At 47.3% G+C, this 140,245-nt stretch overlaps 5 protein-coding genes and 1 long non-coding RNA gene across 18 annotated transcripts in view; 3 read left to right on the top strand and 3 right to left on the bottom strand.

Moving 5' to 3' along the window:
* TMBIM6 (transmembrane BAX inhibitor motif containing 6) overlaps window positions 1–7,943 on the bottom strand; it is a 19,753-nt gene extending 11,810 nt beyond the window's left edge. Inside the window, exon 1 of the mRNA XM_070410276.1 lies at window positions 7,851–7,943. The gene's annotated coding sequence lies outside the window, so the exon portion shown is untranslated. The remainder of the gene's footprint in view (window positions 1–7,850) is intronic.
* Window positions 7,944–31,361: 23,418 nt separating this feature from the next.
* Window positions 31,362–86,599, top strand: FMNL3 (formin like 3). 5 transcript variants are annotated; one of them, XM_070410278.1, is made up of 27 exons: window positions 31,362–31,817; window positions 64,351–64,434; window positions 66,479–66,559; window positions 66,828–66,904; window positions 69,966–70,049; window positions 72,413–72,565; window positions 73,746–73,854; window positions 74,032–74,108; window positions 74,413–74,506; window positions 75,864–75,938; window positions 76,543–76,653; window positions 76,978–77,127; window positions 77,482–77,583; window positions 79,707–79,986; window positions 80,664–80,732; window positions 80,831–80,955; window positions 81,155–81,357; window positions 82,068–82,302; window positions 82,453–82,521; window positions 82,628–82,708; window positions 82,812–82,941; window positions 83,556–83,716; window positions 84,025–84,126; window positions 84,458–84,550; window positions 84,825–84,948; window positions 85,071–85,187; window positions 85,730–85,815. In XM_070410278.1, the coding sequence occupies exons 1-26, from the start codon at window positions 31,692–31,694 to the stop codon at window positions 85,160–85,162; spliced, it is 3,087 nt and encodes a 1,028-aa protein (XP_070266379.1). In that variant the 5' UTR covers window positions 31,362–31,691; the 3' UTR covers window positions 85,163–85,187; window positions 85,730–85,815. The 5 variants fall into 5 exon arrangements, with proteins under 5 accessions (XP_070266379.1, XP_070266380.1, XP_070266382.1 ...); XM_070410280.1 differs by lacking the exon at window positions 31,362–31,817 and adding an exon at window positions 32,644–32,793; XM_070410279.1 differs by lacking the exon at window positions 85,071–85,187 and having other exon boundaries at window positions 85,730–86,599.
* Window positions 86,600–86,869: 270 nt separating this feature from the next.
* On the bottom strand, window positions 86,870–108,093 carry PRPF40B (pre-mRNA processing factor 40 homolog B). 9 transcript variants are annotated; one of them, XM_070410290.1, is made up of 25 exons: window positions 107,954–108,092; window positions 100,885–100,965; window positions 99,978–100,121; window positions 99,601–99,666; window positions 98,915–98,942; window positions 98,665–98,690; window positions 98,422–98,532; window positions 98,033–98,153; window positions 97,929–97,953; window positions 97,494–97,697; window positions 97,130–97,259; window positions 96,982–97,046; window positions 96,301–96,465; window positions 96,091–96,199; window positions 95,582–95,732; window positions 94,740–94,873; window positions 93,808–94,155; window positions 89,391–89,507; window positions 89,031–89,168; window positions 88,728–88,823; window positions 88,459–88,545; window positions 88,088–88,265; window positions 87,770–87,831; window positions 87,514–87,657; window positions 86,870–87,413 (listed from the first exon to the last, which is right to left on the bottom strand). In XM_070410290.1, the coding sequence occupies exons 1-25, from the start codon at window positions 107,954–107,956 to the stop codon at window positions 87,321–87,323; spliced, it is 2,826 nt and encodes a 941-aa protein (XP_070266391.1). In that variant the 5' UTR covers window positions 107,957–108,092; the 3' UTR covers window positions 86,870–87,320. The 9 variants fall into 9 exon arrangements, with proteins under 9 accessions (XP_070266391.1, XP_070266390.1, XP_070266393.1 ...); XM_070410289.1 differs by lacking the exon at window positions 107,954–108,092 and having other exon boundaries at window positions 93,808–93,899; window positions 94,041–94,155; window positions 100,885–106,902; XM_070410292.1 differs by lacking the exon at window positions 100,885–100,965 and having other exon boundaries at window positions 107,954–108,093.
* Window positions 93,961–106,642, top strand: LOC139007159 (uncharacterized). Its single transcript, XR_011470832.1, has 3 exons — window positions 93,961–95,498; window positions 96,109–96,184; window positions 105,723–106,642. It is a non-coding gene; the product is annotated as an uncharacterized lncRNA (long non-coding RNA).
* A 15,663-nt stretch (window positions 108,094–123,756) lies between the features above and the next one.
* The window catches only part of FAM186B (family with sequence similarity 186 member B), a 17,803-nt gene continuing 1,314 nt past the window's right edge, over window positions 123,757–140,245 (top strand). Inside the window, exons 1-7 of the mRNA XM_070407771.1 lie at window positions 123,757–123,852; window positions 124,768–124,993; window positions 130,349–130,531; window positions 132,871–134,482; window positions 134,972–135,164; window positions 136,917–137,095; window positions 137,852–138,037. Coding sequence (XP_070263872.1) covers window positions 123,757–123,852; window positions 124,768–124,993; window positions 130,349–130,531; window positions 132,871–134,482; window positions 134,972–135,164; window positions 136,917–137,095; window positions 137,852–138,037 — 2,675 coding nt within the window. The remainder of the gene's footprint in view (window positions 123,853–124,767; window positions 124,994–130,348; window positions 130,532–132,870; window positions 134,483–134,971; window positions 135,165–136,916; window positions 137,096–137,851; window positions 138,038–140,245) is intronic.
* LOC139005320 (protein FAM32A-like) lies at window positions 128,028–129,584 on the bottom strand. Its single transcript, XM_070407604.1, has 2 exons — window positions 129,572–129,584; window positions 128,028–128,433 (listed from the first exon to the last, which is right to left on the bottom strand). Exons 1-2 carry the CDS (start codon window positions 129,582–129,584, stop codon window positions 128,066–128,068), a joined length of 381 nt encoding a protein of 126 aa, XP_070263705.1. The 3' UTR covers window positions 128,028–128,065.

Raw genomic sequence — 140,245 nt, forward strand, 5'->3', positions numbered from 1 at the left:
GTGTTTCAGTTTTCTTACTACCTAATGCATTTTAGAACTGAACTAAAAAGTGATTCACAGTTTTAAAAAGAGTAAAGTTCTTACCTCCATGAAAAAGAAATTTGTGCAAAAAGGATTTTTAACATACCCTTCACCCAGACTAAATGTTACTATTTCACCATATTTGCTTTATTGTCTCTCTACACTTAGCAATATCTAGACTATATATATATATAGAGAGAGAGAGAGAGAGAGAGACAGACAGACAGACAGACAGACACAGACAGCCCGGCCAATGTGGCTCAGTGAATTGAGCATTGTCCGATGCACCAAAGAGGTTACTGGTTCGATTCCTGGTCAAAGCACATGCCCAGTTGTGGGCTGGTCCCTGGTGGGGGTGTGCGCAGGAGGCAGCTGATCTATGTTTCTATCTCTCCCCTAAAGTGTGTGTGTGTGTGTGTATATATATATATATATACACACACACATACATATACATATATATATTTTTTATTTGCCATGCAGACACAATTCCCCTTTACCTCAAAATATTTCAGTGTGTACATCCTAAAAGTGAAGATCAAAATCAGAAAATTAACACTGAAGCAATTCTATTATCTGATCTACAGACCTTATTCAGATCTTGCCAACTGTCCCAGAGGGCATTTTTATTGACTGAGTGATTGATTTTAGAGAGAGGGGAAGGGAGAGAAAAGGGGAGAGAGGGAGGAGAGAGAGATATATCAATTTGTTGTTCCAGTTATTTATGCATTCATTGGTTGCTTCTTGTATGTATCCTGACCAGAGATCAAACTCGAAACTTTGGCATACGTAACTACACTCTAACCAACTGAGCCACACTGGCCAGAGTCCAAAGGGCACCCCCCCCCCCACCCCTGCAAACTAAACTATACCCAGGTCACATTATACATCAATACCATAAAGTCAGGCTCTTAAGCTTTGTTCCCTCCTCTATCTCACATGCAATCCTAAATAAACATGCCCGATCTATAGAACTAAAAATATAATCAAGAGCTTTCAACTCTCCAAATATAAATCTTCCAGATTCTTATTAGACCCATAACCATCCCTTTCAAATTTACCAAAAAAAAGGGGGGCAGGGAGGCGCAAGACTAAAACAGAAAAGGTAAGTTGTTTGAAAGACAGGCCAACTACTCACACCCATTCTAATCAGCACTTAACCCGATACTCAGCAAAATTCATCTGCGCAATAAAATTCCGCAAACCAATTTTCTGAGGAATCCTGGGCCAGTGGAAAGATGCCATTCTTAGAATTCAAAAGCATCATTACCACTTGTTTCCTGAGGCTCTCCCACAAATGAAACAATTAAAATGGCTGGCTTGCTTTCTACTTTCTTCTTTCCTTTCTTACCATCCCTACTCACCTCAGTTCTTTTGTTCTGTTCTTAAGGATGGATACAGTGAGAAGCTGCAGAACCTACTAAAGCTGTTGCTCTCATCTCTAAGTCTCAGGGCTCCGGTCTTCTTGATCTAGATGGTGCAATTATTGCAGGCTGTTGCACTGCCAACCACGCCTTCCATAACCATGATGAATAATACATTCTCTAGAGAGCACACTTACAGGATGGCAGAATCCAGCACCTGGAAAGTGTCTTTGTTTAAAGCTTCCATTAACACCCCTAATGACATCCCTAGACAGAACTTGCAACAGTACTGAAGCAACCTTCCGAGCCAAGTTTCTCAGTAGCATTCACAACAACGATAAAGCATCTCTTGCTTCCAATTTCGAGTTAAAAAAGGAGGAGGTGGGGGGGTAAATACTCAAATATCCAGGGGATTGTTAGCCAGAAAGGGGCAACACTCTGTAACCAGACCCCACTGAGTGGAAACTTAGGAGGAGAGAATGGCAGAAACTCCTCTGTCCCAGTTCACTCTGACACTTCCCAGGGGGCAATGACTGCCTCTTTTCAGGGCTCTCTTACAACTGCTGATGGAAAAACCAAAATCATTAAAGGTTGTGAGGGTCAGAAGCTATACAGAAAAGATATCTACATTTTAAAGGTCAATAAACAAACTCAGCTAAACAAGATTAAATTGCGTTCAAAACTCAAATGTAACAGATCCCACACCAAAAGAGAGCTTGAGTATTCAAAACCATTAACCAAGTAACTCAGCTAACATCCAGAGGGGCCTCCACAGTTAAATGAAAATCTTTGTTTAAAAAAATATATATTAAAAAGGTAAATTTTGTTATGTATATTTTACCGCAATAAATAAAAAAAGTACATTCTATGTTGCTCAAAAGTTCTTTAATACAGCAGTCTCAACACACATCTAAGCCCGTTACAAAATTGACACCAGCATTGGTCTGCCTTACTCCAAATCCCAACTTGTATAGAAATCTAGAAATTAGATCCTTTCTTCCACTATCCATTTTATATTCAACTCATTATGAAATAAGGAAGTGGGATTATTTACACAGAATACAATGACAGTGCCTCCTGGGCTCATGGGAAATTTGCCTGTTTTACATTTGTAGACAAGTAAATATTCAGGTGTTAATCACAACCAAATTCCTTTAATTTGGTTCAGAGCCTCATTTTAAGCCTTCAAGGTTACAACAGCAGGAATCCCCAAACTTGTCAGAATCTTCAAAATGCGTCATGCACATAATACTAAAACTGTTAGAAGGGTCACCATTCAGTGCCTCCTCTGCCAGAAGCACCCAAAAAGCAAAACAAAAAACTCAGTGCATAGCTTTACCAAGAAAGAAAAACAAGTAAAAACATTGTTTTGAGTTAGGTATTCTGTGATCTGTTTTTGCTTGGGGAGGAAAGAGCAGCAGGGGCAGGCAGGAGGAGACCTTATTAACCACCACCACCCCAAGCAAAGAATATATTGCTTATTAAAACAAAGCAAGGAAAACAAAGGGCTTCTCCCTTCAAAATCCCTCCTATTTAACACGGCTTTAACCAAGAAACGAAACACAAATGCAAGAAATATGTACAGGTAACAAAAGTGTATACTCACCAACCCATCTAACTTGGTCTATTAAACCCTGAAGGAAGGATATTCTTTAGATAAAAAGATAGGTCTTTAATGAACAATTTTACCCTACTGCAATTCTGAGCTTTAACAACTATGAGGAGACAGACATTCTTATCAATGAACATCTATGTCTAGTTAAATCCATTGTTTTGTTCTAGGTATCTTCCTTTCCTTACCCTTGTCCTAAAATGAAAAGACTATTAAGTGCCAGGCCTTAAATTTAAAAAATTCTTTGCCCTGGCCAGGTAACTCAGTTGGTTAGAACATTGTCCCTATACACCAAGGATTTGGGTTTGATTCCTGGTCAGGGTACATACTAGAATCAACCAATGAATGCATAAATAAGTAGAACAACAAATTTCCATCCCTCCCTCCATCCCTCTCCTTCCCTCTGGCTCTCGCTCCAATCAATAAATAAAAAATTAAAATAAAATCCTCTGAAATCTATTCCAACACCTATTAAGTACAGTGCATATGAATAAAACATGACCAAAAGCTATGCAAAACAGAAACAATCATGCATTTATATGCATTAAAAGAAACAATCCTTGCCTTTGATAAATAAAAGCCTGCTTACTGCTGAAGCCAAGAACAGCAGCTGCCCCAGTGTATACAATTTAACAACATTAAGCCAGCAAGTCAGATTTAATTAAAAATGTAGACTGTGAATTATAGTTCTTCATTCTGTTCCTACACATTCAGAAGGGATCAAATTGATACTTAAAAGAGAAAATTAAAAAATCCCATGTAGTAAAATTTTTAAAAAAGGAGATGGATCTGTTAATTTTTCAGTAATTCTTCCTATTGAATAGTTTTCAGAATCTGTATAACCATGTCCTTAACATAGTGGTTAAAAGTATGACCTGCTGTTCTTTCCTTAGCTGTATGACATGCAACAAATTTCTGGGGCTTAATCTTGTGCTTCAGTTTTCTCATTTGTAAAAGAGTAATATATAATATTACCTACTTCATAGGGTTGAGGATTAAATGAGATAATACAAAGTGCTTAGAATAGTGTTTCATACATAAGATTGGCTCAGTATATTAACCATTATTGTTACTAGTGTAAATAATCATTACTCTCAAGTCCTCAGTGTATGCTTATCCCTTGTAAAAGTCTAGTTTTAGAAGACATTTATCACAAGCCTAATTTACATATGCCCTGCAAATTACTTTTAAAAAATATTATTCAACCGTTAACTCACAGTTAACTATATCCTGAAGGCTTAATATTTACCCAAATGAAAAATTTAATTGGGGGGTGGGTATTTAAGAAAATTATAAACTGAAATTTAAAGAAACTTGACAAATCTTATTACTGATTAAAATTACGTTTCTTTAAAGGCCATGCCCCCCATCCTGGCTGGTGTGCTCAGTCGTTAGAGCATTGGTCCTCCCACCAAAGGATCTTGGGTTCAAATCCTGGTCAAGGGCACATACCTGGATTGCAAATTTGCTCCCCACTCCTGGTCGGGGCTCATGTGGGAGACAACCAGTTGATGTGTGTCTCACATTGATGTTTTTCTCTTTCTCTTTCTCCCCCTCCCTCCTTTCTACTCTCTCTGAAAAGCAATGGAAAAAAATATCCTCAAGTGAGGATTAAAAAAAATAATAAATGCCACGCTCCTCTTCTGTTACATTTACACTGTACCTCCTGTCCTTCTGAGTCACAGGCATTTTGAGACCCTAATAACCACTAAATGATAATCTGATGTGGTAGGGATTTTGATGAAGTAAATGGTCATTAGCTTGATAATTGTGACCTAAATGTCCCAGCCCCTGCCCCTTAATTTGGGCCCAAATCTCTGGATTAGCCAGCACTGAATCCTGTCTCTCTAGGGGACTGGCTCAAAACCAAACCAGTACCTAGAGATGGAATGTCCACTGCCTTCAGGAAATTATTTCTTGTAGCAAATTGTGACACTACTGAATCACCTCTATAACCACAACTGTTTGACAGACACTAAATCATAAGGCCCCAATGTCCTAATCAGGGGTGGGAAATTTTTCTGCCAAGGGTCATTTGCAAACTTATAACATTGAGGGCCATACAAAATTATCAACTTAAAAGTTATCCTGCTTATAATTGGTCAAACATTTAATTAACTCGCCCCTAATGCCTTGGCAGGGCCAGACCAAATGATTTTGCGGACCTTATACAGCCCTCAGGCCAGATGTTTCCCAACCCCCATCGTACATATATAATCACCTCCCTGTATAAACCAGCAATCCCTTCCGTTAGCACCCTATTTAGTCCAAATGAAAGCAGGCATAAATTAGGACAAACAGCACATCCACTCCATCCTCATCTTGAAGCTCTTTTTTCAAGTGTTTTGGATTACATTAACTGTACCAAAACTTCTCTCATACATTTGGTTTTAAGCACCTTCAGAGCTGAGCTTGCATATGAATCAGCTTGCTAGCTAGCCCCCGCACTTAAGCACAACCAGGAGTCTCCAGAGCAAACCTAGACCCATTATCTGAACAAGAATGTTATCATCTCAAATCGACATTCCCCAGCTGGCACAGAGGGAGACCTACCTTGAATGGTCACTCAAGTTGTCCTAAAAGCCAACCTCTACTGTCTTTCTCTCCTTAGTTTAAACATTGTCTTTGGGAAACAAAAATGTGCATTACAACTACTCCGTGAAATTTGATTAGAAATTCTGGGGTAACAAAACATTTGAGTGGAAGACACTTCGACTAGGCTTCTACAGCCAAATTAAAGTAGCAAAGGATAATTTAGAAGATTGAGCGTCAAGAGAATATTCAGTGTTTTCTCAGAGGAGATTAATACTCTTGGGATAGTTTATGAAATAAAGTGAAACTCTTCAGGCCAGCAGTAGTGCCGTCTATAATAATACCACTGAATACATTTATATAAAATTACACCACTTTCGAAGTGCTTTTATATACATTATCCCCTTTGATCTTCACACCAATGCATGAGGGAAGGGAAAGAATAATTAGTCCCACTTTAAAGATTAAAACAAAAGTTTCAAAGAGGCACAAGCATTGGATTTGGAGTCACGAGCCCTGCCATTTTCTACCAAATAACTTTGGGAAAATCATTTCACCTATGGTCCTCTAGGCTTTCTCATCTGTAAGATAAGGATAATTAATACGTACTCTACCAAGCTTATTGAAAGCCAATAAGCAAATCTGTGTGAAATAACTGTAAAGTACTAAACAGACAGTAGTATTGACTTGACCAACATCAGACACCCCTACAGTAGAAAAGCAAGTGTTCATTAAGGCAGTTCCAGGCATACATCAAGAGAAATCTTTTTTTTTTTCCAAAAATTAACATATGCTGATTCCTATGACATTTTTCTGTATTTTTTCGCCTTTCTACAATAAGCATGAACTATATCCATAGCAACAAATACATATATAAATGCTGGTTAAATTGGTTAATTTTCTCTGTCCTATTATTTAGGAGAGTAAGACTTCAGTCAGATCAACAGTAGAGAAGGGAAGAAAGTGGGTACTAAGCTATGTTTCCACAACAAGATGAATAATTTAAGAAGGAAACTCTGAATCTAAATTACAGATTGCATTTCTCAAGAATTCATTCTGTCCCCACTGAAGGAAAATGGCAGAGAACCTAAACGTCAACACAGTACTTAAGCCAGGACAAAATTCAACAAAGAGGAATAAGAAAACTTCGAAGAGTAAATCTAATAATTACAGAAATAAGTGTGTTCACAGAAGCCATAAGAAACTAGAAAAATCTGACCTGAACTATTCAAAGGATAAAATAGAAGTAAATATCAATAAGTAACTAGAAAAGCCCATTCTCCGTTAACCTTTAACCTTAAAATCTTTGTGTTTCAGACACAGTCAGCTCTTCTACTAGGTTACACATTCACAAGTTAACTATTGCTAGAACAGAGTCTCAAGTTCAAAGAGGTTTTTGTCCTTCTTTGGGGTGGGCAATGCAACCCGGGCTGGCACAGGGTAGTATTATTCCACACTTAATACACAAAAATGCCACGGCCTACTTATTACCACAGCTCCGGCCAGCTGGTCCCAGAAAACAACAACGCCCAACGCCGCCTTTCCCAATCGAACTTTGAGAAAGACGCCCACAAGGCGCTGGACTCCACGAAGCCAAACCACCTCACCTGTCCGAAGGTAACCAATCAGACCAGAGCCGGCTGCCCGGCGGGGCAGGAGAGCCGAGCCAAGCCCGCTCTCCCCACACCTCCCGCTCCTGCTGTTGGCTTGCACGTAACTGAGGAGCCGCGCGTGTCACGGCAGTGTGACATCACCCGCCCCGCCGTGACAGGGCAGCCTGCCGCCCAGGCCCCTGCCGCTCTCACCCAGGGGCGCCCGGTCAGGGGTCGCTATGGCCGTAGCAGAGCAGCGATCCGTCGGGCAGGGGCGGTGGTGGTTGGGGGGGGGGGGGGCGGGGGTGCGATCACAAACCCGTGTGGTTTCGCTTTCATTCCCCTCGGAAGGAAGGGGTGGGGGACGTGCCCTAAATTCCAGACGGGCCTGGGCCAAGGGGCCCCTGCGTCTACTCTAAGCGGAGGAAAGGGAAGGACGGAGACTGGAAGGAAGAAATAGAAGCTAAAAAGGGGCTTTCGCTAGACAACCCCAAAACCCGTCTGACTTGCCCCCGCCCCTCCCCCGCTCCGGTATCGTAGCGCAAGCGCGGTTCCAGTTCCTCGCTTCCCCCTCCCCGCCCAGCCTTCCGGAGTCCAGTCGCAGAGCACGGGCCTTTTCCCACGGGGTGCAGTCTACCCGAAAATGGAGACCACTCCCTTTGTCGATAAGACAATAACTGCTAACCCCTTCTTCACTCCCGGCTTGCGCAATCCTGCTTTCAAACGTACCTTCTCAGCCGCCTCTCCGGAGCCACGAAGCTCTGTTAACACCGGAAACGCTTCTGACTCTCCCAGGGTCCGCTTCAGACTCTTTACCCTGAGTCCGCCCCTCCAACGAAGTCCCGCCCCAAGCTCCTTTAGGACCAGTCCTCATTGGCCGGCGCCTGCACTTCTGCCACTTTTTCGGCCGTACATGCAAGAACTTCGGCCGCCTACTTCAGAGCCATTTGCTAATGCCCTTGTCAATCAAGTCCCTGGCCACCAACCGACGTCGTAGAAAAGGTCTCCGCCTTCTTCCCCTATAGCGAGGAAGGATCGCTGTGCAAAGCCACCTCTAGTGGAGAAAGTGGAGAAAGGCAGGCCCCACCCAAGACACCGACCTAGCAAATAATAGAGACCCCGCGACGCGTAATGGGATAGCGCGATAGCTCCGGGGTTCTAGGGTTTTAGGCTTGTTATGGAATGTTAAAGAGAGAAAGAGATTTAGAAAACAAAAGCACTCTCGCCTTGGCCGGTGTCGCTCAGTTGGTTGAGCGTCATCCCAGGCATCGAGGTCGGAGTTCATGGTCAGGTCACATGCCCGGGTTGCGGACTCCATCCCCGGTAGGGGGTGTGCAGGAGGCAGCCGATCAATGTTGCCCTCTCACATCTGTGTTTCTGCCTCCCTCTCCCTTTCTCTCTAAAATCAATACAAACATATTTGTAATTTGTTATCCTTTGTTTCTTATTAGTGAGCAAAAGTAAAGCCCTTGTGATTTTATAGGCTATTATAATTTTCTTTTTACTTTGCTTTTTATAATAATTCTAGTTAACATGTATCGTGTACTGCTTCTTATATGCTAGACAATGTTTAAGATGCTTTATATATTAATTAATTTAATTTTTGCAATTACCTTGGGAGGCAGGAACAATTACTACATTTAAGATGAGGAAACCGCTAGGCTGGTGTGGCTCAGTGGTTGAATCAGGAGGTCATGCTTGGATTCCCAATCAGGGCACATGCCTGGATTTCAGGCTCGATCGCCAGTGTGGGGTGTGCAGGAGGCAGCTGATCAATGATTCTCTCTCATCATTGATGTTTCTATCTCTCTCTCCCCCTCTCCCTTTCTTTCCGAAATAAATAATAAAAATATATTTAAAAAACAGTTTTGTAAAAAAAAAAAAAAAAAAAAAAAAGATGAGGAAACTCAGTTTGACCTTGAATTTGAGCTCTGGGTACCTCATTTTGAAGCCGATACTCTTGTTAAGCTATACTGTCTCTTGAAACAGAGGGTTTTTATGACTTTCACTCTATAAAAATGAAACCTTCTCTCTCGCTTTGCCCACCGGTACTAACGAAAGGGGAATAAATTTCTATGTTTCTCTCGATGCGCACTACATCACACCGTATCCGCCTTCACTGAAAAGTAAGTTACATAATTACCGTACTTCTATTACATTATGCTGTATTTGTCTATGTTTTCTTCTTTATTCTGTTATTTTCCTTAGGAAATATTTTTAGTTTGTCACATTTTTGTTGTTATCCATAAACCAAATCTTATAAATAAAAATAATAATAACTGATATGCATACAATGTATTTTGATTTATAAATAAAGGTTCTACATTTTGTGATTTTTTTACATGCTTTATCTTTACTGTTCCCTGCGTCGCGCCCATCTTACCATTTTGTAGGGATAGCAAACTATTTTTCTTTCTATTTACTTTAATTTTAAAAAGTAATAGCAGTACAGTAGTTTGATAAAGCTAATTAATCACTGACATTTTACTTTTCTTCTTTCACCTTTTTCACGTATACCATCATCTCATGTATTTTTCTGTCCTTCTAGATTGTGCAGAATGTCAGGACCACCAGCTAAGAAACGATGTCGTTCAGCTGAAGAGGATGTTAGAGAATTTCAAAAATACTGGACAGAAAAGTTTGGTGTGATTAAGAAAGACAACAAAGCCTTATGTGTTTTCTGTTCTGAAACTATTGTTTGCAGAACATCTTCTGTAAAAAGGCATTTTGAAAGTGTTCATAAGAACATAAGCAATAAAACCGAAGAGGAACAAAGAGAATTAATTTCTCATGAATTCAGCAAAACAAAAAAAACAGGCTGATAATTTTTATGAACTTCATCTCAGGCAGGTCCAGTTTCAACTTAGTTGCTGCTAGTTTTGAAGTTTCAAAAGTCATTGCCCAACTTGGAAAACCACCCAGTGATGGAGAGTATATTAAAGAATCTTGGCTAGAATGTGCACCTTTCCTTTTTGACGATTTCTCAGAAAAAGAAAAAATTATTCAGTGCATTAAAGATTTGTCCGTGAGCAGGAAAACAGTTAAGGATAGGATACTTAAGTTGGCGAGTAATACTGCTGAACAATTAACAAAAGATTTGTCTTCGTGTCAATTTTTTTCTATTTGTATTGATGAAAGTACAGACATTACATCGTCATCCAGGCTGGCCATTTTTTCTCGACTTTGTAAAGGTGATGAAATAGGTGAAGAGATGGTTGCCCTTCTAACTCTACCTGAGCGTACTACCGGGGCTGAAATATGTAAAGCAGTTATGAACGAATTCTTTTCTCCACAAACTGACATTTCAAAAGTAGTGTCCGTCACCACTGATGGTGCTCCTTGCATGACTGGTGAGAAGGCAGGTTTTGTAAATCTGTTTGCAAAAGAAGTTGGTCATACACTGATAGGTTTTCATTGCATCATACATGAGGAGGTTTTATGTGCAAGAACTGGCCTGAAGGAACTGCAGGAAGTGATGCAAACAGTTGCCAAAGTTGTTAATTACATTTCTGCTCGGGCTTTAAATAAAAGACAATTTCAAGTTTTACTGAATGAGGTAGAATCTGTGTATAAAGGACTGAAAATGTACAACAATGTTCGATGGCTTAGCCAAGGTTTGGTTTTGAAACGATTCGTTGAATGCTTAAATGAGATAACGCTCTTCTTGAATAACCAACATGTTTCTTACCAAGAATTGTCTGACGCCACGTGGGTTTCTAAACTGATGTTCTTTGCAGATTTTTGTGAACATTTGAATGACTTAAATGTTAAATTACAAGGAACTGGCAAGACACTTGATGTTATGTTTGGTTACATAAAGGCTTTTGAAAAGAAACTGGAAGTCTTTAAAAGGGATGTGGATGGTGAGAGATTTAGATATTTCTCAAACCTCAAGAGGCACATCAAAGACCTCCCAAAAGATGACAGAACAGACTGTCAAAGCCTTCAAAAGCTGTTTTTAATCATCATCGAGTCAACTATTGAGCAGTTCTTCTCAAGATTTGCGAAATTCAGAGAACTGGAAGAGACAGCAAAATTCATGAGGTTTCCAGACAGCATGAAACTGGAGGAACTAAACTTACAAATGTTTTCATGGATAGACATGGCTGACTTTGAAATGCAGTTGATTCAATTTCAGAATAGCTCAATTTGGAAGCAGAAATTTATTGACCTTAGAGTTGACTTGGAAAACATTGAAAAAAAGCGATTAGAGACAGGGGTACCAGAGAGAAGTGTCAAAAACGAACTATTGAGGACTTGGAATGCCATTCCAGAAAATTTTTTTCTGTTTAAAAAACTTTGCAACAGCATTACTCTCCATGTTTTCATCCACATACGCTTGTGAATCTTTGTTCTCAGTGATGAATTTTGTTAAGTCTCGTAATAGGAGTAGCCTGACGGATGAAAGTAGTAGCTCATGCATATCTCTGAAGGTCACGAAATATAAACCTGATGTAAAATCTCTGTCATCAGTGATGCAGCAGCAAAAGTCCCACTGATAATATCAAATGGAGTCATAAAGTTTTCTGTCGGACTATCAGTGTACATGTATACATTAAAAAATAAATGTATTTTTCATCATCATATACTGTGTTTTTGTCGCTTGAATGAATTTTATTATTTCTTCAAGGTTCTTCACACACATACACCTTAAGAGATATCAAGTAGGCGTAACATGTTCTCAAAAAATTAGGGTTGGCACGCAGAAGAATTTTGAGTCAGAGATTTTGCTGGTTTTGGCACGCACTCAGAAAAAGGTTGCCCACCCCTGGCCTAGGACAAACATAGAAAAAAGAAGGTGTGGGGGTTGGAGGGCGCAACTTGGGAATGACTTGGAGCCCTTATCTAAACTTAACTTTATAAAGGCCAGTGGTAGTCCCCCAAAAATGGGGATAAACATGGCTTCTCCGTGGAAAGACCCTCGTGGTGAGGAACTGAGGCCTTTTGCCAACAACTAGCAAGGAACAGGGGCATCCTGCCAACTGCCATGTGAGTGAGGTATCTTCTAAGCAGTCAAGCCTTCAGATGACTGGAGCCCCAGCCAATAGCTTTATTGCAACCTCATAAGAGACCCCGAGCAGAAGCACCCAGCTAAGCCTCTCCCAGACTCCTAACTCTTAGAAACTATAAGATAATGTTTTGTTGCTATTTCAAGCTTCAAAGTTTGGGGGTGATATGTGAAGCAGAAATATATAACTAACTAGAGGCCCGGTGCATGGATTCATGCACCGGTGGGGTCCCTTGACCTGGCCTGTGCCCTCTCACAATCCAGGACCCCTCAGGGTATGTTGAAGATCTGGTTTCAGCCCGATTTTCGCAGGCCAGGCCGAGGGACCCGTCTGGTGCACAAATCTGTGCTCTGGGCCTCTAGTCCTATCTAATAAAAGAGAAACATGCAAATTGGTGTCACACCGCTACCCTTCCCATTGGCTAATCAGGGCGATATGCAAATTAACTGCCAGCCAAGATGGTGGCCGGCAGCCAGGCAGCTAGAAGCGAACAGGGAGGCTTGCTTGCTTCAGTGAAGGAGGAAGCCAAGCTTCCCCGCCTGCCTTGCTGGCCTCTGAGCTTGCAATTTGAAACATTGTAATAAATATAGAAGCTAAACAAAACCCCAGAAACCTCCTTTCAGTCAGCCAGGCTTCAGCCAGCAAGACCGCAACATTGTTTCGAATACAGAAGGTAAACAAAGGCCAGAAACCTGCTTTCAGCAGCTGAGCCTCAGAGAGAAAGCCGGCTCTCAGCTCCAGTGACAGGCATAGAAGGTAAATAAATGCCAGAATAAAAAAAAAAAGAAAAAAACGAGAGGTTTGGACCTTCAGTCACCCGCCAGCCTGAAAACAGCTCTCAGCCCCTCACCCAGACTGGCCAGGCACCCCAGTGGGGACCCCCACCCTGAAGCAACAAGATGGCGGCTAATTTGCATACTGAAGGCAGGTGGCAGCAGGCAAGGCTGTCTGTGGTCTGGGACCCGGATCTGTGACCCTGCCGGGCGGGGGGCAGTGCTTGAGGCTGTCCGCGGTCCCAGGACCCAGATCTGTGACCCTGCCAGACGGGCGGCACCGCAGGAGGCTGTCCGCAGTCCAGGACTCTGATCTGCGACCCTGCCGGGCGGGGCAGCAGTGCTTGAGGCTGTCCGCTGTCCCGGGACCCAGATCTGTGACCCTGCCAGGCCAGGCGGAGGGCAGTGCTTGAGGCTGTCCGCAGTCCTGGGACCCAGATTTGTGACCCTGCCAGGCAGGGGGCAGCACTTGAGGCTGTCCGCGGTCTGGGACCTGGATCCATGTAATCGCGAGTGGGACGGCAGTGCTTGAGGCTGTCTGCGGTCCCGGGACCTGGATCTGTGACCTGGTGGGCAGGGGGGCAGCACGGGAGGCTGTCTGCAGTCTGGGACCCGAATCTGTGACCCTGCCGGGTGGGGGTCAGTGCTTGAGGCTGTCCATGGGACCAAGACACGGATCTGTGACCCTGCCAGGCGGGGGGCAGCACTTGAGGCTGTGCACGGTCCCGGGACTTGGATCCGTGACCCTTCACGGCGGGGAGGCAGCCATCAGCGCCCAGGAGTGACTGCGCAAGATCCGCCTCCTGGCCCAGAAGGTGCAGGATCGCAGGGACAGCCACCGTGGCGGGCCAGACTGATGTCCTCCTGGCCGCACCACGGGGGTTTGCGGATCTGCAAAGCCAGAGGCCTCCGGTGTGCACATACCCCCATGGCGTGCAAACATCCCCCAGCACACTGTCACCCTCCCATGCCTGCAACAGTTGCAAACCAAGGCGTGCACAAGTTCCCCCCGCCTTTCCACCGCACTTCCATCAACCCGGCATGCCTAACACCCCCACAGGATGTGCACACATCCCCTCTGATGCGCTCACGTCCTTTGGAGAGTGTCTGGGTGTTCTGGGTGCTGAGAGTGGGCGCCTGTGAGATGACAGTGAGAGGGTGGAGTGGTGATGCCCTGTTCCCACGGAGGCCAGTGCAGCTACGAGATCACCTCTGGGGAGTTAATGCAGGTGCTGAGGCAGGAGCAGGTGCAGACAGACACACCTGGTGGGCGCGGGGGGCCCTCTCTGGGGTGCCTTTGGTCAGCATTCAAGATCAAGAGCCCAGAGGCAGAGAGGAATTCCGTCCTCTCAGTGAAAGAGTGGGATAGTCGGGGCGACTGTAGAGGAGGAATGTGCACTTTGGGTGCCAGCACCCATGAGTGAAGGCTGCCCTGACTGAGCTTTGCTTGCTTGGGGCCTAGCACACTCCTGCTGGGCAACGGGTGACAGGACGTGCTTTTCCGAATTAATGAGAGAAAACATTGATTCTCCTCCTGCCCACGAAAGTGGAAAGTGAAGTGGGGAGACATGTGGGGAATGAGCAAGGTTCCCTGTCTGGGGGTTCCAAATCTGCTGTTGGTTTCTTTCACCACTGACTAGAGATATACAGGATGTCCCCCCAAAATGTATACACACTTTGAATACCTACTAATTCCAATGGTTTTAAGCATAAGGAAGGAACAACAATGGAGCTGTTATCTGTTAAAAGTGTGGGCACAAACAGGTAGTTGGACATTCCCTGAGGAGTCTCAGATTGGAGAGGGTGAAGGCCAGACTGAGGGGCCCCTTCTCCCCCCCTACCCCAGTGCACAAATTTCGTGCACCAGGCTACTAGTATGCATATAAGATCTTTGGTTAATCTCTTCCTGCCCTCCCCCGCCCCTCTTTCCTCTGAGATTCATCAGTCTGTTCCATGTTTTCATGCCTGTGCATTGAGTGTCTGCCTCCTGGTGGTCATTGGGCATCATAGCTACCGGCTGGTCTGCTGGTCGGCCAGTCGGCTGGTTGGCCAGTTGGCCTGTCGCTTAGGCTTTTATATATATAGATACTTTTACTCAGTTTCCTCTCCTGATTCTAGCTGATAATGTGACAAAGGTTAAGGGTTCACCACTTGAGCACATTAGGATACTAACAATTGGAGTAAAAAAAATAACTAAATGACATTGAATATCTTTTCATGTGTTTATTATCATACTTTTATCTTCATTGGTGAACACTCTGTTCAATTATTTTACCCATTTGTTTTTGGGTTGCTTGTTTTCTTATTATTGATTTTGAAAGTTATTACATGTCTAGATACAAGTCCTTTGTCAGATATGATTTACAATATTTTCTTCTAGTTGGTCTTGTTTCTAGTTCTCTTAACATTGCCTTTCAAAGAGCATTAGTTTTTAATTCTGATGAAGTCCCACACATCAGTTTGTTTTTTTTAAAGAACTGTGGAATCATAGGTAAGATATTTGCCTCACCCAGGTAACAGAAAAGGGCAAACTGTAGTCTGAAGAATTAGACTAATGGGAACAAGACCGAAGACTAAACTAGCCACCAGGGCACTGAGCAAGAGGGTGGGGAAGGAGGAAGAGACCCAGTTGCAGATGATAAGACATTGGGTAGATTTCAGACATGCAGAGTGGCAGACATGGTTAATTAGCATTCAGCACATATTCTCACCTCCTTCTAGTGTGCTTTCCTGTACTGCAGAGGCTGGAAAGCTAAGGATTATATTTCTCAGAATACCTTGCAGCCAGTCAGATGTATTTGGATGAGATTTAGAAGGCAGAAGTGAGACAAAAACCATTATACACTACTTTAGCTATTCCTCCTGGCAAGCAAGGTCACGGAGATGTGACATATGTTTACAGCAGTGATCCAATGATGTCTCTAGCTTTGCAAATATTGAGAGGTGGTTGCATCAGAGTGTAGCCACGGCAATATCCTGATCATAGTTTCAAGATCCCTGGATCAGAGTTGTAGCTACTTGCTCTTAAGCCCAGTCATCAGTGGAGACTTCCAGCTGCCCCACCCTCCTGACTGTGGCAGAGGTAGCAGCTTCCCTGGCAGAGCACTCCTCACACGTTCTGGAGGTCATTTCTGGAATTTCAGCCCAGAGGGCCCCTCCAGACTTTCCAATTTACTTTGTAAGCCTCTATGTCCTTGTATCTTTAAACTTCTTGGAGGGGTTTTTGTTTCCTGCATTGAGCCCTGAGTGATAGGAGATTGTATCTGGGAAGAATGATAAAGAATAAAAGGTCTCTCACCATGTGGGAAGGATGTGACAATGTATGAAATAATTTATTTGTTTAATGAGCATATAACAGACATGAAGTGGATCCTATTGTTAGATACTTGGAATAGCAACTTGCCCTGAAGGCGCTTACATAATCTGATGATATCATGGTATGTTGGGACTCTGTGTGCTCACCGACAAGATCTCAATCAAATTTGGAGAAATCATGAAAGAGGTGACTTGTGAGCTGTTTTGTTTTTTGTTTGTTTGTTTTTTCAGTGGATGGGTAGGAATTAGTCAGCAATGAGGAAGGGGAAGATCATTCTACCTATAATCTGTTAAGCAAAACTTTTAAATATCTGTGTTCCCATTTCTCCCCCACACCTTCTCAGGAAAGTGAAGGAAGGAGCAGGTGTGTGTTTCTAAAGACATTAGAGGAGGGGGGGCGGGGGCTAAGGATAAAGTAGGAGCTTCCAGGGGGAAAGTGAGGCAGAAGTTTAAAAGTGTTTTGAATAAGGAGGTGGCAGCAGTTGACCTAAGAGAGACTCTGGGCTTCCCTAGAGACTAAAGGTAAGACATCCTCAAGTTGGCCTCAACTTTTCAGTCTTCATGCCCTCACCTATCATAAGAGAGTCAGAAGGGCATGGGATTACGAGGCCTAGGTCAGGTTTAGTGTCAGGGTTAGCACTTACTAGCATATAGACTTGGACATATTATTTAACTTCTAGTCTGTTTACTCATTTATATAATGAGGATAAAGATAATACCTCCCTCCTACAGTGTAAAGGTCAAATCAGATAATAGATGTTAAAAAAAAAGTTGTAAATTATAAAGTACTACAAAAATATTAGTCACTATTATCTAATAGGTCTTGTTGATTCTATCTAAGGTATATATTTCTGTTATAGACTGAATTGTGTCCTTCCAAGATTCATGTGTTGAAGCCCTAACACTCATTGTGACTGTATTTGGTGATAGGGCCTTGAAGAAAGTAACTAAGGACGAAGGAAGTCATAATGTGGAGCCATAATCTGATAGGACTGATGGTCTTGTAAGAAGAGGAAGAGCCCAATGGATGTGGCTCAGTGGTTGAGTGCAGACCTATGAACCAGAAGGTCACAGTGTGATTCCTGGTTATGGCACTTGTCCGCTGGGGGTTGTGCAAAAGGCAGCAGCTTGGTGATTCTCTCTCATCATTGATGTTTCTATCTCTCTCTTCCTCTCTCTTCCTCTCTGAAGTCAGTAAAAAAATTTTTTTAAAGAGGAAGAGACACTAGAGCCCTCTTTCTCAGGCTGTGCAAAAAGGAAAGGACACGTGAGGACACAAAAACAGGTCTCACCAGCAACCAATCCTGATGGCACCTTCACCTTGGACTTTTAGCCTCCAGGATGGTGAGAAAATACATTTCTGTTGTTTAAGACACCCAGTCTGTGGTATTTTATTATGGCAGCTCTAGCAGACTAATGTAATCATTCCCCAACCTTTTCTGTCTTTTTTTTTTTTTTTTTTTTTTTTTTTGCTAATCCTCACCAGAGGAAATTTTTCCCATTACTTTTTAGGAAAAGTGGGACTGAGGGAGGGAGAGAGAGAAAGGGAGAGAGACATTGATGTGAGCAAGACACATTGATTGGTTGCAACCCAGGTATGTGCCCTTGACCAGGAATCAAACCCGTAACCCTTTGGTGCATGGGCTGATGCTCTAACCACTGAGAAACACTGGTCAGGGGCATTCTTCCCAAACATTACTTCTTTTTATCCTCCATGCCTGATTTGGTTCAGGCCCTTATCTTCTCCATATCATCTCTGCAGACCTCTCTGTATTCTCAAGTGGTGCTAAAGGAATCTTTCCAAAGAGTTTAGTTAAAAACTGTGTAGGACACAGAACTATCTATACTAATAATAGCCTAGGTGGTCATCATGCCCTCACGTCACCACAAGATGGCCGTCACAAGATGGCTGCACGCACAACAGAGGCGGGGCCCTGCGGCCGCTCTGCACGGTGAGGCCTGGGGGTCCCGCGGCTCTGTGCTGCGTGGAGCAGGCTGTTCCTGGCATCTCTGCCACCTCATGTGGAGGAGGCAGATCCCAGTGGAGGAGGCAGGTCGTGGCAGGGGAGGGCAGTTGTGGGCAATCAGGCTGGCAGGGGAGGGCAATTGGGGGTGATGAGGCCTGCAGGGGAGCAGTTAGGCATCAATTAGGTTGGTAGGGGAGCAATTAGGGGGCAATCAGGCTGGCAGGCAGAAGCAGTTAGGGGCAATCAGGCAGGCAGGCAGGCGAGTGGTTAGGAGCCAGCGGTCCCAGATTGTGAGAGGGATGTCCAATTGCTGGTTTAGGCCCGACGGGATCAGGCCTGAATCGGCAGTCGGACATCCCCCGAGGGGTCCCAGATTAGAGAGAGTGCAGGCTGGGCTGAGGGACATCCCCCCCCCCCCCCCCCGCACGAATTTCATGCACCGGGCCTCTAGTTTACTGTATAAAAGGCAAATTTCTCAGCTGAGCACCAGACTGTTGAGGTAACACTCCCTCCACGTTCTGCGTGGAGTAGGGTTCGGTATCTGAAAGAGGAGCCGCACAACAAATGAGAGAAAAATGACACGAGATAATTTTGCAATATTGGGGGACCAGGCGGGCAAGTCCCGAAGGACTTCCACCCATGCTCAGGCTGCTCCAATCTTTTATTGATCTGGAGTAGCCCTTAGGTTAAGGGGGTTTCAATGACACGCAGATCAGCAGACAATTTCCAGGAATAGACAAAGTATCTGATTAGCTCATCAATAGATGATTTCCAGGAATAGGCAGAGTATCTGATCAACAATAATCAACAAGGATCTACATAAGTATCTAAGGAATTAAGTGAAATAAGGTGGGGAATGATGCTTCAACTATTATTACCTAAATTAACTGGGTGGTTCCTAGATTAACTGGGTGGTGCACAGTTCTGACCTTTGCTAGGACTTCAAAGGTTACTAGCTTTTGGGGGTCTCTGTCTAAACTCAGCTAGTGAAGACAATGAATGGACTCTGGCACCAGACTCCTCTTGAACTTGATTTGACCTGCCTTTCTAGCATTGTTCGAGTGGCCCTTTCACTACCACTCTATGCTTTAGCCTTACTGAAATTCTTACTGTTGCTCAGGCATTCCATGCTCTTTCACAATTCTCCATTTTGGCCTGTGCTGTTCCTCCTACCCAAAATGTCTTTCCCCCTTCCTGACCACCCCTCCTTCTATCACCTTCTCATCTCACTGTCTCACTTGTTTCTCTGGCACATCTATTCATCTTTCAGCCTTGGCTCAGGTGTTGTCTAACCTCCTGAAGCTTCGTTTATAGCTCCATCCTCAGTTCTCTCAGCAGCACTTTGTACACCCCTCTGTTACAACACTTATCACACTGTTTTGTAAACATTATTTTGAGAGTCTTTCCTACTAAATTGTGAGCACCTGAAAAATAAGATACCTATTCATCGTTGAATCTTCCTTTGTACCTGAAACAAAGGAGGTACTGGGTACATATGTATTAAACAAACAAACAAAAATCCCACAGTCCAGACAAGACATACACAAAAAAATTAAACAATAAAAGGCAGCAGAGAAACCACGAGTTATGTATCTGGGAATTCTTCATGGTACCTGGCACAGTGTCTTGCATGTAATAGACTCAGTAAATGTTGTTGAATCAAGTTCTAAATGAAAAATAAAAAAAATAAGATCATAATCATTTAAATCTGGGAGAACTCCAGGATGGGTTTTAAAAGCTGGTACCCACAAATATAACACAACTAGGGGCCCAGTGCACATATTCATGCACCTTGAAAGGAACTGTGGGCCACGAGGCTGTGGTGGGCACAGGGGCGGGTCTCGGCCCATCCTCCGCGCCTCTGCCTGGCCCCTCCCTCTGCGGCCCTGGTCTGCTGTCTGCCAGCAGCCCTGCTGCCGCCACAGCCAGTCCCATGCACTGGTGGCGCTGGGCACCCTCGCACCCGCTGAGGGCACAGAGTAATTGGGGCTGGTGCCAGCAGTGGGTGTGAGTGGGGCTGGCACCAGCAGCGGGTGCAAGCAGCAGCTCCTGCCCTGATTGCCTCTCAGGAGCAGAGGGAGGTGGAGAAGCCCTCAGGGGCAGCCACCACTCACACCTGCTGATGGTGCTGAGCGAACAGGGCCGGCGCTAGGCACAGGCAGCGGGTGTGAGCCATGGCTCTGGCGCCAGCAGCAGGTGCGAGTGGGGCTGGCGCAGGCAGCAGGTGCAAGCGCTGGGCAGGACCACAGCATATGGGAGCAAAGAATTTTCAGTAAGCACCAGAGACTCACCCTGATGATAGCAACTGGCGCCCGCCTTGGTCTGGTGCCTCCGCTCACCTGCTCCATCATCCCACCACAGCAGATGCCCGCCATGTTTCGCACTCTGCCGCCTGCTGCTGACACCCGCCATATTCCATGCATGCCCCCTGGTGGTCAGCGCATGTCATATCAACTGGTTGTTTAGTTGTTTGGTTGTTCCATTCGGTCTATTTGCATATTAGGGATATATATATATTCCAATCTAGTGCCTTCAAACTTGGTCCATACTCCTCCTTCATTTTTCTACCTTACCCCTGGCTCCATACTGTAAGCTCTTTTAAAATAGGGGATCTCTTATTCATCTTTATATCTTGCATTAGAGACTCAGTGCACAAAATTTGTGCACTGGTAGGGTCACTAATGGCTGCCAGCTGCTGGCCAGTACTCCCTCCCTTCCCCCAGCTGGCCCTTCCCCCTGGTCGAACTCCTGGACAAACTCCCGGTTGCATACTATGCTTTTATTATATAGGATTCCTTATCTACTATAATCTAGACAGATGCTTTGCACATGATAGGCATCCAATAAGTGTTTGTTCCATTTTGTTAAAAACTAGATTATAGTACCCTACCTGGTTTGGCTCAGTGGATAGAGTGTCAGCCTGTAGACTGAAGGGTCCCAGGTTCGATTCTGGCGAAGGACACGTGCCAGGTTGCGGGCTTGATCCCCAGTCGGGGGTGTGCAGGAGGCAGCTGATCAATGGTTCACTCTCATTATTGATGTTTCTATCTCTCTCTCCCTCTCCTTTCCTCTCTGAAATCAATAAAAATATATATTTAAAAAAAACACCCAACAACCTAGATTATACGGAGCCTGGATGGGATTTGAATAGGCTGTGTTAAAGAAAACAGAAATCCAGATCAGGGACACAGCAGAAGCGTATTCATTTCCTATTGCTCCTCTAATAAAGTACCACAAACTTGGTGGTTTAAAACAACACAGACTTATTATTTTATAGTTCTATAGGTTAGAGGCCTGAAAATAGGTCTTGTAAGGCTAAAATTAAAGTGTCAGCAGGGCTGTGTTCCTTCTAGAAGCTCTAGGGGAGAATTTATTTCCTTGCCTTTTCCAGTTTCTAGAGGATGCTGCATTCCTTGGCTTTTGGTCCTGCATTATTCTGACCTCTACATCTGTAGTCATGTCTCCTTCTCTCATTCTGACCCTTCCGCCTCCCTCCTAAAAGAACCCTTGTGATTATATTGAACCCATTGGTTGACCCAGGATGATCTTCCTATCACATCTGCAAAGTTCCTTTTGCCATGTAAGATAGCATCTTCACAGGTTCTGGAGATTAGTACCAGGGCTCTTTGGAGAGCCATTATTCATTCTGTCTTCCCCTAGGAGCAAAGCTGAAAGTATAAGAATGTACAATTAATGTTTGGAGATCGACTTTTTCAACTGAAGCAAAATGTTCATGAAATATTTGAGCCAGGTAAAAGGAAAAGTAGACTAAATAGGCACTTGAAGTTTAGAGATGCTATAGATCAGCGGTTCTCAACCTGTAGGTCACGACCCCTTTGGGGGTTGAACGACCCTTTCACAGGGGTCTCCTAATGTTGTAATGTACCCCGAGAATCATACAAGGACGCCTCAAGGAGTCAAATTAAAGAGTCACATTTATTGCAAATCCGGGACTATGAGGGGGCATTTCGCTCTCCCAGATCTCATAGTGCCCGCCCTAGCCCCAACACCAGATTTATATCGGCAAAGATCACAAAGGTATTGATTACATCCCAAGGTTTGGAATGAGGAACCTGGTTTGCAAAAAAAGCAGTTTACAGAAGCTGAAGCAGTTTTACTTAAGCATGTTATCTAAATTATAGTTTTGGGTCTCCAGGTCACTGAATTGACAGGAACACATTACCTAGAGCCCTTGGGTCTTGGGACCACTAAGTCAACAAGGACATGTTATCTGGAGCCCTCTGACCTTGGGATAATTGTGCTGTCCTTCCCAGGTACAGAAGAATGTGCTTTCTAAGACCAGTATGACCACAACCAATGGGATATTCACATTACAATCAATAGGGTATTTAATTGAATGGGATGATTTATATAATTCAGAAAATCAGAATAACTTTTCTATTATTTTAGCAAGCAAATAAGTACAGAAACCAAACAGCAGGGTTAGAGTTAAACTACAGTTTCTATCTGAGATGATTGCTACAGTACTTCACTAAGACCATCGGAAAACACATATATAATTACATATTGTTTTTGTGATTAATCACTATGCTTTACTTATGTTCAATTTGTAACAATGAAAATACATCCTGCATATCAGATATTTACATTACAATTCATAACAGTAGCAAAATTACAGTTATGAAGTAGCAACGAAAATAATTTTATGGTTGGGGGTCACCACCACATGAGGAACTGTATTAAAGGGTCGCGGCATTAGGAAGGTTGAGAACCACTGATACAGACCATTGAATACCAGGTCAAGTTTTGGTGTTATCCTATATAAAGTAAGAAAGCTTTGAAGTTACGTGAGCAGAGAGTTAACAATGAAAAGTAATCTAGCAGACTCCAGAAGACAATAGAGTATGTAAATCTGGTGGTCAAACAAAATGAAAAACAAAAGATTTGGGACTGAGAGACCACACACAACGGTGAATACACTGCCGTTTACTGTCTTACCAAAGCGCTCCTTTCTGCTAGATGTTCCTTGAGCATCCATAATAAATGAACGATGGCCCTGACTGGTTTGGCTCAGTGGATAGAGCGTCGGCCTTCGGACTCAAGGGTCCCAGGTTCAATTCCGGTCAAGGGCATGTACCTTGGTTGCGGGCACATCCCCAGTAGGGGGTGTGCAGGAGGCAGCTGATCGATGTTTCTCGCTCATCGATGTTTCTAACTTTCTATCCCTCTCCCTTCCTCTCTGTAAAAAATCAATAAAATATATTTAAAAAATAAAAAAATAAATGAACAATGAATTAATTCCCCTTATGAGTTTACATTTTTTTGCCTAGTAGAAGTACTCAGTTGTGTTATAACTCCTTTGCCCTAGAAGAGGCTGCTACAGTAGCTGGGAAAGTGTGTGGAGTGATAGGAAAAGGAGTTAAGATGTGAGTTGGCTGGTTTGTCCAACTAATTGGTAGAGGCTGAGCTTCTTGGGAGAGAGTTTCAAATGGTCTAGAACAGTGGTTCTCAACCTTCCTAATGCCTCGACCCTTTAATACAGTGTGGTGACCCCCAACCATAAAATTATTTTCGTTGCTACTTCATAACTGTAATTTTGCTACTGTTATGAATCATAATGTAAATATCTGATATGCAGGATGTATTTTCATTGTTACAAATTGAACATAATTAAAGCATAGTGATTAATCACAAAAACAATATGTAATTATATATGTGTTTTCTGATGGTCTTAGGCGACCCCTGTGAAAGGGTCGTTTGACCCCCAAAGGGGTCGAGATTCACAGGTTGAGAACTGCTCGTCTAGAAAGACAAGTGAAAGGGCGAGGGCTAGGCCCTCCACCTTGCCCCAGGGTAAGGGCTAGGCCCTCCATCTTGCCCCAGGGTAAGGGTTACGCCCTCCATCTTGCCCCAGGGTAAGTGCTCCATCTTACCTTGGCCACGTGCTTGGCAAGGAGCTTCTTCCCGTAAGTCTAAGCCTCTGCTAGCCACACCCAGGAACAAGACACCAACTTGCTCCTGGCCAATCGGCAGAGCACAATCCTTTCTCCTCCCCTTACTCCAACCCCCACTATAAAACCCATCTCCACACAGAGTTATCTCTCTCTCTGCTTCCTGCTGCTGTGTCAGCAAGGTGGGGGAGCCGAGCTAGCTCGAATAAAGACTCTTATGCTTTTGCATCAGACATGGCTGGCTCCCTGATGTGGTTTCTTGGGGATCCTGAAATCTGGGCATAACAACAAGGACTCCATTTTTTGGTTGTAAACAATAGAAACCCAATTCAGACTGACTTACAAAAAAGTAGAATTTACCAGCTTTAAAAAGCATCAATATGCTGATTTCCAAACTGATATTGCCTAGATTTCCAGTCTCATACATATCCAATTACCTAGTGGTTACCTTTACTTGGATGTCCACTCAGCAAATCAAACTCAACATGGCCAAAAACCTGTTCCTGATTTTCTTTTTCCATCTCTCCTTCATCAAATCTACTCTTCTCACAATCTTTCTTCATTTCAGTTAATGAAAACTCCACCTCCCAGTTACTCTGGGGGGTTTTCTTTTATTCACCTTCCACATTCAAACTGTCAAGCAATTCTACTGGCTGTACTTTCAAATCCATCAAGAATTTGACCACGTCCGGGGCTTCCAGTCCAAGGGCCTAGGAAGACCCTGAGCACCTCCCCCCATGAACACATTGAATTTACAGCTATAGACAGAGCAAGTCCCCTTGAAGAACTGAGGGTTGACTGAACAGCTTCAGTGCAACAAACGAGAGAGAGAGAGAGAGAGAGAGAGAGAGAGAGAGAGAGAACAGAAACGGTAAGAGAGCCAGAGAAAGACACTGAGGGCCCTCCAACCCAATGTTCAGCCTTGCAGCCTGGAGGGATCACTGAAGGGCCTAGACAGACTTGTCCACCCTGGGGTACAGTGAAAAACAGTGGTTTAAAGGATGCCTAGTCTATATGGGCAGGAAATCCATTTACTAATCCTGGGATATCTGTCAAGGAGGAGGAGAGCTGTGGAAACTCTCTCCCAGCTGGGAGGCAACTCCCGCATCCTTGATCACAAGGGCAGGAGCTCAATCCAGGCATTTTAGCCGCAGGCTAAGGCCATCTCAGTTCCTCCTCTCACCCAGGCTCACAACATGTCCACTGCTTGACCCCTGGACTCCCTGAGGCCCTCACCTGTTCCATTAACAACTCTGGCCGGTCTGGTTTGTCCATGAGTCTCCCTGTGGCCTGCACCAGCTCCAGCTTCCAGCCAGCCTGGTAATGCAGCACAGGTGTGACTTGTCCCTAGGATTCCCCTTGGCTCCATCCCACCCTAGCTATAGCTCCTTCCCAGGTGTGGCTTGTCCCTGGGGCTGCAGGCAGACTTACCCAGGGGAATCCCTGGAGCTTGCAACTGCTCCAGTGTAGGTTTCAGGCCTGGTGTGGCTTGCCCCTGGGACTTCCCTCCGCCTGTGTCCGCTGCAGCTTCAGTTCCAACCTGCCTGCAAAGACATCTAGCACCCAGAGTCTACAAAGGGGAAGCTCCTACACAAGGACCACTTGTGTTGCTTTTTTAAAAAAAATATTTTTATTGATTTCATAGAGGAAGGGAGAGAGAGAGAGAGAGAGAGAGAGAGAGAGAGAGAAACATCAGTGATGAGAGAGAATCATTGATCGGTTGCCTCCTGCATGATCCCTACTGGGGATGCATGCCCCCTACTGGGAACTGAGCCCACAACCTGGGCATGTGCCCTTGGCCAGAATTGAACCTGGGACCCTTCAGTCCACAGGCTGACACTACCCACTGAGCCAAACCAGCTAGGGCCACAAGGCCACTTCTTCAAGCCAGGGAGAGGTTGTTGTTTTGCTTAATTCATGGAAACAAACACAGAGAGATGCCAAAATGAGGAGACAGAGAAGTATCTTCCAAAGAAAAGACCAGGACAACAATCCAGAAACGAAACTAAATGAAAAGGTAAAGAGTTAAAAACACGGGTTATAAGGTTGCTCAATGAGCTTAGGGGAAGAATAGATAAGCTCAGTGAGAAGTTCAACAAAGAGATAGGAAATAAAAAGAAGAACCTATCAGCCTTGGCCAGTGTAGCTCAGTTGACAGAGCATCATTCAGTCCATAAAAGGGTGGTGGGTTTGATTCCTGGTCAGGGTACATACATAGCTTACAGGTGGAGTCCCTGGTTGGGGTGTATAAGAGGAACAACTGATTGATGTACCTCTCACATCTCTCTATCTATTTCAAATCAGTAAACATATCCTTGGGTGAGGATAAAAAAAAAACAAAACCCTATCAGAACTGAAGAATACAATATCCGAATCAAAACAAACAAAAAAATACACTAAAGGGAATCAATAACAGATCAGTTGATGCAGAAGGAGTCAGCAAGCTAGAAAACAAAGAAGTGGAAATCACCCAATCAGAACAGCAAAAAGAGAAAAAGAATTTTTAAAAATTAGGATAGTTTAAGGGACCTCTGGGACAACATCAAGTGTACCAACATTTGAATCATAGAAGTCCCAGAAGGCAAAGGGAAAAAGAAAGGGTCAGAAAACCTATTTAGAGAAACAATGTCTAGCCCTAGCCGGTTTGGCTCAGTGGATAATTGTCGGCCCACTGACAGAAGGGTCCGAGGTTTGATTCCAGTCAAGGGAATGTACCTTGGTTGCAGGTTCCCCAGCCCCGGTTGGGGTGCATACAGGAGGCAAACAATTGATGTGTCTCTCTCACATCGATGCCTCTCTCTGTCTCTTCCTCTCCCTTTCACTCTTTAAAAATCAATGGAAAAATACCTTTGGGTGAGGATTAACAAAACAAAACAAACAAAATAATGACTGAACACTTTCCCAATAGATATCCAGGTGTAAGAAGCTCAGAAAGTCTCACATAAAGTGAGCCCAAAGAGGCCCACACCAAGACATGTCATCAATAAAATGCCAAAAGTTAAATCAACAAGGATTTTCTTTTTAACTTCAATTTTGGAAACAAAAATAAATAAACTTAACAATATGTCAAATGATTAACAACCGTATTAAAGAAAAATGGAGCCCTAACCGGTTTGGCTCAGTGGATAGAGCGTCGGCCTGTGGACTGACGGGTCCCAGGTTCGATTCAGGTCAAGGGCATGTACCTTGGTTGCAGGCACATCCCCAGTAGGGGGTGTGCAGGAGGCAGCTGATCAATGTTTCTCTCTCATTGATGTTTCTAACTCTCTGTAAAAAATCAATAAAATATACTTTAAAAAAAAAAGAAAAATGGAAAAGAAAGAACTCAAGTAATTTTTATCTATAGTACTTTCATTATCCTCAGTCTGAAAGTAAAAGGACAAAAGAAGTGCAATGAAAACTTAAGTTTGACTTCATAGGTTAGTAGGTTTATTATATTTTTAAAAAAATATATTTTTATTGATTTCAGAGAGAAAGGGAGAGGGAGAGAGAAAGAAACATCAATGATGAGAGAGAATCATTGATCAGCTGCTTCCTACATGTCTCCTACTGGGGATCGAGCCCACAACCCAGGCGTGTGCCCTTGACCGGAATCGAACCTGGGACCCTTCAGTCCGCAGGCTGACACTCTATCCACTGAGTCAAACCAGCTAGGGCAGTAGGTTTATTGTTAATAGTAATTTTGAAGGAAATTTATGTACACTGTAGAATTGAGCAAAGGAATAAATATACTGATCTTTTTGGGGAGCCAGGCTTCTCATGGTGAGAGAAAAGAGCTATAAATATAAAATGGTGAAAGGCAAGAATGATATAAAATGGCTATTTTTCTCACTCTGTCCACTGACAGGACATAAGCAATGATACCTTAGTGGCAATGAGCACAGCTAGTTTCCAGATCTTGAGCTCTATTATCACTCCCCATTAACAGGGGTCCTTAGTAAAATGACTGTGTTCAGGCCTAGGGCTGGGAGAGTAAGCCTAGTTCATATTGCGCCAGAAGTAAGAATGTGCTCAAAGAATGACAGGCACAGAAGCCAGCTTGAAGGAGCTCCCACTGGCCAAATCTAGGACAATCTGAACATCAAAATAAGTAATGATAGTAATGGATTATAGTCCATTGAATAAAATCAGAATCATGGATCCATTTTGACAGAAGTAAATAAACAAGGGAGAAGGGAAGACCCTATGGTAAAGTGTTAGCTAATAAATGCAGAAGGAATGATACCAGTGTGGCTCAATTGGTTGGAGCATCATCTGGTACACCAGAAGGTGGTGGTTCAATTTCCAGTCAGGGGACATACTCAGGTTGCGGGTTTGATCCTCAGTCGGGTTATGTTTGGGAGGCAACCAATTGATGTTTCTATCTCATCTCTCTCTCTCTCTCTCTCTCTCTCTCTCTCTCTCTCCTCCCCAACCCCCTTCATCTCGCTGAGATCTTCTTTAAAGAAAAACACACCACTATTTGACAATGGTAATAATTTGATTCAGGTAGAAGCCATCAATGTACTATAAGGAACAGGATATTCACGTAGCTTCAGACAATCTCCCCACAGGTTTGTCATTAATTACAAAGTAACTAAGTAAAGAAATTTGGAAGACATATCCAGGACTTGGTTATCAAAGTTAACATCATAATATGGGAACAAGTCACAATTGCCTATCAACTGATAGGATCAATGAGAAGAAATAGCATCACTTCTGGGGTATTCCTGCTACCTATGTATAACCTGAATCTAATGAAGTATCAGATGAATACAAATTGAGGGACATTCTACAAAATAATTGGCTCTTTCTCTTCAAAGTGTCAAAGTTGAGAAGAACAAAGAAAGAAGGATTAAGACTTATACACCAATATTCATTTATTAGTTTTGACAAATATACAATGTATAATGTAACTATTAAAGGAAGACAGGTGAAGGATATACTGGGAATCTGTATCTTTGCATCTTTTCTGTAAATCTCAATTTATACCAAAATAAAAAGATTAATTTTTTTAAAGTAAAAAAAAAAAAAAAAAAAAGACTGATACAGATGAAGGAAGGCTGAAGAGACATAATCACTGAAATGCAGCAGGTGATCCTGGACCTGAAAATCCGTACTACAGAAGACAAGTAGGACAACGGGTGAAATCTGAATGAAGCCTGTGGGTTGGATAATAGTGTTTTATCAATGGTAATTTCCTGATTTTGACACATTTGCATTGTGGTTATGTAGAGAATGTTCTCAATTTTAAGAAATACGGAAGTATTTAGAGGTTAAAAAAAGGAATCTGAGCATTTCTCTCTGCCTGTACAGTTACTATCCTGCTCCAAACCACCATCATCTTTCACCTGTATCATTTTAATAGTCTTCTAACTGGTATCCCTGCCCATGCCTCTATTCAGTTTGTTTTCAATGCAAGAGCCATAATGATTGCTTAAAACGTAAGTTAGAGCATGTGACTTCTCTGCTTAAAATCCTCCAATGGCTACCTAACCTACTTAGAGAAAAGCCAAAGTCCTTAAAATATCCTACAATGCCCTGCACAATCTGGCTTCTGGTTACCTTTCTGACTTCATTGGTTTCTACTCTTTTCCTTGCTCATTACACTCCAGCCACACTGGCCTCCTTGCTGTTCCTAACACACCAGGCCAGGGGGCCTCAAACTTTTTAAACAGGGGGCCAGTTCACTGTCCCTCAGACCGTTGGAGGGCCGGACTATAGTTTAAAAAAAAACTATGAACAAATTCCTATGCACACTGCACATGTCTTATTTTGAAGGAAAAAAACAAAACGGGAACAAATACAATATTTGTATTTGCATGTGGCCCGCGGGCTGTAGTTTGAGGACCCCTGCACCAGGCACAGTGTATCCTCAGCCATCCCCTCTGTCTGGGTCATTCTTCCCCAGGTAGCCACATGGCTTACTCCTTCACTTCAGATTTTTATGCAAATGTTTTCTTATTAGTGACGCTTTCTCTGATGGTCCTATTTAAAATTTCAACCCCCTCCCACCTCTATCCCCTTTCAGTTTTATTTTTATTAACACTGATCACTAGCATCTGTATATTTTATTACTTATTTATTGTCCACCTCCCTCCTACCCAGAATGTAAATTCCAAGAGGGCACGATGTATGCCTTTTTTTTTGTTCACAGATGTATCTTCACTGCCTAGAACAGTATTTGACATATAATTAGCTTTTCAGTGTTTGTTAAATACATGAATGAAAAGTCCAGGTGTTAACTTCATGGTTTGATGTGGATTCTCAGCATGCGACTAGGACTTTGTCTTCACGTCTTAGCTTTGCTTTCCTCCGCATTGGCTTCATGCTCAGGCTTGAGGAGCGATGGGTGGTGGCCTGGTGGCCACCTGCAGCTCCAGATTTACCTTCTAACCAGTCAGCAACCCCATTGGAAAGAGAGTGCCTCTGTCTTGATGGCTCCAGTGAAAGCCTTAGAAATGAGTCATATTCTGGGTGTGGGTCAAGTGTCAATTCCTAAAACAATCTCTGAAGGTAGAGGAAGAAAATCCCGTGACTGGCCAGGCCTGAGTCATGGGGGCCCCTGGAGTCAGGGTGAAGTTCTGTTCTAATGGACTAAGCACGGGGAAGAGGTGGTTCCCTAAGAGGAAATGGAGCGCTCTCGCTGGAGGAAGAGGGACGGAGGCCCGGCTGGCAGGAAAAACAGATGTCCATCCCATCATCGGGAATGACCCACCGTCAGACTTAGCCCAGAACAGCGTTCTTCTTGCCCCTCCAGCTTCACATCCAGCCAGATCGACCTCTGAACTGGGCTACGGTTCTCTCCTAAATGCCTTTCCACCTGTTTCTGTCGGTCAGCGTCTTCCTCGTCCTCCAGCGTCAGGTTCAGATATGATCTCCCTTATGATGACTCCTGACAGATGTACTCTCTCCCCCTAGTTATTTCCACTTCTCTTGTAGTTACCTTTTCATACGTTGCCCTGTATTTTACTGATTTGTATACCTTGTGAGCTCCTCGTGGAAAATGGTCCATTTCCAACGGTCCCAGCCGACCCCTCACACGCTCCGCAACTGCAGTGATTAGATGCGCATCGGGGCCGCCAGGGCGCGCTGGGCGCCAGGCGCGAGGCCGCCGGGGGGCGGGAGGCGCGGTGATTGGCAGGAACGGCCGTCCATCAGGCGCAGGCGGGAGCGGGGCGGGAGGAGGGGCCTGCATGAATGGGGCGCGCGGCGAGCGGGCTGCAGTCGGCGCTGGCGGGGGGAAGCCAGAGTCCCGGCAGGGAGTGGGTGGGAGGAAGCGAAGGGAGGGCGGGCGGGCGGGGGAGGAAGGGAAAGAGCGCGGGGGGCGGGGAGGGGCAGCGCCGGGTTGGTTCGCCGAGAGAGGCGAGGCGCGGTGTGAGCGAGAGTCGTGGCCCCCGTGCCGGTAGCTTCTGAGCCGCTGTCCGCTGCGCGGCCTCCGCCCTCACTGCGGGCGGCCGCCTGCGGAACCCCGAGAAGCCCCCGGCGTCCCCGACCGGGCCGAGGAGTGAGGACGGGGAATCGGCGCTGAGAGGAGAGCCGGACCGAGCGGCCGAGCCCAAGGCCCCCGGGAGTGGAGGTGGGGGGCTGAGGCCCCCAAGGGGGCCCCGCCGCGATGGGCAACCTGGAAAGCGCCGATGGGGGTCCGGGCGAACCGCCCTCGGTCTCGCTGCTGCCGCCGCCCGGCAAGATGCCGATGCCTGAGCCCTGTGAGCTGGAAGAGAGGTTCGCCCTGGTGCTGGTGAGAGCGGAGCCCCGTCCCTTCCCCCTCCTACCGCCCCCCAGGTCGCAGCGCCGGGGTGGGATTTGGCCGCGGTTCCCCCGCTGGCCCACCCTTTCAGCCAGGGCTTCCGACAGACCCCGTCCCCCAGCGCCTTCCTGGAAGCCTCTGAGCAGCGCCGGCCGGCTGGCCCGTCAGCCCTCGGGGACCTCCGACCGAGGTCTCAGCCACTGGACACTTAGGAGGGGGGTCCCCAGCCCCGGACCGTCCCAGGATCCAGACTTCCTCCTCCTGCCCCCCACCCCCCTCCTGCTGCCCTTCTCACTTCTCCCCACTTCCCCGACATGCTCCCCAGGCCCCTGCATTCTCATTCCTACGCCTCTGGCTGGTGCGGGGAAAGTCAGAAGCTCGGGCCGGGCCACTCTTCAGCCTCAGTCAGGGCTCTCCGCCTGGGGAGGCTGCCTCTCGTGTTAATATGGAGGCTTTCCAGGGAGTGGGTCCCACTCCCAGCCCGGACCAGATGTTTGGGGGAGGTTACGGGGAACGGGGAGGGGACTGGCAGATCTTGAAGGAGGTGGAATAAAGAGTGATGCCATTCTACTCATTTTCAGAACGGCCTGCAGGCATCCTGCAAAGTTACAGCGGATTTGCCTAAAAGCGCTGAACATGTGGATAAGCCATTTCACTAGTGTATTTTTCCAATTGAAACAATACACAAACCTTCCTGCCTCCCCTCCCCCCCCCTGCTTTTTATGTGAAGCCCTAGTAGGCTGATTTGTGTTCTTTGCCTGTTCCTTTTTAGTCTTTCTGTAAGGTTCCCAGATGATCTGTACAGATGAGTTTTTAGAGCTGACTTTGGGATTCTCCTTTGGTATGGGAGTTGGACATTGGTTCCGGTGGCTCGGTGGATAGAGAGGATCGGAGCTGGTATCACTGGGATGGAGCCAGAAAGATGATGGAGCTAAAAATGAAGTTTTGGAGAAAGAAAGTGAACTAGGTGATGGAATATTTACTAACAGAGGTAAAATAAAGGACCCGTGGAAATAGTTCCCAGTTCCTCAAAGAACTCTCTAAGAGACCGTGTTAATGCTGCTGTTACTGTTGGTATGACCTGAAGGGCGGACGTTGCCTTTGCCCAGGAGAAGGGATAAGTTGTGGACTTAGCAGCCTTATTGGGTTTCATCTGCCTTGGAATGGTGAGATTAGATCTGTTGGCATCGGTGGAGCTGTCTGGAGATCCTGGTCTCTCTGATGGTGCAGAGCCTGACATCAGCCCACTGGCACCACAGCCAGATCAGAGAGCATCCATGGGGTGCTGAGGGGAAGCAGTGTTACTGGCACCTCTCTGCCCACAGCTTTGCAGAGGGCCAAAGGGACCTGGGCCATACATCCTGTGGCCCTCTGCCTTTCCCCATGCCTCCTAAGGGGGTTGGGGTGAGTCAGTGATTACTAATGTGCTGTGGCCATCTCTGGGACTTGGTGCCCTTGAGAACAAGAGCTCAACTGTTGGGAAAAACAGTGGGAGGGAATCTACACGCCAGTGGGGGTGTGAAAACCCCCAGTGAGCTGGCATGATGTAGCCTCTGAAATAGGAGAGAAAGAAAGAGAAAGAGGTGGACTGGGTAGGGGGCTGCCTTAGGTAGGGGCTGCCAGGCCGTTTGTTGTGAGAGCTCAGAACCAGAATCAATCATGTCCTCATTGGAGCTTGGTTGATAAATTTGTTTAGTTGGCAAGTTGATGGCTTAATATCCACAAAATGCATGTGATTACTAGCCAGAGCACCCAGAAAACCCAGGTTAATCAGGGAACTGGACCACCCACTTGCAAGCCTTCCTTGCGGTATAAAGTTTTGATTTGTTTCCTTGTGGCTTTTGTTTTGGTCTTGTTTCTGTGTGCCTGAGCTGCTGCTGATGGGGGTTGGAACAGGGCAGGCCAGGGCTAGTTAGCTGTCTTAAGAGAGAAGGGGATTTTACCTCACTTTTCCAACACGGGGAAATCGTGCTTTCTTGTGGACTTGAGTTCTCTAGGGGCTCTTAAATATCTCTTTTCCTCTGCTACTGAAACATGCCCTATATTACTATCCTTCAGGAACAATACTAACTGTTGGCTGTTTGACCCTGGAATAGTCTCAGGTGTGTATTTCTTGAAGTCAGGAGAAACAGAGTGTAGTAGAAAAAAACAGGGCTCGTCTTAGAAATTGTCTTAACCAGTCTGAGCCTCATCTATACATTTTATAGATTTACTTATCTGTAATTTGGAGCTAATAATACCCATACTATGGTATTGTGAAAAAAAGATGAGCCGTATGTAAGGAGCTTGACACCTAGTAGATACTCAATATAGATTAGCTGCTTTTTAAAAAAAAAACACATTTTTAATATGTTTTTTTAAAAATTGATTTGAGAGAGAGAGAGAAAGAAACATCGGCTACATCCTGCCTGCCCTCTACTGGGGATCAAGCCTGCAACTCAGGCATGTGCCCTGACTGGGAATCCAACTGACGGCCTCTAGGTGCATGGAATGATGCTCAGCCACCTGAGCCACACCAGCCAGAGCAGCTGCTTTTCTTGCTTATGTCAGACAATCAAGACAAGAGTCAGACAAGCTGCTCCTTTTTCATCCTTTTCCCCCCAAGGTTGTCAGTTTTACTATAATTGATTTGCTTTCAGAAAAAGCCAAATAGTATTTGGGGGATTTGTTGAGGTGACATACTGGTGTCCTGATGAAGCATCTGGATTTTCAAGTCAAAGTGGGCTCAAATACTGGCCCTCTAGTCTCTAGTTAGAAAAGTGTTTGACCTCAACAGGTTATTTAATCTCTTTGAGCCCCAGTTTCCTCTCATAAATAGGGATAATAATAGTATTTGCCACATGAGATTGTTATGTGGATTTAATGAAACTGGAAGTCAAGTACTTAGCAAAGTCTGCATCTACTATATGCTCAGTAAGTAGTAATTTTAAATATGTAGTTCTTAGCAATGACTTAGATCTGAGACCACTTTATTCCCACATTGGGATTTTAAGTTTAGAAATCTGATGAAGCCAGTCTCAGGATATGTCTGCTCTGTTAGATGGAGGGCTTCCCCAGTCCCAGTGTATCTATGGAAACCCCCCTGAAAAGCACCCTGGTTGAGGAAGTTGTATCATTGCTGAGTCAAGACCACAGGCTCCCAGCTTTCTGATACAGACACATGATCTGACCCATAGCCTGCAGCCGAGGTTGGAGAGCTCGAAGTCTGAGGTCATGAGGTGATTTGTTCAGGACATTGATCCCAGGAGTCCTAACCCAGCCCAGGACTTCCCTACTGACCCCCTTCGTCCCTGGGTGTAGCTGAGGCCCCTTATTGGTCCCATCTGTCTTCCACCATACCCTGTGTACTGTACAAATAGTATTGTTTTCTAGGTGCCTTGATATGAAAAAGGTTGCAAGGCTGCTGTTATGCTGTTTCTTTTGGATTCTTTCTTACCACCCCCCCCCCCCCCCCGCCCCCGCCAAGTCTGAGCAGCAGCTTACATTCTGTTAAGTATTGAGAGGTCTAAGGATGGGTAGTTATTGGGGCTCCTCTTTATTAATACCAGGATGAGAGCTGATCTCTGGTCTGATAAAGCACCAGTCTGTGTTTTGGTACCGACTAGATTCCATCCACCCTTGATTACTCAGAAGCTAGCATTCTGGCCAGTACCAGCATTTCCTTAGATAGAAAGGGGAGGTAGAGGACTGTAAGGGCATTGAAAGGATAACAGTTTTTCTCTTTGCTGACTTACTTAGGCTTGAAACAGAGTCTAAAGATTCTGACACCAGAAAAAGCCCTGAATATCCCTCAGGAGGAGGTTCTCGGCATCAGGGTGGGGTCCTGTGACAGGCTGTCCCTGCCGTGGCTCCTCCTCTCACATTTCCCTGGTGACTTGGGGTTTTGCTGTAAGTGTGGCATTGATGTGGATGCTAAGCTGGTCTGGGTGCTGGTTGTCTAAGAGGCCTTGACGGACCTTCTTTGAAACAGAAAGGGACTAGGGAAAAGTTGGGACTAAATATCAAGTTCCAAATTGCCATGGTGGAAATTTTTCCTCCAGCCCTGGAGATTTTGGTGAATTAGTTCAGGCTGGAATAGAACTTGGGGGAGGGAAAGTGCCCTTGACAGCAGCAGCAGGTGAGAGACATCAGTGAAAAGACCCTAGGCCACATAGAGGAGCTTGACCTTCCTATGTGACCCTGCCTTAGACGAGGGGAGGTGTGTGTATGTATGTGTGAGGATGGTCTGGTGGAATGGATTCCCTGTCATTTGGAAATGTTTCCATTGTTCAGAAGGAGATTCAGATTAGATTTGTTTCCTATTCTCTTAAAGTAATATTCTCTAAAAAAAAAAGTATGGGCAATTAGAAGAAAAGATTGCAGAAAATCATCCATATTTTTTTTTTAGTTCCTTTACCAAATGCAGCCAAATGTTTTATTTTTTTCCTCTGCGTAAGGTTTTATATAATCTCCAGTTTGGGGTGTTTTTGTTGTTATTTTATTAGTTTTCCCAGGCTAATCATTGTAAACATTTTAAAATGCTTGTACAGTGGTCCATCAAATGAATGGACCATTGTTTACTTAAGTATCACCCTATTGTTGGACATTTAGGTTATTTGCTATCATAAACAAGTTGTGATGAACATCTTGGTGTACAAAGACTTTTCATTATTTAGAGTTTTCCTTAGGATAGAAACCCGAAATTGAACATGCCAGGTTGTAGGATATGTTTTTAAGTACCTAAATACATATTTCTAAATGGTTTTCTAAAAAGAGAATAATGTATATGAGTATCCTCAAAGAGAGGGAGGAGGATGGAGAATAGCTTCTTTTCTTCTGATTATGAAAATAATACACATTTGTTAAGCAAATTTGGAAGTTCAAAATATAAAAAAGTACAAAGTATATCGAAGAGTATAAAGAAGAGAATTAAGCCCTAGCTGGTTTAGCTCAGTGGATAGAGCATCAGGCTGCGGACTGAAGGGTTCTGGGTTCGATTCAGGTCAAGGGCATGTACCTAGGTTGCAGGCTCGATCCCTGGCCGTGGTCAGGGTACATGTGGGAGACAACCAACGATGTTTCTCTCTCCCCTTCCCTTCCACTCTCTCTAAAAATAAGTGGAAAAATATCCTCTGGTGAGGATTAACAATAGCAACAAAAATCACCTGTAATCTCACTATCTTCTATTAACATGTTGATGTACTTATATGTATTCTAACAAATAGGATCATACTATGCATATTGTTTTATAAACTAACTTTTTATTTTACTGTTTTAAAAAAATATTTTTATTGATTTTAGAGAGAAGAAGGGAGAGGGAGAAAGAGATAGAACATCAACGTGAGAGAATCATTGATCAGCTGCCTCCTACACACACCCTACTGGGGATCAAGCCCACAACCCAGACATGTTCCCTGACCAGGAATTGAATCATGACCTCCTGGTTCATAGTTTGATGCTCAACCACTGAGCTATACCAGCCAGGCTTATTTTACTATTTTAAGCATTTTCTCATTTGTTTAAATATTCTTCAGTATCATAATTTTATGGCTGCATAGTACTCTATAATATCATATTTTATTACTGCCTTATATTTTTCTCTCTCTTTTTGCTACTGTTATTAACACTGTGATGAATATCATGTGCATAAACATTTGTGTGCATCTCTGATTATTTTCTTAGGATAAATTATGAGAAGTCAAGTTATGGGTTATGAGGGTATATGCTTTTTAAAGGCTTTTGAGAAATATGCCTTCTAAAAAAGTTGTACCAGTTTGCTTTTTCACTCATAGTGTCAGTATCTTCCTTTCTCTATAAACTAACAATTACTAGATGATTTAATTTTTTAAAATCTTTGCCAATATCATTAATGAGAAATGATATCTTGTTTTACTTTGCATTTCTATCAACATTTCATCATAGGTGTTTTGGCCATTGTTTGTTTGTGTCCTTTGCTCTCTATTGGGATTTTATTATATATACATATTTCTATATAATAAATGTATACATTTTTCACACTTTTCCATTATAAAATATTTCTTTCATATAACTATTATGTAAGATTAAAAAAATAATAAAATGACCAACAGTGTATTCACTGTGTGTTCTTGAAATTGCTTCCTGTCCCTTAAAATTTATTCTCCTTGCTGGCTTATCTGGGATGAAAAAGCTCTTTTAACTCAGGATTTGTTGGGTCTGTTTCTGTAGCTAGGACAGTCCAGGTGGCAGCCACACCAGTGTTTCATAGCTCTTTCTGTGGGGAAACAACTGCTACAGCTGGTGAGAACAGGAACTGGTGGTGGTGGAAATAGAGCTAATCTTCACTGAAGTGAAAAAAGAAGCCAAGGTGGAGAGGAAATGAGACCACAGATCCTTCCCTGCCCCTGAGGTTGCCTGGGAAGGCTAGTTGCAGCCAGGGCCCTGTTCTGTGGTCAAGACCAAACTATCCTCCCTAGAACTGACTGTAGTGGTCGAGGGGACTGCACTGCTGCTTCCTGAAGTTCGTGTGTTAACTGGTCAGCCAGGCTGGTCACCTCCATTCTAGGGATACATTCTACCAAGTCTGAGCTGAACTGAAGCAGTGCCAGGGAAAGGCCGGGGGTTCATTCCATTTCGGAAGTGCACTTTAGAGAAGAGGAAGGACCTTTTTCTTTGAAGATAAGATAGGGTGCTATCTCTACACAGCTTCCCCCCACCCTCGCTTCTCTCTGGATATTTTAGGGACGTTTCTTAGAACAGCCCCAGATGGGAACTTGAGGATTTTAAGATTGTCATCCATGATGAAGAAAAGTGGATTCCAGAAAAGAGGTGAACTGGGCAGCTAGAATTCCTGAGTTCCCGTTTCTAGTCTCTCCTTTGCCTCCCTCAGCAGAGCCACATCTTGGTATTTTGTTTTCCTTTCATGGGGGAGATTGAGCCCCCAAGAAAGATGTGGAGCTATCAGGCTGCCTCTCTGTCCTTGAGATACTTGGGTTGTCCTTTCCTCCCACCCTCCATTCTGCTTCTCTTTTCAAAAATCTTTCAGAATCTGCTTTTCAGATTTTCTTATCCTTTCTGTATTCTATCACCTCACAACTTTACTAATACGCATATTCTTTTCAGTTTATAAAGTACTTTGAGTTTCTTGAAAGGTGTTCTAAATAATGTTCAGAACTGCAAGGAGCTAACAGAATTATTTATGTGACAAATTTTGCCAGAAAGGAACGGTTTTGGCTATTGTAAACCCGTGATGGTTCAATTCTTGTCCTCATCTCTTCCCCTTGTCCCCTCCCCATCTCTTTTACCACCACTTTAACTTAGCATTATCATCAGGGCTGGAGTTGGGTTGGTAGTTTTGCCTCTGGGTGCCTACAAATATTAACAGGGAAGACATGTATGTATTCTTTTTCCCTGCTTGCTCATTTCTACTCAGTTCTAGACTAGAGAATGTCATAGCCCTCCTCCAGTTGCTCATCCCTCTCTAAGTAAGCTGGTATTTGGGTACTTTATCCTGTTACCCTGTTTCAAGAACTGCCTACAGCTTAAAGTAGTTAGTTTCTGCTCAGTTTTTCCCAGCTTCCATGTAGGGAGCTGGGGAGCCAATCCCTAGATCTTCCCAGGGTTTCCCATGTAACCTAAAAAAAAAATCCATTCTGGGTGGAAGTAGTTAGTGTGAGACTCTTGCTGGCTCAGGATGGTTTGAAAGAAAGAGTATCAGTTTGGAGTCAGAAGACTTGGGTTCTGATCCAGCTTTATAGCCTCCCCCTTCCCCCTCTCCCTACTGAATGATTGGGCAAAACCTAGAACTTTCCTAAGCCAATTTCATCCTTTATGAAATGGGTGATGATAATACCTACCTTACAGTGTCTGGAGGAAGCTTCAAGTAGAAAAAAACATAGTGAAAATACTTTGTAATCTATAAAGGTTATACAAATAAATGTTTGAGCCCTATACAGTACCCACTATAGCACCTCTGTTTCTTTAAGTTAAAGTGGTTCTCAAATGGGGCGGGGGTGGGGTGGGGGTGGGTATTGTCCCAGCAGGGAGTTTTGGGAAACAAGTGAGGATTTGTTTATCACATTGAGGGGAGGGGGGATATTACCACCCTAAGGTGTTTGGGCCATCCTCACACAATAAAGGATAATCCTATAGCCCTAGCCGGTTTGGCTCAGTGGATAGAGCATTGGCCTGCAGACTGAAGGGTCTCGGGTTCGATTCTGGTCAAAGGCACATACCTGGGTTGTGGGCTCGATCCCCAGTGTGGGGCATTAAAAAAAAGAAAAAGAAAGAAGAATGATCCTATGCACAATGCTGATAAGCACCCCTGCTGAGAATATTCTTCTACTAATCTTTACCTTCATTGTCCTGTGTTTCTGTTGGAGATGAAGCTTCAAGAGCAGTAAAAGTGAAGGCAGAGCCATAGTTTTGGTGCTTTCTTTGTTTTCCCATTTCCTATTATTAGAGGCAGATCTCTGTTTTCTTTTTTTACCTCTACCTGTAGGTTTAATGCTTGATTCCCTCTATTCTGTGGGTTCTACTCTGAAACTGGCCTGGCCTGGTGGTCGGCGTGGCCCAATCATTGAACATCGACCTAGGAACCAGGAGGTCATAGTTCGATTCCCAGTCAGGGCATTTGCCCAGGTTGTGGGCTCGGGCTCAGATCCCCAGTGTGGAGCATGCAGAAGGTAGCCAATCAGGATTCTCTCTCATTATTGATGTTTCTCTCTCTCTCTCCCCCTCGCCCTTCCTCTCTGAAGTCAATAAAAATATATTAAAAAGAATAATAATAATAAGAAGAAGAAGAAGCAGGTATGAGCCAGTGTGGCTCAGTTAGGTGGGGCGTCGTCCCATGCACTAAAGGGTCTCAGATGCAATTTCCAGTCAGGGCACATACCCAGGTTATGTGCTCCATCCCCAGTTGGGGCAGGTGTGGAAGGCAACTGATCGACGTTTCTTTCTCAGATCAATGTTTCTCCCTCCTTCTCCCTCCCTCTCTCTCTAAAGAAAAAGAGAGAGAGAAGCAGCTTGGGGTATACATACTTCACTGCTGACCTTTGTCTACCCTCTGGATAGTTTGTCAAACCAGGGTAAAAGTTCTTCTAGTTTGGGAATATATTTGAGAGATCTTTCAACAGTGCTTCTGAATCTTTTGGGTAATGGACCCTTACTTACTTACTTACTTATTTATTTTTATTGATTTCAGAGAGGAAGGGAGAGGAAGGGAGAGATAGAAACATCAATAATGAGAGAGAATCATTGATTGGCTGCCTCCTGCACGCCCCCTATTGGGGATTGAGCCCGCAACTTGGGCATGTGCCCTTGACCAGAATCGAATCCAGGACCCTTCAGTCCACAGGCCAACCCTCTATCCACTGAGCCAAACCAGCTAGGGCTAGGGGACTCTTTTAAAAATCTGATTAAACCTGTAACCCTCTAATCCTCCCGCCCCCCATGCTCGCGCGCGCGCGCGCGCGCGCACACACACACACACACACACACACTATTTGGTGGGGGAGGGGTTATAGCCCATTCTTGGATCTGCTAGGGAATCCTCCCTGGCCTTGAGTCTAGAACAGCCGTGGGCAAACTACGGCACGAGGGCCGGATCCGGCCCGTTTGAAATGAATAAAACTAAAAAAAAAAAGACCGTACCCCTTTATGTAATGATGTTTACTTTGAATTTATATTAGTTCACACAAACACTCCATCCATGCTTTTGTTCCTCCGGTCCAGTTTAAGAACCCATTGTGGCCCTTGAGTCAAAAAGTTTGCTCATTGCCAAAACCGGTTTGGCTCAGTGGATAGAGCGTCGGCCTGCGGACTGAAAGGTCCCGGGTTCGATTCCGGTCAAGGGCATGTACGTTGGTTGCGGGCACACCCCCAGTAGGAGATGTGCAGGAGGCAGCTGGTCGATGTTTCTCTCTCATCGATGTTTCTAACCCTCTATCCCTCTCTCTTCCTCTCTGTAAAAAATCAATAAAATATATTAAAAAAAAAAAAAAAAAAAAAAAAGTTTGCTCACCCCTGGTCTAGAAGAACGGGAAGATAATGTTGGGTGAGGAGAAGCCACTGCAGTACTTGATACAAACAGTGCTCTTGATATTTTGTAAGGAGAAGAGCCCTGGTTATCAGTTCAGATAAAATGCCTCTGTTGGTGGTTCCAAAAAGAGCTTGTTGAAACTTGGCTGACTCCCGTTCAGAGAGAGATAGTCTGGCCCCTGGACATTTTGATTTAAACTTTGATTAAGGAAGCTTTGTGGTAGGGTCTGCCCCTTTGAGCTAGATCCTCAGGAACAGTGGTCACCAACTGGTGGTCTGCGGACCACTGGTGGTCTGTGAGGTCCGAAAGGTTCGCGACCGCTGCTCAGGAACATCCAGGTAGGGTTGACAGGATGTACTTTTACAAGCCAGGGAAACCAGGGGTATTCTTGCAGTATGTCCCAAAGGTTAGATTATATCCTGTGTTTGGAGGTATTGCTTGCCTAAAGCTGCAATTCCCTCCTGCAAGCCTAAGGTCGCCGGGACTATCCAGACAGCTGGCTTCCCAGGGTGTGCATGAGAGGGGACTGCAAGCATCCAGTCTCCAGATATTACTTCTGTGCTTGAATCCTCTTGCTTTCTACCTTACAAAAGCAAAATGAAAAACAAAAAAACCTACCCTTTTTCTTACTGCTCAGAATATTTCATACTAAATTTTTTGAAGAAAAATTCAGATCTTTTGGGGGTCCTTACTTATCTGAAAGAAGTTTTTTTTAGGACAATGTAAGAGCATTTTTTTCTGTGTGAAGTCTCCCATCTCATTCTTTTAGGAATGGCTTAGTTTCTTGTCTCCACCAAATGCCTGGATTTAACTTGTATATATTAAGGAAAGAGAATTAACATTTGTTGAGTATATGCTGCATGCTTTTACATTTAACTTGACAACACCTCTGTGAGACAGTTACTTCTATTTTACAGGTGATGAAATCAGTTAACCCTCAGAGGGGTTAACTGATTTAGAGAAGGTCTCAGCTAAATGTCACTTACTTTCAGCAAAAATTTTTGGTAAGATATTTTGTTCATGTTAAAAGGACTGCTAGGAATGCAACTTCTAAAAGATGCTTAACCCTCGAATATATATATATATTTAAAAATGCATAGAAAATTTTCTGGAAGGACACAAATAAAACCGATAACAATAGTTACCTCTAGGCTGCAGGGAGGGAACCATAATGGGAGAGATAAGAGTCAAAGGGAACTTAGCTTTATCCTGTTTACATTTTTTGCAAGAAGAATGTGCTTATGTGTTAATTATATAATTAAAAGTTAAAGGAAATTTTTTTTTTTTACCTCACTATAAATCAAGGAAGTGAACATTTAAATAATATACTTTTAATACTAATTATCTGGGTGAAATTTTAAAGATTGATAATGTCTGTGGTTGTCATTATGATACATTAATACACTATTAATGGTAGAGTAATTTGGTACAGACATTTTAGAAGGCATTTTATAGGGTTTATCAATTTCAAATATGCATACCCTTTAACTCAGCCATCTCACTTCCAGGAAACTGCCCTATAGAACTGTTTACACATGTGCATGAAGGTGCCTGGAAAGGATCCTCGGAGCTGCATTGTTTAACAGTAAAAAACTAGAAACAACTTGATTGTACATTTCCTGCCCAAATCTATTTCTCTTCCATTTACCTAGTTATTCAAGGCAAATACTGGGAGTTATCTTTAATATTTCCTTCTCCCTTCCTCCTTTCCAATCTATCAGCAAGCCTTGCCAAGTTTTTTCCCAAAGGAAATCTCAGATTTACTCATTCTCTCTATCTCTACTGCCACCTGCCTCAGTCAAAGCCAATATCGGCTCTTCCTTGTATTACATCCAACTAGTAGCCTTTGTTTCCTCTGTTGCCCCTTTCTCCATCCTCTTATCCATTCTCCACAAAGCAGCCAAATTTTAAAAATTTATTGATTTGAGAGAGAGGGGGGAAGGGAGAGAGAAAGAGAAACATCGATTTGTTGTTCCACTTATTTATGCATTCATTGGTTGCTTCTTACGTGTGCCCTGACCAGGGATCAAACCTGCAACCTTGGTGTATCAGGATGACACTCCAATTAACTGAGCCACCTGGCCAGGGCAACAGCCAAGTTTAAACTATAAATCAACTAGCATTATTCCCCTGCTTAGTACTAAAAAAAAAAAAAAAAAAAAAAAAAAAAAAAAAAGCAAAGTCCTGGCCTTGGCCTTAGGGACTGCATAACTTGGCTCCTGCTGACCTCTTTAACCTTACTTGCCTTCCTGTTTACTAAGCTTCACATTAGCCTTCTTTCAGTTCAGGAAAAATTCCTTTCTGTCTCAGGTCCTTTGCACAAGATGTTTCCTCTCCTGGAATGCCCTTTCCCTGGCTCTTCAAATGGCTTGGTCCAGCTTATGTGTCAGGTCTCAGTTTTAAAAATGCCATCTCTCAGAGAGACCTTTCTCCCTTATTATTCTCTGTCTTAGTGTCCTATTCATTTTTTTGGTATTATTTTCCATTTAGAAATTATTTGCTTGATTATTTATTATCTGTCTCTTCAGACTGTTGACTCCATGAAGGTGGAGACTGTATGTATGCTTATCACTATTACAGCCAGGTAGGCACCCAATAAACAGTTGTGGCTGATGGGAATCTCCAAGATATGTACATATTTGTATAAATTTAATCATCTAAAAAGGCAATTGAAAGAAGACTATATATAATGCTTTATAAAGCCACATGTTTGTCTGTTAATGTATAGAAAAAAGGCCCGGAGGAGTCACCACCAAGTTGTTAACTGTGATGACCTAAAGAGCGGGGTGGGTATGGTTGGGGCTGAACAGTGACTCGTTTTTTTATTCTATAAGTTTTTGAGTTGATTGATTTTTTAAAAAATGTACTCATTCCTCCTTTAAGAAAAAAGGAAGAATAAAAATAGGGGAGGAAGACTCAACTTTTATTGCAAAAAAGAAAACTCCTTTCTCTTATTCTCTGCACTGAGCCAAAAGAAGAGAAGAAAAGGGAGACAGGCCACCAGTGGGGTCAGCAACTGGCCAAGCCCTTTCCCTGCCCTGTGCTGAGCTTGGTACTAGTTTTCAGAGTAGAAAAGAGCTGCTCTTCTGCCCTGAAGCTGTATTTTAAGTTCTTAAATGTAGGCATGGTCTTGGTCCCCCAGACACAGCCAGTCTGGATATTTTTAGCCTCTTTCATTTCCAGGCCAGTGAAAGCTGCACCTTCAGCCTTAGCAGAACTATAGCAGGTGAAGTCAGCGAAGAGAATACACATAAGCTCTGGGCTTCACTGCAGCTGAGCTTCCCAAAGTCAGATCAGTTCAGCAGCCCTGACCTCCCATGGAAGCCACATTCTCTAGATTCTTGTCTCCCAGGAATATGGATAGTTCATAATCTTTTTTTTTTTTTTTTTTTTTTTTTTTTTAATATATTTTATTGATTTTTTACAGAGAGGAAGGGAGAGATATAGAGAGTTAGAAACATCGATGAGAGAGAAACATCGACCAGCTGCCTCCTGCACATCTCCCACTGGGGATGTGCCCGCAACCCAGGTACATGCCCTTGACCGGAATCGAACCCGGGACCTTTCAGTCCGCAGGCCGACGCTCTATCCACCGAGCCAAACCGGTTTCGGCTATAATCTTAATAACTAACATCTATTGAGTGCTAATTCATGCCAGGCACCATGCAAAGCTCTTTACATACATTATCTCATTTAATCATCACAACTCTATGAAGTAGTTATTATTATCTCCATTTTATAGGTGAAGACACTGAGGTCCACAGAGGTTAAATAGCTCATTTAGGATCATACAGTTAGGTGTTGAAGTCTGGATTTGAATCTAAGCAGTCTGACTCCAAAGCTCATATCCTTAACTACAGTTTCCTCCTCTTTCCAGGGTCAGCCCTCTTTGCCCTCAGTGCCGCTTTGGAGGTGATTGTGTAGATTATGGCGGAATATAGGGGAAGTTCCAGAACAAGTCTTCGTTTACTAAGAGGTGTGATGGAAAGGTTTGGGTTTTGGGGTCAGCCATACTTGAATTTGAATCTCAGCTCTCCCACCAGAACATTCATTATTCAACAAGTTTTTGTTGTTTGTTTTTTGTATTTTTTACTTTCTTTGTGCCAGTGGTACCACTGGGTATACAGTGGTGAAAAAACAAATTATCACCTTTGCCTTCATGGGGAAAGACATTAAACAAATAAATATTTAGTTATAAATTACATTTCCCTGGGAGGCAGAGAACAGATTATTAGGAGAGAGCATAACCAAGGCTCCTGTCTAATTGAAGGCCAGCGACAGAGAGCCTTGGAAGTCTATGAGAAACTTTCTACTTTCATTTCATGTTCTTTCCTTTCTTGATTTATTAAGGAAATGTGTCTTAGATGCCTGCTGTATACACAGCACTTTTCTGAGTGCTTTGGAGAATACCAAAGAAATAGAAGACAATGGCCACTAAGTTGGAGAGACAGAATATTTATTTTTTTCAGAATATTTATTTTGAACTGTACTTTGAACTAGAGAATTAAAACAAGTTGTCTATGAGGATCTTTATGTGCCTCAGTTATCTTATCCATAATATAGGAATACTATTTTTTGCTCAATCACATGTATTTTGTTGTTGTTGTTAATTCTCACCCGAGGATATTTTTTTCCATTGATTTTTTTCAGAGAGAGTGGAAGAGAGTGGGGGGAGACAGAGAGAGAGAAACATTGATGTGAGAGAGAGACATTGATAGGTTGCCTCCTGCACATTCCCCGACAGGGCATGGGGATCGAGCCTGTAACCGAGGTATGTGCCTTTGACCAGAATAGAACCTGTGACCCTTCAGTCTGTGGGCCGACACTAACCACTGAGCAACCGGCTGAGGCCAAATCATGTGTATTTTGAAGACCAAATGAGATCGTAAGGTGATGGGTGTCACATAGCTACAGGCACAGAGGGATTGGAGAGTCAGCGAAGGGTCAGCACAACATAGGATCCCTCGTCAGGCAGTGCTCTAAGGAGGGCATTGACTTTAAGTCAAGTCTTAAAGGTGACAGGTGTGGATCAGGAGAGAGGAGGCTGTTGTAGGCCAGAGCATATGGGAGAGGATTAAAGAAGAAGAATGAGCCAGCTGTATGAGGGGGCAGCCCGGAGCCCTGTCTACTAGGATAGAGTCCCATTACAAACAGAGAGATGAGCTTGGATCAGAACGGATGGTCAGTTCACAGAGAGTTTTGTCTGAAGAGCCCCTGATAGTTAGAAAAGGCCATGGAGGCCTTCCTGCCCACCTTTCAATGAGGAGTAGAGATTAGATGGTATGTGGTTTCTGAATATTCATGGGTTGGTTTGTTTTGTTGAATCACTGCAGTTCATGAGAAATAAATGCTTAATCCTTACAGATTAGAGAATCGGAATAATTTGCTTTAAGTAAAGCTGGATAGAGGATAATCCCACAGGTTACCTCTGAACCGCAAAAGTCCACAAATGTAGAAGCTTCCATTTCTAGTTGCCAAGCTTGGGGCTAATTCTTCCCTTTGCCAAGTCTGTCTTACCTTCCTTTAGAGTAAAATGTTGTTTTGCACTAATTAATTTGTGTGATCAGCAACACCTTGTTCATGGTAGCTGTTTAGTACATCTCATTGCATAGTATTAGTGTCCAACGTTTGTGAGCCACTTTCTACCTGCTAGTGTTTTCATGAACACTGTATTAGGGCAGCGTGTAGGGGAATGGCACCCTCTCCCAGCTAGTCATCCAGGCCACACATATGGGAGTCACTCTAGGCTTCTTCTCCTCTCTCTTCTCCATATGTACTGCCACTGCTTTAGTTGGCCCTTATCACTTGCCTAGTCTGTTGTAATAGACACTTTAGTGGTCTCTCCACTCCAATCTTGCAGACCCACTCACCCCAATCCATTGTCATAGTTCTACGTAAAGACCTGGAGGGAAGCGTTTTCTAGGAAGAAAGAACAACCTATGCAAGCCTTGAACTTTGCACATTTGAGGAATTGAAGGAATGCCAGAATGGTAGACAAAGATGCTGAAAAGATGTTCGAGAAGGCAGAAAAGAAGTGAGCAGGGCCAGGTCATAAGGACCTTTGTGGCCTTGGAGTTCGGATATTAATTGCAGGGGAGTGATCTGATCTGCTTTATAGTTTTAAGAGTTCACTGTGGCCCTGTGTGGAAAGCCCTGGAATCTGGCTCCCCTCTGGGCAGCATGTTGGCCTGAGTGAGACTGGGCTTCTCACTCAAGTCTGCCCAGCAAAGCTATCATGCCCTCTGCCCTTTCAGGTTTGACTGGTGCTCAGCCCTCAGCCCTATACCCCGACTCAGGCCAGAAAGGGCAGTGCCTCTGCTAGGCTGGCTCCAGTGTTTGGCGTGCCTCCCGGTGGCCCGAGCCTATAATTTGGTGGATTGACTGGTTACAAAAATAAAAAGTGCGACCTATAACTAAAGCTCAGTGGATTCAGTAAAGAGGGAGCTTTTAATTTGCTGAGGTCCTGGGCTGTATTTAACTGGAGGAGAAATGTGTCTCCTCCCTAGGCTCTGCTCCATTTTCTCCCTTGAGTGCCTGCTCTGGGGTGAGTTAAGTCTTGTGGGCCAGGGGGTAAGCTGTGGGGGGCTTTGGAGAGATATTTGGGAAGAACATTAGGGTCCAAGACAGGTTTGATGGGACTTCCTGGGAAGTCAGCATTGTTTGTCTTGCTTCTTTTGTAGCCCACTGGGATGGAAGTAGAGTTTTTAAATGTTTGATTGTATGATCACTCATTCATTCAACATAATTTATTGAGTATTTACTCTGTATTTTAGACATAAGGGGTACCATAGTGAACAAAAGAGACCTGTCCCATAATGTTCAGATTGTTGTTGGAGAGAACAATAAACACATATACAGATATGTAATAAATGTTAAGTAGCAGTGAGTGCCATAAGAGAAAGAAGTTAAGGGGATAGAGAGTAATGAGGCAATATTTTAGATGAGGTGACAAGGCAAATTTTGGGCAAAATAGTGTAGGGTAGCTAGATCCTGGCTTCTGAGTGTTTCTCCGAGGAAGGGGCTCCCCATGGCAGCGCAGCCAGTCTGGGCAAGGCTCAGGTCATTGCTCATGTGGGCCCAGCTGGGTCCTAGCCCCAGGTGGGCCCAGTCAGAGCTTGTGGTTGCCTCTTCCCTGCTCCACTTGTCAGAATTGTCTGCAGGGCTGGGCAGGGTGCTGATTAACTGTAAATAGATACTTATTTTTCCAGGGCTCCTCAAGCCTGATTCTCTCAAGATTTCCTGAAGTCACTCTGTGCGGTCCTGGCTAGAGGAAGAATAAGTCTGGCCTGGGAAACTGCAAGGAGCTTAGGGATTCCTTCTGCCTGTGACCAGGTGCTGAGCCAGGTTTTTTGCAAGAGCTTTGTGGCTCAGTGAATTTGGATTGGTATCTTGGCTCTGCCATTTATTAGCACTGTGACCGTGGGCCAGTGCCTTAACTTCCTTGAGCCTTAATATCTTTATCTGTATAATCAGGATAATACTACTTAGCTTCCAGGGATTTTATGAGGATTAAATAACATTAAAGGATCCAGGGCAGTGTCTGGCAGAGTGGGTGCTCAGTAAATTTTAAGTAGAAATATTCTAAGACCACTAACCTTTTGAAGTCAGGAATCTGGTATTAAGGGGTCCAATAAGAATATTCAAGAAATATGAGTAGTTGTTGATGGGTAGGGACTGGTTTTGTGTACCTCAGAGTTGTGAAATCACTAAAATGCACACCACACATTAGTCACCTTGTCATCCTATTTGATGATGTTGGCTTTGTCATGACCTCTCCACAGGCCTTAGGACTTCCAGGAACCTGGGTAGCCTTTGGCCTGTCCTTTAGCACATTTCATCTCTGGTACAGCCATGGGAGGATTGGACTTCTAGAGCCTTCTGCACGGGGGTATTTACCAAGGCCAGCACAGCCAGCACAGGCCTGCTGAGGCTGAGTCCTGTGCTCCTGGGACTTTATTGAACTCATGCTGTGGGCCTCTCTTATGTGGGCTCATTTGCAGATTGAAGATCACACACTCTCCTCCCCTCAGTGCCAGCCTTAGAGTGAGGTCCAGACAATATTCTCAGACGGATTGATGAGAGACAGCTAACTGGGAAGAGGCATCTTTATAGGAACCTTCTGTGTCCAGAGTGTGCTTGGGCCCTTTACTTGGATAGACTTCTTGTTTGTGGTTGTGGCATTTTGTTTTTACTTGCCTCTCAGCAGAATCAGCATCACACAAGCACTCATTATCCTCAGGCTCTGGCAGTCAGGGCACTTGGTGAATCCCTTGTAAAGTGCTCACGTCTGCACATTATTTCTGATGCATCTGGCATGAATTCCAGATTGGTGGCCCAATAGCAGCTATTAGTTGCTCCTTTTGGGCTCGGTTAATTACTGCTGGCATCGTGAGTGACTAAGGAATTAAGAATCTTGTGCATTTATGGGGCAACAGATCCCCCCGAGCTCCCAAAGCATTTATCTGCCATTTCCCCAGAATGTCCTCGTTAAAAGTTATGTACATAAACTCAGGATTTGAGGGGTAGTCAGCTACAGAGTGTTTGATGGCATCTGGCTTCTCAGTTGATTCCCTCCAAAAACTGTAAAGAAACTACTTTAGTACTTGTTGCCTATAAATGTCCAAGAAAATGTCAAGATGGTGTCATAACATTGTAAAAGCAGTGCTAGCTGCCTCTGATGGTCTTAGAGGCAAGATGGCAGGGAGCTTACCCCAGTCTTATTCTACGGCAGGGCAGGTGAAGATTCACATCAATTGCCTGGTAGTGTGCAGGGCCTCTGAGGCGGCGAGCTGAGAATGGTTAAGGTGTCATCTTCCTGCCTGGAGATGGAAAGGGACATGATACCAGCCCTCAGACTCACCAAGTGCAGCCAGGTGTTCATTCACTCAACAAGTATTTATTGAACACTTAGAGAATTGTGTTAAATGCCAGATAAATAAAGGTGACTAAGACAATGTCTGCCCAAAGAGTTCAGTCTAGAGGGGGAGACAAACACATTAAACATGTAATTGCAGTATACGGCTTGGGAAGTGCAATGATACAGCTATGCAGGAGCACCAGGGAACACAGGGGAGAGGTGGAGCCAGAGGAATACTGCCTGCAAGGAGGAAATCCCTACTGGCTACAGGGATAATTAGGAGTTGCACAAGTGTGGGCAAGAAAGCATTTCAGGTAGAGGGGCCAGCATGGGCAGGGGGGACAGCATGATGTATTCAGAGAACCCTCATGCAGCTGCTCGGGGCGGTTGGCGTGTGAGATGTAAGGCAGAGAGTGGAGGGAGTGGAGGCTGAAGTGATGAGGGCTTTGAATACCATGTGGAAGGGACCCATGCTTTCTGTAGGAGAATGGCATGGTCAGATTTTGAGTTGTGGACAGATTGGTCAGCAGCCGTGGGAGAGAATCAGAATTGGAGATGGGCGGCCGAATGGGAGGCCTGGTAGTGTGGTGACAATGATGGAACCAAAACCAGAGCTGGTTGGCATGGTGGAGATGATGGGACAGAGTCAATAAATACTTTCAAAGGTTAAATTTTGAGAACTTGACTGATTACATTTGACATTCAGAAGGTGTAGATGAGCGAAGAGGGAGGGATTAAGGATAACATCCACATTTCTAGCTTGTTAGACTAGTTAGATGGAGTTGCCATTGATTAAGAGAATACAGGAGAGCCCTGGCCAGTGTGGCTCAGCAGGTTGGAGCGTTGTCCCGTACACCAAAAGGTCACAGGTTTAATTCCTGGTCAGGGCACACCCAGGTTGCTGGTTCAATCCCTGGTAGGAGTGGGTATGAAAGGCAACTGGTCGATGTTTCTCTCACACATTGATGTTTTTCTCTCTCTCCCTCTCCCTGCTTTTCTTCCTGAAATAAATAAGAAAATATCCTTGGATAAGGACAGAGAGAGAGAGAGAGAGAGAGAGAGAGAGAGAGAGAGAGGAAAGGGAGAGAGAGGAGAGAGAGAGAAAATAATATAGGAAGGAAAGTGATGAGGCCAGTTGGAGTTATATGAGATTGCAAAGCCTGTGAAAGTCTGGGTGAAAAGTCTATTGGGCGGTTGGATATTTAAAGCTGAAGCTCAAAGAAGTCTGAGATAGAAACACATATTTGAGAATCATCAATGTCTACTGGTCAATTAAAATTTAGGGCTGAAACATTCTCATGTTTTTCTCTATATTCCCACAGATAGCATAGTCCTTCACGTGACTGGGAGGGTCAACTTAGAGGACTTATGCAATGTCACAAGGAGAGAAGCAGAGTTGTTGAACGGAGGAGTAGGTTGAGGGAGCTGAAAACAGATCTGTGGCAGGATCAGACCTCATGTTAGCAGATCACAGGATGTCAGGAGACAATGAGAGGGATTTGACAGCATAACATGAATGACAACTTAGCAAAATCTCCTCCAAAAGGTCAGGAATTGTCCCAGATCACTCAGCAGGGCACCTTAGTCAGTGATTCAACTCTGTCTCTCCGAATTTTGGTCCCAGCTTTTTTGTGAATTCCCTAGGTGACTGTTGGTATCGAGTCTTATCTTTCAAAGGAGTGTGTGCAATTGCTGTAACCTAGAGAAACAAACATGTAAATATATTTAACCTATACTGTTTAGCTATACCTATTCAGTCTATTATGTATTTTAAAGAACTGTGAAATTACATTTTGCTTATGTGCTTAGAAGCTAACTCTAGTCGGCTGCAACTCCCGGAACAGCTTCTTCCAGTTATCATTATAGAGCACTGTGCCAGGCACCATGCACCGTCCTTCCAGCCATTCATCCCTTTCCTTGATTCTTATAAGAGGTAGATCTTATAATCCACATTTTATAGATGTAGAAACAGGTTCAGAGACGTTTAATAACTTTCCCACTATCTCATGAAAAAGTACCAGGATTCAAATCTAGATCATCCCTGATTCCAAGGCCCATGCTTTTATCTATAGCATTTTGAATGTTTGCATTGCCATTCAGATATGAGGGCATTGTCACCATGTGGTGTCCAAGAGGGCAGTTCTCTTGCCCCTTTGCTCTGCATGATCACCCTCTCACTCTGAGACAAAAGCCTTAAACTTAGGTGTCTGGCCCACATACTTCGTTGAGCTGGTTCCAACCCAGTTGAATTGAACAGGGAAGTGCTGTTTAATGATCAGCCAAGGCCAGCCAGACAAAAGCAGGTGCACCTTACCAAGTTAGAAATGGAGATTTGTTTTCTTTATAAGGAGATGCCAGGACATTGTAGAAAAAGCCATGTCCTGACAAAAATTATGTTTGAGGCCACATATCTGGGTTTGAATCTGGGTTCTGCCTCTTTCTCTGTGACCTTGAGCCAGTTGGTCCAAGTTTCTTAATTCTCTCCCTCGTTAAACAGGAATAATAACATTTTCCGCCAGTGGTTATTGAGAGCAATAAGTGAGATCATTTGAGAAAAGTGCCAGCAAATGTTTTTCTTCTTCTCCATGACCCTGAGTGAACATGGCACATAGGACTCCTGACTTTGTGAGAAGCAGAGAAGATTCAGGGTGTCTTTGGGTCATGAGGTGGGAATTCTCAGAAGTCTGACTCCAAAGAAGTTTTTTTTGTTTTGCTTTTTGTTTTCTAGCTGGACAATCAGAGGAGATGTAAAAAAGTTGGGACACTCAAAGATGGAGTTGGGGTGTGGGCAGATATGACCTCTGTTGTCAAGCTCTGGCGTTAAAGACAGGAGGAGACAGTGTTGGGAGGATGGCTCATGGATCAAGAGCAGCCTGGGGTCATATGATTCCTCCAAGAGGACAGGACCGCTGAGGCTGAGGATGGACCCTCATTTGAGAGCAAAGAGAGACAGAGGACTTGTAGTGCCTCTCACCAGCTGATAGGAATTGTGACAGATGTGTGCCCATGCTGGGCCTCAGTTTACCCTTCCATAAAGCAGGAGTCATGCCTCTCCCACATGTAGTCTGGAAGTAGGAAGGGAGTAATTTAATTTCATAGTTTGATAATAAGCTCCTGGACTTATAATGAGACTCCTGGAACACCAGACTAGGTCTGTAGCTGGTGCACTGGGTGAGATGGAGTGCTCCCCCCAGCTGGCCTCTGCTGTCTCCTGAACAACCACAGTATCTGTTAGAAACGTGCCAGTAATCCTTGTCTAGGCACAAGTGTGTTCAAGGCAAAATGCATGCCCTCATGGAGTTTATAGTCTAGTTCGGGAAGTAATATAGAATATGAAAGGTGAATAACAATATGAGAGGGGATTGAATCTTCTATGCAATCTTGTACTTAAAGGATCCATCCAGCACAGTGCCTGACACAGAGTAGATGTGTATAAGCTGTAGTTTCCCTTTTCTTCATAAATATACAAGTTACCGCGAACCAAAACAAGTTTTCCAGGTGGCACAGTGTGTGATACATCGAAGACACTAGTGTTGGAGAAATGATTGGATACGATTGTCAACAGGAGGAAAGGGCAGTAAACCTCTCTGAAGTTGAGAGGAAGGAGTATGTGAAGTCCGGGTTGTTTGGGGGAGGTTTCATGAGGAAGGTTGATCGTATTGGTCCTGAAGGATGTGTACAATTTGAAAAAGTGGAGAGGAGGGATAATATAATTTATTGTCTCAGAGGAATCATTGTGTGGGGATACAAGCTCAGGCTTTGAGGTCAGACCTGGGTTCAAATCCCAGCTCCACCCCATACTGGCTATGTGACCCTGGATAAGTTCCCTGGCCTTTCCAAGCCTTTGGTTTCTCACCTGTAAAATGGGAATGATCATGGTCCCAACTTTGTAGGTTGCTGTGAGAATTAAATGATATAATAATTCATATAGAGCTCTTCTCATAGTTCTGTCAATAAATGTCAGTATTACTATTTTTGTTTTGATAGTAGCATCATTATTGTCCTACTCATGCCCACCTACTTACCTTAGCTCCTAAGACCCTTTGTCATCTGACTGTTCCCTGCCTGCTGTAATTTCCTCATATACGTTTTCATTCTATTGTCATGAATCACATAGAGACTCCTGGACTTTTTTATGGTGTTTTGTGCCCTTTTTATGGTGTATTTGCAAGTGCTATCTCATTACATAGAATATCACCATATTCCTTTCCTTCATTGTCTTTGCCTGACTCCCTCCTGCTGATGTTTAAAATTAAGTTCTGTAGCATTTCCAGGAAGCCTTGTCCAGTTAGATGTTGCCTCCCCAAGATTCCACAGTGCCATGTGCACCTCTGTCACAGAAGTGTTGCCTACACTCAGACTCAATTTGCTTGTCTGCCTTGCCCTCTGGATATAAACTTCCTGGATGTAGAGATCCTGCCCTATTTATGTTTATATCCCCAGCTCCTAGCTTACTAGTAGTGCTTGGCATATAATTGTTTTCCAGCTAAATGTTGAGTTTAAAAAAACACAACAAAAACATATGGCCCTGGCCAGGTGGCTCGGTTGGTTGGAGTATCATCCTGTACACCCAGTGGCTGCGGGTTCAATCCCTGGTCTGGGCATGTATGGGAGGCAGCCAGGCAATGTTTCTCACATCAGTGGTTTTTTTTCTCTTTCTTCCTCCCTCTCTTTCTAGAAATCAATGAAAATATATCCTTGGGTGAGAATTAAAAGAAAAAAAAATAGCTAGCATTATGTATAGCATTTACTACCTGGGTTCTGATTTAAATGCTTTACATATGTTAACTATTTAATTATCATAACAACCCTATGAAGTCGATACTATTTCTACCTCTGTTTTATAAGTAAGGAAACTGAGACTCGTAGAGATTAAATAACTCTCCACAGGCCACACAACTAGTAAGTGGTGGCCAGGATTCATACCAGGGAAATGTGGCTCCTCATTCAGTGCTTTAACCACACTGTGAGATTTGTGGTAGGATATTTATTGAACGTCCAAGAAAAGATAAAGAGACATTAGCTGTAAATGACAACTCCATGAACACATTTTAAAGGCATTAGTCAATGTGTGAAAACACTGGTTTGGGGGAAACACACATAAAAAGACACTATATGGGGGTAGATCTTACCACTCTTGACTTATGAAAGATTTGTTAGAGAAGGTAGGATTTCACCTATTTTGAATTGAAGGAGGAGCATGTCTGGCAATTGGGAAGGAGATAATTTCTCTGGGGATGTGATGTAGTAGAAAACTTAGGGACAGGAGGAAGAGGAGTATATTATAGGGGAATTCAACTTGCCCCGTCTTTATTGAACACCTACTACAGTGGTAAACAAGCTGGTGGTGATCTCTGTGCCCAGGAGCATGTAGTCTAGCAGGCTATAAGAAGATGAATTTGGGCCCTAGCTGATTTGGCTCAGTGGATAGAGCGTTGGCCTGCGACTGAAGGGTCCTGGGTTCCATTCAGGTCAAGGGCACATGCCCGGCGCAGGTCTGGACCCGACTCCCGCAGCGGCCCGCGGGGTGCCTCCTCACATGGCGGGAGGCAGGGCGCCTTCTCGTATGATTTCAATCACGCACTGGGCCTCTAGTATATATATATATGAAGGAGATAAATTTGGTTAAAGAGTAGGACAGGTGAGTGGCTTAGATTTATGGCATGAACTGAAGGTCAGAGTTGAAACTCAGAATGAGAAGTCTGGGAGTTTGCTGAGGGAGAAGCAGCATTTAAAGAAAGTGATTTGGACCCTGGCCGGTTTGGCTCAGTGGATAGAGCGTCGGCCTGCGGACTCGAGGGTCCCAGGTTCGATTCCGGTCAAGGGCATGTACCTTGGTTGCGGGCACATTCCCAGTAGGGGGTGTGCAGGAGGCAGCTGATCGATGTTTCTCGCTCATCGATGTTTCTGACTCTCTGTCCCTCTTCCTTCCTCTCTGTAAAAAATCAATAAAATATATTTTTTAAAAAATAAAGAAAGTGATTTGGGCTATAGAACTTAAGGTTGGTTAAAGGGGAGAGAGCCCAGAAATAGAAAGCAATGATGAGGAGTAGAATAATGCCACCAAAAAATAACTGGGGGCCGAACAAAGGACTTGGTGGTGGGAGAGATAATAGTGGTATTAATCAGCTATTCAGTAAGCACTTGATGTGACGCAAAGAAGGTAAGACATGACCTCTATCTTCAAGGAGTTCATGCTTTAATTGTAAATAGAGGAAACACACATGAAAAGACACTATATGGGACACATTCAATTTGTGCTAAGGTCCATGGTATCAGTGACCAGTGATTTTCCTGTAGCTTCAGCCATTTGGAATTCCATTTTCAGGATTACCTCATAGTCCAGAATAGCTGCTGAAGTTCCCGCCATTACCTCTGCATTCCAACCAGCTGGAAGCAGAAGGGAGAAAAGAAGGGTATACTCCCTCCCTTTAATGATACTTCTGAGAACTTGTACATACTGCTTCTGCTTGCATCCTACATGGTCACATAGCCACATGTGAATGTCAGGGAAGATGAGAAATATATTAATTCCGGGCTGTCATGTGCCCATCTGAATATTGGAGGTTCATTAGTAAGGAGGATGAGAAGGTGTTGGGAGATAACAAGTAGGTCTCTGCCATATTCTCCACATTTGACTATGTTTTGAAGCTCAGAAGAGGGGCTGATTAGTTTGGGTTGGTAGTCACAGAGCTGTTGGATTTTGAGTCAGGTAATAGGTAGGGATTCAGAAGATTACAAGCAAATCCTATGACAAGAGTGGCTATTCCAGAAAAGAGAGTCCAGGAGAGATAAGGCTGGTCAGAGATGCTGGTCAGAGGAGAATCTCGCCTCTGAAGCTCTTTCTCATTTTAAGATGCTAGGAACAGCAGGCCGAGGCATTTAGGTTTTCTTGTATAAATGATAAGAGTCAGAGAAGATTTTTTAAAAATGTATTTTTATTGATTTCATAGAGGAAGGGAGAGGGAGAAAGGGAGAGAGATACAAACATCAATGATGAGAGAATCATTGGTTGGCTGCCTCCTGCAGGTCCCCCCACTGGGAATCAAGCCCACAACCCGGGCATGTGCCCTGACTGGGAATCGAACTGTGACCTCATGGTTCATAGGTCGATGCTCAACCAGTGAGCCATGCTGGCTGGGCCAGAGAAGATTTTTGAACTGAGAAAAGACATAATGTATCTTATGTGCTGGGAAGTTTAGAAATTTCATCCAGGTGCAGTTTGGGTGGGGCAGAGGTGCTAGAAGTAGGAATGCCAGCTAGAAGGATCCCAGGGGTCAAGAGTGACTAGTACAGGCCCATTTAGTGGTGACAGTGGGAATGAAGAGAAGGTATGGATGAGAGACCCTGGGAGGGAGATGTACTGGGTCTCTGTGAGTAATGGGGAGAGAGAGGAAAATGCCCTTGGTAGGATGTAACCCCAGAAATGTGTCCTCTAAGAGGTAGTGCGCCTATTAGGGTTCCCTAGGCGGGAGGGCAGAATATCATGAAAAGGGAGGACCTTGATTGGCTGCAGGGAGAATGTGAGGCTCTGCCCAAAGTCTCCTTGGCTTTGCAAAGCCGGCTGCCCCCAGGAGAATAGTTTCCATCCTGCGTAAGGAGGGAGTGTGTGGGCCTGGCTAACCACGAGGAGGGGCTGGGGAGCAGAAGACAGATGAAGTTGCTGTGGCCGTGGCTTTTTAGCTGGGCCCTGGGGTCTCAGTTGGGAAGAGCTAACAAGAATTCTCCTGAGATAGTGTGCTCCTTGACGAAGTGGGCCAGAAGAGGGTGTCCTCAGCCAGGGTTGGGAGGGGGCAGCTACTTGCAGAAGTTACCTGATGTCAGGTGTGAGGCCGATACTGTGGCAGAGGGTAGCACTGGGAATTTTGCTGGCATTGGGACTGTCCAACTTCCTTTGCCTCCTGAGACTCCAGTGGAGGAGTCTTCTGAGGTGAAGAAGGGGCACAGTTGTATTTAGAAAAAGCCACCTCTGTGTTTGATTGATGCCGGCCGTCTAGGACCTCTCCTTCATCTAACTTCCCTGGTGTGAGTTGCAGAGCTCAGCCTGAGACATCTGGTGAATCCATCTCTTTTTCCTCCGGCTGCTCAGGGACTTGGCTCATAACTGCTCAGCAAGTCATTTCTGGTTATAGAGTCATCAGTGACCACAGAAGCACGTTCTCCAGACAGGGCTCTGAGCCTGTGAAAGCTGGCTTTTCTCTGGCAGCTTGTCCCCAGAGTGGTAGCTCCAATTAAACAAAAACAGCCAATGTAAGCCACTACAAACACTTAAGTCATGGAGCACCACTTTTTTATGTCTTTTGTCATGAGGTACCCCGGCAACTCCCCTATAAGTCTAATAGGGCAGCTCAGGCCTAGAGCAAAATGTTTGTGTGGCTAGAGTTGTGTTGCACCCATGAGCTCCTGTGCATAGGGTGGTATATGGAGAGAGATGAGGAGCAGAGGAGGGGGAGTTTGGGGCCTAGTGTCCAGGGATGTGACTGCTACTGTCCACCCCTTTCTATTCTTGAACTCTCCAACGTATATGGGGCTGGTTGAAGTGTCCACCCCCCTCGTCATGGGGCGTGGTACCTCTCTCCAGCCAAGTGTCATGAACTGTTCCTGTGATTTCCTTTCAGCCACAGGATATGGTTCTTCTCCCAGAATCTTTCACAGTTGTCTCAGGCTCATTCCAGGCTGTTTGTCTCAAGTTATCTTCTCCAAACCTGAGCTCTGAAAAGAAGGATGGGAGCGAGGCCGGCGAGGAGAGCAGTCTTGAGCTTTGTCCTCTGGTTTGGCAGCAAAGCCAGGCTCGGCCTTGGTCCATGGAGGCTGCAGTGAGATCTGGCCACTGATTCATTCCACTTCCTCCGCTGCGCTGCGCCCGCCAGTCACAGAGCTGGGGAAAGTGTGGGTGTCTGGAGGGGCTGCTGTGCTTCCCATGTCTGGACCTTTTAATTTTAGCTTTTGGACTTTTGATCAAATTCTCTGATTTTTTAAATTTCCTTTGAAAGTATTGTAGTTTTGGGGGGTAGTTAAGAGGAGTTGTGCTGAAACAACGAGATAAACAAACAGTGACGCAGAGCCGGCAGCAGCGTAGGCGATGAGCTGGGCCTGCCTGCCATCTGGGCGGGCTGGGTGGAGGAGGACTCCCGCCCTGCACACTGGCCAGCTGGCTTGTGTTAAAGCACTGGCTGAAAATAACTCTCATTGTCTGGGAGCTGCTACTGCAGCAGTGCTGGCTGTGGCCGCCAAGGGGGCCGAGGCAGCAGGAGCTGGTACCTCCCACCTCCTTGGGCTCTTGCCCTTTGGGAGTAGTGCCCAGCTGGCCACAGCTGTGCCTACTGCCCACCAGTAGAGACACGTGGAGGGCAGGCTGGGCTGCTCCTAAAGCTCTGTCCTTTTGGCTGCCGGGGAGGGGCCTTTGTGCCCAGTGCTGCCTTGGACTCCCAAACTGTGTGCCTCCTCACCACATTGACCCCTGCCCATCTGTACAGTGGGCTGATCTGTGGATGCACGAGAAGACTTGGTGGCAGCAATAGCCCAGGGCTCAGCAGCATGTGGTACGCAGGACAGTGCCTCGTGTTATCTCTGGGGAAGTTGTAGATTCAGCCTCTAGTGCTCCCCACCCCTGTGGGCTGAGCATGTGGGCTGGGGCTACCACATTTGGGAGAAGTGTCCAGCCACAGGGGATTTGGTGAAAGGTGGTTCTGAGAGGGAAAATATTAAAAAACCACCAGCTCACATTCTGTATTTGCTCAAAATAAACATCCCCTAAAGCCTTCCCTAAAGCCTCCAGAATCCCCTTTGCGGGAAAGTTTCGACCACCTCGCCCCTGCCTCTCAGAGGAGCCATGCCATTTTTGTCTCTGTTCCTAAGATTTATGATTGACTAGGACCAATAGAAACAACTGGGAATTTTTTATGGTTCCTATTTCTGTGTTGGGTTTTCCCCAGGCCCGGCCTAAGGAGACTGACAAGTCAGGGGTGAGTCCCAAAGGACCTGCAGCTGAAGGAAACCCCAACCCCACCGGCATTTCCCTCCCCGAAATGGGAAGGAAACAAGGAGGGGCTAACTGGCCGGGGGTGCAGAGCAGGAAAGGGAAGGGAACCTCTGCCACCAGAGCTGCCTCCCTCCTCGGCCTCTCGGGGGGGTGTGTGTGGGGGGGAGGACAGGGTCATATGGGGAGTAGAAGCCTTGCTCCCACAGAACTCAGAAGGGGGTTGGCCACTACACAGGGCACTCTGCCTGGCCTCAAACTGGCAGTAAATCAGAGTAGCCTTGCTGGAGAAGCATCAGATCCACCCCTTTCTGCTTCTTCCTGTTATAGGTTTTTATTATTAGACTTCTTGCTGGTTCCTCTGCTTTAGGACTCAGCCCCAGAATTGCTTTCAGTTTGAGCTCATCTTCCCTTTCCCTACTCCCTGGGGTCTCCGCCTCCATCCCCAAGGATGGTGGTTAGAGGAAACGAGAGAGGGATCAAAGGAGAGGTAAAGGATTGCTGTCCTCAGTGTTGAGAAGCAGTTGCTGAAGGAGGGGCAGAGGCAGAGAGAGAGAGAGAGAGAGAGAGAGAACCCAGAAGCAAGAGGGTGGGTCCTTGGGATGTCACCACATTACACAGGCTATTCAGGAGGAAGGGTAAGGGCACTGTGTTGAGCACCCAGAGTGTTCCAGACAAATACAGACATAAAATGTTTATCCCTCATAAAACCGTGGGAAGTAGGGAGATTATCTCCGTTTTATGGATGAGCTCACGGAGGTTCAACAGCTCTGAAGAGCCGAAAGTTGCTTTGCGCTGACTCCACATCCAGTGCCCTCCTCTCTGAGACAGTGCACCTCCTTCCTGTTCAGCAAGGGTCTCGTGAGAAGGTAGCAAGGACTTAAGCCCGGCCTCTGCCTTCCGAGAGCCCACAGTCCCTGTGGAACGGCTGAATGTCAAGGAAACAAACCTTTGACTGAAACCGGAACCTCATCAGGTTTGCTCCCTGGCTGTCCCCGGAACTCAGGAAGTTGTCCTTCCTCAGGGAAGAGTAACTTCCTCAGGACATTGGAGCCCTGCTAGACTTGCGCACGTTATCAGGTGGATGCAGAAGCCCCAATGCCCTTGTCTGGCAGGGAGAGCATTGCCCTGGCTCCCAGCCCACAGCCAGTGACCATTTTCTTGTGAGAGTGCTGGAGGCTGAGGGACTTCCCCTTACCTACTTTCTTCCCCATCACACTTCAGCTGGGGAAGAAGCAGAGAAGGCTGGCATCAAAGCTCTAGACTGGAGGATGTGGCCTGTGGTCAGAGCTGATGATTCTTGCTTCTGCCACCTATTTCCATACTGTGGCATTTACGTCTTCTGAGCAGCCAGGTCCCTGATATGCCTGTTCCGTGTTCTCAGGCTAAGGTTCCCAAAGGGGGCGACTTTGCTCTGTATTTGAAACCCCAGGGCACCGAACGTTTCCTCATCAGTTCATCTGGTAGGGAAGTATAAGGCCACAGCAGCTGTCAGTGGTGGCTGAGAGAGGAAGTTGGTGTAGACAGGATATGATGTCTGCCAGAGTAGTGCCAGGCTCCCCCACTCCCTCCCCAGTGCCTTTCTTCTAAGGGAGACAATAGAAAACTATTCATGGCACAAACTTGGGATCAATGGGCAGGTGACAGTGATGTGCTTAGGGTGTGCACAGAGCCAGAACCACGCCTAAGGACAGTTTCTGCTCCGATCTCACTTGGGTTCAGCTGGCCCTGGTTAGACAGAAGTCCTTGCTCCAGGCCCACCTTTGACCTTTGGGTCCTTATTGTGGCCTCTGTCCTTGTCCTGCTATCCACACATATGCCGAGATTGGCCCTTAGCAAAGTAGTTGTAGAGAGAACATTCAGAGTTGTATTTGTGCCCCACCCCCACCCCAGCAATCCCTACGCTGTCAGCAGTGGGGGGATTCTGTTGGCCCTTCTCTCCTGGGGAGGTTCAGCAACCATGGGGGAGAGGTGTGATGTGGTGGTACCTTCCCCTGTTTCTCTCACTTGCTCCACTTATATATTCCTAAATTCTACCATTCCTAAATGCTGACCAGAGATCCCAACCCTACTTCCTTTTCTGAGCCATAGTGAACCCGTTTCCAGCCAGGATCAGGGTCCATAGCTCGAGCTGGGATGTCTTAACCATAGATTTACTATCAACTTACTCTCCACTAGGTGCCTGTCACGGTATTAGTTATTATTGGGGTTTGGAGCCATATGAATAGACAGTCCTTTGCGGGTAGATGAGCACAGCTGATTTAATAGTATGTGCATAGATAAATGCATAATAGATACACGTGATAGAAATAAATGTTTAAGGATTTCCTTTCAGTTTCCTAGGAAATGGAGGGCGTACTTTCAGGATATTCCTGCTGCTTCTGGAGTAACCTAGGGTCCGTGTAACTACTCAGTGCACACGTTCCTGTCCCCAGGGATGAGGATATCAGGGAGTGGGCAGAGGTAAACCAAGCGGTCATGCTTGGGTTACCAGGGAGTTAAAGCTGAACTCGGAGCAGTCGGCAAAGGAGAGAAAGATGAGAGGAAGGCCCTCCAGGTGGCCTGCAGTGCGCTGGGGAAGAGGCTGGATTTGTGGGAAGTCATGCGGGTTATCAGACAGCTATGATACTTCAGATAGGAGATCGTATTTGATTCAAGAGTATGGGGGGTGGGCAGGTGCAGTGATCTGCCTTTAGAGGCAAGGGCTGTGACCTAAAACAAAGGCAGCCAGACTGGTTAGCAGAGAGGCTTGGCTGGACGGGCATACAAGCTGCGGTCAGTCATGCATGGATGCCTTGGGCTTCACTCACTCATTTATTCATTCAGCAAACAGTAGTGAACAAACTAAAATGATGCCTGGTCTCTATCATCTATATTCTAAATTAGAGTGTCTCAACAAAGGGTCAGGGCACTTGACTGTGTCTTAATTAATTGGGAGGTGTGTATGTCATAAGTAATTTGCTACTAATAATTAAAGTACTGAAGTTTTGTAAGTTATTTCCTAAAAATATTCTGAGCAGTTATCTTTGTGCTAATGTCCTTCTTGCATCTTGATGTGGGGCAAGGGGTGGAGTTGTAGCATCTGCATGGGCTGTGGTGGCTCAGGATTGGCCCCTGGGTGTGCATGGTGCAGGAAGGGCACCCGTCTCCCAGACCGTGGGGGAAAAGGAGATTGAAAGTTTCTGCTCTAAACTGGTAGCTTTCAAACATCTTTAAACTGTTCCATATGAAGAAACACATTTTACAGCATGACCTATATGTGGTGTACACATAACCTGTAAAAGAAACAAAAGCTTCATTATTTATACTTCCTACTTGCAGGGAGTTAGAGCTAAACTCGGAGCAGTCGGTAAAGGAGAGGAAGATGAGAGGAAGGCCCTCCAGTGGCCTGCGGTGTGCTGGGGAAGAATATCCTATTCTATTTTAATCTGTTCATTTTCATTTAAAATAAAAATACTCTTGACACACTAAATTGATTCCATGACCTATGGTTTGGGAAACATTGTTCAACCAAACGGCTAAATATGAAGGGGAGTCAGGAGGTCTGTCCCGCCTCTCTGAGTCTTCCTTATTAGCAATCGAGTATCAGGGTGAACTGAGGGTCCTGGAGGGAAAGGTATGCATAGTCTAGCTTTTCTTTCCTCCGGGTGGGGGGAGCGTTCAGCCCAATTGATTTGGGTTCTCTCCTCAGAGCTCCATGAACCTGCCCCCTGACAAGGCCCGGCTCCTGCGGCAGTACGACAATGAGAAGAAGTGGGATTTGATCTGTGACCAGGTACGGGGTGTGGGACAGGGCTGGGAAGGGGGGTTATGTTTTAGGCAGAACAAGGTGGTAGGACCAAAGGCTGCAGCCCTGGAGTTCCTTGAGGAAGCCTGGCCTGGACTCGGCCTCAGTCCATGCTCACTTCCTTTTCCAAGAGGATAGAGGCTCCCACAAAGAGCTATCTTGATTTCTCCCCAACACACAGTAGCTGAAGGAGGCTTGTGTAGGACTGGGGTGTGGGGTCGGCTGTGGAGGAGTTTGGTAGTTTCCCAGCAGAACCTGTTTCTGCCTTACCCCAGGGCGAGGGCTGTGCCTGGCAGGGAATAATCCAAAGGACCCCTTCTCTCTCGCTCTGCCCTGGAAATGGCAAAGCAGGGTTTTTCTTATTATTTGCAGGCCTCTGTGAATGAGAAGCCCCAGTCTCCTAGTTTCCTGTTCCCAAATCTCAGAATGTGAGGATTGGAAGCTCTCTCTACATGAATAGTGTTTAGAGCTGGAAGAGATTATAGAGATGATTAGCTCAGAACCAAGAACTAACACCTATGGTCTGGCTCTTTACCCTGCAGACATTTGAAGATCAGTCACGAGTCTGTGAACTCAGACAGGCCCATCTGCTAGGAGCATTGGCTTCTACTTCCTTACCTCTTGGAGGTGTGGAAGCACCTGGCATGGTGTAGCCAGTATGTTTGCCTAGCGCTTTGCCATGGAGCCTTGCATGAACAAATTTATTATTATTTTTTTAAGCACTGAACAAAATCATAATAGCTAACATTTATTGAATACTTATATGGACCAAGCACTTTATATATACTGAAATAGCTCACAAAAACCCAATGAGGAAGGCATTATATTTTATAGATGAAGAACCCTAATAAGTGACGGAGCAAGGGCTCAGGCAGCTGGCTCTGCTAACCGTTAGGCTCCTCTGCTGCCCCAGTCACGCTGCTTGGCCTCAGGTGGGCTTATGCCTCAGATGGCCTCGTCCAGGTCCCTCCGTCCCCAGGGAAGACCCGTTTCCTCGTGTTCTGCATTAAGAGGAGTTGGTGAGCACCCGTTTGAGGTGTGGAGAACAGTAGCCCTTTGGTGCTAAGTTTCTTTAATTGATCATTTCCCAGTCTTTTCTGGGTCACATAATTTCAGCTCATTCTCAAACCTTTCTTTTTTCTTTCATTTTGTTTTTTTAGGCCCTGGACCCTTTACCCCCACCCCCACTCTTCAGATATCTCAGTTGTGAAGGCTCTTACAGGACCAGAATACCTAAGGGTTCTCCCTGAGTTTCCCCTTGGGTCACATGAGGGGGCTGGGCCAAAATGGGAAGGGCATGGTCCTGTGCCCTGTGTGGAAGGAAGGAGATGGGGGGTGACCTTGCTTAAAGCGGCTTCAGTGCGGAGGTTGCTTTGGAGTGTTGGGGCCTGGGGCCTGGCAAGCAGTAGGAAGTGTGTTTGCAGCCCTGACCTTTGTTAATGCTGCAGAAACAGTCCATCCCAACCTCGGGCTCAGACCTGAGAAAGTTGGACTCTACAAGGCCAGCTCCCCTCCCCTTGGCCTTCCTACCCCCATCCATCAGTTGGCCAGGCAGCGAACAATATTTCCCAATTGTGTTATCATTTTGGATGCTGTTCAGAATTCTGTAACCTCCACATCTTTTCAGCAAGCAGCAGGTTCTTAAAATAATCTTTTTTAAAAAGCAGATTTTTAAAAACTTTTTTTATTGAATTTATGGGATGACACTGGTTGTTAAATTTATATAGGTTTCAGGTGTACAATTCTATAATACATCATCTGTATCTTGAATTGTGTGTCCAAGTAAAATCATATTGACATAGAAAATATTGTAGGCTCAGGGAGCACTCATTGGAGTTGGGGAAGATGGCAACAGAGGAGAAGCACCTGAGGATTGATTAGGAAGGGAATGTACGGTTTGGGGTTTGGGCAATGTTAAGAGCCAGGTGACAACTTTAGGAGGCGGGGTCCCCTCATATCGAGCACGATGAGTGCTCTTCTTCCTCACTGTCCTCGGGACTCAGCTCTGTGCACACACGTGTTTCCCTTACAGGAGCGATTCCAGGTGAAGAACCCCCCACACACTTATATCCAGAAACTCCAGAGCTTCTTGGACCCCAGCGTAACTCGGAAGGTGAAGTACAAGGCAGGGAGGGCCCATCTTGCTGCCCTCTATAGTCCTGTGGGGCTTGGGGGCAAACCCTTTGACTTGGGTCATGTGCTTCTGAGCAGTGGGAGTGGGTTTCCGGGTTCTGAGGCCATGGGCCTGGAGTGGCTGGCGAATGATAGAGGGAAGGCCTATAACTGCCCTGTTGTATCCCCTCCCTTTTTTTTTTTTCCTACCCCTTTTACTTGTACTGTGGGGTTGCGTTGATCAGTGACCGAAAATTCCATGTTTACAGAAGTTCAGGAGGAGAGTGCAGGAGTCGACCAAAGTACTGAGGGAGCTGGAGATCTCGCTTCGTACCAACCACATTGGGTGAGTCGGATTTGGCCACCAGAGCCTCTTTGCCTGGTCACTCAGGATCTGGTCCTTCTGAGGAGAGTTTGCCTGTTTATCCCCTGCCAGAGGCCGAGTTGCCCCTTGAATGGCTTTGGTTCCCCGGAGCTTCAGACGGTTCCTTTCTGGCTTTTCTTCCCCTCGTCTCTGCCAGCTGCTGACTGGATGCTGCTGGCAAGCTTGGGGCCCTTCCTGGGGTCCTCAGCCTGTAGCTTTGAGTGGGAAACATTCCCATAGCAGCTGAGACTGGAGTCTGCCTGTGGCCTGGGACTGGGCCTGTAAGGTCCAGAGAAGGCTGGGGATGGGGAGCACTTTGCATTGGGTAGCTGATACCTACTTCCTGGACTATTTTGTGCCCAGAAGATTATTTGCATGATTTTAAGACAATCTTAAAATGAGTAGAACTTTCTCGAAGTACCAGCAAAGAAGATCTAAGGCAGTGGAGGCCAGGAGTTGAATGTCTTTTGCATTAACGGACCTTAGTCCTGCCAACCCACTGAAGGCCCCTAGGAGCTGTGTGAGTCTTTTTCTTCAGTCTCTGATGGGGAACCAGGACTTCCTGAACAGGCAGAGGGCTAATGTGTGAGGTGCGATGTTTAGTGAAAGATGGCTGTGGTGTCAGTTTTATAAAACCATAACCAGCCAGAGTGTGTCTAGTGAAAGTGAGTGAGAGATAGGGAGGTGGATAGAGAAAGAGAGAGTGAGAAAGAGAGAACACAAAGGACCATGAGAAACACCTGGTAGATGACAGCAGGCAGGGCTGCAATCCTGACCAAGGGCGTGCATGAGTGTTGAGAACTTACATGAGTGAGAAATCTAGCTGGGGAGTAGGGGTGGGGGTCACTGGACAGGTGCCAGCCTCAGGGTCCTGGGTTTCCTGAGAGAAGAGCCAGATGACATCATCTGCCTTCCCTCCTGTCCGAGGCAGCTGCCTGCTTGTCTACCCCAGGCTGGGCCTGACCAGGGCTCTGGTAGAGGCTCCCTGCATGTAGCCAGTGGCTGCAGCAGTCACAGAGGAAATGGCACCAAGAGAACAGGAAGGGGACAGTTCCTGGCCTCAGTAGCTGTGCTCAAGGGCCAAAGTTGGCTTTCATACTTCATCTGTGAACCAGACATTGAAAGCTGAACCACAAGAAACACGTAATGAAGCCTCCACCTTTATTTGGTGACTCCTCAGAGAAGGAAAAACTGGCAGAGCCTCCTCAGCTGCCCTGCATGTGAGGGCAAGAGTAAAGCAGATGGCAGCCTGGAACACCACCTTCCACTCTGCACTCCCTTCTCCCTTCCCTCCCTCTCAGGCCCTCTGTCTTTTGTACCAAGTCTTGCTGCATGATGATGGGGGTCTGCTTTTCTCCAGAGGGTCACAGAGCAGTGTGTGACCGTCCCTTCTGCCCTCCCCTTCTACCTGGCGCCTGCCCCTCTGGCCACTGGCCAGGAAGTGGGGCCAGAGCAGCATGGTTCCCAGGCCTGGGGCCTCTTGGCAGTTGGCACACAACTTAGAGGTCTGGACCTGGTCTTTGGTTCCCAGGGAACAGCTTAGTGTCTGGCATTTTAGGAGTTCCTGTCATCTGAACTGGCTTCTCCCGGTGGAGCCATATGGAGGGCCAGGATCCTTCCGAGATTTCTGGGCAGGAAGACTGTCTGGCTGCCCAGCTGTGGGTGGATGCTCCTGGGTGGTGGGAGCCCAGGGACAGGTAGGGAGCGGAGGATCCTGCTTTGGTCTGTGGAAGCTGTGTGGGAACCCAGACCTTGGAGCAGGGAGCTGGGAAGTGGGATTCCAGAGCCTCTGCAGCTCCTCCTCTCCCCACTTTGTATTGGTTCTCAGCCTTGCCTACGTGCCCTTTAACCTCTCCTCAAAGTGTCAAGATCCCGAAAATAGCAGTGTAGACTCAGACAGGAAATGAGAAGGGGGTGGGGAGCTGGAGAGCAGACAGACAGGAAACTGGAGGCCTGTCGGCCCCGAGAGAGGAAGCTAACTTCAGGCAGCTCCGGTGTCAGTCAGCCCCAGCCGGAGCCTGCTGCCAGATCTCAGCTGGGCTTGGTGCTCCGGCCCAGCCTCTCTGTAGCTCGGAGTGGGGCTGGAAACATGGCGCTGGTTTCCAGCTGTGGGGGAGGAGTGTCCCTGCAGGCTGTTGGGCACAGCCTTTAAAGACCCCAGGACATTCCGAGGGAACAGAGCACTGAGGACAGTCATGGTTCCATCCTGAGCTTTCTGTCCTCTGCTCTGAATGAACCTGTAAAAGTCTTCCTAGGTCATGCTGTACACTTCCCTTTCAGGGCTATCTCAGCCCCAAAGCCCTAGGGCGGAATGGTGGAACTGCCTGGTCTGCTGTTGTCTTTAGGGAGCCTTGTTGTCTACCCTCCTGCCTCCCTGGATGACGGGGCCCAACTTCTCAGTCTGGCTCTGAGTGGTCACAGCCATTCTGTAGTTACTTGAGTTCCTGACTGTTTCCCTGTCCTTTTCCCGTTCTGCCAAACACAGAACTCCCACCTATCCCTCTTTGCTCACTACTTCCTAAAATGCCTTTCCTTGAACTTGATGGAGAGCCCCTAGGCTCCATGTGCCTCTGTTCCACAGCTCCCTTTGACCCTTCTTGCTGGTCTTTTGACTGAAACTTTGGTCAAGTTGGGGACCTGCTGGTCTCTGCCAGGCACGGCCCTGCGCAAGGGCTGCAGTAAATGCTCTTGATAATCCCCCAATTCTTCCAAAAAACATCATGCAAAGACAGTGTGCTCAGCTTTGTGCTAGACACCAGCGTCACAGAAAGTGAATGAGCCGGGGCCAAGGCCTTTGAGGGGCCCCCTGAAAGCTTATTTGGCTGATGTGGTATCAGGAAGCTTGTACCTTTCCCATCCCTGGCTTCCTGGCCTAGGGGAGGTCCAGGCCGGTGACATGGCCATGGGAGGGTCTGCCATGGACTTTGATTTTCAAAATATTCCCAGCCTAGTGCTAAGTTTTGGGGGATCCCAGAGGGTTTTGTTGGATCAGCGGTCCCTCTCTCTCCTTCCCCTCACCCCACTCTGTTTTCTTTATCTGTAGGTGGGTGCGGGAGTTTTTGAATGATGAAAACAAAGGCCTGGATGTGCTGGTGGATTACCTGTCCTTTGCTCAATGTTCTGTCATGTGAGTACCACCCTGGGACTGGGGCTGGCACCAGTGAGGGAGGACAGAGGACACAGTCCCATTCTGATTGAAAGAGGAAGGTGAGATTGCAGTAGTGAAGATGGGAATAGGGATCCCAGGCCAGAAGGGAGAGAGCAGCGGGTGAGGGGATGGGCAGCCAAGTGAAGAATGCCAGGTGGCTGGAGTAGAAGGTGCATTTAGGGGGCAGAAGAGAGACGTGGGAAGGAAGCTCAGAATCGGAACGTAGAGGATCCAAACTCCAGGCTAGGAGCACTCCAAGGGAATGTCCTGGCTTCTGGGAGAGATTCCCTGTTGTTCATTTGATGTTGGAAAGCAAGTCTTCAAGAAGCTCCTTTGGGTCTCCAGTTGTGAGAGGGTTACTCTAAGTCACTCCAGGAGCAGTGAGCATGACTTTTGACCCAGACTGAAAATAAGACATTCAGGAGCCTTTTTCAAGCAGGTTGGGAGCTGGGAGGCAGCCAGAAGCGAATGAACACAGATGAGAAGGCAGTGGAAGGAGCGAAGTGCTCTCAGGGAAGACAGAGATGGGTGTGGATCTCTTGTTTTCCATCTGTCTGATCTCAGACAAGTGTGTGTCATCTTATATCAGAGGGGATCCACCGTCCGGGGTTCCAGGCCTAGACCAGTGGTCGGCAAACTGCGGCTTGTGAGCCACATGTGGCTCTTTGGCCCCTTGAGTGTGGCTCTTCCACAAAATACCACGTGCGGGCACGCACGTACAGTGCGATTGAAACTTCGTGGCCCATGCGCAGAAGTCGGTATTTTGTGGAAGAGCCACACCCAAAGAGCCACATGTGGCTCGCGAGCCGCAGTTTGCCGACCACTGGCCTAGACGATAATGTGTATAAAGCACTTTGCAGTATTTGAAGCATAAGTCTATACTGTGCAGCCACTTTATTGTTAATTGTTAATATTCAAGGTGGTATGCTCTACCATAGTGACCTGAATATATGGAAAGGGGGTTATGGTGATCATTTACCAGAGGACTAACACATTCAAACTTACATTAGAGACTTAAGTCGGCCCTAGGGTGACCAATTGGCCTGGTTTGCCTATGACTTTCCCCAGTTTTAATCCTGAAAGTCCCACGTACTGAGGAATTCCTCAGTCCCAGGACTCAGCCCTAGCCTCCAATTTCCCATTTCTTGCTACTGTCCTTGCTCCCTGGCTGTTCTTTGTCCAGCAGGTCTTATCTCGTCTCCTTAGGGTTTCAAACTAATGCCTTTCCTAGGTTTGGCCTCTGTTGTCTTTTCTAGGTCATCTCTGTTAGAGCCGAGAGTGGCCCACTCCCTATTCCCATCCCTGCAGAAGTGCCTCATGAGCCTCCTCTCCCTTTAAAAACAACTCTTTTTATAGAATGAAATGAAAAACATTTGCTGAAGTGATTTTTTAAAAATTCAGAACTTTAAAAGTAAAAAGATATAGGTCATTTTTCCAAATAAGCCTATCTTGTTTGAAAAGCAAACAAATCCCAGCTAAACCGAAATACACTGGGACCTCAGGACTACATGGTCCACAGCACTGCCTCTGACTCTGTATTTGAAAGAAAGACTTGGGGTGGGCGTGGGTGTGGAAGGAGCGAAGGGCTTTCAGGGAAGACAGAGAAGGAATCACACCCTGGACGAACTAAGGACGCCAGTTCTCACCCTGGCCTTGTGTGATTCCTTTCCTCAGGGAAGCTGAGGCCCAAGGAGCCTCTATACCTGAAAAGCCTAAAAGCCTCATGTAGAACCACAGAAAGCCCAGTCATTCGAATCCAGTGATAGTATGGGACCACGATCTCCTCCTGAAACAAAGGCTGTCCCTCTCTGGGTTTGCTAGGACCCCTGTCTTCTTCCATTCTGACCTGCCCTCAATCCCAGCCCAGAAACAGTGGGGCTCCCTCAGGGCACTCAGCCTCCTTTGGCTGCTGCCATTTGCCAACTAACAAGACCTGCAGTTGGCGTGTTCCTGCAGCTGGCAGGTTCTATGTGGGGAACCCCAGCTTCTCGGAGATGTCCCATCTGAGGCTGAGAGTGCAGGAAGTATCCAGCTCCCCACATCCCTTTGGGCCCATGGGGTGGTCACTCCTTGAGTCGCCTGGCCAGTGGGCGCAGCACTGGCCTCCGTCAGCATTCCTGTCTCCCCAGACCCCCTCCTGGTTGCTTCCTGTGCCCGCTCTGCCCTTGTCCTATGTCGTTGGCTCTCCCAACCAGGTTGGGTCTCTGTTGCCCAATTCCACTTTCTCTTCTGATGCTCTTGCTTATTGTTGCCCTAGAAGTCTACAGGGCAGGGGTGGGCTTGCCAGGGGTCTTGGCACTGAATTTCTCCTGTGTGTGCGCATATGTCCTTTCCTGCTCCAGGTTTGACTTTGAGGGTCTGGAGAGTGGTGACGATGGTGCATTTGACAAGCTCCGGTCCTGGAGCAGGTCCATCGAGGACCTGCAGCCACCCAGCGCCCTGTCAGCCCCCTTCACCAACAGCCTCGCTCGCTCTGCGCGCCAGTCTGTGCTCCGGTATGTGTGCTCTTGCTCTGCCCGCCTGCCTCCCCCAGCCCCAGTCCAGGTCCTGGGTAACAGCGGTGAGTGCTCATGCGCCTCCCTCCACTCTTGCTTCCAGGCTCAGCTCTCTTGCCTCTGCCTGCCAGTCTGTCTCTGGTCTGTCCTCTTTGTCTCCTTGATTCTGCCCAGCGATCTGTCCTGGGTAAGTACATCACCCTCAGCTATGCCCACCCCATCTGGGGTTCTTCCTCTCCCCTTCTCTGGGGGCCCCTCCATTCCTCATTCTCGCTCTGCCATTCCTCCCAGTCTCTCAGGCAGGGCTGTACTCATCCAGCTCCCTCACCTTCACCGGGTGCTCCAGCTCCGGCCCTCATGTCTGTTTCCCTCTGGCTCTGCTCTCTGCTCCATCAGCTGCTCGGAGACCAGCTTCCACCAAGCCTGTCCCCTGCTCACCCTCCCTTCATGTCTTCCTTTAGGCCTGTTCTCTCCAACGCTCCCAGGTATTCATTTGTTTGCAGTATCTTAAGAGCTGTCCTGCCTGGAGGCAGGTGTATGGGCCTGATGACTTGTTCGAGCCCCGCCCACCTAGGGAAGCTTTCCTTTAGGTCCTGTGGTCTCTCTCTCATCCATACTCCCTTCTCCTGTCTCCCTTGGGTTTTGCACTCTGACACTGCTCATCACTCCAGTCATGCATGAGCAGATACCATTTGTGCTTCCTCTTTCTTCATGAGACATCACTGGGCAGGGGCGGGGATGCCAGGTCAGATGTAGCCCCAGGTACACACACCTAAAGCCTTTGGGGTCTGTGCTGCCTTTTCTGGGACATAGAAGTGGGGTGGGAGCCAAGTGCTCCTGCCCCAGGGAATGTGTGGAAGATACAGTGACTGGAAGGAGGAGGAGGAAGGGCTCAAATGAACATCTCCCTGGGCCCCTCGAGGACTAGGAAGGTGTACACACCTACTGTTGTATTTTGAAGGACCTCGGCACTAATTATACAGCAGGGTCCTGGATAATTCCTGATGAAGGCCTGCTCCAGGGAGGTGACACGGCTGAGCGCCCTGCCCCTGCACTCTCTCTCTGGGCTGGTGGTACAAGGCCCTCTTTCCCCCTCTTCTGCTGCTGCTGAGGGACAGCCTGCTGTCTGGATGTTGGTGAGCACTCCTAGGCCTTTCACCAACAGCCGCCTCTCCCCCAGGTACAGCACTCTTCCTGGGCGCAGGGCCCTGAAGAACTCCCGCCTGGTGAGCCAGAAGGATGATGTCCATGTCTGCATCCTTTGTCTCAGAGCCATCATGAACTATCAGGTAAGGGGGCAGCACCAGCCACAGGGCTCGGCCTCTTCTGCCTCACCTCCCAAACCAGGAGAGCTAGGAGGGTGCCAGCTTTAAAAGAAGTTTGCCGGTGGGCCTACAGTCAAGTCAAGGATCTGCCTTCCCCACCATCAAGGTCTCTTCTCCTTCTGCTTTTTCCCCTTGCTACAGTACGGCTTCAACCTGGTCATGTCCCACCCCCATGCTGTCAACGAGATTGCGCTCAGTCTCAACAACAAGAATCCAAGGTGAGCTCCTTCCCTCCCCTTTCCTCCTCACTCTGCACAGGACTCTGGAGTTTTGGGCTCCACCTGTCCCTGCCGTGGGGTCCTGTGGCCTCTGCTGGAGAGAAGCAGTGTCCCTGGCTTCCCTGTGGTCTGCACAGCTTAGTGAGGGGGCAGCCTGCCTTCTGCCTTCTTTCTTGTACCCAGCCTCTCCCCTTACCGCTGAGGCTGGCTCCACTCTCTGAAAGGACTTGCCGGTTGTGCAGTTGAGCTGTGTGGTGGCCATGGTGGGGAGCTAAGGTATTAATCTTCCTTCTTTGCCCTTCAGGACCAAAGCCCTTGTCTTGGAGCTCCTAGCAGCTGTGTGTTTAGTGCGGGGAGGTCACGAAATCATTCTTGCTGCCTTTGACAACTTCAAAGAGGTCAGTCTTCTGCCCTAGCCAGTTTGGCTCAGTGGATAGAGTGTTGGCCCATGGACTGAGGGTCCTGGATTTTATTCCGATCAAGGGCAAGTACCTAGGTTGCAGACTTGATTCCTGGCCCTGGTCAGGGCATGTGCAGGAGGCAACCGATTGATATGTCTCTCACCTCAATGTTTCTCTCTGTCTCTCCCCCTTCCTTCCACTCTCTCTAAAAATCAATGGAAAAATATCCTCAGGTGAGGATTAACACACAAAAAAACACAAACAAAAACCAAAGAGGTCAGTCTTGTGTGTGTGTGTGTGTGTGTGTATCTGGCAGGAGGAGGTGGGAATACAGTAGGTAAGCCGCCTTTCCTGCAGTCTTACACATCCCAATGATTCCGTCATTTTAACATCCCAGTGTTTACCTAGGTAGCTTGTCAACCTCCTCCCCTCCCCCCCTTGTTTTCAACAAAACCAGAATTTCAGTCTTATCAGATTGTGTGTCAGAGAAGTTATGAATCGGCCAGCTAAGAATGCCCTCAGAGAGCTAAGGTCTCTAATCCAGTGGTCCTAGTCTGGCCATGCATCAGAATGCCCGGGGAGCTTGTTAAGCAAACAGACTGCAGGAGGCCTGGCTATCTGTGCTTTAACAGGTTCCCCAGGTGTTCTGAGGCAGCGGACCTACTGATTGAGCCCAAGGCAGATATCTTTGCAGTGAGAGGAGAAGGCAGGCCAGGATCCTCCTGGGTTGGTGGCTGATGTTGGTGAGGGGAGAGGGAGCTTCTTCTTGGAATTTCCCTAGCTCTGGGCCTGGCTCTGAAACCCCTGTCTGCTTGAACATAGGATTCCTCGACATCCAGCTGCAGCTGCTGGCCCACCCCTCCCCTCTCCTCTGTACACTGCTTCCCTAGCATCCATTGTTCAGCCAGGAAATGGCTCTTCCTCCATGAAGCCAGAGCTCAGTGGAGTCTCGGGACCCTCTCAGCACAGGGGCTTTCCTGTCTCCTGGCCTCTCCTGCATCCCCACTAGGACCTCAGCCCCTGCCTCAGCAAGGCCCTCCAACCTTCCTCCTTGCTCCCTCCTTCCTTCAGTAACTTGGCCACAGCAAAGCCCTGTTTCTTGTAGGCCTACTCCCAGAGGCTCCTTAAGCTCAAACTAAGGCACGGGCTTTATTGAACTCCAGGAGGGAACCAGGGCAGATGCCAGGTCCCAGGCTTTCTTCTGTCATGTCCCGAATGGCTCATTGCAGAGACAAAATTGTGGTTAAACTTGGTCTGAATCAGTCCTCTGGCCATGGTGTCCCTGGGAGCCAGGGCTCAGGGGTGTGGGCTCTGCCTGGGGCAGGTCCTTTCACTGAGAAGTTCGATTGTTCAGGTATGCAAGGAGCTGCACCGCTTTGAGAAGCTGATGGAGTACTTCCGGAATGAGGACAGCAACATCGACTTCATGGTGAGGAACTGGGTCTGGGCCCAGCAGGGCGGCGTGCCCCTGAGAACAGGGGCCAGGCGGACAGTGGATTTTGGTCTTCTGTGTAGAACCTAGAATGTTTCTCTCTACCCTGTAAATGCTCCTCGTCCACTGGCCCACCCCAGGAGCTTTTAGAAACTGTAAGACAATGTCATTGGGGCATCCCGAGTCTGCCTTCTTCCCCATTTTGATGCCCTTGTCCTCCCTGGTTGGGACCCTCTTTGAGCTGCTTTCCCTTTCCCGGGCTCTTCCCCAGCTTCTCTGCTCATATTATGTAGGATTTTCAGCTAAGCAGGGATGCCTCAAGGAGTACCTGCTGATGTGCAGAGGAAGTCAGAGCGGTGCTTTAGTGACATCTATTTCTCATGTAATTTACTTGCCTTAATACTCTGAAGGCCAAGTTTGATCTTTTTTTAAGTTAAAATGCTCTTTTGCTCCCAGAAAGATGTAACTTTTTTATTCACTGCTTTTGATTATCCACTTGACTGACGATGCTGGTTCTAACAGCCTTCCACCCTCCCTTTCTCTTGGTCTCTCCCCATTGGTCTCTCCCCTGTCTCTTCCCATTGGGGCCGCTTCTCCCCAGGTGGCCTGCATGCAGTTTATCAACATCGTGGTGCACTCGGTGGAGGATATGAACTTCCGGGTCCACCTGCAGTATGAGTTTACTAAGCTGGGGCTGGAGGAGTTCCTGCAGGTGAGCCGGGCTGAATCCTCATAGAGTGAGGAGCTTTGGGACAAAGGATCAGCTGAGCCATATTACAAAGTTTTGTTTTTGTTTTTGTTCTTATAAAACCCTAGTCATGGATGCTCCTGGTACCCTACCTGTCTTCTATGGCATGGGACTCAGACCCGCCCTCAGAGGGCGTCCCAATCAGGCAGCTCCCTGGGGCGAGAATCCGGCATAGCCTCAGTAGGAATTCCCTGGGTCTTGAGCTTTAGGAAGCAGCCAAGGAGGGTGGTGAGGACTAAGTCTTTCTCAGGAGGCTCCCCCAACCATGATGCCCTCTGCTCTCCCTAGAAATCAAGGCACACAGAGAGCGAGAAGCTGCAGGTGCAGATCCAGGCGTACCTGGAGAATGTGTTCGACGTGGGGGGTTTGTTGGAGGATGCCGAGACCAAGAACGTGGCCCTGGAGAAGGTGGAGGAGCTGGAGGAGCATGTGTCGCACGTAGGTGGTGGGTCCTCCTCTGCTCCAGAACCACTCTTGGGGGCGAATCCTGAGCTGACCCACCTGCCTCCAGATGGGGCACCACCGGGCTCTTTAAAGCATGCCTCGGACCACCCAGAGATTGACACACTGACCTCCCAGACCGGGCGTGAGGTGGTCTCTGTCTCAAGAGACTCTGCTATGGCCATTTGCCTGGTACTGTTTCACGTGGTCGCAGACCCTGGGCCCACGGGAGCAACGTTGGGAACCTGCCAGGCCAAGCGGCCCTGGGGCCCGGGTCCTGACTGGGATCCAGGCTGTGCTGAGTGCCCAGGCTTTAGGGCCAGCCCCGAACCTGCCCTTCCCATCCTGCAGCTCACAGAGAAGCTTCTGGACCTAGAGAACGAGAACATGATGCGGGTGGCGGAGCTGGAGAAGCAGCTGCTGCAGCGGGAGAAGGAACTTGAGAGCATCAAGGTGCCAGCAACTGGGGAGGGAGGCCCGACTGCCGCGGGGTGCCAGGGCCTGAGGGTTGTTTCTCTTTCCTGAGTCATGTCAAGTCTTTGAGTCCAGCTCTTGATTCATGACCTTGAGGCACGCAGATGCTAGTGGGCTGATGATTTCACCCCATATTTTGGTTGGAGAGACAAGCTGAAGCCAGAGTGGGCCAGACATGCACAGAAGAAGGTGGGAGTGTATGGGGCACCAGCCCCCTCCTATGAGCCGTCCTGCTGCACCTCCCAGCTTCCCCCAGCCCTGCGTCATGAGCAGCTCAGAGTAGCCCAGTCCTCGGGGCTGTTACTAGGAGACCCACCAGCAGGGGTTCCTCATATTTCAGTGTCTTCTCTGTCCCCTGAGCTAACTTTTTGTTAGTTATAAAGTCATGCCTCAACCGATCTTTTCTTCCGAAGGAATACAGTTATACTGGCTCTGTTGAGCTCAGTATACACTGAGTGGCCAGATTATTATGACCACCTGACTTTGTAGGCAAATTAGCTATAATTTCACGCTGAAGTTGCTAGAGGGCCAGACCATTATAAATAGGGAAGCAGGTTGTTTACCATGACAGTAGAAATGATTTTTTTTTCTGAAGATATGGGTAAACAATGTGATTTAACAGCCTTTGAACGTGAGATACACACACACACACACACACACACACACACACACACGAGTGGCCAGATTATTATGGCCACCCCATCAGTACTTCGTTGGGCCACCTTTTGCCTTCAATACTGCGGCGATTCTTCTTGGCATTGACTCCATGAGATGTTGAAAGGTGATGCGAGGAATCTGACACCATGCCTGATGAATAGCACTGTCCAGTTCCGTGAGATTTGATGGTTGTGGAACCAGCTGCCTGATGGCTCTTCTAACTTCATCCCACAAATGCTCAATTGGATTGAGATCTGGTGATTGTGGGGGCCTCCTAAGCAAGGTAAAGTCTCCCTCATGTTCTTGAAACCACTCCTGCACAATACGAGTACCGTGGCATGGCGCATTGTCTTGTTGGAAGAAGCCATCTCCATTGGGATATGCCATCAACATGATAGGATGAACCTGATCAGCAATGATACTTAGGTATGTTGTGCTATTCAGATGTTGTTCCACACGAATTAAAGGGCCCAAATCATGCCAGGAAACCATGCCCCAAACCATAACACTGCCCCCACCAGCTTGAAGGGTTGTACTCATGCATGTGGGGTGCATGCTTTCATGCTGTTTCCACCAAATTCTCACTCTGCCATCTGCATGATGCAACTGGAAACGTGATTCATTGGACCACATGACTTTTTTCCAATACTCGACTGTCCAATCCTTGTGTTCCTGTGCGAATTGGAGACATTTTATCTTGGTAACTGCAGACAGCAAAGGTGTTCGAACAGGCCTTCGGCTTCCATATCCCATATGATGCATTGTACGGCTAATTTGCCTACAAACATCAGGTGGTCATAATCTGGCCACTCACATTCAAATATATCCCACGTTCAAAGGCTGTTAAATCACATTGTTTACCCATATCTTCAGAAAAAAAAATCACTTCTACTGGCATGGTAAACAACCTGCTTCCCTATTTATAATGGTCTGGCCCTCTAGCAACTTCAGCGCAAAATTATAGCTAATTTGCCTACAAATGTCAGGTGGTCATAATAATCTGACCACTCAGTGTATATCTGCTGCGCTCCTGCTAGGAGTCTGAAGCACTGCATCAGGAGTATGGAGGATACAGAGAGGGCTCAGGCAGGGTCTTGTCTGTAGGGGCTCCCAATTGAGCGAGTACACAGGTCAAATGAAGTGGGAGCAGTGACATGCACAGAGAGCTGAGAGCCGCATAGCAGGCTGGCAGTGGGTCAGGAAGAGTTGCCCAGGGGCACCTTCTACCTGGGCCTGGAGGGACCATGAGACTAAGGTGGGAGCAGAAAGGAAGGACACAGCAGGACTCTGTGCTCCTCATTCCAGCTTCCCCTGGTCCCCACCCAGGTTTCTAGCAGAAGTAGAGATCCCAGCTGGGAGACCCTTGGACAGGAAGTTTCACTCTTGGGGCAATGACTGCTGTGCCTTCAGCCCTCTCTTTTCTGAATGGTGCGTCTGCCCAACAGGAGACTTATGAGAACACGAGCCACCAGGTGCACACCCTACGGCGGCTCATTAAAGAGAAGGAGGAGGCCTTCCAGCGCCGATGCCACTTGGAGCCCAATGCCCGGGACTTAGAGTCGGTGGGCAGCGAGGCCCTGGCCCGGGTGGGCTCTGCAGAGCTGAGCATGGGCATGCCATCCTCTGACCTGGACCTCCTGGCTCCAGCCCCGCCCCCTGAGGAGGCCCTCCCTTTGCCTCCTCCACCTGCTCCTCCCTTGCCCCCTCCACCTCCCCCTTTACCAGGTAAGGAGGACCCTGGGAGCTAGGAGTGGCAGCCTCATTGTGGGGCCAAACCCAAACCCCAGTCAGCAGAGCCTTCCTTAGGGAGAAGCTGGGGACATGGCTGGAAGGGCATGGCAGGTGGGAGAGGGCCAAGGGGGTGGTCTAGAATCTGAGGGAGGCTCAAGTTACTAGGGAAGGGAAGTCTAAGGGTGGACATGGATCTGTTTTAAGGATCATAAAGCTGCTGCTCCTGATTCCTCTGAACACAGCCAGAGAGGGCTCTGATCAAAGCAAGAGAGTGGGCCAGAGACGACCAAGGCCTGCTCATCAGAGTTAGGACCCCTGGCAGCCACTTGGGCCGGGAGTTCATGCAGCCTCCTTCCCTGAGTCTTTTTTTTTTTTTTAATACTCACCTGAGAATATGTTTAGAGAGAGGGAGAGGAAAAAGGAGAGAGAGAAAGAGAAACATTGATCGGTTGGCTTCCGTATGCACCCACAACCTAGGTATGTGCCCTGTCTGGGAATTGAACCTGTTACCTTTGGTGCAAGAGACAATGCTCCAACCAACTGAGCCACCTGGCCAGGGCCACTGAGAGTCTTTAAGGCCAAGTGGGATGGGATGGGAGGGGGGGGGGGGCGGGGTGGGCTCTGAAGAGTCTCTTGGCCCCTGGGCCACTGTACCATTCTTCTTCCCCCAGACAAATGTCCCCCCGCCCCACCTCTCCCTGGTGCTGCTCCCTCTGTGGTGCTGACAGTAGGCCTGTCAGGTGAGTATTCCCAGGGCTCTGGCCAGGGCTAGTGGGACTAAGGGGCTAGTGGGACACACTCCTTGGCCCCTGCCTCACTGGTCCTCCTTTCAAATTAGCCATTCGCATCAAGAAGCCTATCAAGACCAAGTTCCGGCTGCCTGTCTTTAACTGGACAGCACTGAAACCCAACCAGATCAGTGGCACTGTCTTCAGCGAACTTGATGATGAGAAAATCTTGGAGGTAGCAGGGCCTGGGGCCCTGAGAGGGAAGATGGGGGCTGGGGACCTTGTTGCCCTTTTAGCCAGATCTCCTGGCCTTGAGAAAGCCCTCAGACTTAGCCTTCCGTGATCCAGAGCTGAGCTGATGCTTCTGGGAGGGCTGCTAGGGCTCCTCTAGTAGTAGAGGCCACAGCATTTTCCTTCTCATCAACCTCTGCCAGGACCTGGACCTGGACAAGTTTGAAGAACTGTTCAAGACGAAAGCCCAGGGCCCTGCCCTTGACCTCATCTGCTCTAAGAACAAGACAGCACAAAAGGCCGCCAGCAAGGTGACCCTGTTGGAAGCCAATCGTGCCAAGAACCTGGCCATCACCCTACGCAAGGCTGGCCGCTCAGCTGAGGAGATCTGCAGGGCCATCCACACGTGAGGCTCCCACTAACCTGGCCCTGGTCCCCAGCCAGTTGGAAACCCAGTTCTCCACCTTGGATTCCAGGGCATTGGCAGAATTGCCTCACACCCCTTAATCATCCACTGGTTTGGCCAGAACTTACTGTATCCATGCCGTGTGCCAGGCATGGTATGAGATGCTGGGAATTCAGTCCAGACCTGCACTCAAGGAACTCTCAGTCTAGTGGGAACAGTCCAGTAATGCTGGGTAATAACCACCAAAGTGATGGAGGTACAGGCAGCGTTGGGAGAACGGAGAGCCGGGTAGCTGAGCTGGGTAATCAGGGAAGACTTTCCCAGAGGAGGTGGTGTCTCTTACCTGCAATCTGAAGAAAGTATATGAAATCCAGTACAGGTCCTGGCGGGAGAAGCTTGGTGCCCTGGGTACTGAAAATTGGCTGTGGCCTTGGTGTAAGGAGGGGAGTAGGAGAGACAGGATAGAAAGGTGGGCAGAAGTCTTGCAGGTTGGGCCTCCTAAGCTATGCTCAGGTATTGAGACTTGAGCAAAGGGAGGATGTTGAAGGGTTTCTAAGCAGGACATCAATGTTTCCCTAGGATGGTCCTCTGCTTCTGGCTGTGTCCTGCTCACAAACCTCACCCTCAGTCCTTCTAGGAGCTGGAGAATAAAGGGATGATGCATAATATGGGCAAATGCGAGACCTGAGGGGTCCCTCCCTCCTACATAGGTACGACCTACAGACACTGCCTGTGGACTTCGTGGAGTGCCTGATGCGCTTCCTGCCCACAGAGGCCGAAGTGAAGCTGCTGCGGCAATACGAGCGGGAGCGGCAGCCCTTGGAGGAGCTGGCGGCTGAGGACCGCTTCATGCTGCTCTTCAGCAAGGTGGAGCGGCTGACCCAGCGAATGGCAGGCATGGCCTTCCTGGGCAACTTCCAGGACAACCTGCAGATGCTCACACCGGTAGGGCCCCACCCAGATCACACGCACCTGCAGCCCGTCTCCACCGTCCACCTGCTGGTCACTTCCCTGGCCCTGCCCATCCTCCCAGCCCCTTGCTGACTTTGCCCCATGCCGGTCTGGGATTACTCAGCTCTTCATCTTGCCTTCCAGCAACTCAATGCCATCATTGCAGCCTCTGCCTCTGTCAAGTCCTCACAGAAGCTGAAGCAGATGTTGGAGGTGGGGAGAGGTTGTATAGGGGGGTGCTGGTGGGAACCTGGGGCCAGATAGACAAGGAAGGAGCCCTCAGGGCTTGGTCTGACACCTCCCACTGGTCTCTGGACAGATCATACTTGCACTGGGGAACTACATGAACAGCAGCAAGCGGGGTGCTGTGTATGGCTTCAAGCTCCAAAGCCTGGATCTGGTGAGACGGTGGGGGCAACATGGGGCCGGGAAGCCTGAGGGAAGGCGGCTGTGGAGCCAGGATATTCAATCCTCTTGCATTACCCCTCGCCCCCATCTCCCAGCTGCTGGACACCAAGTCCACTGACAGGAAGATGACATTGCTGCATTTCATTGCCTTGACGGTGAAGGAGAAATACCCAGACCTGGCCAACTTCTGGCACGAGCTGCACTTTGTGGAGAAGGCTGCAGCAGGTGAGGGGAGCCTGCCCTTGTGTTCAGCTCAGGACAATCCCAGGAAGCTATGAGGAGAGGGAACACTTGGGTCCTTTTGTTTCTGGCTCTTGTTGTCTTTCTGACACTTCAAAGCTTTCCGCTGGAGCCATGGGCAGGGGCCACCCCAGCGGGAGCCTTCTTGCAGGCACCAGACCCGTCTGGCCCTATTCACCTGGATGGCTGGGAGCGGGCAGAGGAAGGCACAGTGGCTCTTCACTCCCAGCTCCTCAGGCTGGCCCCAGAGACTGCAGACTGTTTCTCTGTGACGTGTGGGAAGAGCTTAGAAAAACCATGAAGCCCCTCAGACATCGGCAGCTGTTATTGCTGCCCCACTCATGAAATGGTGCAGGCCATTTTGAAGACTGGCAGTCTTTCTGGCTTGCCTTCCTTTGTTACTTTGCTCTTTGGGGTCATGAGTTCCCAGCCTCTATTCATTTTTCTTGCCCTGTGAGAGCCCGGCTAGCTTTGTGTGCCCCTCTCTGTGTCCCCCCCGGGTGGCTCAAGCAGCAGGGGCGTGAGAACCTGAGGGAGCCCATGCTGAGGGGAGGTGGGCATGTCCAGCCCTGGACTCAGCCTGGGCTCTGTGACCACAGTGTCCCTGGAGAATGTGCTGCTAGATGTGAAGGAGCTGGGCCGGGGCATGGAGCTGATTCGGCGCGAGTGTAGTATGCATGACAACAGCGTCCTTCGGAGCTTCCTCAGCACCAATGAAGGCAAATTGGACAAGCTCCAGCGTGACGCCAAGACAGCGGAGGTGAGCACAGGGTGGAGGCTGGTGGCAGCAACCAGGTTTAAGGCACTGTGCCCCTCTAGGTGGGCTGAGTTTTTCCTTCTTGGGTCAAAGAAGTTTCATCAAGTGCTGGTGGGCTGGCTTAACGTGGGGGTAAGGGACATTGGGGATGGCAGGCAGCTGCCTCTGGTGAGGTGCACTCTAGGGAGCTTTGGGAGCCCAGTTCTTCTCTAGCCTATAGGGGCTGGGTGCTGCTTTCTGTGGGACCACTGTCCCTGGTGGGAGCCGGCTTCCCTTCACCAGGCTGACCCCACCTGCCCACCCTTCCCCAGGAGGCCTACAATGCAGTTGTGCGCTACTTCGGTGAGAGTCCCAAGACCACACCTCCTTCTGTATTCTTCCCAGTATTTGTCCGATTCATTCGTTCTTACAAGGTGAGCAGGAGAGGTTTTTAAAGAAAAAAGGCTGAGAGAAAACTGATCGGGGAAGAGAGGGTTGGGCTTCAAGTCTGGCCTTTTCCGTCTCTTCCTCTGGGTCCTGGGAGGGAGCGATGGAAGCTGGCCACAGGCCTTAGCTGTGAACTAGTGGGCAGGGTGGGGGCCCAGGCCCTTCCTGTCATTGTTTGGGGCAGGAAGTGCCCCTGCAGAGGGTGGCCACCTGGGGTTGCTGGTCCCACTGCCACCCACTCTCCACCCTCAGAGTTAGCCCCTCCCCTTAGCCTGTGTGAGCTTCACAACTGCTCCCCACCCCCACTATGGTTCTTAGGAAGCAGAACAAGAGAATGAAGCCCGCAAGAAGCAGGAGGAGGTAATGCGGGAGAAGCAGCTGGCTCAGGAAGCCAAGAAACTGGATGCCAAGGTGGGTGGGGCCAAGAGCAGAGGCCTGGAGGAAACTGGGCAAAGAATTAGGAGAGGGTGGAGCAAATGGAGAGGAGATGGAGAGCTGGAGCCCACAGACCACCCAGAGGGCCCGAAGCTGGCATCCCAAGGGATGGAGAGAGGGGCTTTGGGAGGGGATTCCCAGGCAAGGCTGCCATACACAATCCAGGACATCTTTGGACGGCATCTTGGGCAGGAACTGTCCCTGTGGTAGGTTAGTAATGACTCCTTTCCCTTCAAATGCTCGGCCCTAGACCCCATCCCAGCGGAACAAGTGGCAACAGCAGGAACTAATTGCTGAGTTGAGGCGGCGCCAGGCCAAGGAGCACAGGCCTGTGTACGAGGGGAAAGATGGTACCATTGAGGACATCATCACAGGTGGGGCCCTTTCCTCCCTGGGGCCCGAGCACTGCTCCCAAAACCGTCATATTCCCTGGGCTCTCCTCCCACCTCACGTGTGCCACGGGGCCTGACCACGGTGTCTCTCTCCTGGGCCACAGTGCTGAAGAGTGTCCCTTTCACGGCCCGTACTGCCAAGCGGGGCTCACGCTTCTTCTGTGATGCAGCCCACCATGATGAGTCAAACTGTTAACCCCCAAGGCTGGGGCCCTTGACAGGTACTGGGCACCACAGCTGCCCTCTGCATGCCCATCTCCCAAGACTTGTGCTGGGGTCCACAGGCACCGCCTCCTATGCATGACCTGGCACCATCCTCTGGCTGCCTCGTGGTGATGGGGACACATACTTCCCTCCCTGCATGCCCCATGCTCTGAGAAGCATGGCTTATGCCCTGCATGTGCCCTCAGGGAAGTGGTATCTCTCCCACTAATGCTGTCCTAGCTTCTACTAAGACCAAGGGGTAGGGACCAGGCCACTGCCTCTGGTGGCTGAGCACATGGCTCTGTTACTGGGCTTGGGGGTCCTTCGTCCTTGCTCTGCCCCATGGCCTCTAGTCACCCTCCATCTGGTCCTCTGAAAATACAGAACCCCAGCCATCTCCCTGACCATCCCCTCCAGTGTCTTTAAGCTTTTCTCACCTGACTCATGGCTGGCTCTTCTCTGGCCCTGCCTGTGGGCTGCTCCTGAAGGGGCTGTTCCTACAGAGGGTGGGCTTGGCCTGGCTGCCCTGCCTGTTCACAAGCTTCTGTCTCCCCCACAGGTCTCCACCAGCCCATTGTCGTTCGCCACCAAGCCAGGAGTGTGGCCCCACCCAGTGGCCCACCTCGGGCACCAGGCCCCCACTAAGACCCTCTAAGAGGCAGAAGCACTTCAACTCCCAGAGTCCTGCAAGTCCAACCCGCGGACCTGGAGCCCTGGAATAGGCCAAGGGCCCAGCGGGAGCCTATGCTGCTCCCGACCAGTGTCCACCCAAGCTCTCAAAGCCTGCATCTTCCCTGCCGCCACTGTGGGCACTAGGTCTTCGAGGGCCTTGCACGGCCCTGGTGTCTCCAGTACTGCACTTTGCCTCCAAGGTCTTCAACTTCCTTTCCTGAAGGGTCACCAAGGGTTAGCTGGAAAAAACCATTTTGAGCTTTAGCCTACAGAGGGACACCTAGGCCACTCTGTCAGTAGAGCCAGAGGGACAAGAGGAGTGTCCAGGCTTGGGGGGCCCTGGGACCCTGCCAATCTCAGCTCATCTTTTACCAGGAGCAAGGCCTGGGCCCCACTCAGCTGTGCCCTAGTGATAAGGGTGAGGAAAGATGCCACACTTACTGCCCTTGGCCCTAGCCCTTTGCATTCCAGGTTTTTTGCTGAGGTGGGCAAAAGGGGTTTTCTCTGCCCTAGCCCCAAGACAGCTAGAGAAAGGGTATGCCAACAATATCTTCACCTCCTTCAGCTACGTTTTTTTATTTTTGTTTTTTTGAGGGGGCAGGGGACATGGTGGTCTTACCTGCTATATTCTCAGCCCTGCCAGTTTCTTAGCCCCTGGAAGGGAACACAGGGGTCCATTCCTTTTTGTACATGTATCATCTCCCTTCTCTCTTGTACATAAACCCTGGCCCTTCTTTCAACAAAGGCTTGAAGCACAGGCCTGACTCTGACTCCTCTTTCTGAGTGTGGAGGGCTACGGTGGCCATTTAGTTTGCTCTTAGCCCTGTGGATAGAAAGGAGGCTGGGCAGAGCTGCCATCTGCTTGGAGGTGAGCACAGAAACCTGGGGAGGGGAATCAGGTTAGTGAGCTCTAAGCACACAAAGGGAGGCACTACCATTAGGCACTAGCGCCCCCTGCTGGCCATGGGTGCACCTGCCCAGTCCCCAGCCCACCCCAGTAGTATATGAAGACAAAAGAGCCACTGGCCATGTTATAAATATTGTTATTTATAAAACAAAACACACATACACAGAGTCCCAGGGCTGGAGGAAGGAGTGGTGGAGCCCCAGGGCCCCGTGCAGGCAGGAGCAGGCACTGATGCTAAAGGGTAAGGACCCCACCCTCTGCCACCCAGGCTGTGTCCACCAGCCTGTCACTTCCCTGGAGGCCCCTTCTCACATTCTATCTACTGGCACCACCCATCCCACGTGGCATACACCACCAATCTCGTGGGGCCGAGGGCAAGGACTGCACTAGTTGTCCGGGAAGTAGGGGACTGTTGAACACCATGAGCAACCTTGGCAGGTGCTGGCAATGGTGTGTTGGGAGTGGGGTTACTTGAGGAAAAATGGACACAGACCAGACTAAGGAAGAAGTCTGGGGCAGACGGTGAGGGTGACCTAGTAGCCACAGACCCAAGGCAGAGCCGCTGGTCAGTTCACTGGTGGTCATCCAGCTGCTGTAGGAGTGTCCGCCGCCGCCTTTCCAGCTCACCCTCACTCAGCTCACTTTCTGATGTGTCCCAGCCCGTCTGGGGGAGCAAAGGCACAGCTCACCCACTGCCTCCCCTGAAGGCCATGGAGGCCTGGACAGAGCGCTGCCTGGGCTGGGACCCGGCACCTGCCTCTCACCTTCTCCTTCTTGATTCCAAAACCTGGGGAGCGATTAGGGAGCTCAGCCAGCCGGAGCTCCCTGTCCTTGTCCTGTTCTGGTTCTTTCTCATCACTCTCCTTGCCAGCTTTCTCCTCCGGGTCTGTCACACTCTCAGGACTGTTCTGTAAGAGTCCAGAGCCCGCCCCCTCAGTTCCTGTGAAGGACAGCTGGAGGCGGGTGGAAGAGATCTCACACAAGAGCAGGGCCTTGGGCTGAAGTTCCTTCTCTACGCACCGACTTGTGTCTTCTCTTTTTAGCTTTCTTTTTTGGTTTCTTGGCTCTCCGAAGGCCATGATCTGGAGATAGAAACCCCCCACTAAGTTCCTGGGAGAAGGGAGGGATCACCCTTTCCTCTGCCACAGTCCATCTGTCTGCTCACTCTTCAGACAGGGACCTGCCAAGGAAGTCTTCAGTCAGGCTTCCTCCCTTCCAGGGACGGGAAGTTCTTCCTCTCCGGCAGGTGCAGCCCTCCCAACCCACTCCACCCGCAGGGGCTGTGGCTCCCAGGGCCTCCTCAGTCTGGGCTAACTTCTCCAGCTCCCAGCTGCTTACCTGATCCAAGGAGAAGGCGGGAGGATGGGGAGCCCCGTCCTCCAAGGGCAGCACCCCCACTTTCAAATGAATCAAGTGAGGAAGAGGGCTCAGAGCCAGATTCGGAGGGGTTCTGCCGCCTCCGCTTGGGGGGCCGGAGAGATGGTGGGGGCAGCTCCTCCTCTTCCGACTCGGAGCCCTGGGCAAATCAGCAGATACATGTCAGGCCGACATCCCAGAAGCCCTCTGGTCTGGGAATTGGGGCAGAGAGGAGGATCCAAGGCCAAAAGAATCCTCAAATCTCCCTCCCAGGGAGATAACAGAGGGAAGTAAGAAAAGTTATTTCCCCAAGACAGTCCAGCCTCACCCATATCCTTCTACCCACCACTTACTGAGGGCGAGTGGGAACGCTTGCGATGGTGCTTCTTGCCCTTTCTGCCGTGCTTCCGGCCTTTCATGTGGAGGTGCTGGCATTCAGTCTGGAAGGGGCAGGGGTAAGGAAGGCACCAGGGTTAGCCTCAGGACTATCCAGGTTACCTAAGACCTCCCCCTCCTTAATGTCCAGGGAAAAGAGCCCAAGAAGGCGGGGGAGGTCTCTGGAGCTGCCCTCAGGTGTTCAAGCAACTGGGACAGGTGCAGAGGACCAGAAGCTCTGCCTCACCTCCAGTACCTGCAGGAACTCCCGGAAGAGCCGGATCCGCTCCGACTCCAGGGTTATCTGCTCAAAGGCTGAGTCGCACACAAAGCGCTCACGGACCTTGAACGGGAGAGCACTGCTGATCAGACCAGCCCCGGCACGGCATGGGTGCCGCCATGAGCACAGGGCAGGGCTGGGGCGGAGGAAGGAAGGGAGCCGGAGCTGGCCCCAGCTGTATTATGAGTGGGGTGAGCCCCCACTGGTGGAGAAGCACCGCTGCCCTCAGGACTGAGGGGGTGGCGTGTGGTGGCAGGCTGCAGTCCTGACCTCTTCCCAAGCAGTGCCCAGCTCCAGAGCAGGCACGGCCTGCCTCAGCATGCTTCGAAAGGCAGCTTCCCTGCGCCGCAGCCTTCGTGCCTCCTCCTTCTCCCGCTCTCTCTCCCGTGCCTCTGCTTTCTCCAGTAGCTGAGGGCAAAAAGCACACAGTAAAGGGTCACCCAGGGAGGTGGATGCCTGGGCCCCATTCAGGCATACCTTAGGAGGTGGGAAGTTGGGGTCTGGGCTCCTAACATCCCCTGAATTGGGGTATAGTTACACTGGGGCAGTGAGCGAGAAGGAATGAAATAATACACGGGATGAGTTTCAGCAGAAGCCTTGGCTACAGCCCCGCCCTGCCCAACCCCTCACACTATTGAAGGTCAGCTTGATGTTGCCTGCGTCCAGCGCAGCAGCCCTCTTGTCAAAGCTTATGACGTGGGCGAAGTCCTCAAAGGCTGTGTTCACTTCCACACAGAAGCCCCGGTCCTGTGGGCACAGCAGCGCATGAAGCAAGGGCACCTCCAGGGCAGGCAGAGAGGTCCAACCACAGGATGCTCAAGAAGTCCCCATCCCAAGAGATCCACAGGACTAGGGTGCATCCAGAAACCACATTGCCCAAGTCTTCACCACCTAATGACTAAGCCCCACGCCTAGCCTTGCTGTGGTTGTCACAAGGAACTAGAGGGTTGGATCACATGGGGAAGGTTGACAGGAAGCAGGGTGTGTGTGTGCCGTGCCTACTGATTAATGCCTGAGTTCCTCATAATTAGTTCTTTTTCTTTTTTTGAAAGTCTATAGACCTGGTATTCCCAGGTGGTCTCCCATTCAAGCACTACCCAGGCTCGACCCTGCTTCCAATATCAGATGAGATGGGGCATGTTCATGGCGGTAGACTCACAATTAGATCTTTGTGCCTTTGGCTTAAAGCTTGGGCCCCCTCTGGGCCCTCCTGCTGCTCAGTAAGTTCCTTGCATTCTCAGTCAACCTCTGCTGGTCCCACTCTTGGGCTGTATTTATTGAGTGCTTACTAGTACTAGCTACCATGCTGAGTGCTTCATACGCCTCTCATTTAATCCTCACCTTTCTAAATTTATGCACTGAATCCTAGTCTCTTAATTTTATGCAGAAGGAGAAACCAAGGTTTAGAGAAACCAGAGCATTTGCCCAAAGGCAAATAGCTAATAAGTATATGGCTGAATGAGAGCTGTACCCCAGGTCTTTCTAACACCAAAGCCCATACTTGTAGGCACGACACCCACATAGATCACTTGACCCACAGGAGAAACAGAGGCCATCAGGTGTGCAACTCCCAAACACCTCACATTCTCAAAGCACCATAAGTCAGGCTCTGTGATTCTCATCTAAGATTCACAACACAGAGACTTAGGAAAGTTATCTCACTTGGCCCAAGACAACTTGGTTTGAAGTCTGGCTCTCCAGCTGGGGCACAGGCCCAACGTCCCTTCCTCTCTCTCCACACAGCTCTAACTTGCTGCCGATGGCAAAGGCATACTCTTCTTGCTTCTTCCAAGAGGACTTCTTCAACTCTCACTCTCCAGTCCTTCTCAAACATACCAATCTCTCTCTTAGGAAACTGAACGCTTCAATCTCACCTCTTCACTGACTCCTTCCATCACACACACCTCACTTAACCTGGAACTTCTTCCCACCCTTCCTAAAGCTTAACAACCTGCTTCTTTTCCTTTGTTTCAAAATATTTAAATGTAGCACAAAGGAAAATGAATAAACATTTATTGAGCCTACCATAAGCAAGACAATACAAATGTTATTAAATTCTCACATCCATGCACATAAAATTATCCCCATTTTACAGACAAGGACACTGAGGTTCAGAGCCATTATATAACTTGCAGAGGTCTCAACCAATAAACAGCCAGGAGTTACCTAACTCTTAAAGCTTGTGCTGCACCCACTCCACCCTCTTCATGGACACTGCTCTCCCAAAGGTTGTTCATGTCCTAAGAGGGCCCCTTCTCTGTCCTTGCTCATTTGGTCCTCAGCACCTCTGCTGTTCACTTCTTTAATGCTCCCCTCCAAGGTCCCCTCCTGTCTCTCTGACCCCTTTTACTGTATCTCTTGCAGGCACGTATGCACCTGAGAACAGCACTTAGTCTTTTCAATCTCATTCTCCATCTCTCTCATTTTCAGACCCATACTAGATTGGGTATTTCATAGGCACTTCAAATTCAGCAGGTCCTAAGAAAATTCATTTCTCACGAGCACCTCTCCACTCCTCCCCGCATATCTCCCAGCTGCTCCAAGTTTGGGGTTCTCTGCATTATCCTCTGGGGTGAGGCACCACCACAGCCTCTCTGATTGGTGAATGGCCACAGGGCCTCCTGGGCTTGTCAACCTTCTGTAGGCAGAATCCCAAAAGGGGAAGAGGAAGTGCCTAAAGCAGCTTCTTTCTCCAGAGGTGTGGAGAGATGGAACTCAGTGATAGGCCTCTACAGGCCTGTCAGTAGTACCAGAGCACTTGTACTAAAAGTTAAGCATCCAATAAAATTTAGCTCTCCTGGGACTAGATTTCTACTTTATATGATTACTAGAGGCCCGATGCACAAAATTTGTGCAAGAGTAGGCCTTCCTTCCACTGGCTGCTGGCACCGGCTTCCCTCTGGCATCCAGGACCCAGGTTTTCCTCGCAGCCCCGGCTTCATGCGGAAGGACATCTGGTCTAATTAGCATATTATGCTTTTAATATTATAGATTCTATTTAATATATGGTGCTTAGTTTATTCCTTCTGGCCCCAAGGTTGTTTTTAAGAATAATTTCTCAAATGAAATTCTTATTTTCTCCAGCCCTGTTCTTCCTGCTTAATCCTTACCAATGGTGCCATCATCCCCTCTCGCCTCACTTATTCCTTACCCTTAATTCCACACACACACATCTGTCAATTTTACTTCTGGGTGACTATCCTACTATTTTAAACTTTCATTTTTTTAACAGCAGAAACATTTTTTTCAATAAAAATCTTATACAGAACCTCGATGTATAAAAGAGAGGCTGCTGTACATGTAAGTAGAGGACAGAGCATACCATTCCATCCTCCCTTACCCCCATGTTTGTCCCAAGGCACCTCTGAGGAAACCTAGGGAGTCTCAAAGAGCTGGAACACTACCATTCTCTCACCTGCCACCTCCAGTGCCCTGCCTGAGCTCAATTCCCACCTAGATCCCTATAGTAGCCTCCTGACTGCTCTCCCTGCTCACCTCCCACACCTCTGACCCGGCCTTGAGAATCCAGGGCTGCTCACACTTTCCTATCACATGGCTCAGACAGCAGAGCAGTGGTCTCGGGGGGAGTTAGGAGAAGATGACTCAAGCCCAGATTTTATTTTAATTACTTGCCACTATCACTTTTAGTATCCTGAGGCTTCAGGTACTATCCTATTCCTAAGGATACAACACAGTCTGAGAGGTACTACGCTACACTCTCACCAGGGCTTTTCCAAGGCGTCATCTGATCAGATCATTCCTCGGCTCCCCAGTACTTACAAAATAAAAATCCAAATTTTAGCAGTCAAGGAATTTACACAGAGGGCTCTACTTCCAAACTGGGACATGTGGTTCCAGAGAAACAGAGGAAGCCACAGGACAATATGGTATGTCTTACTTAAGGTCAGTAATTTTAAAATATTGTTTATATTAATTAGAGAAGCAACACAGTATTAAAATGTAATACCTGCATGAATTTATAAGGCAAAACACATGAAATGTTGAGTGTGCAGTGGGGCATTTCTAGCTTTATTCTCAGATCTTTCTCACCTCAAGTACCAAGTTACTGCCCTTCGTAATTAGGTATGCTTTGGTAGAAAACGCCCATTTTTCAGATGAGGAAGCTGAGGCTCAGAAAGGTTAAATAATCCGCCCACAGTCACACAACTAGTAAGTGGTTAAGCTGGACTTTTACCCCAGGTAGTCTGCCTTCAGTCATGCTCCTAACAGCTATGCCTATTGCCTCCTCAAATGCATCAGAATGTCCTTCACTTCCACTAAGTATGCTTTCTCTGTTTTCTTCATCAGAAACACAAGGCTCTCATAGTCCATCACTCACTTATCCACCTTCGATAGACATGGATATTCAGAACTATTTCTTCAGTATAAGAAAAGTAAAGTGTATGTGCGATGGTAAATGTCGACTGAACTCGCTGCCTGACAGGGAGTGACACTAAGGATGCCATACCCCTTCTAAGAGACAGTGGCATCTCAGCTGGAGTCCACTGAATGCCTTGCAAAACCAGTCCAGTGCTACTAAACAATCCAAATTTCCAAAAGAAGCTGAAGATGTGCAACCTGTTGATCTTAAAAAGTTAGCAAAAATTCCAAACTTTTCTAAAACACTGGCAGACCAGAAGGAACCTGTCTGTGGGCTTTGATTAACTATGCTTCCTGTTCCTCAAACCCTGTCCACCCCTCGCCTTTGCACCTGCAGTTCCTTATGCCCAGGACCTCCACCCTCTTCCACCTAGTTGTTCTTAAAAGTGCATTTTAAATGCCTATTCTTCTGATTCTTGTCTCTGTAATAACACTTGTCCCTCTGTATAACAGTTGTCACATCTATCTTCCTATTAGGCCATGAGCTCCTTATAGGCAGAAATGGTATCTTATTCATTTCTGTGTCCCCAGGCCACATAAGGGATCACAGTAGATATCTACTGAACTGAGCTGCAATGCTCCTGCAAAACAGGACTTATCAGGGAGTCCTGTCTGGAACGTGCCCTGTACCCAGTCTGCATCCATCACAACCCCAGGCCTCCCTCACCTTAAGGATGTCCTTAATGATCTTCTTCTCATCATGGAATCGTGCCTTCAACTCCTCCACATAGAACTTGAACAAGTCCAGAGGGGTGGAGCCTGCGGGGGGAGGGAGGGTGGGGGGCCTGGCGGTGGCAGCTTCCCAAGGCCTGAGGGTCGGGTCAGGACCCGGGAGTGGGGGTGCAGAGAGGCTGGCAGGGCAGGAAGCCAGGCCAGAGAAGGGGAGCCCAGCTGTCTTACCCGGCTGGCCCAGCATGTTGGCAAAGCGGACATCAGTACTGACCGCTGGGTACAGTTCCATCCAGGTGGACATAGAGTGCAGCTGCCCTGTCTCATGCAGCTCATCCAGGAAGGTCTGTGCAGGGAAAGGCCAGTTATAGGGAGAGTGAGACAGGGAGGAAGGTGGAGCCAAAGGAGGAAGACAGGAGATGGCAGGAGAGGCAGGGACAATCCAGATTGAAGAAATGCAGGCCAGGGAGGCAGAGATGAAGAGACACAGATGGGGAGGCAGAGAGCAATGGGAAAGGGAAGAATGTAAATACAGAGAGGGACAGACTAAAACATGGGAGTGAGCCAGGCTGGGAGGCAAAGACACAAAACTGGCCTGCAGCACCATCTTCCTGACTTGGCTTCAACTTCGCTTTGTGTTACAGCCACTACCACCACATTTGCCACCTCCAACCTGGAGGATAAGCTATGCCTGTCTGGCTTCCCCTGGCTGCCAAGCTGCCTTTAGGGTACTCTCTGCTGACAGTTTCTAGGTGGTGCATACATCTCATCTCCCTAAAGGAGCAAAGCCAAGTTAAGGGGACACAGCATAGGAAACCTACAGGCATAAAGCGGTCTTGTGGAGACAGAACAGAGCTGGGCAGACAAAACAGTGGGCCTGATATGGCCCGGGGCAGAGTTGAGCTCTGTTCCAGGGGGCGGCAAAGATACCTGGAAGGCCTCCCGGTTCTTGCGTTGCTGGCGCCGCTCCCTAAGCCGGGCCCGCTCCCGCTCCTCCTCCTCCTCCCTCTCCAAAGCTCGGATGTGCTCCTCAAAGCAGATCAGCGCATCTTCCTTGTCCATGTCTAACCATAGAAAGGAGGCTCAGCAGGTGTTACACCAGTGGCATACCTTCTCGGTTCCCCACAGCCCCACTGCTTTGAGGATGCCGCCCCCGTAGGTGCTGGGGACAGCCAGGATGGTGGGGCAATGTGATAACCGGGCTCTGTGGGAGGGAGTACTGGAACAGTTGTTCTTGAGGAGGAATCATTAATTGCATAAGAAAAAAATCAGCAAGAATTCAGCTCTTGTAAATTTAGTTACCAAAGTCATCATGTTTATGAAATCAGTTCTCTTAGGATCTAAGGCTTCACAGTTTATGGAACTGGGAATCAATCAGGCTGTGATCCAACTTCAGAAAGTGTATTTCTGATATTGCCAGTGATTACAGGCCAACAGCAGCTTATCGTAACACCTGTGACTAGTTAATGCCCACAGTGCCATGACAATTTAAGACAATTCACATCAGCTATAACAGTCCTCATCTCCAGGTCTTCTGATTTCTATCCCAAGTTCTTCCTCCAAGGACACACATCTCTAGATCAACAGTGGACCCCGGAGGGAGAGGGTAACCTGAGCATTCTGGCATCTCCAGAGTCCAGGGACTGAGTGCTGGGGACTCCTAGATGTCCGGGAGGACAGGAGGTACAGGTGAGATGTGTGAAATAGGCTCTGGGGACCCAGGTCAATGACGAAAGGGGAAGGGACAGGTGGGAGTGGAGGCCCGGGCTCACTCTGAAGCTGATGGTCCTGAGCAAAGCTGGGGTTATCCATGAGGTACTGCTGGGCTTGGGACCATGTGGTTTGGAAGTTGACGCTACTCATCCCATCCAGGATGCTCTTCAGGGCCTGGATATTGCGGCGCCGGAGCTGCTTGGCCTGTTCCTGGAGAGGCAGGGCAGGCCGAAGTACTTAAGTGGTCCTGGGCAGAGGAGGATTTTGGGGAAAAGAAGGTAGCTAGGGAACCCTAGGAGGGCCAGATGCAAGGTTTTCATGTCCCCACAAAGGGGAAGGAGCACAGGTTACAGATCAACCCCTCAGAGAGTCCTTCCTGTCCTCCCATGCCCCGGGTTGTAGGCCCAGAGCAGAAATGAAGGGATGTGCAAGTGCTACGTCAGCTTCAGAGTAAGGAGCTAGGACCCTGGGGCATCGGAGAAATTAATGACCCTGGTCCATAAGGAGCAAAGACATGAAGACTCTAAGATGAGACTGAAGCTGATGGAAACAGCCCAGTGACTATTACCTTCTCCTTCTTGGCCAGGAAGAAGAGGACATCATCATAAACCTCTTTTCGATCCCTCTCGGGGACCACAGCCCAGACCTCCAGCTCCCCAAAGGTCTGTTCCGCCCGCCTGTGGAGCACATGAGCTGTGGGTAGGCAGGCAGAGACCAGAGGCCCTGGGTACATGTGGTCTCAGGGTCCCCCAGCCCTGCCCCAGCCCAGGCCCCTGACCGGTAGCGGGTGGTGGAGGTCATGCGCTCATGCTGCTCCAGGAAGTGCTGCAAGGTCTGCTTGGCCTCCTTGGCCCTCAGTCGCGCCTCTTCCTTCTCCTCCTTCTCCCGCTGCGCCTTGTAGGCATTAAATGCCTGCTTTTTCTCACTCAATTTGGGCAAGGCACTGGGTGGGAATAGAGGAGTCAGCCTGAGCCACCCTGTGGCTCATACATGGCACACTGGGAACAGGTCTCCACAGACCTGTGTGAGGGGTCTATGCATGGGCACAGCAGGCTGCAGGGGCTCCAGGGTACAGGGAGGCAAGAAAAATGTCAGGGATGTAGGGAAGGGTGAGAGGTAGTGAGGGGAAGAGAGGGTTCCAGGACACTGATAATGTCGGGCCCTGATGCTTTGGGAGCTCAAATTGCAGTCAGGGATCTGCCCTAACCTCCCCGCTTCCCCCAATTAATTCAAATCACTTCAATTTGACAAACATTTATTGAATGTCTCATGTCAGACACCTTTCCCTCCTGGAGGTCCTCGATAGCTTCTCTTCCACTTGAACCTTCACTCATCTACCACTCTCCTGACCCTGGCCCCTTGGAGCCCAAGTATCGAGCTGGGGTTTCTCAGGGAGTCCCTGACCCAGCTGCTCTCATGAACAGGATCTGAAGGCCTGGCTCCCTCTGCCCAGGCCTACCTGTAACGGGGGTCGGTGACCACCATCTTCATGGCCTGTTCCCATGAGGCATTGGAGGGGACAGCCTGGAATGGAGCAGGTGGGTGTCACAGAGCCTGGCCCCCTCCAGCTCCCTCCAGGCCTACCCTGGGAGCCCCATCTCCCGTACCTTGTCCCTCAGCAGCTCCTTAAAGGCCTGCTTTGCCTTCTCACGGTTACTCCAACTGAGGCCAGACCTCTCTGGTTCTAGCTTTGATTCCTCTTCCTCCTGTTGTGGTGGCTGATGCTGTGCAGCAGAACTGGGGAAGCAAAGGAGACTCAGCCACCACATCCCCCAGCCCCCGTAGATTTCAGTGCCCTCGGTGATCAACAGCAAGCCGCCCCCTTCTTGTTCCCTAGGGCAGCCCTTTTCTGCCTTTTAGAGGTCATGCCCAGATCCCCAGATCCTTCCCAAGAGGCCTAGTAGAGGTAAAAGGTTGAACCAGGTTGGCAACCTGAGGCCAGCATCCAGAATGCTGTGGGGACAGCCTCACCTGCTGGGGCCCTCCTCTGGCTGCTGCAGGAACCCCTGCTCCAGGGGCTGGACAGCATCTGACACATCGCAATCTTCATTCCCACCTGGCTCAGGTTCTAGGAGGCTCATAGGCAGTGGGGTGGGGCCAGGAGGCGCAGGTGGGGGCTCAGGCTGTGGCTGAGGAGGCTGTGTCTGTAGTGTCTGGGGCTGCTGCTGCTGTTTCCTGCAGGCGAGCCGGAAGGGCAGAATCCAGAATGGAGCAGGGAGAGGTGGTCAAGGGCTGGCAGAACTCTATTCTGAGAAGGACTGGGGACAGAGTGAACCACTCCACAAGGAGACTGAGCATTTGCTCTTCCTTCCACAGAGCAGGGATCATGGGGAGAGAGTCCAGTCCCACCCCTCAGGTGGCCCCAAGTATGGATGGATAGGTGGGCAAGATGAGCAAGTTACTTACCCTACAGCCTCTTGTTTGACTAGAGCTGCAATGGGAAAAATACACGGTCACAGGGTAGCAAGGGCCACCCTCCACAGGCCCCTATCCAGGCCCACCATCCTCACCCTCGAGGTCATCCAGGTCCTTCGGCCGGGTCCAGCGGGACTCCTTACTCTGGTTGTTATAGTAGTAAGGTTTCCCTGTGTCCGACTTGTACTCTTTCCAGGGACTCTGGGACAGCAGCAGCTGTAAGAAGATGGGTCAGACGACATCAGTGGGCTGATGGAACTAAGGGGATGCAGTGAGTAGAGGGACCCAGGAGTTTTTAGCTACCACCTGGCCTGGCTCAACATGGGGCAAGATGGACTTCCTGAGATCCTAGGGAGGTTGGGGTTGCCAGGGATCTTGGGATCAGAGGAACTATAATGTGTATGGTTTATAGACTCAGGGGAGATCAAGCACTTGGAAGGGTCAGGGCAGCTGAAAGGAAGGGCCAGAAAGCCCAGCTCAGGACCTCCGCCTTGGACTTGAGCACGCTGGGCTTCTCCCACACGGACTGCTTGTCGTCAGCATTGTAGTAGTAGATGCGCCCATCAGGGGCTACATGCTCACTCCATAGGGCCCTCTGGGGGAGGGGGGGGCACAGAATGGTGGTCAAGGCCCCTTTCCCAAAGCTTCTTCTCACCCCAAAGACTAAACCATTAGCCCCCCACTTTCAACCTTTCTACCCAGAGATCCCTGAGTTGGAAGAACTCACCAGAGGGCCTGTCCCAGCCACAGCAGCTAGAAAAGAAGCCAAAGGAAAGATACTAAATCCTTGCTTCAACCTGCATCTTATCCCCATCTATTCCTCCCTTACTCCATCCCCAATATATATCCCCTGGTCCCATCAACATCCCAGGCTCCCTGGCATCCCAACAGGCATGATCCAGGGTGGACTCTAGTCCCCTCTCCCCTGTACCCCCCGACCTCCGAGCCTGGGGGGAGCAGGCCCCCAGAAGACTCACAGCTGGCGGTGTCCACACCTGGAGCCGTCTGCCGAAGAAAGAGGAGGGGGAAGGGTTGGGGCCAAGCCCAGTGGCCCCCAGGACCCAGGCCATGGGGGATCGAGAAGCAGGCCAGGCCAAGATCCATGTGTCCTGCTACCTAACATGCTTGCCCCACCCTCCCGGGTGGTGGCTCTAGGATCCCCAGGGGGAATCACACAGCGACTCCTTTCTTCGTTTTCCTCAAGGGAGAGTATTTTCTTGAGACCCATCCCTTCCACAGTGGATGCCAAATTCTACATCCTACCCAGACGCTATTACACTGAGCAACAGCACAAGAAGGTACAGCGAGATCCTCAAGTGCTGTTGTTTTCTCCAGAGACTAAAAAGACATGAAGAGGGACTGTATTTAAGTGTCCACAGTGCTAGCTCTGTGAGGTCAAGCAGTGTCTGGCATGAGTGTGTTCCTTAAGGGAGATGGACACAATGGCGAATAACAACAGAGAATGTACATGCCTTTGGGGAAGAGTGAGAAACAGAAGAGCTAAGTACATGGCTGGAGAGGACTCAAGTGTGGGGAATGCTGACAGGGACCAGGATGGACCCGATGAGAAGAGAGAAAGAATGGAGGCCATATCCCTGAACTCCAAGTCAGACCCCCACAGTGCTGTAATGCAGAGCTGCTTCCTGCTGGCCCCAGTGCTTACCGCTGCGGTGATAGGCACTGCAGGCATCAGCATTCCTGGCATCATGGGAGGAACCATTCCTGGTATCTATGGATATAAAGACAAAAACCAGCTACTGAGGTGGGGGCAGGCACAGGCTTGGCAGGGACCTAAGAGATTCTGTTGTGTTCATGATCTTCACATGGGCACCTCCTCAGGCAATCCCCTGAGGGATTATGGGCTTCTAGCCTAGCCTGAGAGTTTTTTTCCAGTCACTCAGCAGACAAATCCACATTGGCCTGTCCCAATGCTCCCTACCTTCCCTCCCCAGTTCCTGAAGTCCAGATCCCCAACTCTCATCTCCATCCCCAGATAAACTGACAGGTTTTCTGAGGTCCTGGTGTAGAGGAGAGGATTACCTGTGTGAGTGGTGGTGGTGACCCCATTGGTGGTAGCATTGGGGGCATGATGCCAGGTGGCATGGGGGGGATGGCTGGTGGTCTCTGACTCATGGGCGGTAGCCCCATCGGAGGGAAGGGCGGAGGGATTCCTGGAGGGGGCATCTGGAAATGAGGAAAAGAAGAGATGCTGAGCAGAGAAGACACTGCCTTGGTTCTGGCAGAAAACATCCACTTATCTCTCACCTGAACCTTCCACCCTGGCTCTGAGGCAATTCCAAAGTTTAGCTTGCTAAGCACCAAGTATGAAACTGCCACCCTCCTCACCACTGAGAAAGACTGGTAACTGGGGGGTCCTCTGGGTCTAACAGGCAAGCACACAGCTTCTTGAGAGGTAAGGAAGGGAGAAGGAAAAGAAAAGTATAACCAACACCAGACTGCAGCTGGAAGGCTCCATTTCTTTAGCAACTCTCCTCAAAGAGCCTTCTCAGATGCAGGGCCAAAAGGCATGTGTCCAGGTACCCAAATCCCTAGTTCCCTGCCTCCCACCCCTTTTTCTCCAATTCAATGACCATCAGTTGCTACTCCAGCCTGACTTATGTGGCATATTTTTAAAAGACAGATAAGGAGAAGTGAAAGAGACAGACAGCCCACCCTGCCCTCACACTACCGGGGTCTTTTCACTTCCACCTCTACGCTAGCCCCAGTATGTCCCCAGGACAAAAAGACAAAGGAGGAACTGTCAACTTTACGAATGGAGAGCTGAACAGCAGCATCTCCCACCCCAATAACCCAACAAAACCATCCCTCTTCCAAGGTTAGCAGAAAAGAGTTTTTTTACATGAAAACCGTGCAGCAGTGCTAGGGACAGGGGAATTAAAGGGTGCAGGCTGGAAAAGCCAAGCCCAGGGAAAGACATAAAACTTACGAAGGGTGGTGGCATCATGGGGGGCCCCGGTGGGAAGGGGGCAGGCGCTGCTGGGGGCCGGGGACCAGAATCGGGAACCGACTGTTGAGGGAGAGAAAAGTCATAGGACCCAGGATAGGCAAAGAGATGGGCGTTTGCAAAAGGGAAACAGAGGGGTGAGGATAAAAAAGGAGCATAAACTTCAGAGAAAGAGTCTCCAAGACCAACTTCCTGCCCACTCCCAGCTCTGAGCCCTGGATATGTCTGCTCTCTCTTCCACCAGCCCAGAGCCAGCTGGCTGAGTCCCTTCAATGTCATCTTTAATTTAGAAGTTTCCATTTTGCTAAAGCCACAGAAAGGTTGGAGGCTGTACTACAGGCAGACTGGCTCTGCCCAAGGCATTTCATCCACTCTCCTGCTTGCAGGCAAAGCTGTGCCTCCCTCAGACCAGTTAAACTGTGGCCTCTCATTCATAAAATATCCAGGAAGGAAGTGGCCTCTTTTCCTGTTTCCCCACCTGAATTGAGCCAGGTACAGAGCCCTCTAAACACAAATAATAAATAGTCCTTCATAAGTACTAGTCTCCCTAACTCTCCTCTACTACCAGACGCCTCCCCTATCTGGCCTCATCTTTAGTCACTCATTCTTTGATATCTTCCACTCCCAATCACCTCCTTCATCTCTTTAGCTGTACTCCTCCTCCCCTGACTTATGTGGCATATTTTTAAAATACAGATAAGGAGTATGAAAGAGATAGACAGCCCACCCTGCCCTCACACTACCGGGGTCTTTTCACTTCCACCTCTACGCTAGCCCCAGTATGATCCCCTACAGATCCTGAACTCCTCGCCTCTGGGTGAGGCTCTGAATAGCCTAGGCTTCCCCATCCTACACCTAATGGTTGGCCATGTCCCATCCTTTAGTTCTCAGCTTAAATATCACTTACTCTAAGAAGTCTTCCTGACTCTATTTAAAGCAGATCCTCCCAATTTATTCTCTGTCTGGTCTCCTTTTTTGTTTCCCTTTAATAGAGGGTAATAACATTCCACAAGGGCAGGGATCATGTCTGACTTGTTGAAAGTTGGATTCCTGGAACCTGCAAGAATATCTGGCACATAATGGGCACTCAATAAATACTGGATAGATGAATGACAAGTGAGTGAACAAATACTCTCTATATAGAACCTTCCAATTCTAAATATTCATCCTACAGATAAGGGCCCAGATGGCCAAAATGATGTCTACACAAGATTTCCATTTCAGCATTATTTGTAAAAACGAAAGATTAGAATCAGCCTAAATATCTACCAATACGGAACTACGAAATTACAAAGATAAAATGGAATACTATGCAGGCATAAAAAATGAAGAAGCTCATTGTCTTGATATGAAACAACCTCTAAGATATATTAACAAATGGGGGGAGAAGCAAAGTGTTGCAAAGTTTTATCACTTGTATAAAAATCGGAAACAAAAGATGACAAATTGGTGGGAGGGGGACTGAGGTGGAAAGGAGATTTATCACTATATGCCCTTTTGTAACTTTTAAATATGCAATCATATGACTATGTCACCCATTCAAAAAAACTTTGAGTAAACTGAGGTGTGGAAATGCAGCCAAAAGGCCCTGCCATTCCTCCTCTTTGCTTGAAAGGAGGGGGGGGGGGGGCCAGGGAAGAGACCCAGGGAAAGGTGATCCAACGGCCACCTTGCTGCTGCCCAATTAATTATTCCTTTGTTGAGAAATCTCAGCTTTTTTTTTTTTTAAAGGAAGGCACCAGAGTCCTGCATAGTGCTCACTGTCCCTTTGGCCTCTGGACTATCTTTTTCTTTTCATTTACTTATTTTTAATGTAGCTTTCTCGTTTTTAAAAAAGATTTAATAGCGTGGTTTTTTTAAATTGATTTCAGAGAGGAAGGGGAGAGATAGAAACAACGATGAGAGAGAATCATTGATCAGCTGCCTCCCTCACGCACCATACTGGGTATCAAGCCCATAACCCGGGCATGTTCTCTAACTGGGAATCAAACCATGATCTGGTTCATAGGTCAATGCTCAACCACTGAGCCACGCAGGCCGGGACTCTTCTTTGCTTCCAAGGCAGATCAAGCCATCTGCCTAAGAAATCTCAGCTTTTAAAAATACTTCCTAATCTCTACCTTTACCAATATCTGTGCCTCCTCTCTTCCTGCCCCTCTTGTCCTAAGGAGAGAAGGGGGTAAGCCAAACTACTCCAACTTGAATCACCTTTTCTCAGTGTTCAACTCCTCTAGTCCTGTATCATACCTGCTCTTGCCCCGATACTTTCCTTAGCATGGGAAGTCAGAAACTAATCATATGGGAAGAAATCGAATTATTTGTGTCACACTTTCCCACCTCAAGCTGCCTTAGGATCCACTCTACCTTCCCAAATGCTGTGTAACTATCTTTGTGGGTCCTACCAGGCTCCAGTGGTTTGTTGCCCATGTCAGAGACTGGTGCCCCCGTTGTCCAAGATTAGAAATATGAGTGTCTCTCTCCACACCTCCCTCTTTCTTCTCAATACATCGCTGAGTCCTATTAATTTTACCTCCTAAAGATTTCTGGAATCCATCTACTCTTCTCCATTTCCTCCTCCATGCCTACCAACCCTTTCATTGGGTCTCTCACTCTAATCTGCAGCCATAATGAGCTCATCAAAATGCACCTCAGGCCCTACCAGTTTGGCTCAGTGGATAGAGCATTGGCCTGCGGGACTAAAGGGTCTGGGTTTGATTCCGGTCAAGGGCACATGCCCGGGTTTTGGGCTCGATCCCCAGTGGGGGGCGTGCAGGGGGCAGCCGATCAATGATTCTCTATCATTGTTTCTATCTCTCTCCCTCTCCAAAATTAATAAAAATATATATTTTTAAATGCTCCTCAGACCATGTTACTTCCCTACTTAAAACTCTTCAATGGCTTCCCACTGTTCTTAGTGTAAAGACCAAAACTTCTACCTCAGACCTGGGAGGCTATAACAGATTTGCTCCCAACTACTTTGTCAGACTCACCCATGCTGAGCTCCTGGGTCTGTGCCCCAGTCACACTCACCTTCTCTCAATTCTCCACCTCAGGCACCTACCTTTGCATGAGGTAATCTCCCCACCAACCCCACACATCTCAACTACATATCTTTCACATCTATCAGCCATCATTTCCTCAAAAAAGTCTTCCTCCAACCCAGCAGACCAGTCAGTACCCTCCTTTACATGCTTGTACACCATATACCTTTCCCATCAGCAATTATCCACTGGAATTTTACAGTTATTTGTAGAATTCTGATTTACTATTATGTGGCATTAACAAAAAACAAATGCCTGCCAATTAAATCGTGCTACTCCATTGATTTTAAGATGCATCTGCCTTCAGAAATGTTAGATTGTGAGTCTTGGAATCAATGAAATATCTGCTTGCTGCCTCACTAGGCTGAAAACTCTAAGGGGCAGACTTTATCTGCTTTTGCTCATCCCAATATCCTATCCCCATTGAATTTTCCTCACTACCTGCTATTGACACACAGTAGGTGCTAACAAATATTGCCTTAATGACTGAATGGTCTTGACAAGTCCCACAAAACAAAGTCATTGGTAAGGCCTAGTAGTTATTCAGGGAACACAGGATGTCAGAGATGGAGAGGGGACTCTGGCAACCACCCAAGGTAGCCCCCTTTTTTCAGATGAGAAAACTAGGGGAATAATAATTCCTACAGCTGGTTAGGGACAGAGCCAGGACTAGATCGAATCTGCCTTCCAGCCCTACTCCCTTAAAAGCACAGTCCCTGCCACAGGAAGCAGGTCTGTTTTTTCACTCCAGCATTTCCCCTGAAACCCATGTAGTTAAATCAGCAAGGATCCAACATTTTCTTGCTTGATAACCAGTGGTGGGTCTCTATTGCCCACCCTACAGAATCTCTAATGTAACATTCAAAATCTTTCAACAAGGCCCATGCCATAACTCTTCTTGGTTCCTCCTGACTTCCCTCAATGGCTTCCCTCCTCTCCTTTACACACAAATTACCCCATGTGTTTCTTTTATTCCACTTTGTCCCTCACCTTGTTCAAGATGATCCAATAGTCACCTCCTTCGGGTTACCTTTATGACTACTCTTCACACATACACACACTCCTATCTACTGTGTCCCCTCAGGATAAATGCTGCACTACTTTGCACCAAGCAACATGCTACTCTGTAGATATTGGGTGTTTCTTCACGCCACACTTTCTCACCTCAAGCTGCCTTAGGATCCTGGGACTGCCTGTTGCCCTACTTGGGTGGGGTTTCCCTACATTCAGAGATTGAGTTTTCTCTTTTTAAGCCTCCTCTGAGTGTCTAGGCAGGGCCCTGCATACAAAGTGCTGTGATAAAACGCAGACTCATCCTTAACCTTATTAGATTTTTGCATACTGGAATATTCTAAAAATAGGCATGTGTGTGTGTATATATGTGTGTGTGTGTGTGTGTGTGTGTGTGTGTGTGTGTGTGTGTGTGTATACCCACACCCACACAATGTGCCCAGGTACCTTTATATAAATTTTCTGGGTAAAGGTTGACTGTGATGGGAGGCAGCCTGGCAGAGATCTGTGTGGCTGTGGAAAGGGAACTGGAGTCAAATTATTGGCTTGGAAAAACCTAAATAATGAAAAACTAAGTGTATATGACCATCTTTAACTTGGAATGGAGATCCCTGGCAAGGATCCAGACACTGGCCTGTTTCTGGATAGAGCAATAGCATGAACATAAATTCCTATGGAACTTCCAAAGCCCTCCCTTTGCTAAGCTCCCCTGTGCGATGTCTATACTTTCTTTCCTAAACACCCCTTCTCCTATCTCTTTTGCTGCAGTGCCTGCACAACTTTGGATCTTATTACACTTCTGGGTGAGAATCTGAAGTAACTCATGTGAGAAAGAGGTACAGAAAAGGGGGCTGAAAGAGAAGCGATCCTATGTCTTCCTTGGAACAAAAACACATTTGTGGGCCGGGGAGAGATGCAAGGCAACTGATCATCTGATCATAATGTGTTCACTTGGACCAGTGGAAACCCTCCCCCCTCAGATGCAATCAATTCTTCTCATTCTCCACATCTAAGGGACATCTCAGAATTGAAGATTCAAGAACAAAAGGAAAAAAGGACAAGAGCAGAGAAAGAATGGAAAGAGGAAATGATTGCCCTGACTGGTTTTCTCAGTGGTTAGAGCGTCGGAGGGTTCGAGGGTTCCATTCCCCATTTGGGCCAAGTTGCCCGCTCAGTCCCCAGCAGGGGGCACGAGAAAGATGGAAACATCATGTACCTGGGATGCAGGCTCCCTGCGGACCTTGGTCAGGGTATAGGCGCTGGTTGGGGTGCATGCAAGAGACAACCAATTGATGTGATCAATGTTTCTTTCTCTCTCCCTTCTATTCCCTCTAAAAAACCACTGGAAAAATATTCTCAGGTGAGGATTTAAAAAAAAGGGAATGGTAGCAGCTAATAGCTAATATTTATTGAGTGCTTGTTATGAGCCAAATACCATGACAAACATTTAATCCTCACAACCATCTTAGAGGTTCTTATCCCCATTTTATAAAGAAACTGAGGTTCAAAGAGATTAAATGGCAGAGGCAGGTGACCCCAAAGTCTGTGCTTTCAAATACTTCAAAACACTTCCAGCAAGAATGATGGTGCCACAGGCATTTCTTTCAGATTCACTGGTGTGTTTTGTATGTTCACTTCTTTTCTTTTTTTTAATTGAATTTACTGGGGTGACATTGGTTAATAAAATCATAGAGGTTTCAGGTATCGTCCTGTCTTCTTCCCCAGTCCTCACACAACCCTGAAACCCTCAGGCACAGCTGGAAGGTCCCGCGGTAGCCCGGTCTGCCTCGCTCCTGGCAGGGCTGTGTGTGGGTAAATGAAGTCTGAAAGGCTCCTCTCTCGGAAAGAGGCGGTCATCACCCGAGAGAAGAGCATCACGGAGGCCGGGACCCGCCGACCACCAGCACGCGGTCCGGCCACAGCTGCCCTTCCCCAACCGCCCAGCAGCCTGACCTTCCCTCCCTGTCCCCGACCATCCTCGCCCCGCTCTCCCGAACCCGCAGCACGCCTCCTGCTCGCGAAGATGCTGCTCTCCTAGCATCTATCTTCCATGGCTGCCGTCTAGCCTGCCATCTTATTCTCCCTCTGAGGAAAATGCTACTCCTGGCCTCCCTCTTTCTGGGTGAGGTGGGAGAGGCCTCCATCCCTCCGACAGGATGCGGCCCGGGCGGTCCGCCCGCCTCACTCGCTCGAGGGCTGCGGCCCCCATCCCCCACCCCCCGGGGGACTCTCGCAGCCCCGGCGAAAGGCCGGCCTCCATCTTCATCCTTTTGTCTCCCCGCGTCTTAGAGCCCATTCTCCCGAAACCTCTCCTCAGGAGCCACTCCAAGGTGCGGCTGAAAGAGATGTGGCTGTCATTCCGAACCATCTCCCTTTTTTCCATCGACAGGAAACCTGAGGCCCACAGCAAAGTAGTGACTTGCCCAAGGTCACACGAGTTGTTGCAGGGAGTCGAGGGCAGAGCCAGGGCGGGGACCCCGGGCCTCTGCTCCCCTGTTCCGTGGGCACCCCGCCCGGGCGGGGCCGGGCCTCGCTGCTCAGGAGACGGCCCCCTCCTCGCCCAGGAGGCGGAGAGGGCGCGAGCGGGTCTCGGAAGGGGACTCGCACCGAGTCTGGGGAGGGGCATGTCGCACGCCAGTACCCCAGGAGAAACGGGGGCTCCCGCAGTTCCCACACCTCCTGCTCCCCATCTTCTTTCCCGACCGTTCTCCGCAAACCCACCCTCCACTCCGTCCTTGTCCCCTCACCCAGTCCCGCAATGCCCATTCCCCTCACAGCCCCCTCCCGCCATCTCCATCATGGCCTTTCCCACCCCTTCTCCCCAAGTCCCCGACCCCCTTCTCCCTCCCGGGCTCCTCGCCCTCATCCCTCAAGTCCCTGGCCCTCCCTCGGGGCCCCGCGTACCCCCGGCGGCCTCCCCGCCCCCCTGGCCCCGGCCCGGGGCGCGGGGGGCGCTGTGGAACCGCCCGGGCCCCTCCACCCCCGCACGAGAACGTTACCATGCCGGGGCCTCGGAGCAGCTGAGCCGGCTGCGCCCACCCGCTAGTAAAAGCCTCTCTGATTGGCCAGACCTCGGCCGGGAAGGCGGGACCAGGAGGGGGTCGCACCCCTTGGTGGCCGGGGCTCCGGGCGCTCCCGTCGACCAGCCGGGCCCCGCACCGGCCCGGAGCGCCCGGCTCGGCCCCGCCCCCCGGCGCGGAGAGGCCGGCCCCGCCCCGCGCGGGCCCAGCGCCGCCCTCTGGAGGCGGCCGCACCTGCTCGGCGCTCCGACTGACCGCCCCTGCGCCGACGCCCGACCGCACCAGGCGGCCGGAGCTCCGGGGCGCGGGCGCTCCGGGGCGCGGGCGGCTGTGAGCGCGCCGACGGCGCTTCTCCTTCCCGCCCTGCGCTCCAGCCGCCGCCACGCCTCGGCCCGCCGCTTCCCGGCCTTCGCGGCTCGGCTGGCGCGGCCGCCACACAAGGCGCTCGGGGCGGCTGGGTCCCATGCGCTCGCTCCCAGGACGAGGGCCTGAACCGAAGTATTTATTCCGAATATAAGTGTATCTTTCCACTTCACAAAGCGTGTTTCCATCCCATGCGTAGTTATTTTTAATACGTTTTAATTCTTTAATTCACCCAACAACTACTTATTGAGCACCTGATAGGTGTCAGGCACAGTTCCCGGCACTGAGCCAACAGAAATGGAAAAACAGAACAAAACAGCTCCTCCACCCGCCAAACTCCCTGCGGTCACGGGGCAGACACGTGCTTCTCACGTGATCCCGAAGTTACTTTTGAGATTTGCAGCAGGGACCCAGTCCTTTATGGGTATTAAAGATGTGAGATAAATGCGGTGGTGTTAAGATAAGGGAATTGTAACCCATAGCTATTTAACGAATATGCCGGAGGTGTCAGGGCTCCAGGCATACCTGTGCAGAAAGGCAAACACCTTCCCTCCAAGCCCGGGTACAGATGCTTCCTTTTTCCTTTGTCCATCAACACGTGGCTGAGCCTGTCCTCTGTCTGGCACTGTGCTAGGTGCTGCAGAGGCAACGAACTCAGCTGGGTCCCTGCTTGCAAGGAGGCCAGAGCCCCGCAGGGGAGAAGTAGGAAAACAACCAGCAGGAAGTAGGTGTCCTCAATTAAAGGTGAGGGATGGGAGGACAGGAAGAGGGATTCGTTCTGGGGGCCATTGTAGAGAGAAACGTCGCTGTGGTTTTCATCCCAACACCTAGATGGCCTCACATGAGGGAGCAGTCCTGTGGTTTTCAAACTGTATTATTGAGACCTCTAGGCATAGCAGAAGGTTCAGAGGTTGCACAAACTTTTATTATCAGATTTTATTTTTATAAAGCTTTTCTTTTCTTCTACGAAGTACTTCTTAGAATACATAGACACCTATTTTAGAGAGTCAAATAATTGTATAAGATTTGTTAAAAGCAGAACCCTCTCTCCATTTTCAGGTATTTAAACTTCCTTTTTGGCTGGGTCCTTCCCCACAGGGTCAGTTCAAGGGGATATGCCCATCCAAAGACCACTTACCCCCCTATATGCCATATCCCGAACACCTGGGGCCCTGGAATTGCCTGCCCAACTCGCTTTGTGGGCTTGTACCAGCTTCTTCCTTGGATCTCCTCTCCCCAGCCAGGCCTTACTGACTGTGTGGGCATCCCTAGGCCTGAAGGGTAGTCAAAGACAGCTCTTTACAGCAAGAGGTGTGAGAACAAGTTAGGGTGTCCACAGGACCCTGTCTAAGGCTCTCTCAATGCAGGACAGAGGCAAAATCAGAAGGGAAGGAGGGTCAGGCAAGAGCCAGGGGCTGGGGCTGCTATTTTCTAGTATAGAACTCTAAGGATTCCAAAAATTCTAATTTAGAACCTGGCCTTGCAAGTCCTTATGAAGGTACGAGAGGCCTAGTGCACGAATTTGTGAACGGGTGGGGTCCCTCGGCGTGGCCTTCGGGGATTGGGCCGAAACCGGCAGTCCAACAGCGCCTGCCGCTCCTGCTCATCCCAGCCCCACTGCACCTGCCGGGGGCTCGCACCCAGTAAGTCCTGATTGGGAGAGGCTCACGCTGCAGCCTCAGCACTCACCAGCCATGAGCCCTGCATCTGGCGCCCCTCCCGAGGGGAATCGGGGGTGGCCGGATGCGATCAGCCCTCTGGGCAGGTGGTGGGATGCTCTTGCTGGCCCAGGATCCTGATCTGTCCTGCTGACATTTGCGCTGGTTGTCATGAGCCACCTGGTGGCGCTTTTATGTAGTTTCTTCCTTGTGGAGCATCTAGGGAGGGGAAGAGAAGTGGACGCAGTGTGTGAGGCCGACTTCCAGGAGGCTGGCAGCGCTGTTGGGATCGTGCTGGCAGCGCCAGTCCATCGGTGCCTGGCCCGTTCTCTGGAGATTGGACCTGCAGGACTACTGAGGGAGTGAGTGGCTGCTGCCGGGCTGATGGGCCACTGGGATGGGTTGGTCGGCTGAGTGGCACTCCTGCTGTGGGAGTGCACTGACCACCAGGGGGCAGCTACTACAGTGAGCGTCTGTCCTCTGGTGGTCAGTGCATGTCATAGCAACTGGTTAACCAGTCATTGGGTTGCTTGGGCTTTTATATAGATAGATTTGTTAGCTTAATTTATAACATTAAAATATTTAGGCCTGACTGGTTTGGCTCAGTGGATAGAGCGTCGGCCTGCGGATTCAAGGGTCCCAGGTTTGATTCCAGTCAAGGGCATGTACCTTGGTTGCGGGCACATCCCCAGTGGGGAGTGTGCAGGAGGCAGCTGATCGATGTTTCTCTCTCATTGATGTGTCTAGCTCTCTATTCCTCTCCCTTCCTCTCTGTAAAAAAATCAATAAAATATATTTAAAAAATATATTTAGTATGTGAGTCTCCATTGTAGTTTTGCCCTAGCCCCCACAAACAATAGGGACAGATTTGAGGATTTCCCCTTCTTACTCCCTCCCCACTCTTATAGCTCATTCCCATCTCCCTTCTGCCAAATTTAACTTGATAATTTTTGCTAGTTCAATTTTTAGTTCTTAACAACACAGTGACTGTATATTCCATTCAGAATTGAGCCAGGTAGAAAACTTTGGTTACTCTTCCTTTCCTGCACAATTTTTTATTTTTCCTGGAATGAATAATTATCTTTTTTTAAATTTGTTTAGTGGTCTATGTATTTATCAAAATCTGCCTTAAAATCTCCTCCAAACTGTCTAAATCTTTTCTCAGAATATCTAGATACAACAGATATTCTATCAACTTCACCTTCTTGAAGACATCTCTGCTGGAGTCTCTGACTTGCTCCACTCTGAGGGTTTATCCTCTATCCTTGCTGAACATCTGGCAACCTGGCATCTCCTCTCTCATCCTCCGGGGTATTTCCTTTGCCTCTCTCCTTTGTTGGATCTTTGTTTTGCCATATTCAATGTCTTTCTCTTTCTTGATTTATTCCCTTTTTTGGAAAGAGACTATCTTCCAGAAGCTTCCTGAGACAGAGGGTGATGCATTGTTTGGAAACTTTGCATGTTTGACATTGTTCTACTCAGACACTGGACTGATTGTTTAGCTAGGAATTGACTTTCTTGAGAATTGTGAAGGCATTGGGGCATTACCTTCTAGTTTTCATCATTGCTTTTGAGATGAAAGCCTTTAATTCCTTATTCTTTGTGACTTTCTCCCCCTCTCTGAACATCTTCATGTCTCCAGTGTTCTGAAATGGCAATGATATGTTTTGGTGAGAGGCTGTTTGTTGTGCTGGACACTCAGTGCCCCTCACTTCTGGGAAATAATATTGAACCATCCCATTGGTGACATCTTCCCTTCCATTTTCTCTGTTGTTTCTTTTTCTTTTCTTTTTTCAAATATATTTTTATTCATTTTTATTTCTATTGATTTCAGAGAGAGGAAGGAAAAGGGAATGAAAGATAGAAACATCAATAATGATGTTTCTGGGGATCGAGCCTGAAACACAGGCATGTGCCCTTGACCAGAATTGAACCCGGGACCTTTCAGTCCGCAGACCGATGCTCTATCCACTGAGCCAAACTGGCTATGGCTATTGTTTCTTTTTTGAAACTCCTATAATTCAGAGGATGGTTCTGCTGGACTGGTTCTTCTAGTTTTTTTTTATTTTCTCTCCTACTTTCCATCTTTTTACTTTGTTTTCTTGGATATTTTCTCAATTTTATCTTTCCATCTCAGTTTTATCTACTGAGAAATATTCTGAGTCTCACTATTTTAAAGATGCTCATTACTCTCACCTGTTTTTATTCTCTGAATATTCATATATAGCATCTCATTTGTTTCAGAGTTGCATTAGCTTAGCTTATCTCTGAAGCTATTATAATTTTATTTAAGTTTTCTTCTTTCTTCATAATCTCTGTTTTCTCTAAACTTCTTTTTCTGTTGTTTTGGTATCTTTCATGTTAGATTGTTTTCTTGAAGGTTTTATAATCCTTGGTTGTCAGTTCACATGTAAGGATGGGTTACCAGAAAGCCTATTGGAAGCGTTTGTGCTCTGCGGGTTCCGGTACATGATGGGCCTCGTTGGCCACAGCTTCACTGCAGGGAACCTCTGTTGTCGGCATCTTTAGGACTTCCTTCTTCGGGTGGTAAGCCATCTGGCACAATCAATTCTGTTTTACCATATGGTTACCCCACTGCTGCCTTAGGATCCATCTTTCTCTAGTCCAAGTCAATAACCACTCATCCACATGCTATCCAGCTTCTTAAAATATTTGGCTCTTTTCTCCTCTTCTGTTTCCCTGTCCTTAAAAAATCCCTTTGCTCTAGTTTTAGTGTATTATTAGTGGAGCAAAATTAGATACATGTGTTCAATCTACCATTTTTACCCAGAAATTTTAAATATAGTTTAACTTTTTTTTTAAAGGTTTTAAATAACCCAATTATGTTTCTGGATAGAGTTTTAGTCTTACAGAAGTCAGTGGGCCTTGCAGATAAACTGTCCAGCCCAGCCGGCATGGCGCAGTGGTTGAGCACCTACCTATGGACCAAGAAGTCACGGTTTGATTCCCATTCAGGGCACATGCCCGGGTTGTGAGTTCCATCCCCAGTGTGGGGCGTGCAGGAGGCAGCCCATCAATGATTCTTTCTCATCATTGATGTTTCTCTCTCTCTTTACCTCTCTCTTCCTCTCTGAAGTCAATAAAAATATGTTTAATAATAATAAAAAGAGTAAGAAAGAAACTGTCCACATCACTGGTTAAACTGTAAGGCTGAGACTCAGGGATAAGAGAAAAAAAGAAACAATTCACAAGCAAAACCAGTCTGTGAAGTGTCCAAGTCCCTCATGACTGAAAGGCAGATCACCCCAGAGGATGCAACCGGGCATATGTGCTGACCAGGAATTGAACCATGACCTCCTGGTTCATGGATCCATACGCAACCAGCCAGGCAACATTGAATAATTTTATAACACAGAGATATCATGAAGTTGAACTTATATAAATGAATTCTAATAAGATATTGCTTTTACCTCTTTTAGATAAAAAAAAAAAAAAAGGTTCTACAAAAGGCTTTTCTTAGAAAGGGGGTTGGCTACATTTCTTATTTTTTTGGCTGCTTTTTTATTTATTTTTATTTTCTTTTGGCTGCGTTTTTTTTTTTTTTTTTTTTACTGTTTTTTTTTTTTAAAAAAAAAATATGTTTTATTGATTTTTTACAGAGAGGAAGGGAGAGGGATAGAGAGTTAGAAACATCGATCAGCTGCTCTTGCATACCCCCTACTGGGGATGTGCCCACAACCAAGGTACATGCCCTTAACCAGAATCCAACCTGGGACCCTGCAATCCGCAGGCTGACGCTCTCTCCACTGAGCCGAGCCAGTTAGGGCTTGGCTGCGTTTTTAAAAAAACATTCACAAACATCTCTCCTGGGCTAGTGATCACCTAATTAGGGCCCTTGAACTGTGGTGAAGGTATTATTAGCCACAGAGCTGCATGGGAAAGGAGCTTGGAAGAGGGAGCATCCCAGCCCCAAGGAAAAAGAAATGAAAGTAGAGAAGATTTTCAACTGCTGGTGTGGCTCAGGAACCAAGAGGTCACCGGTTCAATTCCTGGTCAGGGCACATGCCCGGGTCATAAGCTCAATCCCCAGTGGGGCCCATGCAGGAGGCAGCCAATCGATGACTTCCTCTCCATCAATGTTTCTCTCTATCCCTCTCCCTTCCTCTCGCTCTATAAATCAATAAAGATATATTTTTAAAAAAGAAAGAAAGTAGAGAAGACTTTCCACCAAAAAAAGGAAAAGAGGAAGGGCTATTTCCTTATATCCTCCAGTACCCTCCTAATTAACTTCTAGCCCCTTGCACTATCCTATCTGCCCACAATCCCATCACAGTCTTGGGCATTATAAAACATTACATTTTTATTTTATTTTTTAAACATTATTACATTTAAAAAATCAGTTTTATTGAGGTATAATTTACATGTAATAAAATTCACCAATTTTAAGTGTATAGTGCATTTTCACAAATGTGTACAGTCATGTAACCACCACCATAATCATGACATAAACATTTCCTTCACTCAGAAACTTCCTTTTGTTCTGTGGTCAGTGTCTTTCTCCTCTTCTGGCTCCTGGCATTTACTGGTCTGCTTCCTGTCATAATTTTGCCTTTCCAGGATTTCAGATAAGTGGAATCATACTTTGTAGTAGTTTGTGTCTGGCTTCATTCACTTAGCATAGTGTTGTGTCCAGCACAACAAACAGCCTCTCACCAAGAAGTGCTTTTGAGATTGTCCATGATGTTGCGTGTGTGGAAGAAAAGGGGCCACATGCTAACCTGACTAACTCAGGGAAAGCCTGTGTGGCAGCTTTGCAAACTCATAGACCTAAAGTAACCACAAAGGTCCTAGCTGGTTTGGCTCAGTGGATAGAAGGGTCCCAGGTCTGATTCCGGCCAAGGGCACATGCCTGGGTTGTAGGCTCGATCCCCAGCAGGAGGCGTGCAGGTAGCAGCTGACCAATGATTTTCTCTCATCATTGATGTTTCTCTCTCTCCCTCTCCATTCCTCTCTGAAATCAATAAAGAAATATATATTTTTTAATTAAAAAAAGAATTATAACCTTTAAAAATTTTAAAAATACAGTAACCACAAAGGATGGTCTGATATTAAAACCTTTTAATTCAAAAGCAGTTTATAGTGGGTAGTCATGTCCTAGGCCAGTATCTTCCATGATAAAGATCAATTTTCGATCTTCACTGAGCCTATTGTCTTTTTGCATCTAAGATAACATATCTATAGAATGTCAGCGTAATTTGTAACTTCCCTTTTTTCAGACCCCTCAGGGCACAACCAATGCACCAGGGCGGAGCCCACAAATTCCCTCATTGTTATTGTTATCTTGTTAATTGCTCACTGTTAACTATCCTGTACCCACCTATGTAAAAGAAGTATGTGTCTATCATTTTACTTTTTATCTAATCCCAGAGGTCCCCCCCTTTTTGCTTTCTCCCACCTCCCTAATTTATCACCAATGGATTTCATGTAACCCACTTATGTCTCCTCCTTTGATTGTAATGTATAAAACAAGGTGAAAAATTGCCATTTTTTGAAGCATTAATTATCCCAATAAGTTGAGAGTCTGCCTCAAAACAAGAAAAGTTCTATTGGAAACTTTCAGAGACCCTATTTTCCACTTCTTCGTACGGTTTGAAGTGCTGCTCAGAAAGTGCATGTGCCATTGATCGGAACAAGTGCTAATCTGCAGGAGCAAGGTCTGGTGGAATATGGCGGTGGGTAATACTTCCCAGGCAAGATCTTTTAACGTGTCTTTAACTGGTTTTGAAGTGTGTGATGGTGCATCATCATGAAGCAAAATTACTTTGCCGTGTCTTCTGGCCCATTACGATCAAATCGTGGTTCAAATTGATTATTTGTTGTCGGGAGCGATCAGTATTAATGGTTTCAGCTGGTTTTAGAAGCTCATAATACACCGCACCTTCCTGATCCCACCAAACACAGAGCATTGTCTTCTTTCCGAAGCAATTTGACCTTGCAGTCGATGTTGATGGTTGACCTGGATCAGGGATGGGCAACCTTTTTGTGAGTGCGTGCCAAAACCAGCAAAATCTCTGACTCAAAATTCTTCTGTGTGCCAACCCTAATTTTTTGAGAACATGTTACGCTTACTTGATATCTCTTAAGATGTACATATGTGAAGAACGTTGAAGAAATAATAAAATTCATTCGAGCGACAAAAACACAGTATATAATGATGAAAAATACATTTATTTTTTATTTTATTTATTTATTTTTAAATATATTTTATTGATTTTTTACAGAGAGGAAGGGAGAGGGAGAGGGATAGAGAGTTAGAAACATCGATGAGAGAGAAACATCGATTCAGCTGCCTCCTGCACACTCTCTACTAGGGATGTGCCCACAACCAAGGTACCTGCCCTTGATCAGAATCGAACTTGGGACCCTTCAGTACGCAGGCTGATGCTCTATCCACTGAGCCAAACCGGTCAGGGCTACATTTATTTTTTAATGTATACAGTACATTGATAGTCCGACAGAAAACTTTGACTCCCGTTTGATATTATCAGTGGGACTTTTGCTGCTCCATCACTGATGACAGAGATTTTACATCAGGTTTATATTCCGTCAGGCTACTCCTATTACGAGACTTAACAAAATTCATCACTGAGAACAAAGATTCACAAGCGTATGTGGATGAAAACATGGAGAGTAATGCTGTTGCAAAGTTTTTTAAACAGAAAAAAATTTTCTGGAATGGTATTCCAAGTCCTCAATAGTTCGTTTTCGACACTTCTCTCTGGTACTCCTGTCTCTAATTGCTTTTTTTCAATGTTTTCCAAGTCAACTCTAAGGTCAATAAATTTCTGCTTCCAAATTAAAAAGTCAATATTAAGAAAAAAATTGTAAATGGAAGATTATAAGAGAGGGTTTCAAGTGCCAGCAAAAGTTACTGGCGTGCCATGTTTGGCACGCGTGCCAGGGGTTGCCCACCCTTGACCTGGATCAACCCATGATTTTGTGTGTTTGGGATTCTCAAAATAAATCCACTTTTCATTGCCAGTCACAATTCAATGCAAAAAAAGACTTTCTTTCATGCCGTTGAAGCAACATTTTACTGATTACTTTTCGGTTTTCCATTTGTCTTTCGTTCAGTTGATGTGGCACCCATTTTCCTTCCTTTAAAAACTTTTCCATTGCTTGTAAATGATCAGAAATGGCTTGCTGAAGCAACGTTTAATCTTTCTGCAAGTTGTTTTTTAGTTTGATGCACATCTTCATCCAATAATGCTTGTAATTGGTGGTCTTCAAACTTTTTCGGTTGACCTGGACGTTGTCTTTCACATAGAAATCATTACTTTTAAAGCGTCTTAAACCAGCGTTCACAAGTATCTTGAGATGGAGCATGTTCACCATAAGCCTCCCAAAGTATACGATGACTTTCAGCAGCACTTTTCTTCAAAATAATGAATTAAAACTTCCCACAAATGCTCTTTTTTTGGCACGAAATTTGACATTTTTAAGAGTAAAAATATCTATGATGTTTACACCTTCAGAAAATTTGACCTATGTAGTTTTGAAGCTTGTTGTCAATACAACAAAATAGCATACATGTCAAATCGCATATATATCAACATATGTGTAACTCCATCTATTGAAAAAAAATCCACATTATTCACCGGTACATCTAGTATATGTGCTACAAGCCTGCTCCATATCTATCTGTCACTACCTGATTGATTCCCTCATTGTTTTTGTCCAGGAAAGGACCTGACTTTCTCTGTTTCTATGTGTACGTGCACCTTGTTTACTGCAGGCCCTTCCTTGGCTTCCTTGGTTTCCCATGCCTCCAGCTCTGTATCCAAAAACATTTTTTTTTCCAACATGGTTGGTTTCTGTTATCAGGGTTGCTCAAACTGCCATGTCTGCCCCTGTCCATGTTCCACCTGCCTTTTGTTTCCCACTGGACCCCTGCCTTATCTGCCTATGTTTCAAGCTAATTTTTCTCACTATTGTTCCATATGTATTTGGAAATAATATATGTCCTGCTGTTGTTGGATGTTCTATAAATGTTGTTAACATAAAAATATTCAAACCTGTAAAAAATTTTTGTGAGTTTGAGCCAAACTGTTGACAATTGTCGGGAAGCAGAACCTCAACCAATTGAGATAATGCTCTGGAGAATGGCAGGTTACATATGTATTTATACACTAGAGGTCCAGTGCACGAATTCATGCACGGTTGGGGCCTCTTGGCCTGGCCAGTGATCAGGTCGATGGGGGCTGGCTGGCCCGTTTGAAATGAATAAAACTAAGGGAGGGCTCCAGGACATGTCTGGCCCATCTCACCCAGTCCCTATCAGCTGGACCCCAGCAGCAAGCTAACCTACCAGTCCTAGCGTCTGCCCCCTGGTGGTCAGTGCATGTCATAGCAATTGGTCAAATGGTCGCCTGATGGGTTGGACACTAGCATATATTAAGCTTTCATATATATAGATTGCAATAAAAGGAAGGGACTTAGGTGGGTTACATGAAATCCACTGTTGATAGACTAGAGAGGTGGGAGAAAGCAAAGCGGGGAAACCCCTGGGATTGGATAAAATACTTAGGTGGGTGCAGAATAATTAACATGATAACAATGAAGGAATTTGTGGTGTCTGTCCTGGCGCCCAGGCACATTAATTAGGTTGTGCCCCAGGGGGTCTAGAAAAAGGGAAGTTACAAGTTACCCAGACACTTCAAGGGTATGTTTTGCATCTAAGACTTAGATGCAAAAAGACAGATAGGCTCAGTTAAGGTAAAGGTTGACCTTGTCAGTGAAGATACAGGCCTAGGATGTAACTACCCACCACAACTACTTTTAGTTAAAGTGTAATTTCAGACCATCCTTTGGGGTTACTTTAGGTCTCTGAGTTTGCAAGACCGCCATGCAGGCCTTCCCTGAGCTTGTCAGGTTAGCACGTGGCCCCTTTCGTCCACAAAGTCAATGGAATTGTGTTGGTTGACCTCTATATCCTTACTTACTTTTCCTACTTCTACCCAATTCCTATAAGTGAAGTATTGATATCTCTACAATTGTGGATTTATCCATTTCTCTTTTCACTTCATTTTTCTTTTAATCCTCACCCTAGGATGTTCTTTCATTGATTTTTTTTTTTAAAGAATTTTTGTGAGTTTATTTAAGCCAAACTGTCGACATATGCTGGGAAGCAGAACCTCAATGAATTGAAATAGTGCTCCAGAGAATGGCAGGTTACATCTGTATTTATACATTGCAATCAAAGGAGGGACATAGGTGGGTTACATGAAATTCATTGGTGATAGATTAAGGAGGTGGGATAAAGCAAAGTAGGGGAAATCCCTGGGATTGGATAAAAAGTAAAATGAGGGACACTTACTTAAGTGGGTGCAGGAACAATTAACATGATAATGAAGGAATTTGTGGTATCTGTCCTGGCATCCAGCACATTTGGTTGTGCCCCACAGGGGCTTTCATTGATTTTTAGAGAGTGGAATAGAGAGGGAAAGACAGAGAGAAATATTAATGTGAGAGAAACACATTGATTGGTTGCCTCCTGCAAGTGCCCTGATCAGGGCCCAGGCTGGGGAGGAGGCTGCAACCGAGGTAGGTGCCCTTGACCGGAATCGACACTGGGACCCTTCCGTCTGTAGGCTGACCCTCTATCCACTGAGCCAAACTGGCTAGGGCCACTTCTGTAAGTTTTTGTTTTTGTTTTGCTGCCTGTATTTTGAAGCTATGCTACTAGGGGCATACACAGATAGGGTTATGTCCCCTTTATTAATTGACACCTTTATTGATATGGAAAGTCCCTCCCTTTTAATCTTTGCTAATATTTCTTGTTCAAAAATCTGTTATTAATATAGCCACTCCAACATTCTTTTGATTAGTATTAGCATGGCTTATCTCTTTCCATCGTTTTTCTTTGTGGAAGAAAAGAGGCCTGACTGCATGGTGACTTTGCAAACTCAGAGACCTAAAGTAACCACAAAGGATGGTCTGACATAAAAACTCTTTAACTAAAAGCAGTTTATGGCAGGTAGTCATGTCCTAGGCTAGACTTTCTCTGACAAAAGTACATCTTTAATTTACCTAAGCCTGTCTTATGTCTTTTGTATCTATGATAACATATCTTTGAAATGTCAGGGTAACTCCCTTTTTTCCCCAGACCCCTTAGGGCACAACCAACATACCACACCAGAAACCATAAATCTTCTTGGTTTGTTATCATGTTAACTGTTAACTATATGTAGGTAAAAGACGTATGTGTCTATCATTTTACTTTTCATCCAATCCCAGAGATTTTCCTGCTTTGCTGTCTCCTACCTCCCTCTAACCCAGCCGTGGGCAAACTACGGCCCGCGGGCCGGATCCGGCCCGTTTGAAATGAATAAAACTAAAAAAAAAAAGACCGTACCCTTTTATGTAATGATATTTACTTTGAATTTATATTAGTTCACACAAACACTCCATCCATGCTTTTGTTCCGGCCCTCCGGTCCAGTTTAAGAACCCATTGTGGCCCTCGAGTCAAAAAGTTTGCCCACCCCTGCTCTAACCTATCAACAATGAATTTCATGTAACCTACTTGTGTCTTCTCTTTTAATTGTAATGTATAAAGTAAGGTACAAACCTGCCATTCTCTGGAGCATTATCTCAATGAGTTGAGATTTTGCTTCTGGGCAATTATCAAATTGCTTGGCTCAAATAAACTCATAAAAATTCTCTATAGGTTTGAATGTTTTTTACATTGATATCTTTTTTAAAATATATTTTTATTAATTTCGGAGAGGAAGGGAGAAGGAGAGAGAGATAGAAACGTCAATGATGAGAGAGAATCATTGATCGGCTGTCTCCTGCACACCCTCTGCTGGGGATAGAGCCCACAACCAGGGCATGTGCCCTGCCCAGAAATCTAACCATGACCTCCTGGTTCATAGGTTGACACTCAACTACTGAGCTACATTGGCGGGGCCATAAGTATCTTTTTATTTAAAGTGCGTTTCTTATAGACAGCAGATAGTTGAGTCTTGGGTTTTAATTGAATCTTACAATATTTATTTTTTAATTGGATGTTTAGGTCATTTATATGTAATTTAATTATCAGTATGTTGGGTTTAAAAGGAAGAAGAAAAGAAGGGAGTCGGAAAGGGAGCGGGGGGGAAGAAAAGGACCCTGGATTGGGAGTTGGGAAACCAGGTTGAAGTCCTGACTGTCCCTCCCAGCTCTGTAACTTTAGGTAAATCTCCTTACTCCTCTGAGCTATAGTTGCCTAGCACATGTTTGTAAGATGAATAAGTTATTCATAAACTACAACATGCTCTGAAATTTTAAGGATTAAAAGATTATCCAGTGACAGACATATAGACAGGTACCATAAACCAAGGTATGAGTAGCTCAGAGACAGATCTCATTTGTTTCTACATTTCCAGCACCTAGCCCTGTGCCTGACACATAGAATGATACCAGTAAGTGTTGTTAAGTGAATGAGTCAATGAAAGAAGTAACTTTGGGGAGGTGGGTAGGGGCTGGGAGGAGGGGGGTAAGGGGAGGAAATGGGAGATATCTGTAACACTACCAACAATAAAAATGTATATTAAAAAATAAATAACAAAGAAGTAACTGTTTTTCTCTCTCTCCCTCTTCCTTCCTCTCTGAAAACAATCCTATATGATAAAGATGTAATATGCAAATGGTCGTTACATAACGACTGACTGCTTAACGATCTGATCACGGATCAGCAGGAGGGTGGGGCAGGGAGCTATAAGTGGGCAGTGGAGAGCTACAGGAGGGGACAGGGCAGCAAGCTATGGGGGCGGGCAGGGGGGCTGAGGGAGCTACAGGAGGGCGGCAGTGAGCTACTGGCTACAAGCGGGTGGCAGAGAGCTACAAGAGGGGGCAGGGCAGCAAGCTATGAGGGAGGGGCAGAGGGAACTACAGGAGGGCGGCAATGAGCTACTGGCACAGATTCATGCGCAGGCCTACTAGTCCTCCTTCCTATATAATAAAAGGGTAATATGCAAATTGACCCTAACGGCAGACTGGGAACAACTGGTCACTATGATGTGCACTGACGATCAGGGGGCAGACGCTCAACGCAGGAGCTGCCCCCTGGTGGTCAGTGCGCTTCCACAGGGGGAGCACTACTCAGCCAGAAGCCAGCTCATGGCTGGCCAGCACAGCGGCGGTGGCGGGAGCCTCTCTCTCCTCCGCAGCAGCTGTAAGGATGTCTGTCTAATGGCTTAGGAGAACTCCTGTGCTGCCAGAGGGATGTCTGACTGCCAGCTTAGACCCAATCCCCCAGGGAGCTGGCCTAAGCTGGCAGGTGGACATCCCCCGAGGGATCCTGGACTGTGAGAAGGTGCAGGCTGGGCTGAGGGACCCCCCCCCCCCCCCCCCCCCCGCCCAGTGCATAAATTTTTGTGCACCGGGCCTCTAGTAAAAATATATTTTAAAAAACAGGAAAAGAAAAAAAAAGAAGTAACTGAGTAAGTGAATGAATGATAGTGTGTCAAAGAGAGGTGATTGTTGAATGACAAGTTATTAAGTGGCTATGGCATTGCTAAGAACACTGCTAAGAACTGAATTTACTTTAATGACTTATTTCTTAAATGGGAATACTTTTCAGTAGTATGGAAGAATAATTTGCATGTATATGTACTTATATATTCATTCATTCAACAAGTGTATATTAAGTGCCTACTATGTGCCAGGCACAGTTCTAGGTCCTGGGCATACTACAATGTCCATTTTAACCATTTGTTGTTGTTTTATTTGTTTTTTATTTTTTGTTTTTTGTTATTTTGTTTTTATCTTTTTAAAAAATTGTTGTTTTTAAATGACATATCAATTTTTAAATTTATTTTAGAGAAAGATAAGGGAGAGGGAGAGAAACAGAACCAAAACCGCAACCTGGGCATATGCCTTGGCCAGGAATCGAACAGGTGACCTTTTGGTGTATGAGACAATGCTCACCCAACTGAGCCACTCCAGCCAGAGCTTAACCATTTGTTTTAAAAAGGCCTCTTGCAGTAATAATCACCTTCAGTAAGTGAAAGTGCTAATTAAGCCCTGATCCCTGGTGCAAATATAAACATTCCCATTAGTTATTTTGTTTGTTTTACTGCAAGAAAAACGATTTTAAATATAATAATGTTACATGCATTAAACATTAATATTTCAAGAAAAACAATCTTAACCCATTAGTTACTGATTGGCTGTAATTTTTTAAAAGTTCTCTTTGGGAAAAGAACTTTTCCTAATTGCTTTTTCCTATTTTTAGCCATTAGTTTGGGAGCAAAACATTTAATGATTTTTTTTTTAAAGCAACAGGTGGCATGGCCAGCGTGGGTCAGTGGTTCAGCATCGATCTATGAACCAGGAGGTCATGGTTCGATTCCTGGTCAGGGCATATGCCCGGGTTGCAGGCTTGATCCCCAGTGTGGGGCGTGCAGCCAATCAATGATTCTTTCTCATCATTGATGTTTCTATCTCTCACTCTCTTTTCCTCTCTGAAATCAATAAAAATATATAAAGCAATAGGTGAAGTTAATATATATTAGGTAAAGCTAGTAATATATATTAGGTAAAGCTACAAGATAGATGACAGGGAGTCATTCTTCCAATCAAACTGATGATGTCACTGGAGAAAAGAAGGTCAGTTGGAACCTGCTGTCTGGCAGTTACCAGAAGCTGTTGCTAGGCATAGGATACTCAGGAGCTGCCCCAGAGCAGCCAACATCACGTGTCCAGGCTTCGGTACTGGAGACACAGGACGCCTTGGTTACTGACAAAGTGGTCCAAAATGGAGAAGGACAAGTCCCCACAGTTGGTGACTCCTGCATCAGTGAAAGCCATCATCTCGAGGATTGAGGCGGCCCAGCTAAGTCGGGTTCAGGAGGTAACTGCGGAGACGAGGGAGTACTCCTTCCACTGCGGTCTGATGTGGCAGTTGGGGACTGATCTCAGAGTTGGCAAGATTCCAGGTCTGGGCCTCAGGGATCCTGGGACCCTCGACAATCTGGCTTTGCAGACAGATAAATGCAGAGTATCCACCTCCTAGACTTGGCCTGTGCAAGGGCAGGCCTGAGTCAAACCATCCCCTTGAGGCGGGGCAGGGCCCAAGAAGAGAATAGCCAGTGGAAACCCCAGGATGGCCCCGAGATGCAGAGGGTGGGTCCTAACAAGGCAAGAAGATGGGCCCAGGATTCATGATTGGGTCTGTTCTTGGCGACCTGTCAGAATCCCCCATGCTGAGTCCTGGAAGCTCATAGTAAAATGGCCAAAGGATGGAATCACCCTTCTCATGAGCCTCTAGTGCATTTTTTATGGGAGCCTCTGATCCTGAGTTTCTTGTGGCCTAACGTCTCCACTCTGTTACCTCTGTGAGGAGAGCCGTCCAGGCATCCCCAGCAAATTCTGAAATTCTGAAGAAATGTTTGCTGTGGATTTTTAGTATTCTCTCCCTGACCTGGTCTTAATAATCAAAATTACAGTAGTAAGAGCTACTTATTTTATGTGCCAGACACTGTCTTAAGGGCTTTACAAATTCATTTAATATTTACAAAAACCCTGTGACATAGGTACTATAATGATCTCCACTTTACAAAAACCAAAACAAAAAACCCCACAACACACACACACACACACACATACACACACACACACCAGAGTCCACACACACACACACACACACACACACACAACCCAGAGTCCCCAAGAGGTTAAATGACGCCTAAGAGCACGCTGCTAGAACATGGCATCTGGCTCCAGAGTTCACAACTCTAAACACTACAATCTTCTGTCTCCCATATAGGATATCTCTTCCCAGCTCGCCGAAATCTTGGACAATGTCAATTGTGTCATCAACCGCTTCCAGGAAGAACTGGGATATGATTTAAAAGAAAAAGCAAAATCTCGCCAGATACAGCAAAGGGGCAAGAAAAGATTCATCTTGTTGGAAAAAATTGCCTCCTTCTCTAAAGATGCGAAGACTAAAGAGAAGCACTTATATGAAATTCTCCACTGGCTGGGTGACTGGGGTGAGTTTGGAGGCCGGTGCCTGCCATCTGGCTCAGGCTCTTGCTTTTGCCACCGTTGGTCCACATTCTCTGGGAGGGGAGTGCAGGGTGGTGGTGCGGAGGGAGCTAAAGATGTCTCGTGGTGCCTTTCCAGCAAAACATTCTCCTACTCATGTCACAACACATCACCTTCATTCCCCAAAGTGGCAAACATGTCATTGTCACAAATGTAACACGAGCTGCCATATGTGATGAAGCCTATGTCACAGGTCCATTATGTTATCTCATTTTTAGCAAGATGGAAACTAAATTTTTACTCATCCTAGCTATTTTATTTAAAAATGTTCCACCTTCATTGAGGTTTAATTGACAAGTAACATTGTGTAAATTTAAAGTGTACAGTGATATACGTATATGTTGTGAAATGACAATAAAGTTACTTAACACATTCATCATCACACATAGTTACCCTTTTTTTATGTGGTGAGAACATTTAAGATCTACTTTATTTTTAAAAAATATATTTTTATTTCAGAGCAGAAGGGAGAGGGAGAGAGATAGAAACATCAATGATGAGAGAGAATCATTGACCAGCTGCCTCCTGCATGCCCCCCACCCCCCGGAGATTGTGCCCACAACCAGGCACATACCCTGACTGGAAATTGAACTGTGTCATCCTAGTTCAGGGATGGCGAACCTTTTGAGCTCAGCGTGTCAGCATTTTGAAAAACCCTAACTTAACTCTGGTGCTGTGTCACATATAGAAATTTTCTGATATTTGCAACCATAGTAAAACAAAGATTTATATTTTTGATATTTATTTTATATATTTAAATGCCATTTAACAAAGAAAAATCAACCAAAAAATGAGTTCACCTGTCACCTCTGACACGTGTGTCATAAGTTCGCCATCACTGTCCTAGTTCATAGGTCAATACTCAACCATTAAGCTACACTGGCTGGGCTAAGATATACTTTCTTGGCAAATTTCAAGTATACAATACAGTATTGTTAACTATAGTCACCATGCTGTACATTAGACCACCAGAACTTATTTATCTTATGATTGAAAGTTTGTACCCCTTTGACCAACATCTTCCCATTTATACCAACTTCCCAGTCCCTGGTAACCACCAATTTACTCTATTTCTATGAGTTCAACTTTTTTAGATTTCACACATAGTGAGATCATACAGCATTGCCTTTCTCTGTCTGATTTATTTTACTTAGCCTAATACCCTCAAGGTCCATCCATGTTGTGGCAAATGGCGGGATTTCCTTATCCTATACTAGAGGCCCGGCACATGACATTCATGCGCTGGTACGGACCCCTAGGCCTGGCCTGCAGCCAGCCCCGCCCCCTGCTGCCACCCACCCCCAGTTCCCCATTGGCCATCAGGCAATCAGAGCCTGCCGGCTCGGGGGAGGGACCTAGAGGTGGTCAGTGCACCTTATAGTGACTGGTTGAGCCCTTGTTCTGGTCATTCCGCCGTTAGGGTCAATTTACATATTACCCTTTTATTATATAGGCTAATAAAACCCAAATATGCAAATTGACCAAACTGCCGAAAATCATTGATCAGCTGCCTCCTGCACATCCCACACTGGGGATCAAGCTGGCAACCCGGGCATGTGCCCTGACCGGAAATTGAACCGTGACCTCCTGGTTCATAGGTCAATGTTTAACCATGAAGCCATGCCAGCCGGGCTCCTTTGCCCATTTTTAAATTGGATCATTTTTTTGTTATTGAGTTGTATGAGTGCCTTATATATTTGGGGTATTAACTCCTTATCAGACATATGGTTTGCAAATATTTTCTTCCATCATGTAGGTTGCCTTTTTATTTTGTTGATCATTTCTTTTACTGTAGAAACTTTTTAGTTTGATGTAGTCCCACTTGTTTATTTTGGTTTCTGTTACCTTTGCTGTTGGTGTCATATCCAAAATATCATTGCCAATACTAATATCAAGAAGCTTTTCTCCTGTTTTCCTCTAGGAGTTTTATGGTTTCAGGTTTTATATTTAAATCTCTAATCCATTAAAGTTAATTTTTTTTTCATAACTGGTTTTGCTTTATTCTGCAGTTCACATATGACAGCCCCAAACCCAACACTTAGATTTTTTTCTTCTGAATTTGTTGTTTTTTCAGATGTATGTCAATAGAGACCATATTCTTCCAGTAGCATATGCAGTCCGATCCTCATGCAGGGGGGACATGCAGGCCCTCAAAGACACTGGCTCTGCAGCACTGGAACCTGGGTCCTCCCATGTCTGTCTGTGTGGGTCACTGCCCTGGTCCCCATTACCCTGAGGCGTCCTTAGGCCGGGAATGCCAAACAGGTTCCATGAATGTGCCAACTCTGAACAAACACTGTGCCTGGAGCTCAGCGGTGAAGGTAGTGAGGCAGGAGGCAGTGTCTGGGTTCCATTACAAAGAACGTGGTACTTGACTGGCAATGTCTACCATGGCAACACCCACCTGACAAGTTTGGAATAGGGGCATTGGGGGAACAGGCTGCATGCCAGCCACTAGCTCAGCTCAGAAAGGGGCAAGGCGTTCATTCCATCCTTGCCTTGGGCGGTTATTCTCCCTGGCCAGCTGGGCTGAGGCAGTCTGAAGGCCACAGGCGAATGGCCTCCCCGGGCCCTGGATGGAACCGCATAAGCCCCAGCTAGAGGGAACGTGGAAGGGCAGCACATGCAGGGCCCCGTGAGGGTCTGCACCTGCAGCTCCTTCTCCTCTGGGGGCAGTTTCCTCCAGGCAGAGACAGCTGGTGGACTGTCAACACGAGTTAGATGCAACTTGGGTGTAAAAACACTTCCACTTAACCTCTGAATAAACTCTCAATAATTTCCAGTCCGAACTAAAAAGCTTCATCGTCAATGTGCTACTGAGAAACTAAAATAGAGTAAAAGGATAGTCTTACTTTAATCAAGTTCCAGAATGAGGGCACACTGCTTTGAAAAGCACTGTCTCAGCAGAAGACGCAGGGTGTGTGTAGAGTGTTTCTAGAAAATACCACAGGCACCACACATAACCCCAACCTGGCCTGCTGTTCCCCTCAGTGCCACCCATACTCTGGGTGGGAAGACTACTTCGTCCAGCTGACTTTGGGAATGTCATAGTGCTCTGTGAGTGTATCCAGGTGTCTGTTGAAGTCCTCCACTCTTTGCTTGTGGGGTTTGGAGGCTTTCTTCAGGATCCTTTCCATTTGCCGCTTTTCCTGCATCTTCTCGAAGGCCGCCTGGGCCGGGGTCCGCTTGTCCAGGCCGCGCCGCCTCTCCTCCTCGTTCTTCTTGCTCGTTCCCATGGGTTCCAGGGGTTTCGCTTTGTCTTTGTCCTTCTTTTTCTTCTTCCGCTTGGTCACGCCGAGCTCTGCGATGCCTTTCAGCTTCAAGGGCCCCTTTTGGACCGGCTCGTAGGCCGCCGTGGTGCCCGCCCGCAGTTCGGCAGTAAACTCTAAAGTTAATTTTTGTGAGTGGTATGATAGGGGTCCAATTTCATTCTTTTGTATGTGAATATCTAGGTTTACCAATACCACTTATTAATGAGACTGTCCTCTACCACTGTGTATTCTTGGCTCCCTTGTCAAATGTTAGTTGATCGTATATGCATGGGTTTATTTATGGGCTCTTAGTTCTTATTCCATTGGTCTGTGTGTCTGTCTTTATGCCAATACCATACTGTTTTGATTACTATAACTTTGTAATATAGTTTGAAATCAGGTAGTGTGATGTTTTGTTTTTCCTTTTAAAAATATTTTTATTGATTTTTAGAGAGAGAGGAAGGGAGAGGGAGAGAGAAACATCAATGTGAGAGTGTAACATCGATCAACTGTCTCCTGTATGCTCCCCTCACTGGGGATCAAGCCCACAACCCAGGCATATGTCCTAACTGGGAATCAAACTGGCAACCCTCCGGTGCATGGGATGACATCCATCCAACTGAGCCACACTACCCAGGGCTGATGTTTTGTTTTTCTTTCTCATGATAGCTTTGGCTACTTGGGGGCTTTTGTGGTTCTATGTAAATTTTAGAATTGTTTTTTCTACTTCTACAAAAAATGACATTCATATTGCATTGAATCTACAGATGGTTTGGAGTAGTGTGGACATTTTTAATAATATCAATTTTTCCAATTCATGAACATGGGGTATCTTTCCATTTATATATGTCTTCTTCAATTTCTTTCATCAGTGTCTTATAGTTTCCAGTGTAGAGATCCTTCACTTCTTGGTTAAATTTATTCCCAAGTATTTGTTTTTGATGGTACTGTAAGTGGGATTGTTTTCTTTATTGCTTTTTCAGATAGTTCATTGTTAGTATATAGAAATGCAACTGATCTTTGTTGATTGTGTATTTTGCAACTGTATTGAAATTTTTTTGAGATTTAAAAAAAATAAGATTTATTTTTTAGAGCAGTTTTAGGTTCATAGCAAAACTGAAGGGAAGGTACAGAGATTTCCAAAATACCTCTTGCTCTTCCTCACTCCCCATTATCAACATTCCTCACCAGAGCAGTAAATATTTTACAGTAGATGAAGCTACAGTGATATATCATTGTCAACTAAAGTCCATAGTTTACTTTATGGTTTACTCTTGGTGTACATTTTTGGGGTTTGGACAAAAAGTGACTTGCATCCACCATTAGAGTATCATATAGAATAGTTTCACTTCCCTAAAATCCTCTGTGCTCCCCCTATTTATTGAGACTATTTTTAAAAAATACATTTTTATTGATTTCAGAGAGGGAGGGAGGGAGGGAGGGAGAGAGGGAGAGAGGGGGAAGGGGAAGGGGAGGGGGAGGGGGATGGGGACAGGGAGAGGAGGAGGGGGGGGGAGGGAGAGAGAGAGAGAGAGAGAGAGAGAGAGAGAGAGAGAGAGAACATCAATGAGGAGAGAGAATCATTGCTCGGCTGCCTCCTGAATGCCCCACACTGGGATCAAGCCCACAACTAGGCATGTGTTCTTCTGCTGCCTCCAAGAACTAAGCAGGGCTGTTGACTCCAGTTAATTCACTTAATTGTCCAAATCCTGGACTAGACAATATGGAAATAGAGCAATAACAAGGCAGACACATCCCTGGCCTTATAATACACCAATGCTGTTTAATGTCTATTACATATTTTCTACATGGCAGACCTCACATTGATCATTTCACATGTATTGTCTTATTTAATCTCCACCCAGTCTTTTTACAGGCAAGGATACTGAGGCTCAGGGGACTAAGTGACACGCCAAACATCACATAGCTAGTAAAAGGTGAAACCAACTTGACCTCAAAGCTGCTGTTGTCACCCCTGTGCAATAGGGCTGCTTGGGGCTCCCTAGAAGACAGATTATCCTCAGCCTAAATCTTCCGCTTCCTCTCCAGGTGACAGTCTAACCTATGAGATCAGTAACAGGCAGAGTGAGAAGGAAGAGGAAGGCCTGGACGAATGGATTGAGGTGATGGAAAAATTGTTACCTCTCTCCCTCATCACCACCAAAGGAGGCATCGAATCTCTCATTTCCCTTTGCTCCACTCTCATTGAAGGACAAAAGAAAAGGGCACAAAGTAGGTTCCAAGAGGAGAGGGGCTGGTTGGGGTGGATGCCATCTCAGGAGAGAAGTCCCACACCAGGGTCCATGGGTGTGTTTTTATTTTTTTCAGATAAAACAAAAGCTTTATCTGAGATGGATGGGCAGTGGTGAGAGGTTGGGATCTGAAACCCAAGCTGAGCGCTTAGCAGTTCTGAGTTCAGGGCTGGAGGAAGGAGTGACGTGGAGCCATCACCTATTGGTGCTCCTTGGAGCTGTGGCCTCATGCAAGTTCTGGGGAACAAGGCTAGAAGGCCAGAAAGGCTGGAGTTTGTAGCTAGAGCCTGAGGCACATCCTTTTCTTACTGCAAACCCAGCCTTCAAGGCAAAAGTCTGGTGAGACTCAGCCAGAGGTTCCAGAACCTTCTCAAATTGTGGCTGTTCCAGAAGTGGTCACTCAACAACAAGGTTCAACCTTGAAATTATACTCCTACCAGCACTAGAAGGGGCCTGAGATGATCTAACTCCTACATTCTGTAGATGAGAACACTGAAGCTCAAAGAAGAGAAGGGACCACAAAGAAAGCTTGTGGCAAAACCTGGCCCCACACTTTGGTTTTCTGGTTTCTGAATCTTACTCAAAAGTATAGTCTTCACAGTCAGATAGGCCTGATGTTGAATCCCATGTGCCAATGTCTGGCTGTGTGACTTTGGGCAAGTTACTTCATCTTTCTGAACCTCACTTTCCTCATATACAAAACAAGGAGGACACTGCCCACTTGTGGGTTCCTCTTGTACAGACATCTGGCGCTACACTTAGACGTGCTCAGGGCTTAATAAACAACAGCTAATATTAGCATTTACCATTGACTCTCAAGGCCAGGTTCCTTATCAAGCAAGGTCCATGGTTGGGGGAGGAAGGAAGCAGGGAAAGATAGATGAGGAGACAATCTCTCCTACAATCTTTACCATATTCTTCCTCCAAATATAGTTATTTGTATACTTGACTTATTTTCTTGCCAGATGATAAACCCCTAGAGGGCAAAGACTGTGTCTTATTCAGTTCTTTTCAGGGATTAGTTATTGAGTACTTACTAGGTACCTGGTACTATGCTTGGCACTAACCATGCTTTAAGTTAAATAATATGAATTACATGTTATGATTATTCCCATTTTTTAGAAATGGAGGCACTGAGAAGTTAGGAAACTTACATAAAGCAAGTGGTAAGGAGGGGATTCAAGACCAAGTTATCTGATTCCAGAATCCAAGCTCTGAACCAATAGGCCTTATGAGCTCTCTGACAGTATTAGCTTGATGCTAGCTTGATTTCAATGTCATTTAATTTTCATGTTTCCTTTAGCCTTTATCCAAAATTAGACAATTTGTTTTTATGCCAATATATTCATTGAATCAGCAAATGAATGAATGCTGTAAGATAATCACTCCAGCAGCCCTAAACATGGTAGATCCAAGGGGATACAACAATGACCATCACCCAGCCCTGAGAAGCTAACGTCTATGAATGGGTTTAAACAAAGGGTACACAATCTGTATTTATGTATGTTTTCCTGGGGAGAAGGTCTTCTGCTTTTATCAAAGGAGTTTGTAACCCCCCAGTGGAAAAAGACACTAGTCATTAAAACAAACAAACATGTGAACAGTTATAGGACCATGTGATCAATTTTCTACAAACACAGTTCAGTGATAACAAGAAAGGGAAATAAAGGGAGTCTAAGAGCCAGGTAGGCTTCCAGAGTTTGGATAGTTGGCAAACTAGGTATTGAGGATGGAAGTAACATGATTAGAAAAATAGCCCTGGCCAGTTTGGCTCAGTAGATAGAGCATCAGCCCATGGATTGAAGGGTCCCCAGGTTCGATTCCGGTCAAGCGCACATATCTTGGTTGAAGACTCAACCTGATTGTGGTGCATGTGGGAGGTAACCAATAGATGGGCCTCTCTCACATAGATGTTCTCTCTCTCACCCTCCCACTCTCTCTAAAAATCAATGGGAAAGTATCCTTGGGTGAGGATTAAAAAAAGAAAAAAAGAAGGAATAATAACTTTACTCCAGCAAAATATGGAGGACCAGGAGTACTTTGAATTGACTTGAACTGGATTGAATATTTCCAGGCCCCTCTGGGTCCTGCAAATGCTATGCAGTAGGCAGGCCCTGACAGGTAAGCCTTCGGCAAGTTCTGAGCCCAGCAGAGATCTCTCCTAACAATATCTCCCCTGGCCTCACACATAACCCCAGCTCCTTTCTTGCCAAAGATCTAGGAGGGTTAGATGGGAATTTGACCACGCAGCATCTGGAGAAGCACTGTAATCCTTGGGACCCATGGGAGCTTTTTGCCTTTGTTCTCTACTTCTTCTAGTGTCCAAACATACATTCTGGCAAGGCTGGCAGAAACAAAACCTACAAAAATCGACATCCTGCCCTCAGCCACTGAGCCCAGAACAGATGCTCCAGGACAACAATACTACCTGTGCGAAGGTTTCTGAGGTGAGGTCCATGCTGCAGGAGCTCCTGGACTCCACCATGTTCAACCAGGGAGAAGTCAGGGCCATCAGGTACATGTCTGCTGTGGTGGAGAACCTCAACAGGGCCTTGATCCTCCAGGACAATGAGAACAGGAGCCTGGAGACCAAATACAGGCAACTGAAAATAGAGATGACCAAAGAACTCAGCAGCCAGAGGCTGGACTTCCAGAACTCCCTCCAAATCCTTGAGAATAAGAGGGATGCTCTATTAAGGCAGGTAGAAACTCTAGGCGGAAAGTGCCATGACCTTCTCCTGATAAAGCATGACTTAGAGTTTCAGCTGAAGAAGGCTCAGTTTGCTAGAGGTCAAGCTGACACTCTGGGCCCACTTGAGAAAGAGGCTCTCCCAAAGAAAGAATCAGCCATGGAGGAGCCGTTATTTTCACCACTTTCCCCAAGTCCCAGGGCCAGTGCTGGGGAAAGTGGTACTAGGTCTTTAACATGTCAGCCACTTTCCCTCATGACTGTGCACTCGAGGATTGCAGATGCATACAGCAGCAGGGATGCTGAAAGTCTTCAGCCTGTGTTTCCATCCTCAGTGGATCACAAGAAATGGGAAATAATGTTGGCAGAGAGCCCAGACCACAAAGTCAAAGACCAGAAGGACTTCTTCCAGGAAGCAGCCCAGGAGAAAGAAGGACTCCAAATTAAGTCCCATGTTAGGGAGCAGCTTTCTCTAGAGAGCTCTAGGACGGTGGCCTTGGAGAGCAAGGGGGAGCACTGGGAAGAGGAACTCAGCTGGGAGAGGCGGAGGCAGCAGTGGCTGGAGCAGGAGGAGCTATGGCTGCAGCGGCAGCAGAAGTGGGCCCTGCTGGAGCAGGAGCACGAGGAGAAGCTGCGGCAGTGGGCGGTGCAGGATGCGGCAAAGGAGCAGCAGGAGAGATTGGTCCAGCTGGAAAAGGGGGAAGGGGGCCCTCGGAGAGAGCTGGAGCAGCCAGGCAAGGATGAGGAGATGATCTTCGTGACCACCAATCGATGGAGGGACTTGGAGAAGGCATCACCGCCCCCTCCCCCAAGCCGAACCCAATCTGCTGGCCAAGGCAGGAGGCCATACTTGCCCAGGTCCCCTAATACCTGGAAGCCTGCTCCAGGATATCAGAGGGTCAAGAGTTCACCCGAGTTAACCCTGAAATCATGGACCCATCGGGTTCCCACAAAGATCAGGAAATCAGCCTCTGTTCCTGGCACAGGGACATCCATCCCAAAGGTGACCCAGACCCCTTTGCATATATCCTCCGTGACTCTAAACAAGAAGGAATACCACATGGATGTGGAGGCCCAGAGGAAAAACCTGCAGCTCCTGAGTGAGAATGCTAAGCAGGGGCTGCCCAACCCCCTGCACAGCGAGGCACTGAAGCTCACCACTACCACCATGGAACTGACCGAGCTCAGGCTGCAGAGCCTGTGCCATAAATATATCATCTACAGATGCTTCCAGAGCCTCCGGTAGGTTCTCCCTGGCACCTACCCAGCACCCACCCACACCCACTGTGGTGTGTGGGCACAACTAAAACTCACTCAAGGGGTAAGGAGGAACATGGGGAAGGGGGGAAACCCCAGACCTGGAAAAAGTCCCCCTGAAGCCTTGAGCAACCCAGAAGGAGTGGGAGGTAGGGTATTTACACACCATTCTCCCTGTAGTGGGCTTTTTCTCTAAGCCCACTTCCTTCTTTCTTTCTCTCTTCCTGCCCCACACCACTGTCCATAACACACTTGGTATGCTCCCTCATGTGCTTTACTTTCTTATTTCCAGCCCAGCCCCAAGGCTCCTCACCTGACAACGCCTCCCCCTTCTCTACTCGCTGCCTTCCCAACTTCTGCTTCTCTTCTTGCTCCCAGGAATTACAAATGTGGAGTCATCTCCGATTAACAGATTTGGGGGTGGGGGGGGGAGTAGGCCCCTTAACCCACTAAATGACTTCCCTTTCTCTCCAGACAAGAGGTGATCAGCCACATACAAGCCATGCGGGAAACCGGGGCTACCTACAAGGCCCAGAGTCTCTACGTCTTCCTGGAGAATATCGACCACCTGCAGGACCTGCGCCTGAAGGCCTGGACGGACAAGCAGAAGGACCTGGAGAAGAAGCGCCGAGAGTGCCTGAGCAGCATGGCAACCATGTTCCCCAAGGTGGGTCTCCTGCCTGGTGACCTTCTCTGGGGTCAGCACAGACAGTAGGGATGGGGCCAGGAAATGGGCCAGTAGGAATGTGGGGGTGACTGGAGGCAAGAAGCGCAGATGATAAATATGAGAACAGGTCAAAACCTTTGAACCAGGAAGAGGTGAAGGCAGGAGGTGGCCTGAGTGTAAGGAAGGGCACATTCCAATCTCCATATATGGGGAGGGCAACAGAGTGGGACTTTCAAAGAGAACTATAGAAGAAAGACTCTTCTGGAGGTGGGTGAGGTAGCTGGACCCCGAAGTTCCAACTCTGCACTGAGTTTCTCCCTCCCTGTGGGTCTCTCTGCCCTGATCCTGTGAATTCTCCAGACCTGGTCACCACTGTCTTTCCCAACGTGCTGGAGACTTGCTTTGCTTCTCTCTGGGAACAGCTCTGTTGCTTTCTAGGTCTCCCTTTCCTGCAGTACCTCCTCCAATCACTTCCTGACCAAGGGTGCCTGGCAGGTGAAATCACTGAGTCCCTGGTTGTCTGAAAACATCTTTACTTAGTATCTGCCCTCATTCTTTAAAAAAAAATACATTTTTATTGATTTCAAAGAGGGAGAGGGAGAGAGAGACAGAAACATCAATGATGAGAGAGAATCATTGATCGGCTGCCTCCTGCATGCCCCACACTGGGGCTGGAGCCCACAACCTGGGCATATGCCCTGACTGGGAATGGAACCATGACCTCCTGGTTCATAGGTCAATGCTCAACTATTGAGCCATGCCAGCCAGGCTCTACTCTCATTCTGAATCAACAGTTTGCCTTAATTTGGAAGTCTAGGTTAGAATTCATTTTCCCTCATGATTTTGAAGACATTGCTCATTGTCTTCTAGGTTTTGGTGTTGCTATTGAGAGTCTAAAGTCATTTTGAGTCCCAATCCGTTGGGTTTGACCCATCTTTACTCTCTGAAGGCTGGCTTGAGCTTCTTTTACTCCTTCCCTCTTACTGGGGCAGCTGACATGGTCCCCAAGGGGCTAGACCAGGGCTTGGAGGGACTGAAGAATCCCATAGCAGTGACTCAAAACCTGCTGGGATCTCCCCTAGGGTTGGGCCAGGAGGTAAGCCCCTGAGTCCGGAAAGCAGTGGCCTCAGTCTGGGGGAGGCAGTGTGCTGAGGCAGTGTGTAAGTGCCAGCAGCAGGCAGCTGGAAGACCTTTGGCCATGGAGGTTATCTCCCAACTCAGTTTCCTAGCATCTTATATTGGTCCCAATCATGTCCTGTAAGTATCTTAATTACTAAATTGGTTTTAAAGTCGAGAGGAAAGGGACCATATGACTTCTTTTGGTGACTGTGAGGAATCCTCCAGCTCCTTGCCCAGTGCCTGGGTGGGGGCTGGATGAAAAGTTCCCCGGAGCATCCAGGCACAGCCTGGTCCCATGTCACTAACCCTGCAAGTGCCTCAGGAGTTCCAGCTGCTCTGGCTTCGTGTGTGTGTGTGTGTGTGTGTGTGTGTGTGTGTGTGTGTGTGTTTTCTCACTGTTTTACCCATTGTTCAGATTCTCCACAGCAAAGGAAATAACAGGAACTAATCTAGCAAATAAGAATTCAAGTAATTTCTAGGGAAGTTGATACATTGGGGTCCCAGGGGCTTCTATTTAGAGGCCTTCCCTGGGTCTCACCCCTCTCTGCTCAGCCCTGAGTTAGTCAATGCCGCTCCTGTCTTAGACAGGGAATGAATTCCTGTCTCCTGATGCCTCTCTGCTGGTTTCTCTAGCTCAAGCTGGAGTGGAACATTCATCTGCACACCCCTGTGGTCACCTCCCCAAATTCAAGGAAAAGCAAGCCGCCCTCCTCCTTACTCCGGCGTGTCCACTCTAGCAGCCCTTTCTGCAAGCAGCCCCCAGAGCATCTTCCATCCAAGAACCAGAAATGTATGCCTCTGCGGATGGCCCGGTAGGTGCAGGGAAACCAAGGGCACAGCCAGCTGGATGGGTGGGGAGGCAGGGAGCAGGAGTGGCCAGACTGGGGAGGCTGGCAAAGCTCATCCCATGAATTGCAAGGCACCTGTCTTCTCAGCTGCCCTGTTGAGCTCAGGCCTTTGGCTCAAACGGTGGGGGGTGGGCAAGTGTGGGGGGTGGGAGTGGAGTGTGGGTTTCAGGGACCAGCCTAACCAAATATGTTTCAAACTATGCAATAGAAAGATTCCGAGGACCCACAGCTGAGAACTTACAACCATTTCTACCCTGAGCATTGGCCCAGCACCTGCCATTGGTTCATCCAATATAAACAAGCCTGATCATTCCCACCTTGTGACCCCCCCCCACCCCCCACCCCCGCCCCTCTCCCCCCCCGCCCCACCCCCTGAGCTCAAAAAGAGATGCTGTGAGTCTCTGGGCAGCCAACAAGACCCACATCTACACCTACCTTAGTATGGCCAGTTCAGGGCTGCAGCTCCAGGACATGTGCCTGCGGGGGTCGGGGGGGGGGGGGGGAGAAGGATGGGGACCTCTTCCAGCCACTCCTCAGCCAAAGAAGCCCCAGGGAACTGACACAGAGTTAAGGGGAAGAGAGGGTAACGAGGAGGGAAGTGACAACTATTTGGGAAGGGAAGAAGTGTCTTGAGCCTGTGGCCCTGGAGAGCTGTTGCTTCTCAATCTTTCTCTCTGTATGTCTAACTCTTTGTCTCTTTTTTACACTTTCCACCCCAAGCCCACGGAGGAACCAGATGGAGACTGTTTGGAAGACTGATGTGGCCTCCTCCAGTCACCCAATAGTAAAGAAGACCCCTGTCAGCCTGTCCTGGGACCAGCTAGGGGGGTGCCCAGATGTTCCCCGGCTATTGGCATTGGATGTGCATTCCTCCTACCATAAAAGCTTGATGTCCCTCAAGGCCTGGTACGGGGCAAGGCTGGGTGGTTAATCTGGATTCAGGGAGGTCTGCACATCAAGGGCGGGGGCAAGAGTACACACTGTCTCTATCCATTGACCCAAGACGTCCCTTTCCAAACATTAACAATGACCTAGTTTATCATGCCACATCAGACAGAGCCATGCTTGCCTGCCTCATGAGCCATCAGCTTGGGTCCCCACGCCAATACCAATCTAGTTTTCTCAAGGGACTCTCCATGGAGTCTCAGAAGATCACTACAGAAGTCTTTCCTTCTACTTGTTTCCTGGGCTGCCCATGAATTGCTCAAGAGCCGTATCTCACCCTAGGACTGAGGGTTGTTTTCAAAGAGAGTCAGATGCAGAATGGATGGATGAGGGAGACCAAGAATCACATGATAAACCTGAGATTTGGGCCTGGGCCTGTCTTTGGCATTGTCATTTCCTTAAGGCCTTCAAGGACTGTCCCTGGGAAGAGCAGCTCAGGGGAGGGAGGCAGGATTTAGCAGGTCAACAATCAGCTTTTCTGGTTAGGAAGATTCAACTCTCCTTTGCCTCTCTTGGCTTGAAGATGTCACTATTGAAGAGCTAAGGCTCTTTAGGCAGCCTTTCTCATTTTTTGTAATTGATTGATTGATTTTAGAGAGAGAGGAAGGAAGAGAGAGAGGAGAGAGAGAGAGAGAGAGAGAGAGAGAGAGAGAGAGAGAGAGACATCAATTTATTGTTCCACTTATTTATGCATTCATTGGTTGAATCTTGTATGTGCCCTGACAGGGAATCGAACCCACAACCTTGGCAAATAGGGATGGCATTCTAACCAACTGAGCTACCTGGCTAGGGCTCAAGTAGCCTTTCTAGATGACCATCCCTCCCTCCCCTGACCCCGCAAATTAAATAAATAAATAGATAGATAGATAGATAGATAGCCAATCCCAGCTGCTTCCTGTGGCCCTGGCCCTGCCCCAATTAAAGATCTTTGACAGGGCCCTGGCCAGATGTCTCAGTTGGTTGGTGTCATCCTGCACACCAGAAAAGGTTGTGGGTTTGATCCCTGTGCAGGGTGTATACAGGAGGCAACCAATCGATGTTTCTCTCTCTCCTCTCTCCCTTTCTCTCTCTCTAAAAATCAATAAACATATTCTCGAGTGAGGATTAAAAAAAGCAAACAAAGAACAAAAGATCTATGACAGGGATAGGGCACTGATGTCTGCCAGTCTAGACATAACCAGACTAAGAGCTGTAACATGCTGGTGCTGCTGCCATCTTCCAGAGAGGGACTCAGGTAAGACAGGGTAGCATGGCAGCATCAAAGAAGGCTGATCCTTGGCTAGGCTTCCACTCTGAAGTGGGCCTGAGAGTCCCAACTGGACATTAGCATTATAACCCGCCTAGTACATAGATACAACTTCTGAGAGTTTCCAAGGTGTGTGTGTGTGTGTGTGTGTGTGTGTGTGTGTGTGTGATTGTTATTGTGAGTTAATTTGGATGTAGCACACACAATTGAGAACAACCAAAACAACACTGTGGCAGAATGAAGTAATCCAGAAGTCAAATGAGGCCCCACCCCCCTGAGATTTGGCTAAACTTGCCTAAGGTGGCCCCATGGTGGTGTCTCTCCTGAGTCTCTTCTCTTCTCCCTCTACATCCCTGCCACTGTCTGGGCTCTACTTGGCATCTGTTTGAATAGGAGGCTCCCAACCCCTTTGTTGTTCTCACACACATAAATGCAGGGTGCCACACAAAAAAATGTATACACACTTTAACAGCTGATAGCTCAGTTTTGAAAATGAAATGTATTTTAATAAACACTGCCTTTATAATTACTCAAAGTGTGTGTATATATTTTTGGCACACCCTATTTGTGCACATAAATATCAAGGGTGCATACTCTATTTGACCCCAAGCATTTAATGATGTTAGTAACTTTTGGAAAATTTTAGGGAGTGATGTGGAAAGGGATTCACAGTGAACAACACCAAACAGCAGCCTCTTTTCTCCCCCTCTCTCTTTGGTATAATATGCAGAATTCAAAAACTCCTTCCTGTCTCATGCAAAGCTGTTCCCACCCACACCCAGGCCTCCCCTGGGATCTCAGTTTCAGGCTTAAGCACTTATCAAAATATTGTTCCCAGCAAAGACAGCTTTCCCTTTCTAGGGGAATTTTGGTGAATACAATTTTCTTCCCCCCTTTCCAACTCTATAGAAGTTTATTCACTT

The sequence above is a fragment of the Myotis yumanensis genome, unplaced genomic scaffold (genome assembly GCF_028538775.1).
Source record: "Myotis yumanensis isolate MYYU_CA2020_CCGP unplaced genomic scaffold, mMyoYum1.0.hap1 SCAF_3, whole genome shotgun sequence".
In the NCBI taxonomy this organism is placed as follows: Eukaryota; Metazoa; Chordata; class Mammalia; order Chiroptera; family Vespertilionidae; genus Myotis; species Myotis yumanensis.

Bases quoted from the DNA above. Each gene is read 5' to 3' on its own strand.
- FMNL3 (XM_070410278.1), top strand. From the start codon at position 31,692: ATGGGCAACCTGGAAAGCGCCGATGGGGGTCCGGGCGAACCGCCCTCG. The intron at 74,109-74,412 runs GTGAGCTCCTTC...TTTGCCCTTCAG, and splicing joins CTCAACAACAAGAATCCAAG to GACCAAAGCCCTTGTCTTGG. The intron at 83,717-84,024 runs GTGAGCACAGGG...ACCCTTCCCCAG, and splicing joins GTGACGCCAAGACAGCGGAG to GAGGCCTACAATGCAGTTGT.
- PRPF40B (XM_070410283.1), bottom strand. From the start codon at position 101,202: ATGGAAACTTCTAAATTAAAGATGACATTGAAGGGACTCAGCCAGCTG. The intron at 98,533-98,664 runs GTGAGTTCTTCC...CCCCTCCCCCAG, and splicing joins TGGCTGGGACAGGCCCTCTG to AGGGCCCTATGGAGTGAGCA. The intron at 94,874-95,581 runs GTGAGCCCGGGC...TTCTATGGTTAG, and splicing joins TCAGGACCATCAGCTTCAGA to ACATGGACAAGGAAGATGCG.